Raw genomic sequence first — 144,179 nt, 5'->3', positions numbered from 1 at the left:
TTCCAATCAGATCTGACCAGTTTGCCTGGAGTGATGGGGGAGCTCGTGCCTCTCTCCGGCGGTGACTGGGCGAGAGACGGGATACACTCTCTACTCGTCACCAATCCATCACAGGGCAGCTCTCTTTACCACGCTGTATCTTTCAGTTTAGAATGGCGATCACGTCTCAGTAGGTTCACGGATCTTTATTATGTTTGTTCACAACCTTCTGAGGCCTTCAAAGAACAGCTGTATTCACACTGAGAGAAATCGCACAGGTCAGATGGTTGCACTGGACTTCATTTAGAGGCATCAGAGTGAAAGGAGGCCAAAAATATCTTACAGTGGCCCACGTGTGGAGGACCTTGGTCCTCGCGTGGCTGTTGCTGGTTCGATTCCTGGCCTGATGACCCTTGTCGCATGTCTTGCCCTTCTTTAAAACCTTTTAAAAAAAAGAAAAAATCTAACAGTGAGGATCATTGTTTTCCCGCTTGAACTGACATTGAGGTGTGATGTCTGTACTTTAACATCTTTCTTCGCTTTTGTGCTAGAAGCTGCAGTATGTAACTTCTTAAAAAAACCTTTTTTATATATATATATATGTTTGTTGAAACTGTTCCTATGGTGTGACAGCATGGTATGAGACAGTGCCAAAAAATTCAGCTCCTCTGCCTTCACCCAGTGCTACTAGAAGCAACCAATCAGAGCCTGGAGGCGGGTCTTAGCGCTGTCAATCATAATCTCCTTCCCCGCTCCAGCTCCCTTCTTTCGCTACAGCTTTTCCCCCCATCAGCAGATCTTGTTGCAAATGCTCAGGCTAGTTAGCTTAGCTACCAATAACGGCAGATAAACAGTTTTTCTGTAATGGTAAATTGTTTCTCCTCCATTAGCACATTTAGCGGAGAGTACACGAGGTTGAGTGACAGCGTTAAGACCCTCCTCCTGGCTCTGATTGGTTGTTTTTGGTCGGGAGCGGTGGATTTCTTCAGAGGCAACAGCAGCACAGATTATCTGACTCATGACAAACCGTCACGACATGGTGAGTTTGAACTAAAACGTAAATAAAATACTCTTTATAAAAGTTACACACTGCAACTTTAAGCATAATTTTCTTGCAGTCTTGGCTTTGGTCTCCTGTAAAACATGTTGGATTACCTTGTGAATAATACTAGTAAATAACTTGCCTTGCCTTGGCTACTGTTTGCACCTGTTTTCTATAACCCACAGACATCCAGTGATATCCCTGACTATTGCTACCGGTTGGACACATTATTTCACCCAGTCAAGCTCAGTAAAATAATGAGTTTGACTCAGCAATTATCAGCAACGAATCAAAATTTGTTGCTGACAATCAGTCTCTTGTTCCCTGTAACTGTGTTGCTCCAACCAGACCCTGTCGAAACAAATCCGGAGCAGTACAGAAAATGTTCCTCATCAACAATAAATTAACGTGCTCTCTCCTTTTTTCTTTCAGTTATTTAAAGTTTGAATATCTATCTAAAGGACACAACAAGTCTTATCTCTCGTTGGAGCTTCTGTGTCGCCATGACATGTAAACAACTGTGCAGAGAGCGGCGAGTGGTCTCAATCAACTGTGCCTCGGCCACAAACATGTTGCTTGGAGCATGGCAGTATGGATTCTGGTGAGAACCCAGCTGCTCTGCTGCATATGGAGGGACATAAAAGGGCTTTATTGGAAGCTAAATTAGAGTACGTGATTTCGTTTTTTATTGTTTTTTCCAGGAAATGGCAATCTCCAACATACCATGAAGAATACCTCCGAAACCACATCCATATATCGAGCAACTGTGCAAACCGTAGCGAGACGGTTCCTGATAGGCTCTTCCTGCATGGCAGAGCTCGTTAAAAGTTACTGTTAATTGAAGTCTCTTGAAAAATGTCTCACTGATTGCTCTAATTCGGCAGCAAAAATAAAACCAAAATTGGCTCCTTAAGGTTCCTTTGAACGCAGATCTAGACGTTTAACGAAAACTCAAAAGAGTACTGAGTTAACGGAGCTAAGGCAGGACAGAAACGTACAAAAAATAAGAGATAAAGACGGGAGCAGAGACCATCCCTGGGAACTGGAGGTGGTGATGGCGAGGAGGGGGGATTAGAGCAAAGGAGGAGGAGGAAAAGGGTGGATCCAAGCTGACCCCCATGTCTGTATGTGTTGTTGTGTGTCTCAGTGGGTTTCCTCTGCCCTGGCGCCAGCTGGAAATGCCTCCACTAAGCACAGGGAGCACACACATCATCCTCCATTCACCACCGTTCAGTCCCCCTTTGATGCGGGTAACACTATACATGCCCAGCAAGCCCAACGGATCACAACAGGCCGCTGTTTAAAGGCTGCGTGGAGGAGCCGGGCCAGCTGATCATAACTTACAGAAAGCTGTGCATCATGCAGGTTTTATTTTCCTAAAATAATAATAAAATATATATATATAATTATATAAAGTGAGTACAAATGAGACGGGGTTTTGGATTTGCAGCGATAAATCTGAGCGAAGTTTTCATGAGATGCATTGCCACCTGCAGGGCGCTCCTGGTTACTGCAAAAGAGAAGCCTCCACTGTGAGCGAGTGGTGCTGAAAAATCCCTTTAAATCTCGATGTGATTGTTTCCCCAGTAAATTTTTACCTCATTGGTCCTAACTAGAATACGCTGCAATCAGATGAACCCCAGGTGCTGCTTAAAGTTGACCTTCCTTATTAGTTCCATTTGTAAAATGACTCAATATCCATGAAATTAGTCATTACTCTGTTACCCTGCAGTGATGTTACCCTCACGCAACAAAAACGTTGCCAGTAAATAATTATCCGACCGGCATGGCCCAAAGCTGCAGCCCAGACGCTCAGCAGGAAAAAACAAGCAGCTTTACTTTGCTTGGATGCAGATTCGCTTTGTTCTGGCGATTACAGAGCTGAAATATTGTCATTACTCACAGACCGAGTCACTTTACGACATCCTGCAATTAAACTTTAGAGGAATAGGTTAATGAGACAAATTAAATTGGAACGCAGAAAGTCGGTTTCTTTTAGTGACAGCGATGCAGGGAGGAGTAGGATAGTGTACTCGCTCACACACAAACAGAGAACAGACTGGTTTGATTTGGGTTTTTGCGGTTCCCTCCCGGTGCAGCTTCAGACAACCAGAGGGGACCAAAGAGAGAGAGCAGTGAACTCCAGTTCAGCCCGGGCCCTGGCTGCCTCTGCTCAGCTTCAAGTCCAAACCTCCCAAATTGGGTTTAATCTGTGTTTTGCTTTGCCAATTATCGACCCGCAGAGCTGCGTGGCAAACGAGAATGAGTGATGCCGTCGATGGGCCTGGTTAAGAGGAAGGTCAAGCTGTGATTTATGGTGATCCGCTATTTGCTGAATCCACGGCAAAAAAAAAAAAAAAAGAAAAAAAAAGCTAAAAAGTAAGATGGGTCGAGTCGTCGGAGCAAACGAACATCTGCAGGACAAATGCAGATCGCTGCGTAGCAGAAATGTAGCAGGAAACCAAATATACAACAAAATGAATTGTTCGGATAACCAAAGTGGTCGTGCAAACACATTTGTTTTTCAGCAAACTTGGTTTGTAAATGCCTCCAGACAGGAGATCTGGTTTCTGTCTCCTGTTATGTTGGAGCTGCGGTGGGAGCAGTTTAATGAAGATGAACTTGCTGTTTGGTAGCCTAATGTTCATTACAATCACTGGCAATTATTGTCAGAAAACCACGGAGCATATGATAGATTAATCTGGGATGATTCAAGTTTTGTTGTTGGCCACGCTTTAAAATATTGTTCAGTATAGCGCTTTACCAAGTTCAGATGTTGAATTTGATTTATTTAAACAAAAACCATCGGTGTAGGATTTGCCAGAGCAAGTGGCAAATGTACATGTTCACCTCCCACCTATAACACCACCCATCCGCCTGCAAACTACATATATAATATTCTCTCTACCTCTACTTTGGCACAACTTCTGTTGTCCTGCGTGCAATATTTTAGATCATATTCATCTGTTCATGTGGGTGTTCTCATCTGTCTCCTCTGGTGTCACACAAAGCATATTTGGGATTCCATAATTTAATTATAGGATCACAATGTTCACAGCAAATTACTCATTACACTCCACAGCAACAGAGCTCTGACATTTTAATCTTAATTCTCATCCTCTGTTTGAAATACACATATTGTTTTATTATAGAGGCCTGTCCATAAAGTCCAACAAGGAGCCCTCGTAAACGCCAATGAGTTAAAGGTAGTTTAAACATCACTTATATTAATGATGTCTTAATGATAAATTATATAGATTTTATATTTAGTATTTCATTTAACACCAATGTGCCCAATATCATGCATTTTTTACATACCTTGCAATAATAAGTTTAGCTTGGACACGCTAGGCTAAACCAAGCTAAGCTAAATTAAACTGCCTGAGTGGAAATAGTATAAACAAAATTAAACGGAACTTAGTTCATATAAGGAGATTTTCTATGATAAGATAAGCTAAATAAAACTGAGCTAACATATGCTAGGTTAAGCTAAAGTAAACTAAGCTGAGACAAACTACACTTAGCTAGGCTAAGTTAAGCTAAGCTGAGCTACACTAAGCACCCTTTAGCACTGGACAATGGGCGCTTTCTGATGTAAAAGTTAAAGGTCCAGAGCTAAGATATTCCATGCTAAGCTAAAACAAACTAAGCTAAGCTAACCTAAACTCCGATACCGTTCACATTGTGACTTTTGCAGTCACATGGATACACACTAGTCTCCATGGCAACACAGACACCTACAGTGAATGGTGCTGAGCTCTCACCTGCATTGCTTAAAGCTAATGAGTATTCCACTGGAAAATAGAAATTAATTTGTTTACTTGAGATGGAAGGAGGCAGAACAAAGTTCAAACAACAAAACAGAATTATATCTCATTGTTTTCCCATCAAACACAATTTCAAAAATTGTTCATCTAAGATTTTACCTATGGACGCTGTTTTGACGTTTATGCTAAGTTTGACAGGTTCAAGCAAACAGCAGCAACAAGGCAAAAAATAAAACAAAATTTAATTTAAAAAAATATCCTCAGAGCTCTACCAACACCTTTCAGTCCCCCAACAAGTTTCAGATTCTGATTTTCCAGAGTAAGCAGTCCGGCATGTGGGTTTCCCATAAAGGGTGTTGAAAATCCAAACCCAAAACCCAAATACAATCATTTAACATTTTTCACTGGTGACAATGCAACAGCCAGCAAGTAGCACCTCTTTTCTCAGAAATGCAAAATATTTAAAAAACTTTGTGGGGAGAAGATATATCTGGGTTTTAGCGGGTAATAATTCATTTCATCCCTGTTCACATTTAACATGCGCTGTGGTGTACTAATTCCTATCTGGTAATAGGCTTCTTCTCCACATGTCTTCCTGTTTGTATTTTTTTTTTTTTGTGTCTTGTTCGCACAATAAATTCCTACATCCTTTGACATTTAATCTAACAAATACGAAAGCCTATAATTGGTCTTTGATGCTTCTAATCCTGTCATCTTTACACTAAAAGTCATAATGATAATTTCCAAGTTTTACTCAAAAATAGAAGAAAATTCAAAACCACACCCCTTGATAACCTCGAGTTATATGTCTGTATCTAATCTGCTGCATGTGCAACATTCTTTAAAATTGCTAAATACTTTAAGTACCTCATGATATAATTGGTCTCAAAGCCGTGTTGTGAGTAGTCGTTGTTTTGTGGTTTAGAGGCCCTCTGCTGCTCCCTTACATTTTGTTTGGATTCTGGGATAAATCCTCAGACACAGAATGAAGCTGAACATGTTCAGTAACCTGGGAGAGAATGGAATAAGGAGAGAAGAAAGTGTCAGTCTACGCTGTGAGATTGCGTAGACTGACACTTATGCAACATCAGCTCTGCTTGGGTTTTATTTGCAAGTATGGCAACAAGCGGCAGACCTACTGTGTGTGAAACACGCCGTCAGTTCATGAATGTAAATCCAACAAATTAAGGATCCAAGAGACATCAGTGGAAAAAAACAAAACAGGACCAAGTTTTGGGAATGTTCTGAGTAGCAACATGAACATCAACAATTAATTTAGACATTTTATTTTTGTGTCCCAACTTGGCCAATATTTATGTTTAACTGAGTGGAATATTGCTTAAGTGTGAGCTTTCCTTCAGTGTTACAAATGTAACGGCTTTTAGTTGGTTTTTAAGACAACCAATGATGGCCTCTTTGGTTACGCCATCATGTTCTGGTAGCACAAATTGTGTTCTTGGTACTGATCCGACTCATGCAGAATTAGGTTTTTCTACTGAGTGTTCCTCTGATACTCCAGTGTAATCTTTGCTTTGTGCCTGCAAATATTTTGTCCCAAACAAAGTTTCTAAAGGACATCCTTAGCCGACTGCCGGCTGTTTTTTGTGGTTTCCTTAAGCCTAATGATAAATTGACGGCTGCAGACTCTGGTCAGTGAACTGCATCAGTTTTATTGGATCTGTCATCCACTTTTGGCACAGCAGACCGCAAAACTCTGCTACATCCACAGCAGAATGAGACGGGAATTTCTTAAGTGGTTTTCTTCCAGAACATTTCTTTTCCATGTTTGAATGTAACATGAAAAAATGTCCCTCCTTCGGAGCATGGTGTTCCTCAGGGTTCAGTCCAAGGTCCCATTCTGTTCCTTTTATTCATCAGATTTATCTGAAACTCTAATAAGACGAGTGTGGCTTTTTTTATTTAATTTTTTTCTTATGAGTTCTGCCATACACACCCATGCTCTGGTTACTATTTAGCTGAGTGGATCTTATTTCTGAAAATAAAGAGAGAGAAAAAAACACAGAAACAATGCAGTCCTGTCTCATGATTAAATTGACCAAATTTGATCAATGCGTGGAAAGTAAAACCGATGCGTCTCTAAGTTAAATTTCCAAAATCGTGTGTTGTCACGTCCACACATTAACGCAAACCAATTAATGAGACGGTTCTTATTTTATTTATGTAGAAACTTACCGAACACTGACAAATGCTTTAACCGATGATTCATGTGAAACGCGCGCAGACATTAAAGTTGCAGGCCTTGTCCTCAGTTAGTCCTTTGCTGTTAACACAACTACTAATCACAAGATTGCACATTTATTATATCAAACTGTAAAAAAAGACAAATCCCCAGCAAAGTTAAGACTTTGCAAACATTTCAGTTCACTAAATATATACACGATAGAAAACAAAGAACAGAAATGCAAAATAGACAAGCAAGCTGAACAAAACAAATAATGGTTTTTAAAATTTGGTTGTTCATGTGTTGCAGCTCATTTAATTTAAAAGTCTATTCCTGCTTTTGATTGCAAAATCTTTGAGTGATAATAAATTTTTTTTTTTTCTGTTATCAAATATTTATTAATTGCAATATTATTGAAAATGTCACTGGTTTCAGTACAGCCATCACTAGGGGAAACCCATCATGCAGATGATTTACACTCAGACTGTTGTGGTTGTTGAGTTTTGCGGTTTTTGTTATTTATAGTTTATAGTTTTATGTTATTAGTTCTGTCTGTTGGTCTGTTGTTTCCCTTCCTCAATAGTTTCCCCGTGTTGTTTCTGTTGGTTAGTTTATTCTGGTTTCAATCTTTTTATATTCTGTCCGTTTCTTTCTTTCTTTCTTTCTTTCCTCGCCAGGTTTTTCCAGTTCATTTCTACATTCATAATTTATTCTTACTTCCTCTAAAGTTCTTGTGTCAGTGTTCTGGTTTCCATCCATCCTCATTAGTTTCATTTGTGCCGGTCAGGTTTGGTGTTCATTTCTTTGTCTAATAAGTGTTGCTCTGCTATGTTTTTCTTAGTGTTGCGCTTCTTGTCTATTTATTTATTTTTCTTAGATTATTGTCAGGCCTGTTCCTCAGTTCAGCTACTTTGTCCCAGTGATCAAGCCCATTGAACCCATCTGTGGTTCCTCGTCTTAGTCATGCCGCTCACCTGTTTCACCGGCTATTTAAGTTTCTGGCTTTTCTTTGCTCACTGCAGGGATTGTCAGTTCTGTTTCACTAAGTCCAGGTCTGTTCCTTGTTCATGCCCAGCCTGGTTAAGTTTTGCTTTGTTTTGAGAAAACAACTCAGCCTAATGCCACACTCCAACGGTTGTCTGTGATTTGGCTGCTCAAGACCCGCCATGATTCAGATGGATGATTTCAAGCCTCGTTCATTCCTGGTATTTAGGACTTACAGCTGATGAAAACACAACTTTTAGGATTATAATATTATATCAGACCAATTAAAGAAAACATTTATAAAAAATATATACTTTTGGACACATCTGTTGGAGCTATTTCCATGTCGTAACAATATGATATGAAACAGCTGATGTGTGAAAAAAATCGATCTCTGTCTTCTCCCAGTGCTAACTGGAAACAACCAATCAAAGCCAGGAGGCGGGTATTAGCGCTGCCAATCACCCACCATGTGCCTCTCCAGCTTTCCCACTTGCTCTCTGTAGCTAGCACAGCCTGTCACGAATGCTCACGCTAGTTAGCATAGCCACCGAGGAAAGCAGATAAACAGTTTTTCTGTAATAATTTGTTTCTCCGCCATTAGAACATTGAGCAGCGAGTACATGAGCTTGAGTGACAGCATTAGGACCCTCCTCCTGGCTCTGATTGGTTGTTTTTGATCGCGATGTTGATCAAGCAGGAAGAGGAGGAGATTGATCTTTCACAGACTGTCTGCCTCATATTATACTGTCACATCATGACAAATGTGTAAGAAAATACATTTATAAAGATTAAATGAAGCAGATTTAATACAGAAATGTGGGGTTGAAAAAAAATTACGCTCAACACCGGCTTAAAGATTATTTCTAAAACAAACAAGCCTCATCAGAACGCATATTTTTCATAGCTGAAAATGACTAGATATTGTTTTGAAGTTTTCAGCTTCAGTCATCGCTTATTTACTTCCTTGTCAACACTGAACCCTGTGGTGCAGCTTGCTTCAGGTGGGTCCAATGCTAAACTCCACATCAGCACCTCCATCTGTCATTTTGAAGCTAAAAGGCGGATGTGGTTGATTTTTTTTTTTTTTTTTTTCCAAGATCAATTTTGAATGCAACCACTGATGGCTTGATTGCCTGAAGCCCCGCTGAGAGGGGTCACTCACACAGAGAGCGGCCTGTCAGCAAATCCCACCGAGACTCACTCCACGCAGGACAACACGACCCTCTGTCATTTGGAGCATCTCTGTCCGCCCGCGCCATGTTCCGTCCTCGTCGTCCTTCACGGAGGAAATTAAAACGTCTCTGTCAATTTCAGACACTTTCTTCAGTCCGCTGGCTCTCGTTTTGTGGCGCGGCACACGAGCCAAATGTGAGGACAATAAACGTTTGTGGAGGTTTTATTGATATTTATTGGTTTGGCTATTCGGGAGGAATCTTCCGGGGAGAATCCCTCCAAACACGTCACATCCGGTGGGGTAACTCCTGTCATCTCTTCAGCCCTCACCTCTGGAAGCCGCGACCAGAAGTGGAGAAAACAAACGAAAAATACTTTCAGGGGAGGAAAAAAACAAAACAAAACAAAACACAATAAATCTGGTGAGTTTGATGAATAACTGTCAACAAATAATGACAGTCGCTATTAAAAAAAAAACCCCGATGCGTCTCACTCGCCACAAGCCTCCCCGGAGGCGATAGAGAGGGGGGCGAAGGAAGCCAAGAATAAATTGCCTGTCTGTAGTCATTTGAATGCAACATTTAGCTGTGATTTATGTGAAGGCAGAAAAGCATTATGAGAAAAACATTTTCCAAGTGCAACAGCTTGCAGCAATTTACATTATATGGGGGGAAAACCACTGAAACAAATATTTGACCGGACTCCCATAATGAAATGGATATATTTATACACGCTGAATTGAGTCAAAGGCTGAGTAACGAAGGCACGGCCTCACCAAAGAACTAATCTGCGTTCTTGTTGTAAACATTTTACTGACGCTTCGGGGGCCTCAAATGAAAGTTATTAGAGCCGTAATTCTTCCAGCGGCCCGAGAGAGGCAAAGATATTTTACATTTAGAGAGACGGGAGACATAAGCTAGCTGCTAGCAGCTGCTGCTGTGTCTGTTTCTGAAGGAAATGCGTTCAGATTTACACATTTTGATCCTTATTACGCTTGAAATGACCTCATTTATTATTAGATTGTTGTGATTTGATGCCCCCATCTTGTCTGTTTCTTTCAACAACAACAACAACAAAAAGTCAATGTATTTTTAAAAAATGTGATCATATTTGACAAATGGGTCATTCCAGAATTGGGGAATAATTTAATAATTGAAGCTTTCACAGAATAAACCCTTTGATTTATACTGTTTTTTTAAAATGTAATTTATCAAATAATTGGAATAATTCTACAGAACCGTCAAAAAGGAACATTTTATGATATCTTATTATTAATTAAAACGTTTAAAAAAAGTATATTGAAAATTGTATTTTCTTTTTCTCCAATTCATATTGGATCAAGGCTTTCAAATGATTAAAAAGACAACAAGCCAAGCCCTGATGAGCTTAGCAAACATAAAGATTAATTTAATAAAAAATAATGTAACTGGGTTAAAATTAAGAGTAACATGGATTATTATTACATTGTTATTATTACATATTATCATTACAGTAGCAGGTTTGGAAAGATTTTTGGGGAATAGCTGCTGGCTGCAAAATGAAATATTACCGCAAATTCCAAAGGTCAAACTTGGTTATATAAATAAATAAAACATTGGTGTTAATTTATATTAGTCTGATAATACGGGTAAAGTGATTGGTTGGTTAGCGCACTTATCAAAGGCTGAAATGGATCAACAAAATAAAAGATGACTGACCTGTTTGGTCCACTCTTATCCTCAGCTGAAGGTTTGATGATGTCATTTCTGTCGTGTCATGTGACTTCACCATCCTAAATAGGTTTTGGTTACAGGTTTGAATGCATGTCATGTGACACAACTCCAGCGTATTGTTACCATCATTTAAGAAATGTTGATTACTGAGGTAATTGTTTCCACATTATCCCAAAGTCATGCAAAAAAAAAGGACATTTAAACTCTTTTTAATTATATTTGATTTAATTTGTATTATTTGGTATGGAAGTTTGTTGGATAAATTGTTTCCTACAACTAAATTAAATTTTTTGTCTATGGAGTAGAATAATTTACACCAGTGCGTGTGTTTGTGTTTGTCTATGAATAATTGTGCATTTCATGGATGGGACGGAAAATGTCCATCCACTCAGTAGAAGCCCAAAAACTGCTTTACAGTTTTTACTGAACCCACAGGGGAGGAAACAAAAAAAATTAATAAATAAATAACCGCGCTCAGTTGGCCCTCTTCCAGCTTGTCCTTTTTCCTGTCAAGATTAAGTCAGTTTTATCAGGTTACCATTAAAATTCCTGCAGGAAAATCTCTGAAAATCAAAAGTTTTTTACATTTGTCCTCCTTTCTATGAGAAAATAAAGCAGGAGAGTAAAAAAACCAGCCGAACCATCAGTCTTGCTCGTTCACTCTCAAACATCGCTGTGGAAAAATGTGGGTAATTTGTCACAGGGATGGTCACTGTGTGTAATTTGTATTCCTGGATATTCTCTGGCAGAGTCCAAATGTTTTAGCGTGCAATCAGAAATCAGAGGCAGGGGAGCATTATGTCATCTCTGATCGGTTCAGAGTAAAGATGTCTGTCTCGCTCTGAGGGCTTCAGGGTACATTAATGTCCTGTTTTGAAGATACAACAAAAGAACATAAAATATTATTCCTGTACTTTGCAGAAGTAATGAGTCATTTTACCATTGGAGTATTTTTGCTGCTGCATCTGGTTTGTCTATTTTGGCATGTTTTGTAACAGCACACGTCAATTTATTACCATCTTGTGGATTTATTTTGTGATGTGATTTAAAGTAATTTTCTACAACCTGCTGACGCTGCAGGGGAAATGTGGTCATGTAACTCCAATAACATAGTCAGGGTCAAAGTCATATTTCCTTTTCTTTTTTTTTTTAAAGTTGAGGCATCAATTTTAAAAAAAGCAATGAGTTAAAAATAGAGTAACAGAAATTCAATAATAAAAATAATACCCAATAAAGTGAAATTATATGTGAGATTTTAAAATAAGTAGTTTTGAGTTTTTATTTTTCATAATTCAGCAATGCAGTTTTATAGCAGAGCTATAAAACGAATAAAATGGCAACATCTTCATGCAAAAAGCGAAACAATTCTGTTGACTTTTGTTCACACTGACATTTTCTAGATGAGAGAAGCAATGTTAACAACTTTCAGTATATTATCCATTCTGTGTGCTAAACTTGTTCACTCTTATTCATCTGAGACGATCAGTTTGTATTGCATAACTAAACTGAAGTGTGCAGACCTGTATAACAATTAATTTTTACTCTGGATTGCAGTTTTACTCAAACATCACTTTTAATGCCTTTTAATATTGTAGGCAATTTAAATATTTTGACAGGGAAAGCCTGAAAGTTCATTTACTCGTGCAAATACACCAGAGATTCTGACAACGAATTGTAGAAAAATAGAAAAAAGTTTACTGGTAGAATCAGGTGGTGACTGTATGGTGGGACTAATTACAGACGGCACCATACATGAGCAACACTCTTTGGTGTGGAAGTTGTTCCTGAGTGAGGAAGACCTAACTATGCCCAAAATTATTAATACTCATGGCAAATGTTTTCCAAAATACTCCATGTACATTGCTTTAATATCTCTTGAGAGATTCCTCCCCCCATTCCCTACCAGAAACAAACTTCTTGGCAGAATAAAAAATAATTATAAATTCAAAACTCTTTTCCGTCAAACCATTTCAAAATAAAATCAGAGGACGAACACTGATGTAGGAAGCTATTTGAGCGAGATGTTGAGACATTTCAAGCTGAGAGAAAGCAAGAAGGATAATCGCTTAACTAGTGCAAAGCTGCTCCATTTGACCCTTGATGTGGGCCTTTTTCTATCTGTTGTGGAAGATGTTAGATTTAGAAAGGCAGCCAACATTGGCTGCCTTTCTGGAAATCTACACACGGTGGAGGTAATTAAGCCATTTTTGTTTTGTACCTGTGGCACATCTAAAAACTGCAGGACTGCGGCCCTCGAGGACTTGAGTTTGAGACCCCTGGTTTAAAACATTCCTGTAGTGTTGCCTTGATTCTTTCCTGCATGGTTAAGAAATCCTTTAATCTCCACGGCAACCATTCGGATGTGCCTAAATGTTTGATCTCACGTAGATCTCCGTATTTCCACACAGCTCTTCCTCTGAGATGCAGTCTTAAAGCTGAGTTTCTGCCTCACAGGGCAGCCCTCCTCCACCACTCCTCCACTCAGCTCCTTCAGACTAGCGGCAGCAGCAATTAGCAAACACCTGGGGCCCCTGCTGAGCTCAACATACAAGCTGCTTCTCACGGCAACACTCCTAAAAGCGGAGAAACGTTATTGTGATGATGTCGGAAAGAGACAGAGGCCCAATTTCAAGGCGTTGGATTGTGAAGTCAAATTTCCAACAACTGCAGGTGACATAGTTACTTGACTGTGCTATAAAATGGCATATAATATGTGCCTGGAAAATAAATAACACCAAACCTTTAAAACTTAGTGAAGTCCTATTTTGACATCAACCAGTCTTTCTTGTGCACGCGGCTCAGAGTCAGCATCCTGCGGCATTAAGAGAAAAAGCTTCAACGTTTGCGTATATTCAACACTCAGCCCACCAAACTTCACATTGCTGTCGCTGCGTCTGATGGGGCCGAGCTGAAAACACGCAGCTTGAAGTGAATAAAGTCGGCTCACGTCGGCACCGTGAATAAATGTTCGGCAGCGCACTTGTCAAAGACGTTTTTGTAAAGGAGTACCATCTGCCGTGTTGTGGTCAGAACATTTTATGCTCCATAAAAACATCAGTTGATACTTCCAGGGGCCCAGAAGCCCGTTAGTGTGTATCTCATTCCTGTTCATTCGTATTATCAGCTAAAATACGACGGACAGCCGCACCTCCTCAAATACAGCTTCAGCAACCTTCTAAAGTCACTCGTCTTTTTTTTGTTTTTGTTTTTTTTGTCTGCTGTAGGTCGACGATTAACAAACCCTTAAAAAATAAACCTCAGATGAACTGGCTGCTGTCTCGTCCCGCTCTCAGATCGGCACTCCGCGTGCGGTCATTTGTTATCGCGCGCGCGGAGCTCCGGCGGCGCTCATGAGCAGGCGGGAAGACGAACAGAGCTCTGTAATTAATATGTCACAGAGAAAATATTTTAATGGCTTACAAATGGGGGTGACTGTACGCTGCCCAGTGCCATTTACATGTGCTGAGGCTGAGACTTCCTGGCATGAGGCAACACATACAGCAAATTCTTAGACATCTAAATTACAGGGGACCCGGAGTGTCGCGGCTTCGGATACATGTGTGTTACCCCTGTGGTCCTCAAGTACCCCCCCACACCTCCGACCCCCAGGCCCCTGCTTCCAATTTGCGTCTTCCCTAATCAGTGCCAAATGCTGCTCTTTTCCTTATCCGTCTTGGAGGATGCCGCTGCACGGAGTGGAAGGAAGCGTCTTCCATTTTTGTTTTTCTCCTCGCCTCCCCTCCCTCCACAACCTTTCGCATAAGGAGCCCTTTGCAGTTGCCAGCGCTTTTATGTGTCACAGTCAGCGGTTGGTGGGAGAAGAAGGGCCAATTGGTTATAATTAAGAGGTATTTGTTTGGAAGCTGTGGGGTGTGAAATTCTCCATGCGTTTGCGCTCTTTTTCTGTCATTTCTTCTTTTTTTTTTATCGGCGTTCATTTGCAATGTGTATGTAGGGCGGGGGAATAACCCCAGTCTGAACTAAGATATGATCTTTTTGTAAATGTGAGAGGGACAGATCTTTGCTAATTTACGGCGAAACACGCAGTCAGAGGGCCTGAGTTGCAACAGTTGGGGCACTTCTAATCTCATTTGCACCTAATGCCACAGTAAAAGAATTTCACTCTTCACCCAGCATATGCAAGCCATTATTAATGAAGTGAGTTTTTTTTTTTTTTTTGCTTGCATTTTTAATGAGAGGGAAAGCCCATAAAAATACTCTCCCTCATACCCAAGGCAAATGCCTCGCAATTAAACTTTACTATGTGTTTGTTTTTCGATAGATTTTTAATGTCCGGCTGATGCAACAGCTTGGCAGACGAACACACGAACGAGTTAAAGTTCCTAATGCAAAGCAAACCGAGCAGCAGCGAGAGCAAAGAGGAAAGAAAAGGTTTCTTTCTTCTCTTTCTTTGAAGGAAGATAAAGGTCGCGTGTTTCCTTGTATTTTTTATTTATTTATTTTGCTTATTATTGTGGTTTTTCTTGTCTTTTTATTGCTGTTTTAATTTGGTTGGAGCGCAGGATGGGATGTCAGCTGTCTGCCAGTTTCTATATTTGCTGCCAGATATGTTAGTGGCTCAAATCGTAAAGGTTTGTACCTTTTAATGGTTTCACTCGTTGACCTTGATGTGTTTTTATTACGAGACGATTTGTGTATTTAAAGGTGTCCGGTCAAGATGTATTTTCTGCTCAGTAATGGCAGATGACTTAATATTCTACTTAAAACAGTAGTTTCAACTTTTTTGAATAAGGTTCTGTTAAAATATCCAAATTCAAAAATACTTTATTGATCCTGAAAGGAAATTAAATGTTTCTGCAACTCATCAAGATTCTTCAAAGGTTATTGTAAATAGGCAGGAAAGAGCTCCTGTAGCAGTCTGTGTTGCAGCAAATTAAAAGATGCCTCTGACTGAAGGCTGCTTTTCTATGACAATCTCATGAAGAGGATCTTCAGGGTTGTCCAAAAATATTCTTGGTTTTATGTAAAATCCTTCATTAAATTCCACTTTCTTGGCATTTTAATTTTGTGTAAATCCAGATTAGTTAGTTCTAAAATGCTAAAGTGTTTCAAACGCTTGGTGAGAGAGAGGCAAAGACCAAAATGGACTTCTGTTACCATAAAACTATTATCACAGAAACATTGTAGCTGTTTCTGTGGACCTCATTTTATGAATTGTCACGTTTGTTGTTGCTCTTGTTTTGTCCTGTTTCGACAGGAAGTGGTCGTTGGAGTCTTTGCATCGCCAATGATCCTCCTGCGTGAAACAAATACTGACAACAGCAACAATCAGTAACTATCTGATATAAAAGTAAAGGAGTTAAAAATACAAAAAAAAACTTGCAGCAATGAAAGTAAATACAACTGATTTTTAATTTTCCTTTTTGCACTCCTTGATCAGGTTTTTAATGTTCTGCGTTTCACACAGGAAGATTTATGGCGGCGCACCGTCTCCTCCTTCCATTTTCTGTGTAAACAATCATCGACCTGTGTGTAATTACCCATCCAATACATACATGGCAACAATAAAAAGCCCACAAGAAGAAGTTGAGAATGTGGAAACACTGCAGGACGACCATTAAAGGTGAAAGGTCAAACGCCTGTTTCTGCTCCAGTTTCTCATAATCTGTTTTTTCAACTAGTAAACGAAACGTAACGCTAGAAAGAGGAGTGAGTTTTTACTCTGCTCAGTAAAAATCTGAGTCTGATAAAGTGCAGTAGAGAAACCTCTGCATGGCGTTCATGGCCACAAACTGACGACAGGTGAAACGAAGCAGGTGTCAAACAAAACCCAGCTGGAAACGCTTTCATTTTCCTCTCAATCAGCATATAGGCGACGGTAAGGATGATGCTTTGACTCTCAACGACTTTAAAGTGCATTATACATTTACGAAAAGCTCTGATACGTTAATTTATAGAAACCCCAATGATTTTATTGAAAATAAATCATCCTTAGTGCAGGGATTTTATTCCCCTCATAGAAGAAATTGTTCAGTTTGTTGCTGCAGTAAGTGATGAATATGTTTTAAGTTGTTCTACACACCTTTACCTGTAGCGCCGTAGTTGTATTATTTTGTGCTGCTTAAACTAAGTTTGTGTCAAACTCTGTCCCATTTCAAACTAACATTTTGAATAATAAAATAATTATTAGCTTTTTTCCCCCTTTTTTGTAGCTCTACGTGTTTCTGTTTTCGACTTATTTCCATTTACCTTGTTGGAGGTATTCCCTCAGCAAACTTTTGTTGCTGCAGTCGTCTCTTCCTGATGGCGCAAACAACAGGCCCGCTTCTTCTCATCTCCAGGGGAAGTTACTCAGATCAACAGAGGAGGTTCTCTGCAGCGATGCTCTGCTCGGTGCAGGATTTGTGTGTCAGAGTGGGGGGGGGTGATTACTGCCACAGCGTCATTTTGGTCCCGCTGACACGGCAGAAAAGCGTCTGGGTCACAGAGTCAGCTGGCACCAGAGCTAATGCGCCTCTGTGTGCGTGAATGTGGACACATGAGGGTCTTTTCTGTGTGCGTTTGACAGAGAGGCCCTCCCCGGACCAGTCTTTTGCTCCTGACATTGTGCACAATGAGCTGCGTTCTGAAACATGGAGCCGCGCGATGACAGGCCGATCGGCAGGAGACAATGTGCTGTAATTTGTGAGGGGCCCTGCAGCAGGAGGAATGATGGGTAATTAAGAAGAAGACACTGAGAAAGGCTGCAGGGGGCTCGGTTACAGGCAACAGGCGATAGGCTGTGTGTAGCGACAAGCCAACAAACCCTCTGGTTCTCCGGTAACACGCCGCTCCGTTTCACACTCGGATACTAACGCAGCACTCAGGCTCTTCTCCGCTTCTCCCACAAACATTTTAGTATACTTTTAGTATGTTTTTAGAGCAAAGTTATAAATAGAAATACCATAAACGTAAGGGGTTTTCTGCAAAAACAAAGTTTATTTTCACAATATTAATTCTTTGAGGCACACATTTTTGCATTTATGTAAGACCATCTAGATGTTTTCTTAGAACATTCAAACTTTTTTGCCAGAGAAAAGTGAAACTGCTCTGGGGCCACTGCAGTTCCTTTTTAAATAAAGGCTCAAAAATATTATTCCGCTCAACAATAAATTAAATAAACCATGTTTAAATTAAACAAGTGTAGAAAAGTGGTCTACAAATCATTGAGGATCTGTAACAAAATAAGAGGATCTTTTGCATTGCTGACAGAAAGGCTGCGTCCAAGAAAGGGTCAGTTACACAATGGAGCATTAGGGCCACGCTACGAAACTAAGACAAATGGAGCCTAGGCGAAAATTCAAACTGGGAGACTCGACCAGCTTCACCACATCATCTAATCACCACGCCTGGCCTCAGCCAATCCGGAACGGAGCTCCACGCCGCTCCAGCCAATCGTCATCCAAGGACACCTTCAAGAGTTCAAGCTACCCTGGGGACTTCCTGCTCGTCAGCCGTGCTTCGACCCACCTCCTCCCCATTGCCACCTCCACCATGAGGGAAGTCCTCCAGGATCCCCTGTCGTCTCCCTCTCCAGGCTGCTCCACCACCAGTTTCAGTCCCGGGGGGAAGACTATCCCGAGTTCGCCGAGCAGACTGCCTGCTCACGGCGATCCTCGGCTCACGGTCTTCTGCCGGGGCCGAGCGCCAAAGAATTGTATCATTAAATCTTTTTAACTGCTATTTTCTTCTCTTTGTGAGTCTCTCCAGATTGAAATGTATTTGTTAGAATAAAGTCATAAAATTATGAGAATAAAGTCAAACTAACACAAGAACAAAGTGTCGTTGTCAACTTTATACTAGCATGAATTTATTCTCGTAACATTGACTTCATTCTAGTATCGCTCTAACTTTATTGTTTACGACTTTATTTATCCGACTTTATTACTTCACAACTTATCCTCATTATATTGACTTTGTTCTCAAAATTTTATGTTTTTCTTAGTGTGGCCTTTATAGTCCATCATGTAATTGGCATCATCTTTCCAAATTTGCACCATTTTTTAATTGTACCATCAGAATCATTTCCGGGGATTGCAAATGGCCGACGGGCAGCGCGTTCAAGAGGTTGAGCTAAAGGAAAGCAGCATGACCCTGAGATGGCTTTGTTTAAAGATTCCTTCACTTACGTGAAAATATTGGACTACATTGTGTTATCAAGTCACATTTACATACTATATGCACGAAAACGGCCCTAATGGTTTGTCTCCTGCTTTGCACGTTAGCGGTTACAGTGCAGTGCAAACTTTTTCATGAACTTCCACGCGTCTCATCACATTACAGCCACATACATCAGAAGATTTCATCTGGATTTTACACGACAACAGGTCAGCACATAGCTGCTCAGAATGGTAAAGAGGAAGGGCAAGGATACGTTATTTAAAAAAAAAATTATAATAAACCAATTAAAATCTAAAAAGTGTGGCGTAAACTGCCCACCTGGTTGAATACTTTGTAAAATCAATCACAGCTGCAAGTTTGTTGGGGTTAGCACTTGGGCAAGCAACACTTTCTGCCTATTATTTCTCACAAATAGCTGAAGATCAGTCAGAATAGAAGGGGAGCTTCTATGATAATAATACACTCTCGGGTCTTTTGGACTGAGAGTGGGCTGTCACTCACAATACTGTGAGTGACGATACTGGATACAAGCTAAATCGAGACAACCTTGAAAACACACTGGAGAAATGTTACTGTGGTTCTCCTCCTAGTGTTGGATGGTGTTGACCATCGACTGACAATATCCAGAGTGGTAGATATTGATGTACAGAATTCACGACTTCTGTTGGGTTTCCCATCTTTTATCATCAATTTCATCCATTTGAACACAAAATATATCCTCAGCCCAGCACCAAACTGACCCAGAATAATGAAAAAAGCAAATTACAATTGATATAAAAGCCAAAATGCTGAAAATGGTGCATGCTACTTAGACGTCCAGCTCAATGTTGGGATAATTTAATGTTTTGTGGAAACCTGTTTCTGCTTTCATGATTTTTTAAAATTTATAGAAGTTTCATACAGAGTTTCAAAGTTTGTTCTTTTTCTAATAACCGTTGTTATGTTTGTGCCTGGCTCCTTCCTGCTTTCAGCACCTCATCATTTCCAGTTTTATTTTTAACAGAAAAGTCAACTAAATCACCTGGACCATTATTATAATTGCTTTGCCTTTACGTTTCAGAACCTCAGTAGAATATCATGTTCTGCTGCATGTTCTGCACTCAGTTTATGTTCACAAGATCAATGACGGCACGCTGCCTCCTTTCCCCGTTTCCACTGGAAATAAAAATCGACTATGGTTTAAAGTTTCATAAAACGGTGTTCCCATAAACCGCTACGATGTTTTGGAGGCTGCAGTTGTTTTAAGATGGTGGACGTCTGCTCTGGTCCTGGCCCATCCGGGTCCTGGGCTTAGCTTCAGCCTCCAGCTGGTCTGAAAGTGTTTTAAAGACTTCACTTCAACAATTTACAATTACCCAGAAATCCTGACATCTGACTCTCAACGGTCAAATGAAAAACAGTAAAATCTTCTCCAAAGGATACAGAAGTATAAAAACACGCTTTTCTATGTTTCACAGTCAGGAAGTTGTTACCGGTCACAAGTGAGTATTTACCAGTCATTTTTCGATTAAGCTGGAAAATGGCAACATTGTAAAACTAAAAGTACTTTAACTGGTTTAGCGTTTCCTTTTATATGAGTGTATAGAAGTTTGACAGTAAAATGTTTGTTATATTCATTAAAATGCAAAAGTTACCTCAAATGTTTTAAATTTGGTTTGTGTGCTTTTTCTTCAGTGTTGGCTGCAGCAATCAGATACTTGGTGTCGATATTATCAATATTTTTGATTGATCCACCCATCTCTAGTGGACAAATAAATCTTTTCTTTTTTTTCCCACCAGGGTGTCTTTTTGTGGGCTCTAGTGTCCCTTATACCACAGTAGGCTGACAGGAAAGGGGGGAGAACAGGGGGAAAGACATGTGGCAAATGTCGTCGGGTCCGGGAATTGAACCCGCGACGGCTGCATCGAGGACTGAAGGCCTCCAAACGTGGGGCGCGCTAACCTCTACGCCACCGGAGCACGCCCCGTGGACAAATTAACAAACCTCAAAACAACCGAAACACTCACTTGCTTTAAATGACGGCTTAAAGTTTCCCTTGATTCACAATTAATGGAACATTGATCAACATATTATGCGGATGATTGATTTATTGATGATTCTGTTGACGGCATTTGACAAAAATGTAATATTCATCGCTTGTTTCACGAGTGGTTTCTTTATGACGTCCCGCTGCTGAAACGTGCTGCACGACTAAACGTGACTTGACTTGACGAAGGTTCATAAAACCTGGTTTGAATGAAACGCGTTGACCTTTGTGAGTGGAGACGCTTTCACAGGGCGGCAGTCTGCTTTCGTCTTGGCCCTGCTTTGCCACTAAACTTCATCTCTTTCATCAAACCGCAAGACACTAGGAGAGACATCGTGTTCTGACAGAATATGAACGGGTCTAAATCTCCTAACGGGACCGCACTCTACAACCGTATGTTCAATTTTGCAATATGGAGCTAAACGCAGTTGCTTCCGAACTCGGTGAGGCTAATCTGTGTTGCAGTTCATGTTATTGACCAGAAATTCACTGAGTAAGTAACGGTGTTATCACACGGGATGTGTCTGCTTGAAAAATGTTTTATTTGTCCACTAGAGATGGGCAATCAATCCAAAAATATCAATAGTATCGACTCCAAGTATCACTCTCATGATAAGATCGATACTTAAGTTTTCGATTCAATCTCGAAATTGTATTTTTTATATATATACTCTATCTCAAAAAGATTTTGTTGTGATTTACTCTCTAATTAAATAGTTTTGTTGTTTTTTTTTGCTTTTGCAGACATCTCTAAACTTTATCCATATTATTTCACAAGTTTGAAGAAAACAATTTAGGAAAAAATACACAAAAAAAACACCCTTAAGGGTCAGAAGTTTGGTATCAAACTTAAATAAAAAAGTATTGTTATCTGCATCAGTATTGGCGATACTGGTCCTGTATTTACTTGGTATTGGACGGATCCCAAAATATTCAGTATTTTGGGATGTTTTCAGTTTTTTCCTCGAAACAAAAAGCAGCAGAGAACGATCTTCTCCGTTAATCAGTTAATATGACAGTCTATTCTGAGTCACTTCATCACACCAGGAGGTTGCTCTCGTTTCGATTTAACTAACGCTTAAATCTAGTGCAGCACGCACTGAGACCTTCAAAGCTTTTCTATGGCACATAAAAACCTTTAGCATGTAAAAAAACAAAAAAAAAACAAAACTGTGGTTGAAACCAAACACTTATGAAAAAAGTCCAGAAAATCTCAAACATTCTCGTCTCCCGTTGCATTTTTTTCTCTTCCTCTGCAAACCTTTTCATCTCAGCGCGTTACTACAGAGACCTTACACCACAAGACCCCAGCCTTAAGGTGCACAGAGCATCGGCTCGCTTCCCACACACACCCACAAAACCAGAAAAAAAAAAAAAAACACACGTTGGGCATGTCAGAACATCCCTCCCTCACATCTACCTTACAGCCTGTAAATCAGCAAAGCTCTCTTTTGGTCCCATTAAATAAATGTGCTGGAGTCACTGACTAATTGATGGCGTTACAATGTGAACTGCTTCGTAGCAGCTTTAAATTAGAAACACCGGGGGAGGAAGACAGGGGCGCGTCGGTAGTGGAGGAAGGGAGGAAGGGGAGAGAGAGCCCAGTGGAAATGTGTGGAGGAGAGAAGACGAGTGGAAATGAATTTAGTAGACACAGGAAAAAGAGGGGGACATGATTACTTTTAGATGTTTACCTGCACTGAATAAAAAGACACATTTTTTTTCCCCCTCTTTGATATATCAGATCAAACTTCTCTCTTGTTTTGGGTCAGTTACAATTACCAAAATTATTTCTATTTGCTAAACGCCACAATAATGGGAGAGCGACTATGTCAGATTTATTTATTAATGTTTTTTTTTAAATCAAGGGTTGAGTGATTACTGTCCCTTTAACAATGAGGGGAAATCCTAGGTGATGATGTCATCACTTTGGAAACTTCTGATAGGTTGACTGAGCCATTTGAGCTAATTGAAGGGACTCCTGTGTTTACGTTTCAAAATTGAGGATGAGCCGTTTTCCATTCCCACTGTCTGATGCAGAAAGTTTAAAAATAACAAGAACCAAACCAACCAAGGACAAGAATCCTGATCAGTTATCTGGACCCGGTCACACAGGCAGGAGGATGAACAGAGAGGTAAGTAACAGATTATTCAATTAATCTCATGATAAATTAAAATGAACTCCATAACTTCCATTGTGATGATTAATATTTATTGAAAGCCTTTTTTTGCTTTTTTGTTTTTTTACAGGCACATCGTAATCTATTTTTTTATGGTTTTGGTTGTAAGTTGTTTTTCTTTAGTGTTTTTGGTTGTATTTTAAATTATCTTACAGTTCCAGTATGAAGTTTCCTTTACAGCTGGTTTGTCAAACCCATTTTTGCTTTGGCCCAAATCAAGATCATAAAAGCTCTTAAAGGGCCAGAATGTATTCATAAAACTTGTTCACAAACTGTTAAAACATCAATGAATCCTTGAAATTAAATAATATTGTTAAACATCTTTTCAGTTCCTCCAGGGTTTTGTAAGACTTTTTGTAATTTTATTTATTTTTTTATAATAAAATTCATAGTGTCTGTGGTACTAATTTGGAAATATTGGCTAAATCTGCACTTATTTATGACGGTAAATGTGACTTTTTATGTAGATCATGGACTGACATTAATTACGATTGAGGCAGCTTATTAGTACAATTCAGAAAGTTTTTGAGAAAAATCCCAGTTATGTAACCCCAGTACATAATTGGGAATAAACTCCCAATTATGTATTGGTGGAAAAAAGTGCTTGATTTGTTGATTTTGCATGAATTTTCACAATAATTCTTAAGAAACTGGAGACACTGATTGATATGTTTTGGCAGTAAGCAGATAAAACCTGCCTTGATTTGACTGATAACATAATATTTAAGCACACTTAGTGTTTAGTCTAGAATCTACAGGGCCACATAAAAAGCTATGGTGGTCCAGATTTGGCCCACGAGCCTTGAGTTTGACACGTGTGCTTTACAAGATTCAAGTTTATTGGTTGTCAAAAGACAAGAATGTTAGCGTTTATTGTGATATTTACTGGGTCAATTTATCATCCAGAATAGTTTGTCATCGTATTAATGACCCTTGACATCGTGACGGATTATTGCTGCATATGGAGCTCCATGGCAACAGATGCCATCTGAAACTAAAACGTAGATTTGCAGATCCGATCTTGACCCTTCGAGAAAGCAAGAGCCGACATTTATATGTCCTGTTGATTTCTGCCCAAAATGTTTGTTAGTCTGGTTGAAGATTTATTTAGTCAGACGGAGAGCAGCAGAGACAGAAAGCTGAATGAGGAGAGGAACGGTGAGCAAGGGGGACGGAGGAGGAAGACGAAGAGGAGGGGGAGGTCGTCTTTGATCTCTCTGCATGTCTGCCATGCTGCTTTCCTTCAAGGCTTCCTGGTAAGTTTCAGTAGACACCAGCGGGTCCGGTCTCAGCGACTGGACGCTAATGGATCAGTTAAAGGGGGCTATTCTTTATGGTGCTAAGCGTTATCATCTGGGGGTTAAAGACGCTGACCGTGGGGCAAACTCCTGCTGGATAGCCACACCTCCGGGGATTACAGTAGGCCCAAACGTAGAGAGCCCAATGACAGAAACGTTGATTCTTTTCCTCTATCTTATTTGAATCTCCCATTCTTCATCTAATTTTTCACCTTTCCCCCCCCCACTCCTCTTAACATCTCTTCCCTCCTCACTTTTCTTTCTTCACACACACGCACGCACACACACACACACCCACCCACACACACACCTACACACACACACACACCAGGGAATACCTCTCGAAAGCCCCCGAAATGCTGTTTGAAACCATTTGTCAGCTGCTCCAGACAGAAAGCTGACGATGGATTCCAGAGGTTGAGGCGACCCTTTCATACGGCCGTTTATCCGTGGGACCTGTCAGGGCCGACCGGTCCCAATACGACGCAGGCCGGGCCCGCCTGATAACCATCACAGAGACAGCGACAAGCCTCCTGAAGAGACCGCTCCCGGGCCGTGCTTTTGTTTATCGTGCAGGCGAAGGGCTGCGCCGGCAGCTCACAGACTCCCTCTAATTGAATGTGATAGCTCGAGTCATTTAGTTAATTGGCAGCTGGTTTTGATCACGACCTGTCACACTCGCTCAGACGCTTTACGGCATTATTTCTGCAGCTATGAAAGAGCTCACGTCTCACAAGCCCGGCCTCGACGGGGAAAAGCCTGACCTTTCACTCGGGTTTCTTTGTCGTCTCAACTCGTCGTCTTCCACCGACGCAAGCGTAGCTTCGCCCGTTGCTTTCCAGGCCTCCGCCGAACAGGAAGAGAGATTTTGGCTGAATTTATCTACTCGCAAACCAGCGAAGATTTTGACAGCGAAGTGGCGAGATATTTAGAGATATTTAGTGTATCACTTTTGATAGTGAGATTTTTTTTTTTTTAGAAACAATGACGTAGTGGCAGCGGCTCGCTTCCAGCGTGCCGCTATCGATTTCTGCACTGCAAACCACAAGAACACTGGAGCCGATTTTATGGGCTTCTCCACATCAGTCTCACCTTATCTCAACTCTGTTTTCAGTAAACTTCAAAGGCGTAGCAAAAAAAAAGGTAAAGACTGAGAGGAAATGGCAACCGGTAAGAAAAAAAAACAAGAATCTGGGAGATGTTTTACTCCAGGGATTGTTTTAGCCATTAGATCTAAGCATGAGTTTTTCCCAGCATCATAACCTTGAGTTAAAAGAAAACAAACAAAACAATTTAAACAAGAAAATGCATACATGATCTACATGCTTGTATTTATTGCAGAAAAAAAACAACATTTATTTGCACCAGTAGCATTACAGAGGCTCAGAAATCAGATTTTTCACATGTTCAGATGCAAACTCCAATCCTACAACAGGTTCTACGAAGGAAACTACAAATTTTAAAAGTGAAATGATAAGAATAAAGCAGTAAAATTATGAGGACAAAGTTATAATGCTATGATTTTATTCTATGACTTTATAACTTTTTACGTTACTTGTAATTTTTTATTTTTTTTTTCTTAGCGTGGGCCCAATACTCCGTCGTACGGACCAGACTATTGAAAAAAGTCTTCGCCATGGCAGAAAATTTACTTAAAATAATATTCTGTTTCATAAACTTCACAAAGGAATAATTTTTTTCCTCATTAATTGCGAGGCAGAAGAAATAATTGATAGACAAAGACACACAGAGTCATTGGAGAAGTTGCGCCTTTGCCAAATTGTAACTCTTGACTTGAATTTGGTTGCATAGTTTGCATTCAATGAGATTTGTTCGCTGCTGCACATTCTAGAAAGCCCTGTTGTTTTGCATTCATGCACCGGCCACAGAAACGTCCAGCAAGATAACGGATATTTTACCTAGAACTCACTTCTGAATAACAAAGGGAGGATCCAGGATAATCGCCTCCCTGTGGAGAAAAACCTTCAGGCTGAGTTGGACCATAGTTGAAGCCGTTGGTTTACAAACACCGTCTAAAACGGGCACCTTAATTTTCACTGTACGACGTTAAATCAGACCATATTTCTCTTGCTTTAAGTCAGTTACGATGACCTGAATTCTTTCTATTTACTAAATGCTGCAATAACGACAGAATGTGTCAGAGGTTTATTTAACACCGTCTTCAAAGTCAGAAATGTTCTTTTCCTCAGTATTTGACAGCAGTATTTTGAACTGAATGAAATGGATCAAACCTTTCGGGTTTCCGTCCTCGAGTTTCTCAGAGCAGTTTACGGGAGTTCTGGACCGTTCAAGCTGACAGAACTGGTGGAACTGAGTCCATTTTGCAGGCTGCGTCGCTCACATGCAACTTTTCAGATCTACCCACAACGTCTCTATTGCACTGAGATCTGGGCTTTGTGATGGCCACAACAAAACATCGGCTTTCTTGTCCTTAAGCCACTTTGTGACCGGATTGGCTGTGTGCTGAGGGCCACTGTCCATTTGGAAGATCCACTTGGGCCACAACTTTAACTTCCTGGTTGTTGTCGTTAGAAGTTGCTTCAATATTTCCACATCATGTTCTTTCCTCGTAATGGCATTCATTTTATGAGGTGTAGCAAAACAGCCCCACAACATGATGCTGCCACCCCCATGCTTTACACTTGTGTTGATGTTCCCAGGCTTAAGGTCAAACAGTTCCACTTTAGATTCATCAGACCACGGGACATGACTCCAAAAATGAACATCTTTGTCCCAGTGTGCATTTGCAAACTGCAATCTGGCTTTTTATGTTTCTTTTGGATCACTGAAAACATTTCATTGTTGGTAGTCACACTGTCTTACCAACTTCGTCCAGCTTTGACAATGTCTCTGCCATTTTTCGGGGATTGATTCGCACATTTTAACTCTGTGTCTCTGGGACACAGAACCCGACTCCCTCCTGAGCGTTATGGTGGTTGGAAATTCCCATCATCCCAACATGTGTATCACCGTTTGAACAGGCGGCACCTTCAAGCATCTGGAAATTGTTCCCACGGATGAACCGGATTTGAGCAGCTGTGCAATTCTCTTCCCGACATCTCCACTTATTTTCTTCTGACTTTACAGTTGTGTCAAACCAAAAGCAGCGTGTCTCCAATTAACTCGAACGTGTCAGCTAACTTGTTAGAAGTCTCAACAGTCATGACATCATCATCATCATCATCTGGACTTTCTCTCATTGTTTAAAGTGATGGTAATCATTCTGTATGCAAACCTCTGGTTTTGAAGCCACTGATAAATAAATCTCTATTGAGTTAATGGTCTCTTTCTTCTGACATTTAGCAAGCAGAAATAAAGTTGGTAATTCCAACTGATCTTAAGAGAAGTTTGGAATAATTTAACTGCAGACAAACGAGGCGTTTTCAGACATATTCAATAAGTTAGAAACAGAAGCTGATGAGGCCTGGACTCTGTTGAAGTTGTTGGATCCGCTAACGTTTGGCGTTGACATATTTGGTGCGCTAGCTTGATCGTGAATTAAGCTGCAACTTGAAGCTTTCTGGACTGACGGTACAAACTGAATGACTTCATTCATTTCCCCCATTGCTCAAACACAACACTATAACTCAAGAACAGCACAGAAATCTGTTCTTGAGTTAGAGCACCAGCAGACGCCACCGAGCCCTGACATCATCGTCATCATCATCTTCCTCCTGCCCCCAGCCTTACGCGGTACTAATCTTCTGACCAGATCTGGACAACTGATCTCCTAAAGTACAACATGGATCAAAATAAGGATCTTGCCACATCATAGTAAGGTCAGCTAAAAAAGCTTTCGGGCCCATACCCCGAACATGACGGTTAAAATCCCTCCTTTACTAATGACTCCTCTTATTTACTCCACCCTAATTATCAGCCTTGGAATTGGCACCACCCTAACATTTGCCAGCACCTATCAATGTTCTCTTACTCAAGTTCTGTGTCGACAATATGTCCCTGCTTATTTTAAACGATGACATTGCAAATGTCATCGTTTACAATTTCTCCTTCAGTTTGCTGACTGGCCCAGGTGAAATGAATCCTGGGAAATCAAGCCGAATGGGAGAAAGCTGAGACAAATCACTGACGGGAGATAAGAATTGTATCATTAAACCAGACATTAAAAGTAATATGTTAGCCTAAACGCTATCTCTTTAGGCTAGCTCTTGATTTCAGGAGTAGAACAGGTGGACAAACAAGAAATTATGACAAAAACAAGACAAAGTAACTTCAGTAGTTACACTTATCGATCAGACTGGAACATCTGACAGCATGTCTTGGCTGATGGAGCTTCTTCTCGCCATTATTCTTGAGGTGTTCGACTTTTGAAGCCTTTGTGGTCTCCCATAACGTCTGGCCGCGTCATCCTGGAACAGAACAGATGTTGAATCCATTACTGAGAAATCACAGCTAAACTTTAAGAAGGATGGAGTCAATTCCTCACAACATCTCCAGAGAATCTTCCAGAGTTAAACTCCTCAAAGCACTTTGACGAACCTTAAATGTGAAAACCATTATTGTAATCGTACCAAAAAAGTTGCATTTGGGGCTCATTCAAAGCAGAGTTCTTCCTTCCACATGTTTTCTGTTCAGCTGTCCTCTATGCTCAAATCTGTGTCTATAGATTATTTGCACTCAGGAGTTTTCTGAGGCTTAGTGTTACTGATGATTTTGCTACTCTGACTCCAGTTTCATGAAAAACATATTACACAAAGGTATGACAAACCCAGGCATATTAAAATTAATAACATTTTATGATGTTCTGAAAACAATTTCTTCATTTCCTCAGACCTGCAGCTTCCAAGCTTCTGCCTCACAGAGCAGACCTCCCTATGACTTCCCCTATCAGCTCCTTCAGACTAGCCAGCAGCAATTAGCAAACACCTGGTGGAACTGCTCATCTGCTGAGCTCGTTATAGGAGCTACTTCTCAGTGCAACGGTGATAAAAACATTATTTAAGGGCTAATAAAGGAGCAATGTTGTGATAAACCTGAAGGTGAAGTGTTAAGAGCAGGAGCTTCTTAAAGAGACAGAGGCCTAATTTCAAGGCGCTAAATTACAATTTTTTTGAAGTCATGTTTGACGTACGTAGCATTTTGACAACTGAAGATAACATAGTTACTTGATTGTGCTATAATATGCCTGGAAAATACACAATACTGCCCCTTTAAGCCTGTTTTAAACTCTTTCACAACTTTCTTGCTGGGATGTCAGCTGTGCTTTTTGATCTTCATGTTGCATTTTGTTGTTTATTGTTCTCCATACCTTTATGTTACACATAGGTAGACTCTAATGCAAATCAGCTGACTTCTGAAGATGGCAAATTTTTATTTAGGGGGAACAGCTTAGAGGTAGCTGGAAAAAAAAAAGCACACTTTTACATTTGTATTTGTTAATATCAAAAGCATGTACTCATCTTGTTTTATTAAGAAGGTCACATGTCCCAATCATCCAACCATCCATCCATTTTCTGTTCACCCTTTGTCCCTAATGGGGTCAGGAGGGTTGCTGGTTTCCTGGTGAGAGGCGAGGTTCACCCTGGACAGGTCGCCAGTCTGTCGCAGGGCAACACAAAGACATACAAGACAAACAACCATTCACACACACACTCACACCTAGGGAGAATTTAGAGAAACTAATTAACCTGACAGTCATGTTTTTGGACTGTGGGAGGAACCCGGAGAACCCGGAGAGAACCCACCATGCACAGGGAGAACATGCAAACTCCATGCAGAAAGATCCCCAGCCGGAAATCGAACCCAGGACCTTCTTGCTGCAAGGCAACAGCTCTACCAACTGCACCACTGTGCAGCCCAAGTCCCAATCAAATACATTTAAATTTGTAGTTGCAATGTCACAAAATGTTTAAAGTTTCGTTTCCTGTCACGTGTCAAGATGAAATATGATGTTTTATGAACCAAACAAGCATAAATCAAGAGAAATTGATGAACTATCATATAAAAAACAGTAACCTGTGCTTTGAACTGGCCGTGGGTTATGGATCGGTTTAGAAAACTGTCTGATTATCGGCCCGGTGGCGCTTCTCTGTGTTGATAAAGCACCAGGGAATTGTGGGTCAATTAGTTTGCTGGGGCAGAAACTCCTGCAGACACCCAATTAAAGCTGCTGGCCTGCAGTCATGCAGCCCGCTCTTCCTGTTGACGGCTCCCGCAGTTATTCGGAGCCTCCGGCGGCTCCTCCTCAGCTCTGCCAGAGTAAAACTTTTCCTTTTTTTATTCTTTTACATCCAGAGCTATTATGAGAGCGTTTTAGGAAATCTACATGGTTAGTTGGATTTGCTCTGGGAAAAAAAAAAAGCCAAGCGCGTGTTTTTGAAGATTGTACAACACACTGATTAAGTTCCGTTTTTTTTTTTTTTTTTTTAAGTCTCTGGAAAGTTGTTTATGCTCAAATGTAAACATACATAAACATATGAGGCAATAAGTGAAATCAAAAGAACAAAAAGGTACTCAAAGCAAAAACGGGTTGATTAGAGTGAAGGCTAAAGTGGTGCAAAAGATGACAGGAGATGATTGCAGGGAATCAAGCTTTCCATTCTCCGCGCTCCTCCGTCCCTGTCACACGGCAAAACCTATCGTCTACAATTTCCAGGATGAACTTTTCAAACTATTTTTGCCCCCCTCCCCTCTTTCTCGTTGCTTTGGAGTGCCACAAGCTGTTATTACGGAGCCCTTTGTTCACATACGGGGCTGAGAAATACAATGTTTGTGCCGCTCTGCAAACGGAGCGCAAGAGTAAACACTGTTCCTCGGTGAGATGCCCGTAAGGCTCGCTAAGGAGAGTCAGTCGCTTTAAAAGTGGCTGAGAGCTGAACTGCTCAGCTGTGCTTGTTTTCCTATCTTTCGTGTTATCTTTTTGACAAACGGCATGCAAAAAGTAAGAAGAAGAAGAAAGAAAAAAAAATCAGAAAACGTTTAGAGCAAAGAAAAGCCAGAGCGTAAAACTTCAAATATGAAGCATATAATTTAATCAGGTTTGGTCAGATGTCAGTCAGTGTCTGTCTGTGTGCCGGAGGGGCTTGAAATGAAAGAGAGGGGAGTCTGGTTCCCTGGATCGCTGTCATCCCCGCAGCTATCCGGCTACATGCATACCCAGTTAGGATGATCGCCTGGAAGGAGTCGACAGACGCGGCGGGCGTCAGCTGATCCGTGCCCGACGGCCACAAAAAGTGGCAAACCCCGCAGAACGGCTCCTTTAAAACCCAATTATTACAAAAGGCCGACAGAACAAGATCACCCCCCACGCCTGCCACGATAAGGGACACATGGGTTCCATCACTCTTAATTGAAGCAGGGTTTCCTGAAGAAGAAACAACCCTGCAGCAGAGTCACAAAACAAACAGCTTTAAGAACAGAGCAGCTGTCGTTGTGATACAAACATTTTTCATATGGAAGAAGTTGCTTCTTGGGGAGGCATTCGTCTTCAAAAGTCTCACGGTGAAGCAGCACAAAACGTGTGAGATTCTTTTCTTTTCTTTTCTTTACTGGACATCGTTCTGTCTTGGAGAGCGCGCCGCGGCGATAGGCTTCCAAACCTTCCCGAATTTAATTACAGCTCTGCGAAAGCGTCTAACAATGCCGTGGCGAAAACGACAATTACAGTCACGAGCCAGAGGTCCGTCTGTCTTGCTTTTCTTTCCCTCTTCTTCTTCTTCTTCTTCCTCTCTCGTTCTCATGACCTGAACCTGAAGACATACAAGTCTGATCTTTTATTTTTTTATTTTTTAACTGGAAACACGTGGAACAAATTTACAGTAAAGGCAAAAAAAAAACAGTTAAGAGGCTGATTTGTGCTCACACTCAACAGAAGAAGACAGAAGTTTGAGTGCAATTTCAAAAAAATCCAAGAAGCAATTTGTTTCATTTTGTTTTACGAATAACAGCGTGTAGAAAATACTTTCTTACCCTTTCTGAAATGGTGTGTAAATCTTTATTGGTATCATTAGAACCACGCTGCAACAATTGCTGACCAGCTTTTTGCTTGATTTTGTTCCATTTACCTTCGGTAACGAGCTCCGCGGCTCAGAGCTGTATCCTGTTGCAAAAGACTTGTGATTGGAGAAGAGGTTTGCCTTCCAGCACGACGATATACGTTAGAATGGCCTAGTTAAAGCCACGATTTGAATTTAATTGTAAATCTGCAGCAGGACTTCAAATTCTAACTGCTGATTTGCAGTAAAAGAGTTTAGGTTCTTTTTGACGGTTTTGCAAAACTGGTAGAAATACATTCCAAGAAGTTTGCTGCTTGCAGGAAGAAAAAAAAAAAATCAATTTAATAATGCCCAAAAAAGAGTTAATTGCCAATACTGTAACCAATTTGTCATTTTAAATTTAATAAAGCCATTAATGCATCAAATGGTAAAAATGGTTTCAAGTCAGCGGAGTCTGAAGTGGGCGTGTCTGAAAGAGTAGGAGGTTCTTAAAGAGACAGAGGTCGTTTCATGGCATCAGATACAGATATGATGTGGACTCAGATGTCTTACATATTGTGCTATAGAACGATACATAACATCTGATTCTTAAAATCATCTTGGAACATTTACAAATACAAACTTTTCTTTTTTTAGTTTGTTGATTCATAAATGTTATGGTGGATGTCATACTCGTCATATTCGCTCTTCTAGGGTACGGACTAGGTGGTTCATTTCAGTGATTCAATCGATTTCTGTCGGGTGAATTTAATAGATTGATAACTGATCATAGATAATTCAGGAAAAGAACAGAAATCGTGTGACTGATGCGTCAATGTTAACCAGCCAATAACATAACACATTAGTTACATTATTGGTAAAATGTCCTGTCATTGGCTGGAAAAGCTTGAATACATCACTGGACGTTATTACATGATTTACTTTATTATATGTAAAACGAGGGCTGTCCTGATCTAATATTGATATTAGAAGTTGGTCTGATGTCAGAAAAAAAAAAAGAATATCGTATCGACCTGGATCTAAAATCTCAATATAAGCAGCAGATGGCATCACTCTGCTTCAGTCAGTCATTTTTATCCAGCCGTTTGTATTCCTCAATAAAACTCACTGGTTTGTAAAAAAAAAAAAACTGGGTCAGTTGTTTTATTATTGCTCTCTGTCTGAGTAATATCATTTGATCAAGCCTTTTCTAATGTTCCACACTACAAAATAAGTCATAAAATTATGCTTAATTTGCACTGACATTGTATCGGGTCAATATCGGTATCGGTCAATACTCAAAGCTGCGATATCTGCATTGTATCGGAAGTTCTAAAGTGGTTTAGGGACACTTCGAAACATTATTTGTTGCACACACCTGTTTGCATCAATAAGTTATGACCCAGAGATGTCACATAAAGTGGTTTGTAAAACAAAAAGAAACTGAAATCCACGGAAACGTTTCTGTCCCCTTCACAATTAACCTAAAATTCCCACAAATCACATTCAAGCTTGTAACATGACAAAAAAAGAAAAACCTTAAAGAGTTATTAATACCTCTGTGAGTCACGGTATTTATGTAGACCTGAATAAAGACGAAGGCCAGTCTGAAGTACAGTAGTCCTCTACGTCTGGGCTCATACTGTCCCTGCCTATCTTTTTCATTTTAAAGTTCCTCATTTATGGGGGTATCATTACCTCCCCGGCTCCGACCTCGCGTCTTCCGAACTTTAATGTTAAGTCGTGTGGACGTTAAAGTCTTTTCCTTGACTTATAAGACATGACATCCCTGGAAACCTACAACCCGGGTCAAAGATGGAGCTCATTAAAGGATTGCACACAACCACAAATTTACAAGAGAAACGGTGGGGGGGGAGGAATAAATGTTTAGCTAACCGAGATTGATCCACTGGGGTGGGGTGAGACCGGCCACAGAGGATGAGAGACGAAAACGGTGCCGTGCAGCCCGCTCAGTGGGGCTCCCCTGTCTTAGTCACTTTACAACAGGCGGGTTGTGTTTGATATCAACAACGGCTTTTAATACGCAATAAGAGGACATGACTAGGAGGAGATAAAAGCTCAAAACGACGCACATTCGGCTCTTCCTCCTCTGATGTTTAAATTAAAAGCACATTCCTCTTAAAAGGTCATATATGATTAGAAGCTGGTGCAGCTGTTTGTACACAAACGGATTTCCTCTTTGTCTCAACGGCACCAAGCTGATGCAACATTTTTCCAGTATTTGCTTCTGGCATATAAAAGAAAAAAAATAAAACGAAAACATAATCCTTCAAGGAATTTACCAAGCAAATCTCCAGTAGAGTTGTTTGGTCCTTGCCGCAGCTACAGCCATGGGACAAGCAGGCAGAACTATTTGTCTCATTAACTGCAGTTTGTAACTCATTAAATCAAGCCAGGGTAAGACTTAAAGACCCCCACTGACTTGCAAATTATAGAGTCACCATTGCAAACTTTAATTAAAGTTTACTAACTGCCATCAGATTTGGCGAGTTATTTTAAAAGTCAGATTTTTATTTTTTTCCAACGGAAATCCTACAGAAAAAAAACACTTTAGCTCCAGCATGCAACTTTACACGCTTCCCCCATAACCGGTCAATAATGCCAGTTGCTTCATTTAGCGAGAAGCTTTTTATCCCACTCCCCTTCTTTTTCTACTCCTCTCCTCCCCTCCTCTTCCCCGCGCTAAATTACCCAACATCATGATGCAATTTGGGTTTTTTTAATCACCATTTTAGCAGTTACAGCTCGGCTGTCCGATTTCCTGCAACAAAAGAGTGTTGAGCCATTAGCGCGAGTAATTCCACACAGCAGGCCTCCAGTTGTGGATGTGATGGCAGCAGAAGGAAAACAACAAGCTTCACCATGGAAAACCTGAGCTAATGTCCTCAATCAGCCGACCTTGTTGTGGTTCTCTCTCTTTTATTGGGGCAGCTGCATTCCGAAAGCATTATGAGCGAGAAAGATCTGCAGATGACGACCAATCCTCTGCCTCCTGTGCTGTTCTGTGCTGCGGCGCCCTGCGCACGATGGCGCGCCGCTTTTTCACATTTTGTTACCCTACGAGCTAACAGACAATCGTCAAAGGGCGGGGCTTCAGCAGGTTTCACACACTCGAATTTAAGACTTTTTAGTATATTTTTAAGACCATTATGAATGGAATTTAAGTCCTATATCATATATATTGTATATATTATACATGTACACCTATATCGTCCACAGAAATGTACGAACTTCGTCCAGCCAACTGCCAATGAACTTGTATTTACCCATGATTGACACAAATAAAGCTAGCTGGCTACCTGGGAAGGTTTTCTGACATCCTGCAAAGAAATTCAAGCAGAAACTTTCCACAAACTCACAAGTTCAATGGATGCAGGAATTGTGCTGATACCAAAGAAGGTTCTATGTTAACATGTAACTCGGTCTGTTAAAATGTTTTTGATTGAAATAGCTTTTGATTTTAGTACATGTGACCACTTAATGCTGCACATTCAAAGATGGACCTTTTGCAGTTCTTTATAATCCATCAAATGTTTAGAAAATCTGCTGTGCATAATAATTTGGGACATTTTTAATTTTTGAAAAACATACTGTTCTCATGGGGAGCTTGTTCAGTAAAATTTGATTTACACTGTAATAGTTCATGACTTGAAAATTATACTGACCATTTAGGAAAATCTGAGAAAATATCACTTGCATAATAATTTAGAACAAGGTGTATAGCAGAGGGTATTCTGGGTAAATACAACAAGAACAAAAAGAGAACATGAGAGTCTAATGCTAGTGGGTGAAGTGGCTCAAGGTTTATATTTTTACCAAAGATAAAAGAGAAATCTAACAACGTCTAAAATTCGATGCTACTCTATTTTTGTTTACATTTTGTGAAAGAGAAAGTTGCGCTCTTGTCTTCTTTGGGAAATTTGGGTGCCGTTTCCTTCAGTGTTTTTTGGTGCAGCGCCCCCACAGTGAACAGGTTTTTCAAAGGGTTTGGATCATTTGACAAATGCAGTGTGAAACTAAACCGCACCAGCTGAAAATGTAACAAACGTTGCAGTTTTGGTCCCCAATCGGACCGAGTCTACCCAGGAGTGAAACTTCTCCATCAGTTTGTCGGCCACAGACATTTTTTTAGAGAAGAAGTTTTCCTATTTTCTTACCACATCGTGTAAGCCTGTCACATAAAACCCCACTGCGCTCTGAAGTTTGTGGTTGCAGTGCAGGGAAACGTGACAAAGTTCAAGGAGCACAAAAACTTTTATTACGCTGTGTGTTCAGGTGTGTTTATACTGTGCAATGTGGACTATAGAAATCCATTTCCCTAAAGATTTTCTAAATGGGTCTGGAGGAGAGCTGGAACATTACAACAAGGTCAGTGGTGAGTCATGGGGCTGATGGCGAGCCGCAGGGGAGTGTGGTGCGCCGCTGGGATACTTTGCTACCGTGTCACTGTTGCACCGAGAGATGTCAGGGTCAGACTTTTTAAGCACTTCCACAAAGAGTCCCCCGATTCCTTTTGTTTTTCCTTCGCTCTGGTCAGCAGACGTCATTATGTTGAAAACTCCTAAAGGTTGAGAGTACTTTTACATCCATGTGTCTCACCACTGCCACGTTCTCCTCCACTTCAGAACGACGCAAAAGTCAAACAAGCAAAGACCCTCAGCGGGGCAGGTATTGAACACGGTGTGCACTTCTGTTTTCCCAAAAAAAAAAAAAAAAAAAAAGCAAAACAGAGAGACGTCTTGTCCTGCTTAAACATTTACTTACATAAACGCAGCCAGGGCTGGGGTGATATCTGATAAAACAGATCAAAATTACATTATTGGCTTTTATAGCCCACTGAAAACATAGCCCAAAGGTATGCTATTTGGCAGAGAGCGGCTCGTAATATGTCGAAGAATTGTTACCATCTGGCTCGACTGCGGGGAAGGCTTCTCTCTTAAAAACCTCAAAGTCAAAATGATACAAGTAAAATGCAGCATTCATAACCAGGTTGGCTTTTTATGGATGCCTGTCCACATTGATTTGGCTCCATGGTGTCTTGAGAGTCAACTCGTGCACTTTAGGGATAATCATTTTTACCCCAAACAGCAGGTCTTTGATGCCGCAGCATCCGAGTACAGTCAAATATTTCAGGCATGACAGATACTCTTTGTTTAACTTTGTTACTCTTTTTGTTTTTCCTCTTAAAAAGTGACTTCCAGTAATCTCTTTAGGCTGCAGCATTCCAGATGGATAAGGAAGAATCCAGCAGCCGACTGTTATCGGTTTGTCTGCATCAACACAACCTCCCGAAAACGAAAAAAACAACAAAAAAAAACGTCAAACGCAACCCTTCCAGTCTGACATTTTAACCCGTTTTTGCCGAGCGACGCCCTTCTAATCGCACTTCTGTACTTGGTTTCAACCCCCCATTACCTCATTATGAGATTACAATGTCAGTGTGGTCAGAGTTGTGACAATTACAATAAGTGCTGGAGTAATTTTTGCCGTTAAATGGACTCTTTGTGCTCCACGTTGCTGTGTGTTTCCGCGACCCGTCACAGGTTGAAAGAAGGCGAGTCAAGTATTTTCTCATGTGCTCAATGAAAGAAGGAAAACAGATGCATGCACGCGTGTTCGTGTGTCCACATGGTGTTTCGTTAATCTCTACTGTCACAAATGTCATATTTTATTTGGATTTCATGTGGTGGATCAACACAAAGTTGACCAAAACTGTAAAGTGGGGGACAATTTCACAGTTTTTCTTTTTATCTCCGCATAACTCCAAGATAGTTGCTGCAACGCAACGGACTTCATCTCCACCACTAGAAATTTAGCTCTATTCGTCTTCAACTGTGACCAGCCTCCCCGATCTGAGCCGACCTCAAACTTCCATCCCCAATGTCTGCTTTGATGCAGAATTTGGCGTGTAACACCTTTTGAGGTGCCATGCGTTTAAATTCTGCACCCTGACAACACATTTGGTTTGTCAGATGGATTCTCACTGCCTTTTGTGTCCTGGATCCTCCAGTCACTTTATTTCAAAAACGCTTCCTTTTATTTCATCCTAAAGTTATTGCAACTCATATCATGCAAGAATCTGAAAAGAGTCGCTGTAGATGGTGAGGATGTGGGCAGAAAAGATGCAGTAGCAGTCAATCTTGCAGTGAATCTGAAGAGGCCTCTGACTGAAGACAGTCTCGTCGTGACATGCCAACCAGGTGACGGTCCACAGCAACACCATCGATCGTCATCAAGCCCTGCTAATCCCCCTCCTTTGCCTTTGCTGCTCCTCTCTGTCTGGTCTCATGATTATGATGATAAAAAGAAAGAGAAGAGCGAGGAAAATGCTGATGATTGCCATCGATATTGTCACCGCAGTACTGAAGAATAATTCCGAGTTTTCCCACCGTCATGCAGCAATAGCTTGCATTCGCTCTGCACATTTTGCATTTTGAGATAAGGAACAGGATACCTCCTTGAGATGCTCAACGACTGGTATTTTCACTTCCTACCCCAACCTCGCTTTAACTAAGCATCTGTCTGCTGTGTTTCTTGTTTTTTTGTGACGTTGTTTGTTCGTCAGTGTTCACTAACGACCCTCTCAGGCCTTCACAGAACAGCCATGTTTATACTGACACACAACAGGACTCTGCTGGAGCTGGTGGGTTGTAATTTGGTGCTATCAGATTGAATGCACAACACAGTTTTCATTCTTTTTTTCTGAGAATGTTGATGACCATGCAACACTTTTTAATGAACTTCACCGCTATGAGCCAGTTTGTGTTCATCTGTCACATAAAAACCACAAGCTTCAAGGTGTTGCACTGGGATTCAAAGTGTCAACACAGGAGGAAGTTTAAACTGCAGATTACAAGTTATTCCCTCATGTTAGCAAATATGCGCTCATTAACGCAAGCACTTTTATATTCCTATACATAAGCTGCGTTTCCACTGACCATATAAAATAAATAAATTTGCTTAATGAAAACAGCAGTTTTGAAAAAAGAAAAAGAAACTCACAATTTTCCCTTTTGCACTAGGATGAGGTGGATTTCTTTGGCTCCATCTAAATTAGAGTATTTTGCATCAGAGACCCTTTTTTTTGTTTTTTTTTTTGGATTTCACAGGTCAGGTGGTCAACAACGGGATGTTACAGGCAGAAAAGACAACAGGAAGTGGTAGGAGGCATGTCTCTTAATGACATGATTTTAATCGCATTTCTTGTTTAGCAGTAACCCTGACACTGAAAAGTTTTGTGGGAGGGTTCCTCGACATTAGCAGAATATTGACAAAGTTTTGCACAAATCTGAAGCAGAAAGGCAGCTGCTGATCGGTAGGCCTCGACTGTAATGTTCGCATGAAGCCTTTGGCTGCGTGGAGCAAGACTCTGGGTGGAGCGGCGCGCCGTATTGGAGGGGACAGTTTTCTCAATACTGCTTGGACCTGCCACTATTGATGATGTGTGTGTGCATGTGTGTGTGTGTGTGAGAGAGAATCCAGCAGACATCTACAGAAAGGCAACCCCCCTCCAACCAACACCACCACCCTTCCTATATCCTCTCACCCCACCTTTCCCCTCCGCCTCCTCCTCCTCCTCCCCTGGCGCCCTGGTATGAGAGAGAAAGCTGTTGTTAATAAAAAGTTTTCAAATAATAGGATGAAAAGGGAGGTGAAATTGAGCGGCCCTAGCAGTATTATTTCTTCTCCGTATGGGAGCTGGCCTCTCGCGGTCTCTCCGACGCTCCCTGACCGGGAGGGGGTCGCTATAGGCACGGTGACCATTCCTGCCCCGGGGCTAGGGCAAATGATTTGCCTCTCTGAGGCTTCAAAGGGGAGCAATTACACTTAAGTAACCAAATGAATAGATAGCCCAGCTTGGCAGCAGTTTGGTGGGGTTGAGGGTGTGTGTGTGTGTGTGTGGGTGTGTGTTTGTGTGTGTGTGTGTTGGGGGGACAGTGGAGGCCTTTGAGGGAAGAGGCACCACACCTCAGGGGTAATGTGGAACAGCTCGCATCCCTGAGAGCACAGAAGAAAATAAACAAGCCGATGGTCTGCCGCTGAATTCAGAAAAAAGAAAAAAAAAAAGAAGCTGCTGAAACGTTCCAAAACCAAAACAACAACATCACCGAGGATGGTTTACCAATGCAGCCGATAGCTTTTAAAGTAATTATTGCCTGACAGAAATAGAGCGTCTACCGCTGGCCTCTGTGGCTGCACAATATCACATAAACTTATATTGTGTGGAGCGTCCCATAATGGCAAACTTGGAAGAAATTAGACATCTTCTCCTGCTGCTCTGATGAGTCTGTGCTGCGTTTTCCCCTCCGCAGGTTTGTTTTTCTAAGCTAATCATCTAAGCCAATCATGATCCCTCTGTTTGTTTACAGTGTAATCAATGCCTGAGCAGACTTCAAAAACTCTCAAACAAGATGTGAATCATTCTGCAGCCAAGTCAAACTGAACCAACGTGGACCGAGAGCCCTGAGAACATTGAGTTGCGCGGTCTGTGAGAGTGGCACACATAAAGTCAGGCTCTGCCCCGCCGATAAAAGGGCTTGGTGGGGCCCTATTGGGTAAAAGTGGAGACTGGGAGTTGGGTAGGGGAGCTCACCTGTGGAGAGGAGTCTATAGCTGCATAGAATGCCCAACAGCTGCCAGGGTTGTAAGTCTAGGCACCTAGCGGAGCCACAGAATGGGAAATGCGAGGGGCTCTTTGAATGCACTGCCACTTAGTAACAGAAGGCATGTGCCAAACTTGCAGAATGAGAATGAAAACTCCCCCTTTGGAGTTCACTAAATATCAGCAGCGACTCTCTTTTCATCCGGCCCCCCTCCCCCAACCCCGTCCTCTTTCTTCCTCTTTTGGTCTATTATAATTCCTCCATAAAAGAACAATGGCTGACTGAAAGACCCCCAAACCACAGAGATATACCAACAATCGGCGGGGAAAGTGGGGAGTTCGCGGGGGGGTGGGCATACTCGGCTGAAGTGTGGAAGCCATCAATTACGGAGGGCCTAAAGTTAACATCCCAGCAGGGTAGGTGCATTAGAATGCAGATATGGACAGGCCATGGGCAGCAGATGCCAAGCGGAGCGGTCAAAAGAGCAACTCATGACTCCTGACAGGACATATGCAATGTGGGAGACTCCCGCCTCTGTTGCTGCCGCCGCTGCTGCTGCTGCTGCCGCCTCGGCCTGGAATCCGCAGAAGAATGGAAAATTAAATTGAATGATGATTGTAGCAGTGGTTCAAAAGAACCATTGTTTGAAACTAACCGGAATTACGGGTTCGAGAAGTGACAAACAACCGACATCTTGCAAAACGGTCGCCAGCGCGCACGGCCGCACTGCAAGTCCCAATAAATCTCGCACATCAGCAGCTGACACTGATGTGCGAGATTGCAACAAGTGTCTTTTTGAGTCCAAAACATGCCAAGATCCCCCTGCTACTTGATTCCCTCACCCCCCACACCCTCTCTCTCTTTCTCCACATCTCTCTCCATTCTGATCGGCTCAGCAAGACTCTGCCCTACAGGCTTCCTCACTCCGCTAATTTACATTAGCCTGCAGGCTATCTTCACAGTCAGGACAGTGCAGTTGTATTTTCAGGCTCATTAAGCAATAGCACAAAAAAAATAAAGAAAGAAGAGGGGGATCCTTAAAACCTGCCTTCCTTCCCCACCCCCCCGCTAACATTCCCCTCCGAGGTTCATAGGAGACATAAATAATGCCATAAAGAACAGCAGGAAAGCTCTAAATTATGGTTGTTTGTGTTTACTACATCAAATAGTTTGGCATCCGAGGAAGAGGAGGAGAAGAAGGCGTAGAGGCCGCGGGGTCTCGGCCCCTGAGAACCAATCCGGCTGCTCCGTAGCGGCTCTATTCAGGGTCGACTCATGCCTGTTTATTTGAAAGAAGCCCCGCTTTTTTAACTTCCCACCCTCTCCATTGTTCGGCCGCTCACGGGGAGGACTTTGAAATTGTAATCTCGGGATATTCAAACACGCACATTTGTTCGGACCTTTGGTGCCTGCAATAACATTATTACTGCCAGACAAGCATTGTCAGCCTGAGCCTACAGTGCGTTAAGCCGCCGCCTGGCGTAACGCCGTCCGGCCTTCTGCGTTTTATTGGCTCGCCAGCCTTTATGTGATGAGCGAGTTTACATGGCGGGGCTAATTAGAAGAAAATAAAACTTCCGTAAAGGAAAGAAATTAGAACACTGCATTTTGTAAAACTTTGTTCAATTCAGTTTATTTATGTGGCACCGAATCATAACAAATGCCAAAATATGCCAGCAATGTAACGATTTTTCTTTTTTGTCCTTCTTCTCTTTTATATATTTTTTAAACCTTTTGCTAGTAGATATAGTATTTGATGTTTTAGGGTTATATGTAATTTCTGTTTTTCCTGTTTTATGATTTGTCTGGTTTTTTTGTTTTTTTTTTAATGAAGCTTCTGTCGAATGTGGTTATGGTTTCTGGTTTTATTGTGCTTTCCTTGTTTTGCAAATGTTGTTGATGCCGTTTCATAATGAGCTGTTCCGGTCTTTTCATACCCAACTTTTACAGGCCTGTTTCACTTACTACCCACTTTGGAGATATTTTGGTGAGCTATTAAAATCGATAATTTTTCATATTTTTTTTTCAGTTTTGCATATTGCCACCTGGAAGGTTGGTTGTTACGAGGCCCAGATCCACGTCTTACAAAAGTATTTATAGTCTTTGAACTTTTTCAAACTTTCACTGGGATTTATTTGGCAAAAAAAAAAAAACCACAGAGGTCAAAAACCAAATTTTGCTGCAGTTAGAGCTGCAATTTTTGGGTGTTTGACATTTTTGTGACGCAAACATCTAACAGATTCTCCCCTCCACCTGAGCTGTGGATCTCTGCAGCTTCTCCAGAGCTACCATCAACCTCTTGGCTGTGTCTGCAATCAATGCTCAGTTTATTCAACCTGTCAGTTTTGTTGGATGAAGATGTCTTGGAGTCAGGGACGTTCACAGATAGACACTAGGTGGCGCTAGAGCTCTTGCCCTTTCTCCTCTGAACAAAAAAGTGCCCTTCTGAAATCTTTCACTTTTTCTTACTGTGTGGCCCAATATAAAATAACTATCAAATTTATATATATATATATATTTACATACGGCCACGAGAAAAAATTGACGTGTCACTACTTGACTTTTCATCCTCTGTCAATCTGGGTCGATCAATAATATTTTTTCAATGTAGAAATACCGATAAGAGTGTGCGGTTGTGCTGCTGTGCTTTGAAGCTTTTAGTTAAAAGAGAACAAAACCAATTAGAAACCTCACAGGCGGTCAAATCTGGCCTTTTATCAGCTGTTTGGAATGATGCAGAAGTGACCAGGAAGAAGATTGACCTGTGTTTTTATTTTTGCAGGACTCTCACACCGTGTGTGTGTGCGTGCGTGCGCGGGTGCATGTGTGTGTGAACGAAGAATTAACTTTGGCATCCCAAAAGTGTTCATTTGTCCATTTAATATATGAAGTTGTTTGAGTTTTTCTAATGACATGCGTTTAAGTATTACTGAAGTCCAGCAGAAGAAACTCCTACTGTTTTACTTAAAGCTTTAAGTAGAGTGGTTTTTATAGGAAAATGATGATCTCGTTTACATTAAACTACACACGGTTTGACAACAATGTGACACAAAAATAAGAAATCGACTCAAGTTTTACTTCATAAAGTCTTAATATGTACTTTTTCATTAAGATTAAGGTGGAGTAAGCACCAAATTGCAGTAATTTATACAATAGTTGCTGGTTTTTGGTTTCAACCGTGCGGTAAAAGGGAGAAAATTGACGCTGCTGCCTCTCAGATGTGCTCCATCACATCTTTGGCTGCAGGGAGCGTATGAAATTGTGGTGACATTCTTGGGTTTTGCGAATGAGACCACGGAGTAGCCGCACAGAGTTCCTCGTCCAAAACGCTCGGCCTAACTCGCCCACTCGCATTGTCTCGAGACTTTCCTCAAGAATGTGGATTTCTATGGCCGATGGCAGGCCAGATGGAGCTGCCAACTGCATTGTCACCTCTCGCGGTTTTTCTCCATAACGATCTCCGCCGGCAGCAGAGGAACGACTCAATCAAAGGCAGCAAAAGAAGAAAAAAATGAAGTCTCTCTTGAGCGTCAGCATGTGAGCAAACAATAGTTTAAGCTTGAGGTCAAAATGTAGATTCCAACACCACTAACTAATGGAACCCACCCTGTTGTACGCCCGGTTTGACTCAACAAAAAAAAAAAATCGGAGCAATTGTAAAACCGCAGGACACTCCATCCCCTGATTGCTTTTTTACAGTCCAAAAAAGAAGCTGTGATGGAGGCAATTTGCTTCCCCTGCTTTCGCACGGCACGAATCTTTCCCTCATTACCCGGCGCTCAAACACAGGGCACTGAGATGCCACAAGAGGAAGTGGCTTTGGCAGAAAATGTCAAACCGGCGTTTAAGTGCAGGAGCCGAGCCAGTCTGATGTGGACGGAATCAACTTGTTAAGTCAAATGAAAGGTCAAAGATATTTCCCACAGCGCTAAAAACATAAATAACTGTAATTTGAGCTGCTAGTAAAAAAAATAAAAAAATAAAATAAAAAAAAATTATAAATCAGGAGCTCCACGTTGGTTAGCTAATGTGATCAGGGCAAAGAAATAAAAGCGTTCAGAGATGAAGAAAATAGAAATAGAAGACGTAGACAGAGCAGAGTGTTGCTTCCGCAGTTTAGGGGAGGGAGAAAGAAAGTAAAGTAAAAAGAAAATACATTGTATTTTTTACAAAAGAAAAACAAACAAAAAACGTGGAGTACTTTAAAAATAAGCATAAACAGGCCACCTGTTTGGTAAATACAGTCCACATCTCTATATTTCAGTCTTATTACAAAGTCAGTCAGGCAGAAATACTTGCCAGAAGCTGTAAAAGACTTGAACCAGGAAGGATGTTTCACCTCCAAGCCAACCATAATGTTAGAATGACCTAGTCAAAGTCCAGTATACGAGGAAATTCATCTGAGAATTGATAGCAAGACTTGAACCGATCTCAGTTTGACCGAGTTTGAGCTACGCAGTAAACACGTACTGGCAAAAACATGAGCAAATATTGAAATAACATGCGGTTGTAACACCAGCAGGAGGTGGTTATAAAATATTTTGAACTATTGGAGGTAAATACAGCAAGATTTTTAGATTTCTTTTAAACATTTTTGAAAGCCATCTATCCATTTTGTTTGTCTTCCTCTATTTCACATCAGACTATTGCATAAAAACCCAACCAAAGAAGTTCAAGTTTGCAGTTTAAGAAAAGTTTACAGCCTATGAATGCTTTTGTAACGTATTTCACAGGGGTATGGTTCCAGAGTTTGTTCTTTAAATATTGTTTATTTTTTCTCTGCAGCAGAGTAAAAAAAGCCCATGCACCATAAGTGAACATTGGCACACCTTTAAACAAACTATGTAAAGCAACAGAAATGCACTATTTGCAGATGGTTTTGATCAAGTGGGTGCTTTTGTTTTTGTTGGGAGGCCTGAGAGAAGAAGAAGAAGAAGAAGAAGAAGAAGAAGAAAAAAAACCAGCAAGAGAATCACATGAAAAGTGTGTAGCCTAAATCTGTTTTCTCACACCACGCTACCACTTGGCCCTTGAACTTTACGGAGCAGATAAATGGTTTCATCAGAGCTCCTCTGCTGCGGAGAACGGCTCATGCAGAACCAAAACGTTTTCTTAAAAAAAAAAAGTTTCATTTTTGGAGCCAGCTGAGGGGGGGAAAGTGCTTCCCATCGAGCCCGCATCGACCTTGAGGAGCAGATCTGCTTTCAAACTCCCTAACACCTTCTGACACAACACACTCGCCTGCATGCTGTTATAGAAAATGTCTTTTGGGGGCAACGGAGGGAGGGAGGGAGTAGAGGAACGGGGCACGAAGCTAAACACCGCTATCTTTGGGCGTACCTGTATCGGATGGATCTCCACGGACTCCCATCCCACGCTCTCTTTGCGTGTCGGGACGCACTTGCTTGGCATTTAAACACAAACCAGCTGGGCGACGAGAAGCAGCGGGGAGGCAGAGGGCTGGTTTCGTCTGATAGGAAATGAAAGGAGCAGACACGACATCAGGACTTACTCAGGCCTGAATCATGGACCAAAAAAGCTGCGCCTCTCACCTGACGAAGGCTAAACTGTTTTCTGCACCTGAGGGCTTTCCAGAGGTCGGCCATCCGTGACCCCTGAGCATAAATTCTGTCAGTCAAAGGATCGCTTGTTCTTTGTCTTGTTGCGGGAAAATGGCCGTCTCACGTCGTGAGTCAGACGTTTTCCGTTCAATGGTTCTTCCATTCGGGAAGCGCGACCATAAAGTGGACAAATGAAGCTATTAAAGTGGTGAGGGAGCATCGAGACATTAAAAGGGCCGATGTTTTCCCTTCGCACCCTGGTTCGCTTGGGGAGTGTGTTTAGCGGTGTTGACGGCTGCTAATGCTCCGTGGAATCTCGTGTTGGTTCGGTGGCCGCAGTGTGCTGCTGCTGCTGTCACGCTTAATGAGACATCAGTTTGGATGTGCCGAAAGACAAGAATTCAGATAATTAACAAAGTGTCTTCGTGTGTTATTGCATGTTTCCTCTTTTGGAAAATGTGAGCATTTTTTTTTTTTTTTTTTTTAAACAAAGTATCTATTATAACACCTCGTCCTAAACTGCTGGAGGAATGAAACCTTGTTTGTTAAGGCTTGGGAAAATGAGGGAAGAGGCTTCACATCCTATTGGCTGGCGTTTGCAAAACAGCCAACCCTGTAAAGCTATTTATTTTCCGTGATACTGATTGGTTGCATACCCAAGAGCGGCGCAAGACTGTAGATATTAGCTAAGAGCTAAGGCGGTTTTCATTGCGTGTATTAATGCGCATTAACATATATTTTGTGTTTGAACAATAAAAATGGGCAGTTTATGTGTTTCTAGATGCCTTCTCAAGTATTTGCTGATTTTAGTTATTCATGTCCGGTTGTGGTCCTTAATGTCCACTGTAGAAATGCACCAATACGAAAATTTGAGCCAATATCCATACCGGATATTAATAGGACCGATAACTGATATTTACCGATATTATATACATTTCGTTACCCTTTCAGTATCTTAACCCTTTAACTGCCATGAGGTCGCGGTGTCCCCATTGACCCATTGACCTGCATGTGACAGTATTTGGGGTGACAATTAAAGGGTTAACAAACACCACATGCCTCTAACGTCACTGCTGCTTCAGTTGAACGCCCCAAAATCTTGCACTGCATCCCTATCGCTGTCACATAACCAAACAAAAACCCCGCAACCAACCTCCTCTGGTAACCAATGGCAACAAGATGGAAATGAAAGTTGACTGTTAATATTGGGCCAGTTTTATTGATTGGACCGATACCGATATGTTCAAAAACTGACAGTTATCAGCCGATACCGATGTTAGGGTTGCTGATATGTTGCGCGTCCCTCGTCGACTGCGCAAGTCTTTCAGACTTACAAACATGGAGCATTACAAAGAGTTGTGGCCAACAAGCCCATGGTACCTCTGGAGGAGCTGCAGATATCAACCAGCTCAGGTGTGAGTATGTCCAGACAGGACAAGTGAAATAATGTGATTTGGAGAGACGTGGAACAAAACATGCACTTTGCTCTTTATCATACTTTGGACTGTTGACATTGATTGCACAAGTTGAAATATGTAATATGTGTTATTTTAGTTTGTAAAGTGGATAAGTCGTGTAACTAAAAAGTAGAATTTCTGCAGAACAGGTGTTTGGTGTTCAGTGGGGGGCCCAGAAGAACTGGACTTGCCCAGAGCAGCATTCACACGAGAACCGCCACAGACCGACAGAGGAACCCAAAAATAAAAACAAAAACTCTCCTTTAACTGGTCTAATTCTGCACTAGCGCGTACTCAGCTCTTTAATACGGGAGCTTATCACAACAAACCTGATTAAACAAACCATTTCCATACTCACACACACGCAACACTTTCCTGCTGTTTCATCTCCTGCTTTAGTTTAAAAAAACGCATGAAGCTCTCCAGCATGAACCGCAGCAGCCTTGCCACCTCCTTCTTCTTCTTCCTCCTCCCTGCTCCACGCGGCGGACTATGAAATATTCTGAGGACAATTGGTTAAGTGGAGTTACTCAGTTGCCTTTTTCTTTCTTTCTTTCTTTTTTCTCCCCGAGGTATCTTCCGGTTGTTTTTTTTTTGTTTGTTTTTTTTTTTTTTTTATCCTGCAGAGCCTGGCGCCTCGCAAAACGCAACTTTGTCTGGCTTATTAAATAGTATGACCTGGAGAAAGAAAACGCCTGTTGCTTCTCAGCCGAGGCCATTGTGAGGGAGAGGAGCTGCTGACAGGCCTTAAATTGCTGTAATGCTGTGTGACCAACAGTCATACCTAATCAATTTCTATTCGAAGTGTGGACGGATGTTGTTTTTTTTTCTTTTTTTTTCCTACTTCTTCTTCTTCTCCTCCTCCTTCTTCTTCTTGTTCTTTCGGACAATTAAATTCTCTCCGCGCTTTAATTCATTTGATGTTTTATGAATTAAATTTTAGACTTTCCTTTCTTTCGTCTCATCTTACTCCGATATTATCAGTTTTCCTGATCATATTTACAGTAGAAACAAAAATAAAAATTAAAAAAAACTAACTCAGTACAGTTGGAAGTGCGCTGTTAATGGATGTAAAATGCGCAGGGAAGTCCTCCCCACTGCTTAATTGCGCTAAAATTGGTCAAAGCTACTTTCTGAGAGGCATCAATAACCCCCCGCTCTGCAGGGGGTCTGTATGATTAAAGTCCCCTCTCTTTCTCGCAGGCCTCTTGATGTGCTCCCCTCCCTCCCTACTAAAAATAAATAAATAAGTAAGTAAAAAAGGCGAGTGGGCCAATCCAAACCGCACTCAGAGACGTCACGAAGACAGCACGAGAAGCTGATTGGATGGCGCGGGGAGATGGGAACAGCCCCTGTCCTTTTATAGGCGACCACCGTCCCACTTGTGCGTAAAAGAAAAAAAAAAAGAAAAGACGCAACTGGGCACTGCTGACAGGCGCAAAAACTCCCACAGTGGAGACCTCACGCTCAAGCCGCCGCGTTTCACCACACGGGCCACGCCGACGTGCATGGCCCCCAGCCTCTTTTATCATACGATGAATCCTGCGCAGCCTGGGTCACCGTCTCAAGACGCCAAACGGCAGCTTCACCAAATGGAGGAGAGCGCGGAGGGCGCGGAGGGCGACGAGTTCCAGCCGAAAGACATGACCACGGATAAAGGATACAAACTGCAGCGGAGCAGCCTGCCCTTCAGCGTCGAGTCGCTGATTTCTAAGAAGAGCACCTGTCGGACTTCTTACCCGGCCTACGATTCGACGGCGCCGCCGACGCCTGGAGCCGGTGAGGGCGCGCAGTTCTCGCCGAGGACTTTTTACGCGGAAAGGAAGCTTTCCGGGGAGAGTTCGCAGGGAGTCGCCAAGAGCTCCGGGGAGGACTGCGCGCAATTTTGCGAGAAAGAGCAGAGCACTTGGTTCCAGACGTCCTCCTTCTCAACACCTCCCCGTAAGTCCGTCCCATCCGCGTTATAAGAAGCGCAGCGGCGCTTCGTTTATTGTTTCATCAGAAATCCCCGAGTAAATTTGTAACGAGTGCAACTGAGTTGTCAGAAAAGTTCCACTCTGTAATACCTCGTTCCCCCAGCCGCCTGTGCGCACATCATCTCTGCGGCAGATTCTATTTTCTTTACTCCTAATCGCAAAAACTGTTCCAGAAAAGAAGGTTCTCGTTACTTGCTTTTGCTCCAAACCCAACTTCAAATGCGTAACGTGCAGGCCTGTGATGAGTTTGAGGCACAAGTTAAATTAACTTGATTAGCATCAATTAATGACAAAAATAGTCAGTCCAGGCTGCTTTAGAGTGCAAACAGATCGATCGTGTCAATCAATACAAGCCGTCCGATTCAGTTGCACGCAGTTTAATTTGACACTCATACACAGTTTAATTATTTTTATCAAAAGGTTAAAACGGTAAAATATCAAAGGAATTCAGCTGATTGCATCCTCATGAGCACCTTACTTCATTTATCGATAAACTATGTGTTGATTATTGCGCACTGTTTTGCGCATTTTGTGTCTCTGATCAGCTGGTCAAACTAACCTCATATATTTTTCTGTTTTTTGTTTGTTTGTTTGTTTGTTTGTTTTCTGTTGTTGTTGTTGTTGGGTTTTTTTCTGCATCAGGGAGCTCTAGTCCGACTCAGTGTACCCTAAGGAAGCACAAAAACAACAGGAAACCTCGCACCCCGTTCACTACCTCCCAGCTGCTGGCGCTGGAGCGCAAGTTCCGCCAGAAGCAGTACCTCTCCATCGCCGAGAGAGCCGAGTTCTCCAACTCTCTCAACCTTACGGAGACTCAGGTCAAAATCTGGTTCCAGAACCGCCGAGCCAAAGCCAAGAGACTGCAGGAGGCCGAGCTGGAGAAGTTCAAGTTGGCCTCCAAGCCCGTCCTGCCCGCGTTCGCGCTGCCTTTCCCCCTCGGAGCGCACATGAGCTCTCCGTCGTGGGGCCCCTCCAACGTCTTTCCGAGGCCCAGTCTTCCCGTCCCGGGACTGTTCAGCGGACCCGTCACCTATGGGATGTACTATTTGTCTTAGGATCTCCTGGAAGACTCCGCGAGGGGATGAGAAAAAAAAAATTGTATTATTATTATTATTAAAAAAAACCCAAAAAACTCAAAGTTAAGTTGGGAAATTTTTTTTTTCCAAACATGCGCGCATTTCTGGGACTAAAATGACCTAAATTTATGTCCACTTCAGTTTTAAATTCACAGGGGGAAAAAAAGAAGAAAAACAAATAAAATCCTTGAAATGCCTTGATCCACTGTGGTTCCGCAATAATATAAACGTGGACGCTTGAAAGAGGAAAATGAAACAGCAAAGTACTTATTGTTCGGTGTCTGTGCCTTAAGAAAGCGTCTTTATTGTCACTTGAAGTGTTTTTTTTTCTTTCTTTTTGTTACCCAGAGTTATCTGTGTGGTTCTCCGGTGAAGCTGCTGAAAGGATTGATATTTTTAACAGCAGCTCCTGTCAAGTTTTATATTTTGTAATTAAAAATGATAATAATAATAATAAAAAAAAAAACATAAAAAGGGACCAAATTATATTTTAGTAATTTGTATTAGTTTTTTAAACCTTCACAATGTGGCCTTAATGGGTATTATAGTTTTTTTTTCTTCTTCTTCTTTGCTGTAATTGTAAATAAAATGTGTAGCGTTAAAGAAAAAAAATAAAAACAAAAAAACATTGCAGCGTCGTCGGAAGCGCAGGGAAAGTGGTATTTATTGAATGTGTTTGTATCTGTACTGTGTACATTTCTTTGTAAAGAAAACTGACTTTAGTAAATAAACATTTAAAGACTTGAAAATAACTGCGTGAACAATTGTTAACTGTGACAGTTAATTAGAGTGGGAGCGTCTGCGTCTGCTTTTGCACATCACACCTTAACAATAGCTTTTGTTTTGTTTTTTCTCTCTTTTTGTAGTTATTTTTTTGTAGGAGGGGGGCTGTCTTTCTTTTCAGTGGATGTTTTTTTTTTTCTTCCCACAGTGACACACAAGACATAAAGTTTGCCAAACCTCGACTCCTGATTGCTGCTGTCAACTTTGAGGAATGCCAAACAATTGCATTTTTTCCGTTGTGCTAGTTTTTTTTTTTTTTTTTTTTTCTGAAACTTGTGTATTGGGATCAGATGTCCTCATTCCGTGTTCTGATGCGTAAATTGGAATCCTAAATGTTGAAATCTATTTTCCTCATGTTTCTTTCAGCACTTTTTAACCGGAGTACAAGATCGCCATGTTTTCTCGCGTCTTTTTCCACATAAAGTTTAGTTTCAAAACAATTAACGTTGTCATCCAGCGTTGAAATGTATTTTTGATGCAACATATTTGTGTGAATACGTCAAAATTACAAACTTATTCGAAGTTGTATATATATGCCACATTCAGTGACGTGAAAACACAAATATTAAGAAAATAAAACCTGCAATAAAATGCATATGTTGGCAACAAGCGGGGCGTTTAAACCCACAAAGTTTCCCGTTTAACGAAAATTTGCATAACGTTTTTCTAAACGTTTAAAAGTGGTATTTAAACGATTTTGGTTTTACAGCTGCACTTTCAGGGCATGTATTACGGAGGACTAATGGTGCCATTATACGACACATACAAAGATGTGACAACTGAGAAATACAGCAACGTAAATATGTTAAATGTGTAGCAGATTGTGACAAAATATAAAGAAAAATATGATGCATTTGTTTGCATAAAACAGAATTAAAATATTTGGTCTACAAAAACCCAAAGCTGCCACTTCCCTAAAAAAAATAAACAAACAAAAAGAAAACAATAATCTGTTGAATTACTTCATAAATTTTAATGAAAGCCAAAAGACGTAAATAATTTTTTTAATAAAAATTCCGTGTTCTAAAACTGCTACAATTTGTTAAATTAAAAGAAAAGTTAAATTAGTATCTGTGATAAATAAATGCATTTTATTTTTTTATTATAATTTGTCAATACTTAAATTTCTTATATTTTGCAAGTCATCCAATTACTTCAGCGTAGTGTGATTTTATGATGGTTATTCTCAAATTATTATCAAATATTTCAAGGTGTCACTTTGATCCATCAAGCCGAACTCAGACTTTGATAGAAGAGCAGCAGCACAAGAATGAACAAAAGAAAAGAAACCAATGGTCTAATTATTATGAATATTAAATTATATTTGAAGTTATTTTTGATTCCAGGCTAATTTTCTTACTCTGCTTAATAAGCTGTTGGAACATTTACAGAACAACAAATAAGCGTATATTCATTTAATTTTCACGTGCTTCCAATTTTATTTAAATGACATCTAAAAATGACTTCTTTATTTATTCAATTGTGCCACGTTTAGTGCCTGATACCTGACATAATATCAAGGATTAAACTAGAATCTTTAAGAAGATTCTAATGATTCGAAATTTAGGCTTATTATTCAAATTCTAAGCAAATGCTGAACTTTAATTCCAGGAATGTTGAAAACAAACGTTCACTATCTCTTAAATTTGATTCTCATTCTTGTGCCTACTTAAATCAAGCCTTCAAATCTCTATAATCAGATATATTATTTGTGGTCACCTTGTAGCTGACCCCTTTCCAAAACTTTCTGGAAGAACCGAGTCAGTGCTGAATCAACTGTAAGTGCGCAGTCGGTCCCAAAGGGGGCAGTAGTGGTTATCCGCTTCTGCTCTCGCTACTTCTCATGAAAAAGGACTTCCGTTGCACTGATCCGTCACAGTTATCTGCAGCGAGGTGAGTACTCAACTGTATTTCAGATTGAAGGATTGACGTGGAATAATTGTGTAGAAACGGTTATGTTTTTTCCACGGCTGTATCTTTATACAGAAAACAGTCGGGTGAACATATGTGCGGCTCGCTGTTTTGAGACACGGCCATCGTTTTAAATGGAAACATCTGACCTTGTCTAGCAGGCTAACCGAACGAGCTAACATTAGCCTGTGTTAATGTTAGAAAATGTCAAGGACGGTGACTTTCCTACAAATGTATTTCTGCATTTCATCTTTTTAAACGGTTTAATTTTAATTTATTAACAAACGCTACTTTGAATAGTTTCATTTTAGGTTGTGGTTAATCGGCAAAGATTGTTGCTTTTCGACCATGTAGATTATAAACGTAGATTTTATTTTTGCAAAAAAGCTAGTTAAAAGGTCCTAGCACATTTTATTCTCTCTGACTTTATAGTTCCAAGTAGCAGACAGGAACACACGCTTGATGGTGTTACAATACATTGTGGAAGTGGATGCATTATTCTTTAGCCTGTTCGCACAAAAAAGCTCAATTATGACAGGCGCACTGTATTCCAATACGGTCGTGCGATTTAGGAATCATATTTCCTGTTTATTTGTGCAAAGTCATTTCGATTAATATAGTTTCTTTCTGCAGTGTACATTATTTTTAACTGTTATATTTTATATTTTTGACGAAGGACGTGGTGTGCTTTTATTGGATTATCACTTTGCTGCTGTTCAATTGCATTTTTTTTTTTTTTTTTTTGTAATGAGAGATACATTTTGTTGGTGGCCAAACCAGTAGGTTTCCAAACAAGATATCCTACAAATATAACAAGTCACAATTGATGATTTAGTCTCAAGGAACCTTAAAGCACTTACAAAGGAAAATGAGATTCTTTCCATAGATCTGAAAATGAAACCACAGAATTTTAAGAGATGAGATTCTATGAAAATTTGTTTCCAAATGCATGTAAAAATCAAATAGTCTCAATAAAATCAGTCAAAACAAGTAGTTCAGACAGCGTTTTGCTTTTAATCACAAGATTCTTTCCTTTCATATATTTAAGGTAGGAATTTAAGATTAAAACTATTCCAAATATTTTGGTTGCAATCTGGACCTTGTGTGGATTAAGTAATTGTGTCAGATCTGGTGATTGATTTATTTTAGTATGTAGACCTGAAAGTATTAACAAGCGTACTGTTTTTCATATCTTCACTATCTCAAACATGGTTGAAACAAATCAACCCTGTCGATGTTGCAAACGAAAAGCGACTGCAAATGGCTAAAATGTCTTTTCCAAGTGTAAATCAGGATATTCTACAGTCTAAAGAGAATTTCATCTTCCACTAAGTTCAGCTTGAGATACATGAGCCTTTTGTGAAGAAAAAAAAAAAAATAATTACCCTGAGTTTTCTATAGTTATGTCTTCTCAATTTAGTAGATTTTTCCTATGTAAAAGTATAAACTCTTGGATAGAAAAAGCTTTAAAAGCTCCTAGAGACAGATTTTAATCAATTTGTGGAAGCTGTGGGAAGAACAGCTGACCTATCATAAACACGGCAACATTTTAGAGACTTTACAGTCGCTTCAGGTTTAGCTAGATAGCATAACTAAGGCACAAGTCAGTTTAAAGGGTAGATAATGGCAGCGGCATGTGTGCGACTGAAGAACCTTCTTTTTCAGAAAGTCAAGATGGCAGGCCGCCGTGCAGCCCTGAAGGCCCTTGATTGGTTGGCGTTTGCTGAGCGGGTTCCTGCCAACCAGCGGGGCATGTTCAACGCTCTGAAGACTCGCACCGATGCCATCTCTGCTAAGTATGTCGCCGCAGTCGTTGATCCAATTATAACTGTGACTTATTTTTCAGAATGCGGTCGACAAAAAGTTGTTGTTTTGTTTTTTTACCGAGGCCCGACTAAACACGTAGTGCACTAAGAAGATACTTTGTGAAAAGCAAAGCAATGAATTTCATCTTGCTCAATATATTTCTCAGCATGCAGTTAGAAAATGGCCCAGGTTTATGTTTCTGGCTGGGGAGGAAGTTGCTAAAAAAGACAATTCAGCTCATAGAGATGGAAAGTTTGATCTTTCGAAGTAAAGCTCACAGATACTTTTATAAGTAACACTATCACTGTCCTAATGGGCTTAAGCTGGCTAGGAGATCATAATTTCTTCTTCTTTTCAAAAAGTTAACAGATTTTTTGAAAATTTGACATTTTGAAAAAGTTGCAATGAAAATAGTCAATTTTTACGTTCAAAATATTACCCAAATTATCCAGTCAATAACACAATAACCGTAAGGTCCCATATTAAGCCAAATATTCTTGACTTTTTAATAAATAAAGCCAACATTCTTCGAAATAAAACTATTTCACGTTCTATATCGTAACGCAAGTTATAGTCTCCCAAAATCTGGTGCTCGTTCAGGAGCAAACACCACGTTTTAGTTTCATTAGCGTACATTATAACTACTCTTTTTCTTTGTGTTCACCCAACAGTATCCATACATTTAATTGTTTACAGTTGTGTCTGCTCACCGTTCCTTCCTTTTAATCTGTTGAAACTGATTCTTGTGTTTGTTCCAGACTAGCCTCCCTGCCTGAGGCTCCTGCAGCCATCGACTGGAGCTACTACAGGAGCGCTGTGGCTAAAGCAGGCATGGTCGACGAGTTTGAGAAGAAGGTAATTTTCCTTTCTAAGCACAGAATACCAGTGTTGCCACGAAATGACTCGCTCCAAAGACTAAAGACAAAAACTGTGTACTTTCTGGTAAAATCCATCTAGAAAGATTTTTTTTAGACCTTCTATTTAAGGCATTATGTATTTAAAATGAGATAAACAACTTATTTTATTTGTTGTTATTTGTTGTTTTTAATTTTATGAATGATCCGAACCGGTTTGTGGATTACGTAGTTGAGACATTAATTGTTTTGTTTTTGCAGTTCAAAGCACTGCAGATCCCTGAGCCCGTCGACACGCAGACGAGCAACATCAACGCACAGGAGGCTGAAGCCGTAAGTGGCTCCTTCAGAGATCTCGGTTTGGTTGAACATAAACATTTGTATCTATCTAGCATTTGAAAATTGGACACAGGAATTAAAAGCCAGGATGTTTTTGCAGTATTGCTAAATATTTATTTTTCAGTGTGTAAAGCGTGATCTGCAGTTTATTGTCAGACCTGTTCTTTCACTTTCTGCGAACAGAACAAGAATGCAGTGGCTTACATTGAAGCATCAAAGGCACGCATCGCTAAATATGAACAAGAGGTGAGATGCTGGTTGATATAGGGACCTGATACAAGAGGAATGTCTCCAGGAATGTTTCTAATATAGTTTTTATCTGTTTTTTTTGTTGTTGTTTTTTTTGTTCAGCTGGAGAAATTTAAGAACATGATTCCCTTCGATCAGATGACCATTGATGACCTGAACGACGTCTTCCCTGAGACCAAGTTAGACAAGGTCAAATATCCTTACTGGCCTCACAAGCCCATTGCAAATCTGTAATCCCATTACCTGGCACTCATGTCCCAATAAAGTTTATGTATTTTAAGGAGAATCATTTATCGCCTCTGTTATTTCACAACGTGGTGAAAACATTCAGAACACTGCATTGTTTGAGGAGATCCAAATTATGATTACTCAAGTTCACATGTAGTGGGGAAAAATTGTGTGTTTTCATCTTTGTTTTGAATGTAGTCTAATGAATATAGTTGGAAAAACTCAGTAATTGTGCAAGTATGAACATAGTTAACCTTTTGCAGCTTTGCAAGCCGTTGTTCAGATGAGGTGAATTTGTGATGCAACAACATTGAAAAGTGGCTTTTCAGGTGAAACTCAAGTCCTCTGTTTCTCTGCAAAGATAAGAAACTCCTGTTAAAAAGCACTTTTTTTTAAATGGTAAAACCTTTTATTTTACACATTTTTGATCATGTAACCAGTGATATTGAATGATTCCTATTGGTCACATTTGAGATGCTTGTACTCCTTGGTAGTGCTTTCAGAACTAGTGATTCAGTAACGCTTCATTTTATTACATCTAGTGTTGGAGAAAAATAAAGATATGCAGCTTAATAGTAAAAGCAGACCATTAGGCATTTACTATTTAGCCACTTTGGCTGTTTTCATAAAGTATTATTGACCATAACTTAATTATGACTTCTTTCTTATATCTGGGTGCTGGTAATGAATATCCTGCTTTTTTATTTTATTATTTACCCATGTTATTCCAAGCTCCTCTAAAAAAAGTTAGCCACTCCCTACAAAATGTTTATTCATTTTATTTTTGAAGTTTATAACCACTAGATTATCGCATGTGAGGTAAGTATTTAATATTATGCATGCACAATTTCAAGTCTTAAAGTGACAGGAAAATAACGGATTACATTCACAGAATGAGTTTAATTGAATTTAAAGAGTCCTAATTTTAAGAAGTCAACAGTTTTTTCCCGTTCAGGTTTCAGGCAGTTTGTTTGAGAACTGAGACAAGACCAACTTTTTGGTCAGTCTTGTGGCGGCACATAAATATAAACTTGTCATCATTTTAGATATTAGAGAGGTGATTTAGATGTTAAAGAAAAAAATGGCCTGAAATTAAAGCCTTAAGGGACCCCACACGTGATCTTTGTTTGCTTTGTGAGAAATGACATGTTAGTCCGGGTCTACTAAAAAAAAGATCTGATTGAGTGGAGAGCAGCACCAGGAAATCCCTCCTTTATTTCCAATATATCAATCAAAAATGTTCAGTGTATCAAAGGCAGCACTGACATCGAGTAAAACCAAGACAGACGTTATCCATACTTCACTACCAAGATGGCCGTTATTCAAGACGCTTACCAAAATTCTCAGTGCTTTGGTGTTGCCTAACCTGACTGGAAAACATTTAAACAGACTTTTTGTAATCAAAAACTAGTAAATTACGAAAGTCAATTAAGTGCCCACAAGGGGGTGCAATAACTTCAGGTGCAATAAAATCTTTTTGCAGTAGAATTAAATTGCTTTTCACCACGATTCAGTTTGTCTTTAATCTTTCACTGATAACTACAACATATTTCTCTCGATAAACGTGCTTCTTTAGTCTAAGGTACCTGATAGATTACTGAATCAGGACACGACTGTTTGTAAGAAAAAACCTTAAAAGAATACAATATAATACAAATATAAAAGTTAAGAAGATACTGTTGGACTTTTTGCTCTTTTAGGTTCTGTCTGGTGGTTAAATATCAATTTCAGGTAAGCGCCATGTCAATAACGTCCACCGCCGCCCAATCAACGCCTGAGCTGTTTGTTTCTCCTTAAGCTCATTGGACACAGAGTCTATCTGTAACATACATGGGCGGGACATTACTGCTTCGTTCCTTTCCGTAGTTCCGATTGGTTTGGCGTCCACCTCGCCGGTTGTTGATTGGGTAGATGTATTGTGGGAAAGGACGGACTTCATATAGCATAATTTCCGTTGTATTCTTCGCTTGAAAGTCAGTGACGGTAGACGGGAGTGCATTAGCTTAGGTAAGTTCGACAGAAAATTTTTTTTTTTACTCAATTAGCTTGTGTTCACTGTATGTTTGAGCACACGACGATGTAACGGTAGAAGCGTTTTATTCCCGTGTTAGCTTAAATCGGGTCTAGTGTTCCAATAAGGTTCTCTATCAAAATGATATCGTGGAGGTCAAAGCGAGTATAAAACATGGTTGGAAGACGAAGACAGTTATATTAATGGTTATTACGCAAACATACGTGTTTGTGGCCATCCCCAAGGGCTGCCATCGACACTGACTGCATGGACAATGTTAGCCATTAGAGGTAACGTTAGCCGGGACCGGGATTGGCAGCGTGCTGCCTTTCCCCTCTCAGATGTTGAATTTACCTATTTTTCCTCAATGAATAAAAAAATAAATAAATATATATATATATATATGGACCAATCGAGATGCTGAAAGTTAAAATAATAAATCGATCTCGTTTCTGATCAACAAGGCCTTATTGTGTATAGGTTATTTTATTTGAGTAGTGTATAATTCTAGTTGGGTCCACTTTATTCAATATTTCGCAGTTTATGGAATGGAAAACTACAATTTTTTTCTTCCAGCTTAGAGTCTTCCTGGACTCCCATGTTTACAACAGAGCCAAACGGCCCTGCCGAGGAAATTTTGAGAGGTCAGGAAAAAAACGCCATGAGAGGAAAATATGCAAAACTGTTTTGGTTGTATGAGAAGAGGGCAGCTAAAGTACATAGATTGCTACTGTTTTTCTTATTTGCACAAACAGTACTATATATATATATATATACACACACACACCTTTAGGGCTGGAGATATGGCAGAAATACGTATCACGAAATAAGCATTTCATTTCAGTCGACATTGATAATTGTAGATTAGTTTTTTTGTTTTAAATATTTGAAATACTGCCAAAACACAGTTTTTGCTCACTGTGTTATGAGGCAAGGTGGCAAGCCCTTGAAACTGCCAAGTGCAAGTTCCTCAACAGGTTGTTGCTAGATAACCAAAGGGTGAGTTGATGCCACCCATCTTGTTGGCTGGCCACGAGAGGCTGAGTAGCTAAAGTCTTTCCTCTGTCTACATTCCCCAGAATGCTGTGTGGTTCTTGATCGAAGTTTAGTGAAATTGTTGAATCTTCTTTCCCTTAAATTATCAGTAGATATTGATTGTGTGTCTGTTGTGATATATATTGTTATTGATTCATTGTGCAGCCCCAGTTTCCTACTATCTATTGATTCTAACTTTATAAGGCCAAACACATCTTAAGGACCTGAAACTAAACGTTTGACTCTGTTGTCGTTGGTCTCATTGTTAGAAAGATTGTTTTAAAAAAAATATATAAAAAAATCCAGCTGGTTGTGCTGGTGGTTTGTGTGGGCTTGACCCTGAATTGTGTGGTCAACACTAGTTTCATTGTTTTCAAGACGACAATGGAAGCAGGCCTGTACAGAGGGAGGCTGATGGGCGGCGAGGGGGGGGGGGGCACAAAGGCTTGGTGCCCCTTTGCTTCTACAAGTCTGTGCAAAACTCCAGTGTGAAGAAACAAAATGACAATGTTGTGTCGTAAAAGATTTCTTATGCAACTTTGTGATGTTTCTGCAGCACCTCTTGCAATAAATGCTGTTTTTCCGCTTTTGTGACAACAGTGTCATTCTCTGGTTACAGTTCTCGAGAAATTTAAATGTAAACAACTTACAAGACAAACTGGACCAATTTCTACCTAGTTATTTTACTTCTGTTCAACTTAAATAATCAATCTATTAAAGTCCAACCTGCTTTGTCAAGTCGTTGACATCATAGCGACCTCTCCTCCCATTGAAGCGTTTGGTAAAAGAGGAAACCTCAAACTTTTAAGCAGAAGAAAACTACAGCAGAACCAGGATCATTGTGAGAGCCCATTGGGCTGAAATCAACTTGGAACTGGGTTCAAGTTACACAAAACCAACAACAGAGAAGCAACGGACCTGGAATACAAAGTGTACACAAAAAGTTAATGGCAGCAATAATTCCATCAGTGACTTTATCTTTGGAAAATACACAACCAAACAAAAATGCTGAACCAGAACAACTTTCTTAGAGGAAGGGGAAAAGGGGCGCACCAAAAATGAATGACTCGCAGATTTTGTATTCATGGTACTTGAATTAAATTGTACCTCCGTCCATGTTCATATTTTCTTGATATTGATTATATTTCTTGCTGGGGTTTTTTGTCATTCATGAAATCAAATATATTCGTATTGTATATTACTTCTACTATACCATCATATTGGTTATAACGTGAAGCCCTTTATTGTACACCTATATAACAAATAATGGCTGGACTAAAGAGTACATAAAATGGCAGTGGCCTTCAAAGCCGTCCTTCAAAACAGCATACTGTTCTATGGTTTGTTTATGAATTACAGGGTTACTCCCGTGTAACACGACACTCCATCCTCAGCTGTGCACTGATTGAATTTCATCCATACAGCAGGTCATTACCCCTTCCCTGCCTCCCAGTCACAGATATGCTGTAAAGTACATTAAGCAGGAAATACATCAAAGCAGACCTGACCAGAGGGCTGGAAAGTGTGCCAGTATCAGTGATGAGTACGGCATGTTTCGCAAATTTCAGTCTAGTGTAACCCAGTGTTTAAAAACACAAGAAAAAAATAATAGATGTTGATTTAATGTCTTATTCTACCAAAATAGCTAAAAGGTAATTACGTAAATCTTCAAAAATGTGAAATATGCTTTTAGTGTTAGCTTCTATTGACAGATTAGGCAGCCAATGGACCTTACCAAGCTCCGCCCACAACCGACCCACGTGACCACAAGTCTCACAAGCAAAGCCTCGTAGCGCGTTGTTTCTATGTAAAAATGACTCCATTAGTGCATCATTTCTACCTGATTTTCACAATATATCAGCTACTACAATGGACAGAGGAGGTAACAAGTTCATATCATCATCTGGGAGGAGGTTACTGGTTTCTCAGTCACAAGCTGGTTGCAAACCTGAGGCCAGCAGGTGTCAGTCAGTTATGGATGATCTGAACTTTGGTTTGATGACTTCAATATGAGAAGCTACAGACTGATAGAAGGATCCAAAGAGTTCTGTTAAGGTAAAGGCAAATCTTCTCAAGCTGGGATATAATTAATTTAATTTCACATAATTATCGCGGTAGAAGCCATTTGTTTGTTAAAATTTTATGAAATATATTTGTTCTATTTAATATTTGTTGTGAATGACGTATAGTCACAAATGAGTCCAACGTAGTCCAACGTTTAAAAACTACAGCGGCTGTAATGCGCCACAGCAAAGGTAAACAAAGGTAAAATAACCCGAACAGGTGATCAACTCAAAACCACTCGTACCTTTTTACTCTCTCTCTTTGTAGTTTAAGCACACCTGTTACCGTGGCAACCGCCTGCGCCCCGCAAGACGAGCAAAGATTACGTTAATATTCAGTCCATTACGATATCAAGTTTCCAGGCTTGATATTTATTTCTCGATTATTAATCAGCGTTTCCCTGAACACAGCGATGGTTGATTGACCAGCTGCACTTGGTGCTATTGTGGCTAACACGAGTAACAGTTTAGTCCAAAGCCTTCTCTGCTAAAATAAAATCTTTAGTGTGTGTCACATACAGTATACATTGCATATTGATCTGTTTAGCTAACGTAAGACTGTGCAGAAGTTGTATCAGTACTGCTATTATGCTGTACTTAGTTAACGGGAAGCGTGTGTTTGTGAGACCGCCAACCACGTGACCACGTAGAATGAGCATCAGCCAATGAAAAGCGGCCCCTCTGGTAAGGTCCATGGCTGGCGCGGTCTGGTTTCCTGTCGGCCAATGGGGTTGATCGTCCCGCCCCTTTTCAACAGCTGGCGGTTGTTTCGTTCGGAGCGCGGCAGACAGGTTTGAAAGCTAACAGCTGACGGTTGCTTCGCTGAGCGCTTGAGAGCCGACAGCTGACGGTCGTTTCCGTAATGAGCTATAAAGAAATTGACGAATCTGGAAATTGGTAAGGAAAACAATATTAATATAAATTCACTAAATATATAATTCAAAATACTAAATTCGGTTTTATTAGATCTCGGAGGGTTTTCCCGTGAACAGCTGAAGCCCGAAAAATAGCCGTTGACAGCTCGGAGCATCGGTGAGTCATCGCACGCGCTCGGCAGTTGGTTAAGTAAATTTGGTGAAAATTGGCTTAAATACCTATTAAATTATCAAATTTAATATAAAATAAAATGGATTGTAAAATTTTGTATTGTTATTGTTGTGTATGTTGTATTTGTTTTATGTAATTGCATTTATTTTAAGATTGAATGTATATTATATATTTTTTACCACATATAAGCTAATCTCTTTAGTTTTACTAATATGTTGGAAAAATTGTGTTCTGTTAACTTGTTGTTGTACAACATGAAAGAAAAAAAAAAGAAGAAGAACTTGAGAAATGATTAAATATAGCTTAAGCTTTAGTGATGCTGGCATCTTAAGTGCTAAGACAGGGATGTCAAAGTCAAATGGACGGAGGGCCAAATAAAAAATTTAGCTACAAGCCGAGGGCCGGACTGATCGAATGTTCATTGAAATTTTTTTAAATGACGCATATAGTCTAGTGAACCTAATTGAACCTACTGAAAACCTAACAAATATATTCCAATATGATCAGATAAATAAAGCAATATTTTCTTATGGCTCTGTCAGTAATCTTTAATTTTCAACAGACACAACTGAAATATTTTTAAAATATAATTGGATTGAAATACAATAAAATAAAGTGCAAAAATCTATTAATCAAAAACAACACTTTCATCAAGGAGAAGTAATATGCAGTGAAAACAAATATTAAACTTTAACTTTTAAACTTGAACTGAGTAAAAACTCTAAATATAAACTCTAAACCTTGTTTGAAACCCCCGGTTCTCAGTGTCCACCTTCCTTTTTGCCATTTTTGATGGGTATCTGAAAGTTAATTTTACAGTTATGCTGACGACTGCTGTGCTAATAACCCTTCTAGACCGGACGTGTCGCCGGCGACGCATCTAAATTTGCAGTACCGTAATTCCGCCACACGTAGCGCTAAGTGGAAAAATTCCAACGGTTTCTGAAAGGGGAGACGTTGCACTTTCCAGCAAGTATCGGGTTAATACGGTAACTTCGCAGCTGCAGAGAGTATAATTAATCCGGGGGGCACTCGTTTAATAGATGGTATATTTCGGCAATAACTTGGTGGATATTGAAAGTTCCGGTTGTTATGGATACATGGGTAAGTACATCATCTCACAGAACATTTAAAGAACTACTTACAGTTCAAATGAGGAAGATATTTTTTTTCAGACGGGGTGCCGGCTTGCTGCGGTCTGCGGGCCGGTTCTAATAATAAATCAAGATCATCCCAGGGGCCGTAAAAAATCTTCTCGCGGGCCACATCCGGCCCGCGGGCCTTGACTCTGACATATGTGTGCTAAGATGTTTGACTTTGGCCTTGTTATAGGTCAGGTTTTTTTTTGAGCTTGTATGATACACTTTTGGCCTGGAGGGCCAAAGATTCCAAGACCCTCTTCTCCTGAACCTGGATGGCAAGCCCCAGCCCAGAGGACCAGGCGCACGGGTAGCTAGTGACCCGACTGGTCACTAGCTGAGAGACTTTGAGACTGAACAATTGATTCATTGGAGACTGAAGTATTCAATTTATTTATTTATTATTTTTTAAAAGCGCGCAGTATTTGTTTGTCTGTTTTAAATGTGGATCCACAATTGCTTATTATATTAAATATTTGCTCTTTTCTTGTAGACACTGTGTGTTCTGTTGTTGCTCACACCTGGGTTCCCTCGAATTTAGAATCTTCTGATTAGGCCCAACTTCCTATATATATATATATATATAGTATAAATTAATTAACCTTTTTGTGGGTTGCACTAGTTTCACACAGAAACAATATCTTGACTGATTTGTTACTTCAGTTGACATACTTGTTTATTACTGTGTGTTTTCACCTACCCATAAACTCAAAATCTTAATGTTTTATCCTCATTGTGCTGCTAAAATGGGTAATTAAAGATGTACCCTGGGCTTTTGTTTACATTGAATATGGTAGAAATTAGATTTGCTGGTAAGCTAAGTTATTAAGATACTAATTAACTACAGATCTCTGGTTATCAAATCTTTTTAGAAATGAGATTTTGAAGGTTTAGTAGTGACATGTTTGAAGCAGTCAAACTTTTGTGGCTGGTTTCTGCTAAGTCTTTGACTTATTGGTACTTGTTTTTAACCATTTAGTGATTTTTGATTTTTTCCAGAACTGCAATATAAGATTTAAGAAAGAACATTAGAACCATTTTTATTGCCCTTTTGCAGTAAACGTACATTAACTATTTAGACTAGAAGAAGTAGTGTAATTATCCTGTATTTTTGTTTCAGTTGAACTATTTTAGAAGATAACTAATAATTCAATTTTATTTATTTTTATTTAAAATGATACATGGGACATAAAAAAGGAAAACTCACACTAATACCTAAATGGCATATTCATACAAATTTCTTACAATGGTAGTAGAACTTGTACTGCAAAAAATATTGAACTATTTATTGTTATTTTAAAGGTTTCAGATAATACAAAGAAGATAACATCAAAGATAAAAGCAAGAAGTGGTTTCATATGGTGATTTCAGTTTTTATGAGGAAGTTGCTGCTCAAACCAAGTAATTGCCCTCTTAACCACACAGTGTGCTCAGCAGCAACAAATGCCTTTTCTAAGCTATTCAGGAGTCACCTTGTTAGCATGTTTAGCATTATTGTCTCTTTCTGTAACCTCAAGTGCACTTGAGGTTACGTTCTCAATCCAATGCCTGGACTTTCTTCTACAGGCTTCTCTGATGGAGAGCAGAATTTATGATTACACCAATTAAAATAATTTCACATAATGAAGCATAGCACACAGAGACCTTTGTACCACCACTACACTGTCGTTATTCTGTTCTTTTTCTGAAATAATGTATTCATGTTCTGTCAGGATGTAGTGGGATACACGCTTTCTAAAAAGTTCCAGTTTTGTCCCGTCAGTTCACTAAAAAACTTTCCCTGAATTCCTCGGGGATCATCATGTGTTTTGGCAAATGTGAGATGGGTCCTTTTTTGGTTTCCACCATTGAACTCTCTCACGGACGCCATTTTTGTGAACGTCAGAGTCGATCTTATTTCCCCAAATGAGTTGTCAGTGTGGTCTTGACGTAATTCTTTTAGATGGGCCACGCCTGGGAGGGTTCAAAGGTGCTCCATGTTTTCTTCATTGGTAGATAATGGCTCTCACCGAGGGTGGTTGGAATCCCAAAGCCTTACAAATGGCTCAGTAACTCTTTCCAGTCCAATACTTGTCAAAGATTTGGTTTCTTATCAGTTGTTGAATTTTTGGTCAAGACATGATGTGTTTGTTTTTGAAGCATAATTTATGTTGCCAGACAAGGGATTTCTCTCCGAGGTTCTGGCAATATTTGCACCAGCGTGTAGCTAGTAAAATTGAACGTTGTTTTGGGTGGCCCACCAAACACTCCCAACAAATATAATGGCTTTTAAAGTGTCTATGTATGTTTAAGAGTGCTGTATAGGTAACAATTTTTGTGAGGAAAAATCCCCAGGCTAGCTTTGCTAGCTAGCTTGCTAGAAAAGCTACCAGGTAGCTTTGGGTGCTAACTAGCAAGCTAGCTACCTGACAATTCCTTTTTGTATTTCTTCAGCTTTTCTTTTCCTAACAGTAAATTTTATTTGATCAGAAACTCTTAAATGTAAGAGGGTGAGATTGAAGTAATCTTCTGGCACAATTGTTTTCTCTCTGCTTTGTAATTGTGGTGTATAAATGAAGTAAAGGAAGCAGAAACTGGCATTTACTTCATCTTTTATGAGAGCTCAAACAGGGAGGTAGTATTTGTCCCGCTGTATGGGAGGAGACTCTAGAGGGAAGGAAAATATTTACTTTGGGAGGCGTTGAGCTTTAAATGGGACTAATTTGTTAGTGAGATCAAGGTTTGGTTTGTGGGAAGAAAAAAAAATGCAATCAATCACCCAGTGGCTAATATGCAACCTGGTTTGCATCATATCTAGCAGACTTAGTGACTTTCCACTTTCATTTCATAGCACTCTGTTGCCATCAAAATAACCCCGTCAGATTCTGACTCTTCAGGGTGAGGCAAAAAAAAAAAAAATTGGCTGTGAAACAAAAACAAAAAGGAAATCTGAAATGAGGAACTATCTTGAGCAAATTTCTTTAAAGTTAAATCCCTTACTAAAGCGGTGGCAGCTTATTGCGACAGTGAAGGTCGTTCCTCCTCCTTAGGAAGAGGACGGTAGTGTGAGGTACACAACCAAAAGCAGTTCATTTGTTTTATGGCTCACCCAAACAATTGATTAGATCAGCAACAGGGTCAGTAGGTCATGTGCGGTAGCCCCTGCTGTGATGCGTAACTATGACATCCTCATGTTTGTCTGCAGTGGCTGTTGATGGACCATCCTTATGAAAACACAAAGCTACAATGGAACAGAATACCTCAGAACGAGAGGACCAAGAAGAACCCATCCCGGTACGTTTTGGACTAATGCACATGGTTATGAGTCCAGATTGGTTTGTTAGTGAGTTGAGTTAGAAGAGACCGGTAGTATTCTGAGGTGATTCAGTTGCAAGGCGACAAGCATGTCATGTGACCCGTCATGATCCACAGCTTACCTAATCCAGTTGAGTCCTTGGGCAAGGCACTTCACCCGCTTTTTCTGCGGCGCCGATTGAACGGCAACCTCACTGATGATAGGATTGGACAAATGATTGTTGTGCAAAGTCCTCTTTAGACCTCTTGTTAAAAGCATTGCATAAATGCAGGCCGTTTCTGTCTTTTTCCCTTTCTGCCAGATTGCCTTTTTCTTTAAATTAAACAAGATACATGTCACATTAAAGCTGAGTTTTGGCAATAAGTTAATATTTTTTGGTGTCTGGAAAATGAGTCGTTTCAAAAACTTCCAGAATGTAAATTCACAAATCAGCAGGCAAATCAGCTGCCCCTCACCTAGCAACCCTGGCAAAGCCCAGTCTGTTACCTAGCAACTGAAACTGAGCTCCAGGATGTTTGGTCAGCCGGTTTTACCGCTGTATATATAATGGCTGCTGGAAAAGACAAGTATTTTGTTATTGACTTGCCGTTCAGAAACCACTTGCTGCATTCTTGTTGGATGCACAGGAGGCTCCACTTCTGCTTTTCAAAGACGTGCAGTTGTATAATTACGCATCAGTGTGCAGCCATTCTCACGTGCGAGTGTAAACTTTGTGTTGGGGGGCGTGGCCAGCAGCAGGTTATTTGGATTTAAAGTGACAGAGGTCCTAAAACGGCTTATTCTGAAAGGAACCGTTTTAGGAAAGAAAACAGGCAGAAGTGAGCAGATTAATGTCTCATTATCTAAGAATGAATTTATGCAAAAAATGTAATGAGCATGTTTTGTATCGACCTATCCTAACCTGTTCCAGGAAGCATAATAATAGCTCACCTTTAACCGCACAAAACCTGGGTGTGTACTTTAGAGATCCAGAGCATATTGCACTCCTCTCCATTTCCGTTGTACTTTTGTCCCATCCAGCCCATTTACTGCCAAATAACGTCAAGCTTGTTACAAACGAATAGATAATTGCAGATAACACTGATAAACAGCCACTGGCTCTCTGCCAAAACTTTGAAGACCAATTACCCTCACTTTTAATCTTATGATGTTAAATCTCATGCTTGACCAAACACACACAAAGCAAACAGTCTTCTCTCAGGTCTCTGCACCCTCAACAGACATGCTTTTCTGCTTTTTAAAACTTTTTAGTGATTGCAATCGTTTTAATCAAGATCATTTTAACCTTACATTGCCAAGAACAGGGAAGAAAATCTCTAAGTATTTTGGTGATTTATAAATTTTTTTATTATGTCCAGCAAATAACAAGAAAAGAAAGTAGATTGAGAGATATTATATGACATGCAACTTTTCCCCTCTTTGCCGGGCGTTGCTGCCTCCGGGCTGAATTCCTGATTCCCACATGCTTTCACAGCTCAGGGAAAGAAAGAAACGCCGCCACGTTTCATGCAGCAACATTGTAGTGTGAAACCGTTATCTCGTCGGCTTATTGCGTGCACTAGCATGCCTCTGCGTTTCTCTTTTTGTCTTTCAGGACAAATTTGAAAACCTCAAGATGTTTGTGGAGGAAGAGCTACAGACGAGCACGGTGAGAGCAGTTTCATTCCCGTCTTCTTTCAGCCGTTTTTACCACTGCAGCAGATTTTATTACCTTAAGCTAAACGGTTAGTCCACCACTCTCTGTGAATTCAAGCAGATTTAATGGAGAACCTGGTGCTCTCATTTTTCTTTTGTCACACACACGAATATATATATATATATATATATATATACATATATATATATTTTCTGTTCTCTCTCTCTCCAGATGGTGGGAATAGTTGTTGGCGCTGGCGTCGCCATAGTCCTCATCGCCATCCTCATCTTCTTCATCATTCGGAGGATCCGGCTCCGAAGTCAGTTAACACAGAGTCCCATTTCTCAGCCTGCTCTGAAAAGTTGTCATGGAAACGGCACATTATGCAGCTCTGGTTCATTTTGACGTTGGCCTTTTTATTTCGCAGACATAGAGGTTCAGGAGGCACCGAAATATCGCTTCCGCAAGAGAGACAAAGTCATGTTCTACGGACGAAAGATTATGCGGAAGGTGAGTGGCGGGCTGAAAATGTTTAGGTTTTTCGGTTCTGGTGGCGTTCCATCCACAAACATCCACCTACTTAATTCAGATTTCATGTGCTATATTAATTCAAAGCAGAAAATAGTTGAGGTGTAAAAGAAAACTGAGATGGATGTTTATTTGTAAGATTTTTTGAAAATCACGCATCTCTTTAAGTCCACTGAAATCTAAGTTTCCATTTGGTAATCCATTTGGGTTTGTGGATAGAACATGACAAAACATGTAAAAATTCTAAAGCAGAGACGCATGTTTTTTACAAAAACAAACATTAGCACTGGAACTCATACTCGCATCCGTTTCCCCACAGGTTTCTCAGTCTACCTCTTCACTGGTGGGGGCTTCCTCCTCTTCTTCTCGTCCACGCCTAAAGAAGAAGCAGAAAATGCTCAACATTGCCAAAAAGTAAAGTGCTCTTCATAAAAACTGCCCTCCCTTCTCCATCCTCCCCCTCTTTAATCTCTCTTTATGACGTGGTGTGTTGCTCGTGCAGGATCCTGCGCTTCAAGAAGGAGGTGCCCATCCTGCAGGCGAAAGAACCCCCTCCCTCAGTGCTGGAGGCAGATCTCACCGAATTCGATGTGGCCAACTCCCACCTCCCGTCCGAAGTGCTCTACATGCTCAAAAATGTCCGGTAGGTTCGCGCGGCGAGACGCTTTTTCGCGTTTGTAGTCACCCGCTCGTATTCTCGTTTCCTTACCCTGGCCTCTTCTTGTTTTGTTACTAACCGCAGGGTTTTGGGTCACTTTGAGAAGCCACTGTTCCTGGAGCTGTGCAAGCACATGGTGTTCCTGCAGTTCCAGCAGGGGGAGCACGTCTTCAGGCCAGGACAGCCTGATAACAGCATCTACGTGGTTCAGGATGGAAAGCTAGAACTGTGCCTTACAGGGGTGGTGAGGCTGCAGTTCATGTCGCTTCACTCTCCTTGTTTATCAGCTGTCATTTATCTAAGCTTAGCACAAATTTAGAGTTAATTTAGCGCCGAGAAGTGGTAGTTGGGGCCTGCCCATAGCAATGCATAAGGAGAGCAGTGACTGACTTGCGAAGCAAGTCAGTCACTGCCTCCATGCATTGCATGGCAGGCACCTATTGTTCTACACCCAATAGAATGTTTCTTTATTATTATTCTTAACTTATTCTTCCGTCACCGTGAATGCGGCTCGGCCGCTATGAGCCCACCCACAAAAGTGGTATCAAACGCATGCGGCTCGATCCCGTGAGGTGTGCTATTACTTTTGGTGGGATTTGGAGTTACCATGGCGACGTAAAAGCAAAAACGACCCCAAAATCACTAACGAGCTCACCAGGTGCATCTCTCGTCAAGGATGAGGCAACCAGTAAATCCTGAAAATACCCTATTTTTGAGGATTTTTCTGTGTAAATCATAACTTTATGTAAAGCGCCATTCAAACTTCATTTTGTAGATCGTCCGTTATCTCTTTTAAAGTGAAGACAACCGTCAATATGTATTATGGTTTGTCCACAACTTCTTTCTAAGCGACCCAAAGTTTTTGATTTTGGAAAAATCAGAGTGTGAACGCTCCGCTAGAAATGAGAGTCAGGCGACATTTTTTGACCCCAAATCATTTTTAACTTCGCCCTCACGCTCACAAATATTGCATGATTGGTATCAAACTTGGTCATGACATTGATACGGCGTGCCTGCTCCGGTCAAATGTTTTCAAAATTATGTAGTGCTTACAGTTTTCTCTCCAGGTGCTTCAGAGCAAAGTCATGCAGGGTAGCAGACAGATCTCACTGATTCACTTCCATGTATTTCTGAAAAATTTCAGACCTTGGCACACACTTTTTTATCTCATCGCTGTTAATACTGTGAGTGAGGTAGAGATATGAATGGGGACTATGTGAGCGACAAATAGCCCTCTTATATGCTTCAAGCGGTTTTGAATATGTATTACGGTTCCCGAGCGGAAACTGTTATTTGCAATGCTTTTTTAGTCAAACTGGCTGGCTCAAACAGAGAATTGTCTCCCCTGGATGTCTCACTCACAGCTGGCAGAGGATTATTTACCATGGCACGGAACCCAGAGCAGGAGAGCTGCTGAGGACTACAAACGCATCACTGTAGTTCTAACTAGTAGTTCAGTTAAAACAGAGGAGGACTGAGCTGGCCTATAGAAAAACTTGCTGCTATGGGCTGTATATAACTAATTTAACCCTGTCACTGTTACACATGGGATGAGTTTGGCCCTTTGAAATGAAGCTTACTGAAAATTTCAAAATAAAAGCCCTTGAAAATTTTTACATCAGGTCATTGCTTTTTTGAGCGTTATATGAATGATTTAATCCAATGACTGTTACACATGGGATGACTTTGACCCTTTCAAATGATGCTTTACAAAATTTCAAAATAAAAGCCTTGGGAATTTTTACATCATGTAATTGCTCTTTTGGCTTTATGTGACTGGTTTATCCAAAGCACTCTTACACATTGGATTAGTGTGGGCATTTAATATGAAGCTTACTGCAAATTTCAAAATAAAAGCCTCAAAATGCCCCTGGACAGTGCATCGCCGGAGGCGTGCAGTGATATCATTCTGCATTATCTGTTTATCCGAGTTAGGGAACTGCCTTGCTGCGAAGGCAGTTCATTAGCATTAGCCTTTTAGCTTAAATAAGCTATTTTCTATTTTTCAGACTTATTAGCCATGTTTAGTATACTTAATGGAGTAAGTAAATGACAGTAAACATTCTAATGATACCCCACATGCTACTGAAAGTATTTATGCTTATATTAGCATATTTGCTCATTTTAGCTAATACACTTACTTTATCATACTGAATGTTGCATGTCCAGCTTACTTAACATTCTTGTGATTCTCCACATGCTATTGATTACATTGCAGCTTTCTTTAGCATTGATGCTAATTCTTAGCATCAGAACGCTGGGTCCAAACCGACGGGCACACTTTGGCAGGCCCCAGTTAAATTTCTTCAGGAATTTTCTAGTTTTGTTTTGTTGTTGAATAGGTTTGTCCAAATAATTAGTGTTTTGATCGAATCGACACTCATTTGCGTATGAACCTGAAGGCGGGGTTCGCATGGGTGCTTGAAATCCTTGAAAATGCTTGAATTTCAATCTGTTTTCCAGGTTTGGGACTTGCTTGGGTTCTGTATGAAGTCCATACAAGTGCTTGGAAGTAAAACTGGACAGTTTTGTATTAAAGTTAAATCTAACGCTTGATTAAAAGATTATTGGAAAAGATTATTTGCATTTATCACCAGATATTTTCATACACCTAATAAAAAGAGACGTATATTTTTCTTACTAAATGAAGTTAAATCAGACCAAACTTTTCTTGTTATAGGTCAGTTAGAAGACTATGCCACACTACGGGAATTTTTGTTAAATTACAGGAATAAATTTATAATACCACCATAAAAAAGATGCAGTTTTACCAGGAAAACGTCTTAAAATTGCAACAACAACAACAAAAAAGTTGTTTTTATGATAAAACGGCTTCAATAGTTATCAAGGGCGATTGTATTCGCCCTGTGAGACAAAGCACCAGGCTGATGGAAACTTCTGGTCATTTTAGATTTTACATTTCTTCCATTTCTTAATAAACACACCCAAAGCTACACAGCCATATCCATCACCTTCTCACTAAGCTTTATGCAGTTTGTCTTGTAATCCATCCCAGGTTTTTGTAGATCTGTCTTGTCCCTGAACTCAGCTCTCACCCTTGGTAGTGGAGAAGTTGAGATTTAACCAATTTTTGTGGAAAAACATGCTTCCTACAGCTACGTTAGGTTTAAGGTTATTTGTAAATGACTTAAGAGCTTAATAGCTTTCCACCCATTTTTGGGTGAAAAGATGGGTAAAAGCATTTTAAAGTTGTAGAGGTTTAAATCCCCTCTGTCTGCATTCTTAAAAAGTCTTAAATTTATGTATCTAAAATAAAGGCTCTTAAATGGCCTTACAAGATCTTAAAAAGTCTTAAATTTGAGTCAGTGAAACCGGCAGAAACCCTGCAGCCTCTTTCACTTAGAGACATGCAAATTTATTCATAAAAAAAAAAAGTCTGAGATTGATTTCATATTCAACATTTGTCCTGATAAAGACGTCTTTTCAAATGTAAATTGGTAACAAAAAAAAAAAAAAAGAAAAGAAAAGGTAACGGTTAAATATCTTGCCATGCTCCCCCCAACCTGAATGTCTCCTGTTTCTCCTCCAGGATGGCAAAGAGAGTGTGGTGAAGGAGGTTTTTGCTGGCGACAGCGTTCACAGCCTACTCAGCATTCTGGATGTCATTACAGTAGGTCACGTCGCACAATGCTAACACACATCTGCACACAAAGGTTTTTCTTTCCCCCAATTCCCAGAGAAACTTCTAATTATTACCCTTAAGTGAGATAAAGTACTTTTATAGCATTGATTGTATATTCCTGACGTTGTTGATGTTCAACTACTGACTCACACAGACATGCCTGATTTCAGTTCAATCCAAATCTAGTTATTCTTTAGTGCTTAAACGATGTCGGCTGCAGTAACTCTGTTGAACGTTGTTGTCTGAATAGTTTAAGAATGAAGCAACGTTTGTTTCCAGGGCCATCAGAAGCCTTACAAAACAATGTCAGCTCGAGCTGCAGAGATCACCACTGTTCTCCGTTTGCCCGTGGAAGCCTTCCTCGCCATCTTTGAGAAGTATCCCGAGAGTCAGGTGCGAGTAGTTCAGGTGAGTTTAGTGCTTCTCATTGGTTTCAGCAACTAGTAGATACGTTTTCTTTACCTGAGTGAAGCCACCCCACTCCCCCACCTTCTTCAAATTACAAAAAATTGTGCAGCAAAATTTTTTGTTTGTGCCGCTATCATTTTAAAGATATTAAGAAACGTTTCCAGAGGTCATGACAGGTCAACCAGCCCACCCACCTTTTTATATTAGATAACATCTTTATATTACACAAACAACATTTTTTGTTTGTGCTGCTATGATTTAAAGATATTGTTGAAAGTTTAAAGGTCATTTTGATTCAGTAAAAGTGGGGTTACTGGTTGACCTTTTGACTTTTAAATAATAAAATAATTATTTTCAATAACTTTCAATATTTTTTATCTTTTTTCAGAAATCTAGTAATCCAAACAATTTTAAGAAGTCAGAGTAAAATAAGTGGGCCTAAAACAGAGCCTTGAGGTACTTTTTCCCCCCTGCTTGTTTCAAGGTGATGCATAAATAACTTTTTGTTTCCTTTCTGTTCAGATTATCATGGTGCGCCTCCAGAGGGTCACAGTCCTGGCCCTGCACAACTACCTGGGGCTGACCAATGAGCTCTTCAGTCACGTGAGTTATTAGACACACTCACTGTATTGTCTGTTATTTTCTATCTAAATCTAGGCCTATCTAGGCCTAAACAATAAATCAGTTAATAGCTTGATAAATGAAAATTATCATTTTAATTGATTCGCTTTGTCGTTCCTTCCTGCCTTTTTCTCTTTCTATTGATGAAAAATGTGTCATGTTTTGTTCAGTTTTTATTCAGGTGCATTTTTTGTTAACGGAGCCTGAGAGTCCGTTTTATTTTTGTTTCTTAGTTGTTTTGTCTATTTCGTTCACCAGTTCCAGTGTTAAGCGTTCTTTTCAAAACAGGCAGGACGTGCTTATGTCATTATCATTACATCCGCTTTAAATGGTCTTCAAACAATATTATCGTTTATCGCAACAACTGGTATCTTTTTCGTCAACATTAAGGAATTGTTGACTTAAAACAAGCACCTATATCTTGCTAAAGTTGCTCGTAATGTAAGTCAGTTTTCTTATTTCAAGTGTACTAAAATATTTGCTGTTGAATTTAGACCAAAAATAGGTGGTATGTTTTGAGATAAACATGCTGCACATACACTGTATAGAACAGACGCATAATAATTTTTCCTCACTTTCTGACATTAAATCAGACTTAGTGGATGTAGAAGAAATTGCAACTTCAGGGCTTTTCAGTGGAACACATAATGGAGCCTACATGAGCCAGCCTGTATTAATTTCTTCGTTTGTTAGGTCCTGATTACAGATTTTATGCCTCATGCATGTTTTCCACGTGCCGTGGTTTCACAGGAAATGCTTCCCTCCCGTTTCCCGCCGACGTCTCCCCACGCGCCGCGCACCAGCCCCATCCGCCATGGGAAGCGATTCGGCAGCCTGAGCGTTTCAGATGAGCATCGGGAAGCTGCCGTTAAAGGTGAAGCTTCAGGTAACGTCGTCATGCTAAGCTTAGCATAATGCCACCGTGTTGGGATGGGGTGGGTCAGTGAGCAGCACAAACTGCAGCAGTTGGTAGAAAAAGAAGCAACTATTTAGAAAACCAAAATGTCCGTATAGTTTAGAGATGATTAAAAACTCACGCTCACCTGTGTTGGGAATTTCTTTTCGAAATGTCAATTTTCCAGTTTCCTTTTTTTCTCTTACTGTAACCTTCCCCTGCAGAAAGACAACACAACAAAGAGACATGAGGGAACTAATGATGTGTAAAAATGAATGAATATAACTAAAACCTCTCCCTGTAGGAATCTATTTATTATTTTGACAAAAATATCTCTGATATTAAGAAAGAACTGGCTATTTTTGAATAAAATGCAGCTTCCGACATGTTTCAGTCTGAAAAAGTTTGAATAAGCATTTAATATGGTGATATGGCTCATTTTGCAGCTCTGGATAGATTTGCGAAATAATATTTGTGTTTTGACAGAGTCTTCCCTGTACCATCGGTGAAATGTTGTGACCTTGTTTCCATCTTCCTTTTCTCCTTATGTTCTTCCTTATTAGTTGTGCCCTTTCTTTTTTCCTTGGTCCTGCCTTTTTCCTTGCGACCTTCCTCCGTCTTTCCTTGTGCCTTTAGTTTTTCTTTTTGGAGACTTGCTTCCTTTTGCCTTGTTTCTTCTTCTGTCCTTTTTCTTCCTCCTTCCTTATTTTTTTCCTTCCTTGTCTTTCTTTTCTTTCTTTCTGTATTCATTTATTCCATGTTTCAAAAGTTGGCCACAATATTAATCTGCCATAAAATCACTGGAAATCTTTTTATTTCATAATTATAAATGGACTAAAAGGACTGGAAACGCTTTTTAAAAAAAGTGTCTGGTAAAGTTATTTCCCAGAATTTTCTTTTTCAAGAGTGTCTTGTTGTTTTCATGTATTTTGTTTAATCACAGGGGCGGACCAAGGAAAAGAAGGAGGTCCACCAAATCTCAGCAGGACAATTTCCATGCCGGTGGACATCTCTGGTTAGAGATTTTTGGTCATTATTTAACGGTTTTCCAGTTTCACCAATGACACGTTTGAATTGTTTACTGTTGCTCTTCTCTCGTTGACCTTTTAACAGGTCGGGTTGTTTATTTGCAGTCTGCATGTTTGAAATGTAACCCAGCTGAGAAAAATTAAAGAAAGAGGTTAAAGATGTCTCTGTGTAACCATGGAAACATCAGCTCTGCTTTGCTTGGTGGTGTTGTATGTTAAATCCACCTCTGGGCCTATTTATAACATATATTTAAGCCCTAAAATAATTTTTAATTTCCCCTTTATGGACTTAATAAGATGAACTGATTGCTGCTCAAAAGACAATATTTTCAATCCAGATTGCTTTTTCTAAACCGTTCCAACTGCAGTTCTCTCACTCGGTCATTAGGAAGTAATGACTTGTTGGTTTATGGTTTTATGACTAAACAGATGGTGAGATATGAAAATCGTCAGAGCGAAAAGCTTAGATTGGCAGAATAAAACGAGACGACTCTGATGTGCTTTTTGAAGTTGTGACGCATCACAATCATCTTAATTTGTTCGCAGCAGATGTGCTGGACAGAACATCAAGAAAGCAAGCATCGATGCTTTCACTTAGATGAAAACTCTTTTTCTTCTACGCGTTTGTGTGCAGGAATGACTGACTTGTTTTACTTTTGGTTTTCTTTTAAACCGACATTAAAACAGTTTTCTTGTTTGTTTGTTTGTTTGTTTGTTTGTTTTTTGTGCAGGTATTCAGAAAAGTGTGAAGTCAGATTTTGACATGGCGTTCGAACGAGGACGGATTTCTGCCTCTGCAGAAGACGGCAACACACCTCCAACCCTCAGTCGGGTCGGTGCACAACCCAAATAAGATCATAAGCTCACTTCTGGCTTCCTCGCATGAGTAAAAGTGTATTCAGTTTCGCTTGACAACAAAACTTGAAGCCACTTTTTACTTGTGGTAGCGAGGAAGCAAAGCGACTCATCCAAATGTAGCATTTTGAAAGGATTGTGTTTCTTTGCAGTCCGTTTCCCACGAACAGCGTGAGAGGAAGGTGACTGTGGAAGAAGTTCCATCAGGGATCTATTTGTATCCTGACGAGGAATCGGGCGTGGACAACATCTTCCCACCATCATCCGGTCGGTGCAACGCTTCACTCTTTGAGGAAGCTCAAAAAGAAGTTCTCAGAATCATGCAAATTGAGGTATGGTTTAACTTTTCGTTCAGTCACAAAAACACTATTTCTTTTCTTTTTTTTTTCTTCAAGAATTGGCTTAAAATGTCAGAAGTTTTTTGTTGTTATTGTTGGACTGTCCAGTGAGTCACCATGATAAAAATGAAACCAGATCTGTGCTGGTATATTTCATCCTCAGTTGTATAAGTAGCACCTGAGCGTCTTTCTTTCTCTGCAAAAAGTAAAAGTGTACTTAATTCAGGGCGTCTGCGCATCCTTAAAAAGTCTTAAGTTCGGCTATCTAAATTTGAGGCCTTAAATTGTCTTAAATCCATTCAAGAAAATGTAAATAGGCCTTCAATATTTTAATAAATTCTTAAATTTTGTCGTGACAGGGCTATTTAATCTCATATATTCTACATAGGTTTTTTTTATCACTGGATTTTTCTGTCAGGCAAAAGTTTGAGTTGTGCAGACGTTTTCACTCACTGCCTTCTGCGACTCAATACAGTTAAGGCTACCGGTAACAAGCTATACTTGCTTTCCAGCTAGCTAGTTAGCTAGAGAGTCATATGCCATGTGAGAAGAGGCACAAAAGAGACCCAGAATTTTCTCAGTTTTGGTGCCCTGCGTTTCTTCTGCACAGCTCTGTTGTGGTATAAGTCTTAAGTTTCATTCATCGTGGTCTTAAAAAGGTCTTAAAAAGTTTGAGTTGGTGAATCCTTCATGAACCCAGTAATTACTCATTGCTTTAACATCATATCTTCATTTAAATAATGAAATCATTGCCTCGTGTGCTGTCGCATATTGTTGCTTGTCTGACTGAATTCAAAGTCTAAACAATTAGAAGCTGTAAAATGTACTTATTAAATAAGTTGATGGGCCCTGGCTGTACTGAAATCACTCTGTACTATGGGAACCCAAAGTGTGCTTTGGTGACAAAAAACAATCCAGATTTTCCTGAAATTAAATATTCAAAAGCAAAAAATTTGATCAATGGATAAAACTGAATTATATGCCAGCCCTTACATTTGCATAAGATGTGTAAATGCTTTTATTTTGAAATGTTGGGACTGAAAGAGGCCATTCTTACTTTGCCTTTGCAGTTTCTTCTTTTTATGGGTGTAAGTTCTTTTGACATTCAACCCAGACCACTTGCTAACCTTTCCTGTGCAGAGACTAGTGTGTTTACCGTCACATTGTCTAAATTGCTGTTTGCAATCCACCAACCAACCAATGCACTGATTAAAATGTTTGCTTGGATCCAAAGATAAAACTTTTGTGTGTGTGTGTGTGTGTGTGTGTGTGTGTGTGCGTGTGTGTGTGTGTGTGTGTGTGTGTGTGTGTGTGTGGCCATTCATGTATCTGAATAATGTGGCTGCAATCAGACTCCCTTGTGAAGCGTCTCCAAAGTGCATTTTGTTTGACTTTGTTTTCCTCCATCTTCCTCTTGACGCCATGTCTCCTTTCTTTTAGGATCCAGGTTTGTTACGTGGAAAAGCGTCTTTGCACCACGCGAAAGCTGGAACCGTATTAGCAAGACAGGGAGACCAGGTAATAACTCTACCAGACGCCGTTTGATCGTGTGTGGTAACTGGCACGAAAACAATTTATTTCCGTTTGTGGTCCCGCAGGATGTGAGTCTGCACCTGGTCCTGTCTGGTTGCCTGCATGTTTACCAGCGAATGATCGACAAACAGGAGGCCGTCTGCTTGTTTGTGACCCACCCAGGAGAGATGGTAGGCCAGCTCGCGGTGCTCACCGGAGAGCCCCTTATCTTTACCATTAAGGCTGTCCGAGACTGTACTTACCTGAAGATCTCAAAGTCAGATTTCTATGAGTGAGTCTTTTCCTCTTTTCTTTGGCCAAAGTATACATGTTTGAAAAGATGCTAGTTATGAGCTCGGTTTAGAATCATCAGCATGTTTTCCTTTGGGTTAATCTTTTTAGCCAAAGCAAATTGTCTTTTTATTTGTCGTTGCTGTTCACTGTTGCCCTTCGTTCAATCAGCACTCCTCCTCGTTTCTGCCCCCTGCAGGATTATGAAGGAACAGCCCAGCGTGGTGCTGAGTGTGGCCCACACTGTGGCCATTCGAATGTCGGCTTTTGTCAGGCAGATGGACTTTGCGATCGACTGGATGGCTGTTGAAGCGGGCAGAGCCCTCTACAGGTTCGTCCAGGTTTTCCTCGCACAGACGACATATTTGCATTAATTTGCAATAAAGACAAATATTACATAAACATATTTTGCTTGCTGTTCTCACACAGTTCAGCTGCATGTTTGCACAACCTTTACAGATGGATGATGCATCTTAGTAAACTAGAATGAAAGCTTCCAGTTTTTAAAGTAAAAGAGGAACTTGGACAACTTTGTTATGATGTGAAGGGATATATTTACTTTCTATCACTTTAAGGATTAAGATTTAAAGCTAATCAAAAACTTTCCTGTCGTATCTACCACACTTTTTCCGCCCACTTAACTTTCCATTATTATGGTTAGAAACAGAACTTGATTAACTTCTTTTGTGGCTTGCCCGTGAATTTTTCAAATTATTTAAAAATTATTTTGCGGTTCTAATTGGATGTATTCTAGTTAGGTCAATCAGTTCCACTTTAGCTTCATCAAACCTCAGGATGTGTCTCTTAAAATGAAGATATTTGTCCTTGTGTGCATTTTTGAACTTCAATCTGGCCTTTTTGTGTTTCATTTGGATTCCTGGCTTCCTCCTCTCTGAGTGTCCTTCCAGCCAATATCGGCACAGAACATGTTTCACTGTGAATAATCACTCTTACCAGCTTGAATCTTCACAACATCTTTTGCTTTTTTTTCCCTTCTGAGTCAATTTGCACATTTCAGACGAAAATCAATTCATTTCTGGGACACCGAACCCGTCTGCTTAGCAAAATCATGTTGATAATTCTGAAACAAGAGAAGTTTGATCTTTAAATTTGGTGCAAAGCTTGTGGTTCCAGCTGTATATGCTGAAGCCAAAGAGCATATCATATCTATCACTACTTGAAATGACTCCACATCGCATTGATTAAATAAATGTTTCAATCATATTCAGATTTACTGAGACGCATCAGTATTAAGACTCTTTTAGTGTTTTACTAGCGAAAACATCTCAAATCGCATCTGCGTGTTTCGCATCGTTTGCGATGATGGCGGCTGTCTCACCGCAGACAAGACGACCAATCGGACTGCACCTACATCATCCTGAACGGACGTCTGCGATCAGTCATCCGTAAGGCGAACGGCAAGAAGGAGCTGGTTGGGGAATACGGCAGAGGAGACCTCATTGGCGTCGTAAGCATGTTTGGTTTTCTCTTCTCTTGAGCAGACGCTCGACTCTGAATCAAACTCTGGGTGTTGGAGCAGGATCTTGTTTGTCCTCCAGGTGGAGGCGTTGACCAAGCAGCCCAGAGCCACCACCGTGCACGCCGTGAGGGACACGGAGCTGGTCAAGCTGCCGGAGGGGGCGCTCAACAACATCAAGAGACGATACCCGCAGGTGAAACGAGCGCGTCGCGATCTCCGCAGCGTTGGCACACGGTTCTGAAACGTCTAACTAGGTCTGGATGAGCATGCTAAAAAAAAGAAAAGGAAAACAAGTAGCTTTCAGTCTTTTTTTTTTTTTTTGCTTGTGTTGTTTGAATGATTACAAAATAAGGAGAATTTCTTATAAATGAGGTATTTTTCACATACATCTTTATTGCAGTGGCATCTTTAGTCTTTGACTTGCAGCGTCACAATTAAAATTTTTATTAAATTATTCGATTGCTTTGCCTGTTGAGAATCCACAAATGCATGTATAAATAAATAAAAAAAACAGAATAAAACGTAAAATATTTTTTGTCTTCTAGACCTTGTTCTGTTAGAGTTTTGAAATGAACTTGTGGTGGAAACCATAATTAATTAATAACATTTATATTATGATTTACTTATTTTATAATTCAGTTTCATTTTTGAGAGCTTTACTTGTTTTCCTCCATTGCTCAGCAGACGAGGCGATTGGTCTGCAGCTGTTGCTGTGAAGGTTACCAGAGATTTTGGGTCTTTCTGATGATCAACAATGACTCGTGTCACTTCTCTCCCTAACACGAAAACAGAAAAAAAAATTTATAAATACTTCAACAATTATATTTACCCCACATGTGATAAATCTGTATAAAATATTTCCAAATGACATTACATACATGTTGCTTTTTGAGTTCCACAAAAAGCAACATGTTATCACGTACATAAATACTTTATTAATTTATTGAATTGTGTAATTTTACAGCTGCTCTTTTGGTTCACATGTTTTTTTTCTTGTTTTTTTTTCTTTCCTTTATTCTTAGGTTGTGACAAGGTTGATCCACTTGTTGGGCCAGAAGATTCTGGGGAACCTGCAGCGGGGTCGGGGGCCGTTCTCAGGTCAGAGGATGACCAAACACACCTCCCTCCCTCTCTCTGACTGTCTGTCTGTCTCTCTCTCACACTCTTTGCTGCCTGCTCACCAGGTTCGGCGCTGAGTTTGCCAGGTATGAAGAAAAGTGCAGATGTCACCAACCCCGCTAGCAACCTCTCCACCGTGGCTGTGCTTCCTGTGGGTGACGAAGTGCCAATAAGCGCCTTTAACTTGGAGCTCAGCCACGCCCTCAGTGCCATCGGTAACTTCTCCCCCTTTCACTTTCTGGACATTTTTTTTTTTCGCAATTTCTTCGTGTTTTCTTCATCTTGTTTTGGTTTATTTATTTTACCTTGTCCCCCGTTTGACACTCGAAGGCCCCACTCTGCTCCTCACCAGTGACATTATCAGGGAGCGCCTGGGAGCCTCTGCTCTGGACAGGTCAGTCTGGTGCTCAGGGAACCATTTCCCTTTCGCAGTACTTTTTCTTTTTCTTACTAATTACAAACATGTTTTCCAGAAAAATTGAGAACATTTGTAAAATTGAACAAATTCTCTAATCCTTTTCATATATTAAGTTTTTTTGAAGTTTATCCAGAGATCCTTCACTGTGTGAAAAAGTGAGAAATTTATTTTCCAGGCCTGGTGAAGAAAGGAAAATGAAAACTGGAGTGTGAATTTAACTTGCTTTGTTTAATTTCTTCAGATTTGATTCAATGCCTTTTTGTCTAAATCAGACGTTTGCTATGGATTCAGTCCAAGGAGTCGTTTTGCCCTCGGCTCAAAAAACAATTGAGCCGCATTTTCCCCTCTTGATATGATTTGTAATGTTTAAAGATACAGCATTTTATTTCTGTTTTTAAGTTCTAAAATACAAAAAAGGACCCATGAATCTCGAAAAATGAGAAGATTGAAACATTTTCTTCCATAGAATAATGATATTTGTGGGATTTTTTTTAAATCACATTTTTTAAATAAGGAAGATCGAAACGTATATCAGTTTAACTTTTTGGTCATTCTGTTTTCAAAATTGTATGCAATTAACTCCATTGAAAAAAAAACTGCTTTTGTTTTATATCCATGTTTAAAAACGCGACAGTGGACTCAGATATTGGTCGTCACTAACTACGCGAGTAAAACGAAATTATGAAAACTAGAGAGCCACTATTTTAAAAGAAAAAAGGTTGCAGCTATGCATTTTAAAAGCTCAAACATAAAAACATTATTTGTACCATTTTTGTTCTATTTCTCTCAAATTTAGATTATTACAGAACCACAAATGGGCATGGGATCCACAAATTCAGATTGTATTCAAACGGTTTGTGAATGTTTTCGTGTACCGTAACTCCAAACACAACAAATCCTAACATATGCAAAAGAAAATGCAGCTTGGGAAGTTGAAGGTACCTCAGAGCAATGCTTGATGACAGGCTTTTCACAGCAACCAATCCAGGGGCCCCATTCATTTTCCTTGGTGCTGATTGGCTGTACCCGCAAGAGCTAAAATACGGAAGAGTGCAGGTATTAGAGCAACTACAGTTGGTTTCAGCCAAAGCTATTAATCGCCACTCTGGAACATCCAAAGAGAACTGTCCGCCATGTTAATGGTGGGAAAGGTTTTATCATGGCGACATTATTTCATTATTTCACCTTTAATCCCTTGTTTTCCTTTAATGGGCTCTATGGTAGAGTAGTCGGAAGGTTGTAGGTTCAATTCCAGCTACCTCCTGCCACATGTGGATGTGCTTCTGGGCAAGGCACTTAACCTCAAATTGCCTACCGATCTGCGTATCGGAGTATGAATGAGTTTGTGTTTGTGAGTGCGACTGGGTGAATGTGACTCTAGTGTAAAGCGCTTTGAGTGGTCAAAATGACGGGAAAAGCGTTTTATATATATATATATATATATATATATATATATATAAGTTCAGTATTATATAAGTTCAGTCCACTTACCATTTAATAACCTTCAGTGTTGTTGGGATAAAACGTCGTTCCTCATCTTCCCTTTGATTTCAGCATCTACGAGTACCGTCTTTCTGGCTGGCTGGCCCAGCAGGAGGACATCAACCGAATCGTCCTGTACCAGACGGACAGCAGCATGACGCCGTGGACGCAGCGCTGCATCCGGCAGGCTGACTGCATCCTGATAGTGGGCGTGGGGGATCAGGAGCCGGCTCTGGGGGAGGTGTGTGTCCGCCAGCAGAGGACTGTCCGGGCGACAACTGCACTGTAACGCTTCTCTCCTCTCGTCGCCGTCCCTAAAGTTGGAGCAGATGCTGGAAAACACGGCCGTCCGCGCGCTGAAGAAGCTCATCCTGCTGCACAGAGAAGACGGACCCAGTCCGTCCAGAACCGTGGAGTGGCTCAACATGCGCAGCTGGTGCTCTGGTCATCTCCACCTGAAGTGTCCCCGCAGGGTCTTCTCCAGGCGTAGCCCCAGCAAGCTGGTACATTTCTGTATACTTTGAAAGAAAAAAGAAAAAGGTTTTCTGAATCAAAGAGCTCATTTTCATGTTTGTATTTTGTCTCCGCAGAGGGAAGTTTATGAGAAGGTGTTTCAGAAAACGGCGGACAGACACAGCGATTTCTCTCGGCTGGCCCGAGTTCTCACTGGAAACAGCATCGCGCTCGTGCTGGGTGGAGGCGGAGCCAGGTGAATCTGAGTAGTTGACCAGCTATATATATATATATATATATGTTAAAATATTAGCATTTGTGGGGGCTTGAAGCGCTGGGGGACCTTATGGAGCTGCTGACTTAATTTGAATTAAACCGAAGTGCAAATAACTGACATTCATTGACTAACATAACTGTATTTTTTTATTATTATTATCATTTATTGTTTTTAAGATTCTATAGTTGTGGGTTTAAATAGCGTTTCACTGGCGATATTTTTCCGTAACATGTATTTACCCAGTAATATTTGTACTTTTCCTGTCTACTCAACATCTTTTAATACAAAAACACGGTGGATCTGCGGTGGTCCGCCTCGTCTTAAAACGTCTTAAATTGGAGACACGCTGTACAAACCTTTGTAAATTATTCGACAGTAATCTCTTTATAGCTTTAAGTGTATCTAAGATTGTTTTTAAATTAACCAAGTCCCGTAGTTTGAGAATATTTCACTGAATAAACAATCAATTACCAGGATATAAGATTTTTCTTTTTCACATTTGTTGGATGCATTCAAAGAAGAGGTGGTTGGTGGATGTTTTTTGTAATCTGTAAATCTATCAAAGAACACATACGATTTATTTTTAAATATGACATAGTTCTTGAAAATATTTTATCCAAATCAGTAGATGTGAAACGATTAATTGGATTAATCGTGATTAACTGAGTATTGAAATAATCGTCGACTACACAGACTCAAAAAGCAAGCTGTCTGATGAAGGAACAGCATATTCAGATCAGTAACGAAGACAAAACTGCACAAAATAAATATCAATTTTGCATCAAAGATATAAAACCTCTGTCTGTGACAAGTGGCCTGGTTTTTACTTTACCCGGTTCAAACTAACTACAATAACGTAAATTTGTATTTTCGGCAATAAAATGTTCATCTTATTTGAAAAAGGAATTTAATAATTTTTTTATTTGAATCTTTTCATGCATTTTTAATATTGTTTAGAAAAGACTTGAATGGAAACTCTGCAGACTGTTAATTTTTATTTTTATTTTTTATCCAATTAATCGTAGGGATAGAATAACTGATTACTAAAGAAATTTTATTTGCCCAAAAATTCAGCCTGGCAGATCAGATTCAAGAAAGAAACCTGAAACTTATATTCTAATTAATTACGCACTAAAAGTACTTTTATTGCGTAATTAGTTAATCAACAATTATTTTTGCTCAAATAATGTGAAGATTGACTTCATCTTATGCTCATAGACTCCCACATCCTGTGCATTTTGTCCTGCAGAGGCTGCTCACACGTGGGGGTGATTAAAGCGATGGAGGAAGCCGGGATTCCCATCGACATCGTGGGCGGCACGTCCATCGGCTCGTTCATCGGAGCGCTGTACGCCGAGGAAAGGAGCGCCGTTCGGACCAAACAGAGAGCCAAAGAATGGTCCAAGGTTCGGTGCAATCCCTAGCCATATCCATTCTTGTTCCATTTTCTTATACGTAGTGGCTAGTTTACATGTAAGATGGAGACACGTCACCAAGGAGCATTAATGTGTCTGAGCGATGGAATAGAGGTTGATGGGTCTTTGTTTTTTGTTTTTTTTTATTTAACAGGCGATGAATTCTGTATTTAAAACGGTCCTGGACCTCACCTATCCCATCACTTCCATGTTCTCCGGCTCGGCCTTCAACACCAGCATCTATAATGTGTTTGAGGACAAGCAAATTGAGGTGAGAGACGGTTTCTTTATTCTCTAGTAAGAATTTTCACAAGTAGTCATTCCTGGTAGATTTCCCACTCGTTGGGTTTGTGCGGGTGCTTTAAATCCTTAGAAATGCTTGAATTTCATTCTTGTGTTCTCGAGGTTTAGAAAGTTTTGGATTTCTGTGTAAAGTCCTTGAAACTGTGTGGTTTTGGAAAACAGTGCAATCTAACATTTGATTGAAAGCCTAAATGTATTTACAGTTGCAACTAGATATTTAAAGATAATAAAAAGACACTTTTTTCACTCTGTCTGAAGTTAAATCAGAATAAATTTCTCCTGTTTTTGGTCAGTTGCAATTAACAAACATATTCCTATTTGCTAAAAGCCAGAGAACTTAGCAAGAGCTAATAAATTATATTATAAAAATAGTGTATTGAAAATGTCTTCTTTAATTCATTTGTGTTTTTTTGTTTGTTTTTTTTTTTTACCTCTGAAGTGGTCCTGGGAGAGTTTGAAAACTTACCTTAAAAATCCTTGAAAAGTGTTAAAATCTTACTGTGAGAAAAGCGTACAGACCTTCAATCTGTTAATAGAACTATACTGAAACATACAGCAGCAGTAACAGACCCTGTCTTTAACCTTCAGGACCTGTGGCTCCCGTACTTCAACGTCACCACGGACATCACAGCGTCGGCCATGCGCGTCCATCTGGACGGTGAGTCGGAGCCGGGCTGAGTTGAGCGCGTTACAGAACCAATGCGATGGCATGTCACTGCACTCAGTCAACCGTCAAAAACTATTCTGGACTAGGTTTGCATCAGCTGGTGTTAAATCTAAAAATAATAGCAGTTTGAATAACCCGGAGCACAAAACGGACAAAGACCCGACTTTTAGACTGATTGGGCTAAACGATGGCAGAGATTTGCTTCATGATTTGTACTGAAGACTGAAGCTGCTGTGTCCAGCTTAACCTCCACTGAGGCCAAACACCTGCAGAAACACTCCGGGCGAGTATAAATCACACCGATAAGAGCTTGCTGGATGGTAAGAAGAACGTTTTAAAAACTTTATCACAGCATAAAATATTAGAAATGAACGTGACCGTACCTTCTGGAAGGTCCATTGGAGATCTGCATGTTCAGCAGAGGTCACACCAGGCCAGAGGGTCAACGTTTTGACCAGCTTAGCAGGAACGTTTGAAGATCAGTGTTAGGGACGACTTGATGCCAGGAAGTTGCAGCAGCCAGAGCAGTCTCTCTTTCACTGATGATAACTAAGTTACTAGAAAGAGAGAGAATTTAACAGGCGATGCAATTTAACATGGCCTGTTAAACTGTTTTTTTGAACAGAACAGTGTTCACAGCCTTTTGATTCAGTTTTGCAAGTTGCACGTGAAGATAGGCTGGGACTAAAAATGAAAAAAATTCACTTGAAATGAGACTGTGTGGCTCTCTAATTGTGAAGCTGACATGATGTTAGGCTGGGCGATACGGTTTCAAAATATTTTATTTATTTATTCATTACCAGATCCAATTTTTGATTTTAAGAATCCCCCCCTCCCCATCATTTTCTTTTCTAAAAAAGAAATTACAAATGACAGGAACTATTTTCAAAAAAGTGGCTTTTGTTTCAATTATCCCTTCTGTGAGCTGCGAGGAAACAGTCGCAACATTAGCAGAATAAAGACAAATGTATTTTGTTTTAAAAAGAAAGCTTGGATATATTTTTGTTATTTTTTTCTGTTGGAGTTCTCATAAAATTACTACTTCATTCTCCTAATGTCACGACTTTATTCTCGTAAAGTTAAGACTTTATTTTCATATTATTTCAACCTTATTCTTGCGTTAAATCATACTGTTAGAAATAAGTTTGCAGCATTATGACTTTTGATTTTTGTTTTGTTGTTGTTTTTCTTTTAATCTGAGCCTGATTCTTACATTTTGTGGTAAAGTTGGCCTGATTTCAAAGTCCAAATAAATGGAAGCTGTGAAACACGCCCTTCAAACAAGATGGCGGCTGTAAGCGTGCTGACGTCACTCTGAACCGTGGAAACCCACGGAGTGCATTGGTGGGGGAAAAAATCCAGATTATTCCAAAAATGTAATCTTCAAACACCAAAAATGTGATAAAATCGATTTATCGCCCAGCTCTAGCAACTGTTTCTCCAAAATTAGTCTTCATTAAAAGATCATGATTAGCACAATAATATTGATTAATCATTGCCCATTAACCAGTTTTCTTTCTCCATTTTCTTATGAATTAATTTCCTAAACTGTGATTCACCTCAGAGAACTTCGTCTCCAACACTGACTCCCAAAGACTCGTCAGGTCTTGTTCAAGTCTCTCGTTAGCGTTTGGATGAAGTGGAGGTGGTGGACGTTAAATGTTCTCTCCATCAAACAATTTAACGGCAGACATCAAAGTCCAAAACAACTTTAAATTCACATGTTCACTGTTTGCGATGCTGCACGAACAATCCTCTAATTGTGTTTGGATTAGCTTCAGCCGAAGAGTTAACCTGTTGTTTGCTGCATTTTCTGAATGTGTAAAATCAAATCCAGCGCTCTTGACTTCCAGTTAACGTAGTGCTAAGCTATCCTTTGCAGCATTGTGTGTCACATTGACATCTAGCTGCTTTAATTGCATTTTAGCTGCTGGTTTTATGGAGCTTTAGCGCTGGATTTGATGAGTTGGTAGTCCTGCAGGAATTCTGCTGATGTTTGCATCTTGGCTTGTGTTTGGACTAACTGCTGAAGCGAAGCCTTTTCCTCTGTCATTGCTCCCGTTATGTGCTTCTTCTAGACTCTTTCTTCCTCTTCTTTTCTCACGTCCTCTACACGTCCCTTCTTTTCATAAAGTACTAACGTTTTTTATTTTTACTATTATTTATTTTAGTGTAAATATACCTTACTCTGATAGCCTTTCAAATCTTCTGCCCCAGATATAACCTGTGTGGATGTTGATCCTAAATCATAAAAGTTTCCTATTACGTGGGTGTCAACATGTAGGATCCAGAACACATTGCTTCTTAAATCTGTTCCATTTCCCCCCCCCCCTCCAGTAACGTACTACTTTATTTCTGTCCTATGTTCACTTTCATTCTTTGCTTCCTGTAGTTTTTATTTGATACAATTTCAGTACTCCAGGTTTGGGAAAGAAAAACTTAGAAAACAACTTGCTGTTTTTTTTTTTTTTGGGGCCGTATCCCGACGTCGAAGCTATAGAAATGTCACAAATGTTGCTAATTTCCCCATTAATCTCCTTTTTATGGAAAAATAATTACATCTCTAGTAGTTCAAAACTGACGGTCTCCTCACTCACTCTTTCTCTTCCTTTTTCTCTCTTTTGCCGTTGTCTGAGTGGTTCTCCCCACGTCACCCATTTGAGCCGGTCTCCTAACAACACTAATGCTATGTTAAGTTCAATTTTAAAGCGGCAATCATTCAGAAGCTGACGTTCTAAACACGTTTTGTTGAGTAATTCTCAATCCTCAACCATTAACTTTGACTGATACTAATCCAATCAAGCTTTTCTTTGTTTTAGTTTATTATTCAGAATTTGTCTTCTTGTTTTTGGAGTCTTTAAAACAAATCTGGCTGCATTTGAAAATACACAACTGCAAGTTTGAATTAAAAAAATCTTTAAGTGTCATAAAGATTAATTTTTTGTTGTGCTATTAAATTTAAAGATGGTATTGTGTGTCAGGGCTCTTTGAGTCACTATAATTAATTTCAGAGAGCTGGTTGATTAGTTTGTCTGGTGAGCTCAATTAACTTAGACTTAGACTTAGTAGATTAAAGGAAATCTACTGAAGAAGGATGTTCCACATTATTAAGCAGGCCACAGGTTTCAATCAATATGGGAAAGAGAGAATCTCTGCTGATGAAAATCATCATGTAGTGTAGTGCCGTATGACAAGATATGAAAACATTAGATATTTAACAAAAACTGAAGCGTTATCATCGTACTGTGAAGAGATTTGTGGCTGATTCAGAACAAAGATGGGTTTGTACAGATAAAGACATAATGAGGAAGGTTTCTGTTAGACAAATACATTGGATTAAGAGAGCAGCTGTTAAAATGTCCTTACAAAGCAGCAAACTTTCCTTGTTAAAAGAAGTAAAATGCCCCAGCAAGATTTTGGGACATTTTACCCACCAGGAAAAAAAACGGCGTCTCTGCTATTTATATTTCAGAACAGCATAGTATAAGTCTGCTTTTTTGATACTAATAGTTTGCCATATTCACGCTTTCTGAGGTACCATCCACATGAAAACATTTTTTCTAAAATAGGTTGTCAGTTTCAAGAACCATTTTGAAACCACAAAGAACCATAAAAAAAAATAAAATAAATTAAAAAAAAGCATTCAGACACATGGATACTCGAAGAACGGCCCAAAACCCAATTTTTTTGTTTACTCCTCCAGACCTGTAAGTGGCGCTAAACACAAAGTATGTGACATAAGGCTTCCATATGAGGTTAGTGGTAAACACAGTAAGGAAACAAAAAATGTTTATGTCTGATTGATATGACACATTTGGGGTAATAGATTAGGTTAGCGGTTGGGCTACATGATCATTTTCACTGTCCAGAAGAATACACAAGAGAGAAATTTTCACTCTGCAACCCCTCTGAAAAAAAATAAAATAATCTGTTTAGTTTTCTCTAAAATGTTGTCTCTGTGTGAACACAGGATGAAAACCTTTGAAAAAATCTTTTTAGGGCTGGACAAAGAAAAAACAACATGTGGACATGGAACTGTCCAGTGAAAGAACGTTAGTAAGCTTATAAAAGTAATACTTCAGAGCACATCAAAAATGAGGTCTACGTTTTGGCCATCCCAGTAGGATGTACACTCATTATTGACATGACAGTCGTTTGGGGCTTTTTAAAAGTGCATTTAACTTGTTCCTCCATCGGATACCAACATAAAGCTTGAATGAATTTTATAAACAGGAACAAGTTTGAAGTTGATGGACAAAAAACTTCTGGCATTGTTCCATTTATATATTTGAACACTTCTGCCAATCGGAAATGGCATTATTAATTTAAATAAGATAAATTCCTACCACAGGTCTGACTTTTAATCCATAGAAACTATAATACAACTGAGGTCTGGGCCATTGTTAACATGCTTTCTATATTACTAAAGCAGTTCTGATGTGTATCTGGTTAGAAATGCAAACTAAAAGGAGCATTTCTGCTTGAAAGCAGCAGAAGAACCCCAAAGGCTTAAAGTGTCATGGCCAGAGGAGACCTGAATATGGACCCAGGGTGCCGTCTAAGAAAGAAACACCTGCTCCAAAGCATTGTGTCCTCCCACATGGACAAACAAAATCCCTTCTGGAAAAAAGTTTTGTACTTGAATTTGGTCTCAGTGACCAGAAATAAGTTCGGATGGAATCAGATTTTCCAACTTACGGACACTTGGGAAACAAAACCATCATAAACCAAAGGGTCATTGAAACATTGAAACTGTTTGGTGTTCATAATGGATAAAGTGGGCTAGCAGTAATCGTCTGGATTGGTCCAGATCTCAAGCTTTTTGAAAATGTATACATTATGTTTAAAAGCGAGTTCCAACCAAGTTAAATGATCTCTATGTCTGCTGATGAATGATTAAATCTCAAGCCACTATCAAGCTTGATGGTGGCTTATAAAGGCATGAGCTTTTCCTGGAACTTGGTAAGGAACATTTACCCAAATGTCAGTGGAGGCGTATGTATTTATTAAAGCCGGTGTGTGTGTGAATTTGACTACTCATATCAGACAAAATCCACAATCACTTCAAACTTGTGCACCTTCTTTTTGCTTTTAAAATTCGGGTTGTGTAACTTCTTACAAGGAACAGTTTAAATACATTCTTAAAAGCCAATAAAGAGAGACTTTTATTACTATGATAAGTTGACCGGCGTTGTATAGAGAGAACTGGGATGCCCCAAGACTTTTGCACATTACTGTAAGTAGACTTTAGTGAGGAAACATCCCATATCTTTCTGTTTCTTCTCTCCTTGGAGCCTCTTTAACTTTTTGTCTCTTTGTCTCAAGCATTTCTTCCTCTCCGTCTTTTAAATTCTTCTCTGTTCCTTTCTCTGTCCTTCTCCTTTTGTTTTCTTTTCCTTCTTCTGTTTTTTTTTCTCCATCTGTGACGTGGAGTCCGGCTCATATTTGATGTGATCCTCCTTGTCCATCTCCATTTCCCCGACAGGTTGCGTCTGGCGCTATGTTAGAGCCAGCGCCTCCTACACCCCCTATTTACCTCCCCTGTGCGACCCCAAGGATGGCCACTTGCTTGTGGATGGTTGCTATGTTAACAATGTCCCAGGTCAGAGTTCAAACACCCACTCACCAAAAATCACCTCTCTCTCTCTCCCCACGGTCCCTGAATCGACGGTCAACCACTTGGCTACCCTCCTCTTTACTGTTACCCCAGTTCTCATTTGTAACTAACCCATCCTTGACCAGGTGGACATTGGGAGCCCATGGTTTGGAAGGAAATACTTTATAGATGTAGTTTGATTATCCTGTTTTATACATCCTATTCTAGGTCCCACTGGCTTTGTGATACACTCGCATAACCCTTTCCGTTCCTAAATCAGTGTGTTGGACTGTAATCCAGCTAGGCAACATTTCCGAGATCCGGGATGTTGCCCGTGCATGTTTGAATGCCTTATGCATGACCATGAAGTTTCTTTTTGTCCAAGACATTTGAGCTAAAATAATTTATTTTCCATTGGAAGTTCATGATATGACACAAAAAGAATTATGTCTATGCTGGCTTTCTTTTTTTTTTTTTTTTTTTTTAGTCTACATATATATTTTTCTACAATAAGTTGAGGGTTAACGAGTTGGTTTCAAAGGACCAGACATGGAGATAGCGATTTGTTGCGAAACTATGCACGTTCCTTGAACTTTTTCACATTTTAATAGCATTTTATGTGTTGAACAAACGCATAGATTGGGGCCGGGCAAAAAATCAATAGCAACACATATGGAAATAGATGCGTAACCAATATTGATAGATAATACATCTGGTATAATTTTTATTTTTATACTGTTACTGAACCCCAATCCAGAGGGCCAGAAGGCTGTACGGCTCTGGAAAGATTGAAAGATTTAGTCGCCCAACTCTCACGGCCAGCTAAGCTAGGTTGGAGGCATCAACTACCTCACTCACTTTTTGGTTACCTAGCAACAACCTGCTCAGTAACTTGCGCAACAGCAGTTTCAGGTTTGGCCACTGTGCCTCATAACCGCTTAAAAATAAACGGCTGTGTGGAGTGAAAACTGGATTTAAACAGAATTTGCTTTAAAACAAAAAAACTAATCAATAACTATTGATATTGACTGATAAGAAACCCTTATCGGGATACAGTTTTAGCCACATCGCCCAGCCTTAACACGAATATAAACATTGGCTACAAATGTACAGATTTTTATTTGTGAAAGGAAACATTTGCCTTCAATTTCACTGTTGCTCTGTCACATAATATCCCCATAAAATACTTTGAATTTCATGGTTTTAACATGAATAAAATGTGAAAAAGTTTAAGAAAAGTGAATATTGTTGCGGTGCGTGTTATGCGACTCTGAAGTCTCCTGAAACATCAAACCTGCATCGTGTGTTTTCTGTTGTTACGGATCGCTCTGCGTTTCGGAGGATCTAAGTGTTTCTGTCCCCGTGGGCTGAACTGACGCCGATTTTCCCCCTGGGAGCGTGTCACTCTCCTGTTTTTACTTCAATCATCTCTGCCTACAGGAACATGTTCAGCCTCTCCTGCTCAGCTCCTGTTCTCCTCCCTGGCTTTGCTTCCTTTTATCTGCATGCCAGTTCTTGAAGATCAGCTGTAAATAATGAGAATATGTGTTCTGGATCCTGTTGTTGCACACTTTGAACCCCTTATCTAAACCGAACAAAGCCCTTGAATTGAAATTTAAGCCGGTTGCCACTCTATAGTCATGTTTTAGTAGGATAATTCCACCTTAGCAATCAGCATACTACATGCACAGCGGCACCCCTCGCTTTTCTCTGTGGTGCTCCTTATCCTTCCAACCCATGCAGCGTCTAGCCTTCTCCTTCCCCCTGCTGGCTCTGAGCTGTACTGCAGGACTGAGTAGGCTGGTTGCTTCTCTGCCATGTTCACACTATCAGACTTTGAAATGTTGTCCAGTCAACATCTGCTGCTGCTTTGTCAATAGAAACATTGCAAGTAAAGGAGCTTTGCTTTCTAGCTAGCTAGATTGATAACTAGATATATTGCTAGATGTATAACTAGCTAGATATCTAAATATTTAGAGATATATATCTAGATATTTGGATATCTATATATGTAAATAACTTTCTAGCTAGCTAAATATCTAGCTAGATTGATAACTAGTTGTGTAGCTATCTAGATATAAAGGTAGATATCTTGCTAGATATTAAGATGAATATTCAGATCTATCTAGATCTGGTTATCTAGATATCCAGATATGTTTAGCTATCTGGATATCTAGATATCTGTGTTTAAATATCTAATTTAATTAGATATCAAGCTAGTTATCTAGCTAGCTATCCAGCTAAGCATCTATCTATCCAGCTACCTAGCTATGTAGTGAGCTAATTATCTAGCAAGCTAGCTAGTTATGTAGCTAGCTTGATTATCTAGGTAGTTACTAGCTAGATAATTTGTCAACTAATTATCTAGCTATTTAGCTATCTATCTAGAAATGTACAAAATAAATAATTTCACACAATGAGAAGCAATGAAGCACTGTTGATGGGACACCATTTGGAGGTCTGTGATAACCTCTGTGCTCTCTTGGGGGGTTGTTGCCGTTTGCTTTATTGCCTTTTGCATAAGCATAAGCAGGGACCAGCTGCCGCCCTCTGGCTGAGCTCCCTCTGCTGTTTGCGTTGCGGTCTGTGTCAGCACTAATCAAATAAGCTATAGGAAACGTTATTGAGATGTTATCCCCCCCCCTTCCCTTCCTTCCTCCTCCCTGGTGTGCCAGGCTCTCTGTGGCGCTATGTACGGGCGAGCATGACCCTCTCGGGGTACCTGCCGCCTCTCTGCGACCCCAAAGACGGCAACTTGCTAATGGACGGTGGCTACATCAACAACCTGCCAGGCAAGTACAGGTGGAGTCCCTCAGCCCCCTCTCTCGACCAAAATGCTCCATGCCTCTGAATATCTGGCCAGCTCCAGGCGGGGGGGGGAGTGAGGTGGAGCGATGGATGGGGAAGCGCTGTATGAGGGGGAGCCGTATTAATCAATTTACTAATGTTTACCTGTAACGGTAAGTAAGGAGGCAGGGTTAGAGGAGGGTAGTCCAGTGGTGATGCTGAGTTTTCCCAGTCTAAAAAACATCAAACCAGTATATAGTGTTACTTGACTCATCTAATCTCAAGTGAAACATTGATTTATTTTTGGCAAGTCAGTTAAGATAATGAATCTCATATTTTACAGAGATTCATTACACACAATCCGGTTTGTGTTCGTCCTGTCGACTTGACTTGTGAAAGTGAATTTCACATAGAAATTCACTCTTTTGAATTAAATAAATGAACTAAGGTTTGGATTATCCTATTACGTACTGAAATGCACCTCTACGTAAAGTTAAGCCTAAAATTATTCATAACCTTGGCAAATTTCAATTAAAAATTGAAGTGAGGTCAGCCGTTTCTAAAAAAAATAAATAAAAAAAGGAATCTCAGTTGTGAAACTAAATATAATTGATCTGTTCCCATTATTATTATGTAGTTAAAATGGAATAGATTAATCTAAGCTTAAATCTGCCACTGATATGAATAATTTCAGACCAGAAAGATGAACGTCTTAAATGCGTCTCCCACCAGTTCAGTTTTATTTCAGCTAAATAAATGATTAAATGTTTACTGAATACAACTCTGGTTTATGGATGGGAAAAGTCAGCATTTTATTAAAATTGTAGCCATTGGTTCCTGATGAATTGAAGTGGCTGAGAGGATTTTGCCCCGTCAAGCAGCCTGGTGTGGGTTAATTAAAAATTGGATGGAGAATTCCCCTTCAGTATTGCTCTAAAAACAACAACAAAAAAAGAGTATTTGCTTTTATTTTGCACAACACACCAGTCTGTTCTGACAAGAAAATCCAAATTTGTTAAGTTGGTATTTCTGATTTGTTGTTGGGCTGGGCGATTTAGTATGCTGCCATTTATCTCATTTGAGGTATTTCTCTGTATTCATTTAAGAAAAGGCATAACTGAAGAACTAAACTGGCTAATTTTTTTATTTTTTATGGCGCCCAAACTGATTCCCAAACATTTGCAACCCCAATGCAAATCGCCCAGCCCTGTGTCTGTCTCTCATTTTGAAATTATGAGGTCAGTTTCTGTCAACTGTGAGAAAAAAAAGTGTGTTGATACTGAGGGGAGGAACTTTGATTTATTCATTTATGCTATAAATAATTACATTTACCACTGGAATGCATTTAAGGCAGCAGCACCTGGCCTTTATTGGACTCGAGTTAAACCCAGACTGCTGCTTTAAGCTGTATATGCACACGTTGTACTGATTAAAACTCCCCAGAGGAAATAATCAGATGAAACACTAATATTTGGAAATTATGTCTCAACAATGAAACACGGATGCTGTGTTTTTCTGATAAGCCAGACAAAACTTGAAGAAGCTCCTTTAAATCAGTATCTTACATGTAATGAATTCAGCCGTTTCTTATTGTTTTTCCTGGCACATACTGAAGGTTCATTGTTTGGGGGTTTCTGGATAGACTTCCTGTTTCTGTCCTTAAAGTAATTCAACGCCACAAAATTCTAAGACAGACAGAAAAGCCACGATTTGGACTCCATACCTGTCGAACTGGATATATTCAGTTTTTATCCAACAAATTGACCGTAAATAATCTGAAGTACGTCGCCATAAACCCACAGTTTTGGGGTTCAAGCCCATCCAGACTCTGTTCCGCCCTGAGTCGGCGTCCAAACAATCGAATCCACGAACACAGTGGTAGCTTTGTTCTGCTTTTTTGATGATGGTTTTTGTTTTCCCGGGTTGATTTTAAACGTCCAACAGCGGACATCGCGAGAAACATGGGCACCAGGACGGTCATCGCCATCGACGTGGGCAGCCAGGACGAGACGGACCTCTGTAACTACGGCGACAGCCTGTCTGGCTGGTGGCTGCTCTGGAAGCGGATCAATCCCTGGGCAGAAAAAGTTAAGGTAAAGTACGGGATGGACTGCTGAAAAAAATGCAGAATTTACGTATGAATACAATCACAATACTCCAGCGGTTTGTTGACCTACTTTCCTCCCTCAGGTGCCGGACATGGCGGAGATCCAGTCACGCTTGGCTTATGTGTCCTGTGTGCGGCAGCTAGAGGTGGTAAAAAAAAGTGCCTACTGTGAATACATCAGACCGCCCATCGACCGCTTCAAGACCATGGACTTTGGCAAGTTTGACGAAATCTATGTGAGTGATGATTTATTCCTAGAGCACATTTAGAGCATGAGGCAGCACACCAATATTTACCATCCAGAGCTGCAGCTGGATCTCACTGAAGTACATTAATATTAGAAAGTTAATGTAGTTTAGTAGTTAAACTGTTGCGATGATGTGCTGAAGAGCAGGAGCTTCTTAAAGAGACAGAGACCCAAATTGAAGGCCATAACTTGCAAAGTCAAAAGTCTTTTAAGTCACGTTTGGTATGTACAGTATATTTTATTCTTATAACAACTGAAGGCAACACAGTCACTTGATTGTGACTTGATTGTTTGGAGGTGTAATACACACACCTCCAAATTGAATATAAACTCACATACTTCAGTCATTGACCTTATCTTTACATATTCTGTCTTCCTAAAGTCTGGCCATGTTACGTCTCCAATTAGCTGGGACAAAAAGTGTTTCCTACAATTCTCAGCATTTCTGAACCACTGTTGCAGGAGATCGGATATCGGCACGCCAAGATGCTGTTCGACGGCTGGGCTCGGGGCGAAATCATCAACAACATGCTGAGGGATCATCACTCAGCTGACTACAACAGCAAGAGCACCGACGTGAGCCCCGCTACGACACACACACACGCACACACACACACACACACATCAAGAATACTATTGGTTTCCTGTAGAACATACACGTTCACTACAACAGATGTGGATTTACAATATGAGGGTGATCCTTTTGTCTCTCAGATTAGCACATGTCCTGGAGCTGACTTCACGGATCTTGCGGAGATCGTGTCCAGGATAGAGGCGGTGCCAAGCTACGTAGCTGCAGAAGGTGAAACCTGCGCCCCACAACGGAGGAAATGTCCGTTCTACCCGTAACAACATGTTTCTGGAACAGGCGTTGCTCTATTCGCAAGTTAGGGTTAGGAATAAACAAGATTTGGGGCCTCCTTCTTGGTCCTTTTATTAGTAATTTAATTAAATTAGAATTTTCTGCTACTCTAAATAGCACTTGCTACTAATAAAGTAGGTGTTATTTATATAGGGGGCTCAGTTAAGTGATCTCTATAATGGGTGCTTGAAATCTCTGTGTCCAGCGGAGGAGTCAGACTGTCTGACAGAGTACGAGGAAGATGGGATGGACACCGTGAGAGAGGAAGAGGGGGATGAGGACGAGCAAGAGGAAACCGAGGACAACTCCCCAGGAGAGTGGGGACAGAATGGCGTTTTTCAGACTGTGAGTCCTGAAAAACAATAAATAAAAGACGCAAAAGCACAAGAGATTTGTGTCTGCTTTTGATTTCTGGTTCATGTCTGAACCGTTAAATATTCTTTTTAGGTTTTTCAGGGTGTTAAACTCTTTTACCTAAAATTAAGGCCTTCAATTGATTTTATTTTCTAAAAAAGGGAAGTAGGCCTTAAATACTTTAATCAAATGTCTTAAATTGTGTCGTGGTAAGAGTATTTAATTTCATACATTGTTTGTAGGAACCTTTTTATCAGGCCAAAGTTTGAGCCTGATAAACTTCTTCATTCACTGCGTTCTGTGACTCCAGGTGGTTACGGCTACCGTCAACAGGCTGAAAATACTTGCTAGCTAGCTAGCAAGAAAACAGACAAAAAAGCCATTAGCAACCATCGTAGCACAAAGTTCCTACAATGAGCCACAAAAAGACTCCAGAAAGTTCACAGTTTCAGTCACTTGCATGTCTCTTGTACGTCTCTGTCATGACACAGGTCTTAAATTTTATTCATAACATGTTTTGTGTTTTCCCAGAATGTGTCGCCGTTTACAATCTTCCGATGTTTGCTTCCGATAATCAACTGGGCAATATCAGCGACAACAAAACTGAAACCATGAATGAAAGATCTGTTTCAAAGAATAACTTCTTCTGTTGGATTAATGAATTAATCTGTATGTTGTACTGTTTGAGTAAAGGTTAGGAAAACAAAACATAAAGTAATGTAACACGTTTCATTGACACATGTTTGAATGTAGCACTTTAGCATTAGCTTCAGCTAAAGACATTGGCTAATCCATAAATTAATTAAACAGCAAACTCATTTTCATTGGTGTTATAGCGTTAGCCGAGCTAATGTTTATGATTATTGCTCAAGGGTTAGCATAACTAACCTTTTAGTTACCACTGGTAATAACCAATCGGAAATTCTTCGGACACTCATGTTGCAAAGCTTCCATATTCAGAGAAATATCAAAAGCATCGCCTCCTTTAGGGCCCTGGTTTTTGGAGAAAATGATTGAAGCAGAAGCAGGCCTCAAGGGTCACACTTTAACTTTTTTTTTTTTTCTTTTTTTCCCACCAGGGGGTCCTTTTTGTGGGCTCTAGTGTCCCTTTTTTCACAGTAGGCTGACAGGAAAGGGGGACGGAGAGGGGGGAAGACATGCGGCAAATGTCGTCGGGTCCGGGAATCGAACCCGCGACGGCCGCGTCGAGGACTGAAGGCCTCCAAACGTGGGGCGAGCTAACCTCTACGCCACCGGAGCACGCCCCGTCACACTTTAACTTTAAAATGACTTGTTTCTGCTCTGCAGGATGAGGAGAAATCTGTGAGGCAACGGCGGAAACTTGCCAGCGAGTCAAATGCTTCAGACTGCTGACAGAAGGCCCTGGATGAGCGGAGGACAAAATCGAGGGTCAGACGACCGAGGGGCCATAAACTTATGACTTAAGACTTGAAATGCGGATGCCACGCTCAACATCTGAAATTTCTGCAGCGTCGGAGCAATGTTTTTTACGGGGTTTTCTTTGTTTTTCTTTTCGATCAACTTCAGGAACCATTTTTGTTCCTATTGTGTCGCATTTGGTTTAATAACTGTGCTCCTAAATGTAAGCAGTTTCTCCTCTTACAGACACTAAGCTGAACTGAATTTATGCCACTAGATAAGCTCTCTAAATTTGACTCGAAGTGAATAACTTCTAGAAAAATGCATTTGATTTGGCGAAGCGTCTCTCCATTGAGGGTTTGCTTTATTTCACGGTCCTCATTTGCTTTTGTGCGTTCGCTTGCATGGGCGTGTGCGTTTTACTTGTGCCATTTTTATTTCAGATTGGAAAAGCTTCAATTAGCTTGTTACCAAGACAGCGCTAGGAAAACACACTGTTGGACAGGCAAAGTGTAAAGGTAAATATCTGAAAATCAGGTAGGGTTTATGGTGAATAAAATAAAGCAGCATTTTATTTCACAGGAAAAACGAGACACAACTTGTATATTTTGAATTCAGCAGAGCAAGGTGAACTAAAGGTGCTTTTTCTAGACTAGATCCGTTGTGAGGAAAGGGATCAGAACAGACAAACGACTAGATTCTGAGCGGCCATTTGTAGGAGTCAGAAACTGTTTCATTCTAGAGATCATGTCGGAATGCGTTGAAGCCTTTTTTTACCACACTTCACGGCAGTCAGTGAACGCGACTCACTTGGACTCACTTCAGTAAACAAACAAGAGTGTCTGTTCTGTTTGCACAATGTCAGCATTCGGGGATCCTGCTTATAACTTGATGTTCACGGGGGGAGGGAGAAGTAAAAAAAAAAAAAAAAAACAGGCGAACAACTTTGTTTTTTGTTTGTTTGTTTGATTCTCCAATTGGGTGCACACACACATACACACACACACACACACAAAGAAAAAAATCCCCAAATCTAATGTAAATATTTATTTGGGCACAAAAAATACGCAGAAATCCCGAGTCACCTCAGCGATTCTTCTGTCTGTTAGAAGCTGTAACAAGATTAAAACATGTTTTATAACGTCAGTATTCATCCATGGATTTGGGAGGGATTCTGTAAGTTGGCGCTCTGCTGCACAATAGGGAACCTTAACCAAAAATAATAAGTTGTTCTCTAAACATCTATTAAGTTTGTTTCAGCATTTGCTGCTCTGTTTTGTTTTTTTATTAATCATATTTATTTTTTTAATTTATGCGCCTGCCACTGGCTTTGCAATTTAACGAAAGGTGGTCAAGTGTTATTTTAATTAACATGGCTTTAACTCTTTGCACTGAAATGTTTGATGTACTCTTTGCTAGTACAAGGATTACAAAGAGGTTGTAATTTATGATGCATATTGGGAAATAAACATAACATTTACCCTGACCTGCTTGAAAATGTTGTTGTCCTAATTCACTTTGTTTAAGTGAGGATAAAATGCAGTTCACACGGTTCGTTGGTCGGTCGATGTTTGCTTTTCGACACGTGCGGCTGAAGTTCTCCACATGCTGGGCAGTTTGCAGTTTGTTTGGGGGGTTTTTTGGTCACTTTAGTGCATTTCTCAAAATTGAAATTTCATAAACCACCTGTTCGATCTTCATATCGCGTCACTTTTTCATATCACAAAAGCAATCCAACCTCAGGATTACACACTTGAAAATGTAAGCAGAGAACACCCATCCAGTACCTCTTCCTGCGTCTTAAGTTAAGTTAATTCATATTTTACATTTTTGGCAAATTCAGTAGTTCAAAGTGCTGAACACATTTAAAGCACAACATGAACTTTTAAACATTTCTGATGTAAAGCAAACAAGTAAATCCTAAATCCAAAAGCAGAAAAGTAGCATTCAGCTTTGTAGTACCACAAATCTGTAATAATCTTCCAGTAAACTGGAATCCTAAATCCAGTTGCTTTTGATTTGTAACTGGAACATTAAATAATATATTTAATGTTCATTTGCTTGATGATTTTACTTGACAAAATGTAATGCTTGTTGCTGGTTTCATAAATTGCGGTGGTGAGGTAGATGCGCTGGACCCAGGTAGAAGTGAGCGAAGTAATGATTTAATGATGAATAACAAGATATACAATCCAGCCACGCTCGCAGTTAGCCACGCTCAGCTAACTGATTGAAGGCAAATTTTTGTAGGTGAAGTTTTTGCTGTTGAATTTAAAGGGGAAAAAATCTCGTACTTAATTGCACAGTGTTATAAATTAAATTTCTTAACAGTCTGATTCCCATGAGACTATATTTCTTCCACACATTAATAACTGAGTGACGGTTCTCTTATTCATTAGAGGTTCGTCGCACATCACCCCTCAGCCTTGAAGAGTTGTGAGTCGTCTTCTTCCAATCATCGTCTGTTTGGTCGGAGGTGGTCGTCCGTCCTCGCTGTCTAAAATTACTCATCTGCCTCGTGTGATTAACGCGATGCGAGTCTGCTCTGGAAGCATCAGCTGCAATAATAGCATTGCCACTCCAATTATCAGACTAATCGTTCTCTGGCTCTGCGGCTGTGCAGGAGAGGAGACGCAACGTACTGTACCTGAGTATTAGTGAGGGAGACACTGAAACCATGATAATTTTCACACTGAATACCTTTACAGGCCTCTATTTGAACATAGATTCTATTCTGTATTACCCCAAAATTAAGAAATTTGTTCAAAATCAGACTGTCCATTATAACCTTTGCACCTGGGGTAAGATTAGCTGTATTAAGCACTAAAAATAATCATTTTTCTTTAACAGAATCTACCACAAACTCTTACATTAACTGTAAAGTTAGGGTTAGGGTAGGAGAGAAGGGCTTAGCCTGCCTTCCATGGAAGACAGGAGTGGCACTGGCCTTCCTCCTCCAACCTCCATCCCACTGTTGGTAGGCAAGGGGACGTTGCCGTCGTCTCCCCTTGTACCGAACCACTTGCCAGTTATCCTCTGGCCACATTTCTTAAACTAAAATTCCTAATTAAAATGAACTAAACGTGTGCCCTGCGACGTTTCGACTCTTTGAGTCTTCTTCAGGCAAGGCACACTAAAAATATATCCAAGTTGTTGCTTCGAGCTTGTGGCGTCAGTCTGTGGCTCACAAGAGTTCGAGGGGTTAGGGTAGGGAAGACAGGGTTTCCACCATGCGTTTTTAATCTCTTTATTGTCCTTTTCCATTAATTTATGAACTATTGGTGGTAATTTATCCCAAGGTGGAGACCAATTAGATGGACCCACAAATGGTATCCGCTGTTCAAAATCAGAATTTTTATAAAATGCTAATTTTATTTTTCTATGGTAATTCTGAATATCTAAAAGAAGCTTATTTTTAAAATCTCTTTCTTTTTTAATTGTAGGGACAAAAGTTAACCCGCGATTTAAAACTTTAATTTGGTGTTCTGTCGATCTAAAATTTTTAGCTAAGACCATTACGTTCTGAAAAGAAAAGAGTTGAGCGCCCTCATTCCCCTCCCTTCCCAGGCTTACAGGGCTGTAAAGTTTAACACCTTACTCCAATGCTGTAGCATTTCTCTAGCCGTTTCCTTTGTCCAATGGATAAGGTCACTTTCTGTCATAAATTTAGGTTCATCCAAAAGCGGAATGCGTGGCATATTTTTTGAGATATGGTCATTTATATTTTGCAGGGTGTTCCTCTGATCAGCTGGCAAATTGGGGAGAAGTTGATTAATGGGATATAAATTTCAGAGAAAGGAAATGCCAATTTTGCTGCCCTAAGTGCCGCCTGCATTTGTTTGACAGCGGTTTCCTTAGCTTTTTGTTCTCTGCTATTAATGCCAAACGAGAGTACAACTTTCTCAACCTCCCTCTGTTTACCCTTTGTTTTCTCCAAGATGGCTTGGGCATGCCTGAAATTTGCCCCTGGGTAACTTTCAATTTGAAGCCCCTGTATTGAGTGATCCGGCATACTTGCTAAATTGGAATCCCCAATAATTAGCCATTTTCCTGTAACCTTCAATTCCCATTCCGTCATTTTTCTATCCGTGTGTTTATGCTTGTGTATTTCAAAACTTCTTTCATGTTGGGAGGAATGTGTATCTTGTACAACTTCTTCCTCATAGTCAGTTGTTTCTGAGACATCCTGCAGGTCTTGATCCCCTTCTCTTGAGGGATCTTCCCCCTGAATTTGAGCTGGAGAGATTCTCTCATCCTCTTCAGTATCTGACATTTCCAAATCAAAAGTGATCCGAGGAAAATGTACCTTTTTAGAGTTTTGGTCAGGTGTTTCCTCCTCAATGTCCAACAAGGGGTCATCATCTTGTATGGTACATGGATTCTGTACTCTGACCTGGGGCCCTTGTCTTTGTGGCCTAGGAGCCTGTTCCTCTCTTGGAACCCTCCCGATGTTTTCTCCCTCTGTCTGTTCAGATCTCTCCGTTTCCCCTTCTGTCATTGTAGAAACCGAAACTTTTCGTTGAGGTTCCTCTTCAGTTATGTTTGTCATAATCCTCTTGCGTGGAGGTGGTTCTGTTTGTACTTGTACAGTTTGTATGTTTTTAGTGGTTTTTCTTTGAACCCCACTGTCTGTATTCTCCCCACGTTTTCTTTGGGGAACACATGGAACATCGATGTCTGTTTCTTCAGTACATCTTCCTCTTCGAGGTCGTATGGTCATGGACTCAATGTGATTCTCGGGATCGTCATTCCTTCTTCTCGGGAGTTCCTCTGCTGTGGCCAATGCTTCTGCGAAATCAATTGAGTCCCGGGTAATGCGGGGAAGATTTTTCTTAGCCCATCGCGTTGCTACCCCAAAGGCGTCCTTCCAGTTTTCAGGGAGATCTTCTTTGAGATCTATCAAGATGTTCTCCAAAGTATCCTCATAATGATCTTCCAATATTGGCAAGGGTTGTGCAACCCCAGTTCTTTGCGTTCCCTTCTATCAGTTTCATGGTCCCATTATTTGGGAAAGCTGGTTTTATCATGGAAGACAGGGTTTCCACCATGTGTGAGATCATTATCGGTGCCTCTTTGTCTGGTGTTTGAGCTACACTCTGCAAGTGGTGAACCGTTTTTATCAGAGAATGTAATTTCCGAATCGTTTGTCCGAACTTCCAGTCAGGCTTCTGATAAGATTCACGCGGTCTTTCTCTGTAGTCTTGTTTGGGAAAAGACCTGAAAGGTCTTTTGTTATTTCCACGAACTACAGATGCATAAGTCCTTGTCTGATTTTGTCTGTAAAAGGGAGGAGGAGGCGCTGGCTGGTTAGGAAAGAAGGGTTTAGCCTGCCTTCCGTAGAAGACAGGGGTGGCACGGGCCTTCCTCCTCCAACCTCCATCCCACTGTTGGTGGGAAAGGGGACGTTGTTCCCTTCTCCCTCTGTGCCCAACCACTTCCCAGCTATTTTGCCACATTTCTTTTTTATTTATTTCTGTCAGGCAGCTTTATTGCTTAAACAATAATATATACATTATTTTTTATGTATTTATAATGTCTATGTTTTTATTTTTATTTACTATGTAGTTATTATTAATTTTTTTGTGATTTTTTAAATATTTTTATAAAAAAATAAAAGTAAATAATTTAAATTTTTAACCAATTTTTTAATGAAATAATTTAAATGAACTTATTGTACCTAATCTGCGACGTTTCGACCTCTATCGGTCTTCCTCAGGCGTTAGGTACACCTCAATAGTTTTTTAATGATGTTGTCCCTGCTCTGGCTCAACACGAAATGAGGCAGGGAGAGGAGAGCTCACCTATTCTTACTTGAATTTCGTTAAGCACCCTCTTATTCCGTTCCTTCTTTCCTTTAAATAAAATAAACATCCAACCAACTAAAAATCACCAAACTTGGGTTAAAAACTCCATAAACTTAGGGTAAAAACTGGGGTTTGGAGAGGTTAGGTTTAGGGTAAATGGGTGGGTAAGGGTTCCATGGGTGGGGGCCTGGGGACACACAACCTACTGAGACAGGAGGACCTGGCAGGTTAGGGTGAGGGGAAAAGCCAACCTTCCAAATGGAAGGCTGGAAGAGCACTCTCCACCCTATCCTATCCTGTCAGTTGTGTGTCCAAAATAAAATGAAAATCTTTTCTTTTAAAAAAACTCTATTTAGCTTTTAGGCACCCCCTTTCTTTCTTTTCTACCTTCTAATTGGAACTATTTTTGTCATCTTTTTCTTGCTTTCTCTTGTGTTTGTTTCTTAGCTTCATTTCGCGACGTTTTGACATTTCTTTGTCTTCTTCAGGCGTTTCTTTTTCTTTTTCTGTCTCTGTTTCTTTGTCTCTTTCTTTCTTCGTTTAGGGTTAGGGTTACCCTCACCCTAACCAATTTTTTTATGAAATAATTTAAATGAACTTAGTGTACCTAATCTGCGACGTTTCGACCTCTATCGGTCTTCCTCAGGCGTTAGGTACACCTCAATAGTTTTTTAATGATGTTGTCCCTGCTCTGGCTCAACACGAAATGAGACAGGGAGAGGAGAGCTCACCTATTTATAGACTCCTCCTCACCGAGGCTCCTCCTCCTTCGTTGGACTTCGCATGCATGTTTTCTTACTTTATTATGAAGTATATATGAAATTAATTATTTGTTTTAAAACTTTTAAATGAATTTAGTTTTAATGAAATATATTGTATTTATGTTGCCATATTCTTGTTGCCAATGTATTTCTTGTTTCCCCAATATATTGTTTCTCACATTTAGTACAGGTAATAATATAAACACAGTTTTTAGATTGCGGAGAAAATCTTTGATTAATTTGAAATATTTGTCCATTAGTATAATTTTTTATATATATATATATATATATATATATATATATATATATATATATATATATATGTATGTATATTTATTCAGAATGTATGTCCATACAAAATCTACATCCAGGGTACAATATTATTCTTTTTCAACCCCCCCGCCCCCCCAAAAAATAAAAATAAAAATACACCCACCCCACCCACTCTCTCTATGTAGCAACACACTTAGTAACATTACATTTAGCACTATCCATATTTTTGAAAGGCCAGAATAAGTAGATACAACAAAAATATTAGAGGAATTAAACAAGCCAGTAAAGATCAATCCAGATCAGTCTCTCAGGTCTAGGGTGGTTAGAATGTCCAGGAAGGGAGTCCATATCCGGTCGTACTTAGCCAACGTTCCCCGTACTGAATGGAGAATCTTTTCAGGAGTGCAGTACGACAACAGTTCGTTGATCCAGTGTTTCTGGTTTAGAGGCTCCATAGATTTCCAATTTTTAAGTATACACTTTTTTGCTGCAGATGATGCTAACAAAACAAAGTATTTCTTACAAGAATTTAATTTCAAAGACATAACATCTCCAAGTATCCAGATCCTAGGGTCAGGTTCTAAAGAAAGCCCACAAACTGATGACGTTACCTGAATTACATTATTCCAGTAGGTTTGCAAGCGTACACAATTCCAAAGCATATGAAGAAGATCCCCTACAGACATCCTACACCGTTGGCATTTGTCAGTGATACTAGCATTCAGCTTATTCAACCTATATGGGGTATAATATATGCGGTGAAGAATATTGAATTGAATTTGTCTATGTTTTGTTGATGTTAATATGGTTTGAGATGAATTTAGTAATCTGTTCCAGCTTTTGTCATCATAGTTGCAGTTTAAGTCCAACTCCCATTTAGATTTTTTTGAGTATTTGTCATAAGCTGGTGAAGAGTCAAGAACAATTTTGTAAACACATGAAATAAGACCTTTTGTAGTGGTACATTTAGGATCTAATAAACATGATTCAAGCAGAGTTTCCTCTGGTTTATTTGGAAATATTTCTACTGTTTGGCTCTTAATCCAATGTCGGATCTGCAAATATTTGAAATGATTGTGCCTATGCAAGTCATAAAATTCAGATAATTGATCGAAGCTGGCAAAGACATTATTGGTATAAAGGTCGCCAACTGACCTAAAACCTTTTCTGACCCAAGTTTGTAGTATACCATCTCCTATAGGCTGGGGGATGCTGGGGTTATCTTTAAGTGGTGTGTTAAGCAACAGTTGTATCTTAATGTTCAAGAGAGTGTGTAATTGAAGCCATGCATTGTAGGTAGCTAAAATTAAAGGATTTGATGTAATTGTAGAAAGTTGCTTTTTTGAACTCAAAAAGGGGATGATTGCTAATGAAATGGATTTTAATTCTTGTTGTTCTATCGAGACCCACCTCACATCGTTGCCATTTGAATAAATCCACATCCATAAAGTACGGAACTGGGAGGCTAGGTAATACATTCTGAAATTTGGAAGATTTAATCCGCCTTTAGCATAGGGAGCCTGTAAAGTAAAAAGTTTAACTCTTGGGACCTTCTTTTGTCATAAAAATAGAGATATTGCTTTATCCAAATCTTTAAAAAATGTCATTGGGACTTTTAAGGGGACACATTGAAATAAGTAAATAAATTTAGGTAGTATAGACATTTTAATTGAATTAACTCTGCCAATCAAAGATAGTGGGAGATCCATCCATCGCTCCAGCTCCGCTTTGGTTTTATTAAGTAATGATGTGTAATTCTTTCGATAAATTTGATCATACGAGGAACTAATATTAATGCCAAGGTATGTAAAACCATCTAAGCACCATTTAAATGAACCAGGCAGCAATTGTGTCTCCTGTTCTGTCATATTAAGTGGAAACGCTTCACTTTTGGAGTAATTGATTTTGTAGCCAGAGACTGCACTGTTATGTCCCAAGGCATGCCAGTAAAGATGGAAAGGATTTAGACGGTTGAGATATGAATACTAACAGATCATCTGCATACAACGCAAGTTTATGTTCTTCTGTACGTACATTTATACCTGTAATAGTTGAGTCAGAACGGATAGCAACTGCTAATGGTTCTATTGCAATGGAGAATAGGCTAGGAGAACTTGGGCAGCCCTGCCTACAGCCTCGGGAGAGCGAGAAGGCGTCCGACAGAACCCCATTGGTCAATATCTGTGATCTAGGGCTATTGAAGAGTGTTCTTACATATCTAATAAAGGTTTCACCAAAATTCATAGCTCTCAGGGTCTCAAAAAGAAAATCAGGTTCAATTCTGTCAAACGCCTTCTCAGCATCCATAGAAAGTATTACCAGGGGGTACCTCTGTCTTTTAGCAACTTCAATAACATGAAACAACCTCCGAATATTGTCCGCTCCCTGTCGGTTCTTAACAAAGCCTGTTTGGTCTGCATGAATAATTTTTGGGATTATTTTCTCCAGTCGAGATGCTATTATTTTAGACAAGATCTTATAGTCGGAGTTGAGAAGGCTCAAGGGTCTATAATTACCACACTTTTGTACATCTTTTCCAGGTTTTGGAAACAATGTTATTGTTGCAAGTTCTAAAGATTGAGGAAGTACTGTCTTTTGGAATGCCTCCTTAATCATACTTGTAAGGGGGGTTAATAATTTATTTGAAAAAGTTTTAAAATATTCAATTGGAAAGCCATCTGGCCCTGGGGCTTTATTATTTTGTAATGATTTAACAGCAAGGCGAACCTCTTCCTCACTTACCTCACCGTCCAATATGTCTGTCGGTTGTATTAATCTTGGGTAAATGTAACTGATTCAAAAATTGTTTTATATCTACACTGTCTTTGTGAAGCTCAGATTTATATAACGATTGATAATATTTTCTAAATTCCAAATTTATGTCTTTTGTATTTTCTAAATGTCTACCATCATCCGTTTTAATACTCTGAATAAATTTTTCATTGTTCTCTTTTTTTATCTGCCACGCCAGTAGTTTGCTTGTTTCATTGCCGAATTCGTAGTAATTATATTTTGTTCTTGCCATTGCTGCCTCAGCTTTACTTGTACACAGGTTGTCATATAAAATCCGTTTTTGTTTTAAAGTACTAAGTAATTCTGGGCGTTTTGTTCTTGAATGGTCAATTTCCAAAGTTCTTATATCTTTTTCTATTTGAGAAAGCTGTTCCCTCTTTTGTTTGTTTTTATGTGAAACATATGAAATAATATGCCCTCTCATATAAGCTTTGAGCGCTTCCCATATATTTGAGTGTGAGGAGGTATTCAAATTTACTTCTAGATACATATCGATTTTGGTATTCATAAAAGTGACAAATTCTGGGTCTCTAAGAAGATATTCTCTGAATCTCCATCTAGGAGAAGAGGAAACAGGTTGATGAAATTCTAACTTCATTTGTATGGGGTTATGATCTGAAATCGTAGCTGCTAAATAAGAACAGGTTTTAATTTGTGACAAAAGTGGGAGCGAGGTTAAAAACATGTCTATTCTTGAATAAGTGTTGTGGACATTGGAGTAAAATGAGTAGTCTTTGCTGGTTGGATTACGTAAACGCCATACGTCCCCTAATCCTAATTCTTTCATGCCCTGAGTCAGAGCAACCGCAGATCTGGACTGTGCAACAAGTTTAAGAGAGGAGCGATCCATTGATGGATTAAGAACCAGGTTATAATCACCTCCTAATATACATGGAGCTTCAATCACTGCCAGTTTTAGAATTAAGTCATTAAAAAATTCTGGGTTATCTAAATTTGGGCCATACAAAGATACAATTACTACCCTGTTTGTATTTATTACACAATCCACCAAAATTAATCTGCCGAATCTGTCATTCTCCATATAATTTAGCCTAAATCTGAGATTTTTATTGATAAGCAAGGCTACACCTCTAGCTTTGGATGAAAAGGAAGAATAAAATACATGACCAACCCAGTCTCTGCGCAACTTTAAATGTTCTATATCTGTGAGATGGGTCTCTTGAATAAAGGCGATGTCTGTGCTTTGTTTCTTAAAGTATGTTAAAACTTTCTTCCTTTTAATGGGGTTGTTAATCCCTCTAACATTCAATGAAATACAGTTTAGTAGTCCTGTCCTACTCAATTTAAGTAATGTGAAAAAAATATTCTAGTTAAGTGACAACATAAAATGCACATAACTTGGACAAAATAAAGAAATCTCTGACCCTTTGCCATAAACTTACAGCTTTCAATATTCACAGAATGAACCCCATAGAGAGAGTGTCCCACAAATCCCAATAACAATAAAATAAAAAAAGAAAACCCACACTTTAACCCCCGGTAAACGAAAAAAAAAGAAAACAAACTGTGGGATAAACTCCACTTCTAAACAGTTGTGGTATCCCCAGCAGAGAACTTTTTTCTTTTTTTTTTTTTAAAGGGAACGATATGATTGCTCCACCAGAAAACCTTAAAGAACTATATTAACAATATTTAACAAAATCTACTTAACGCACCTGTGGCGTTTTCAGGATCAAGTGCGCCTGACCGTAACCTTTGAAGGCCAGCCAGTACTTATGGATTATCTTATGTAACTTTGTTTTACCGTTAATAGTCATGGTGCGCGGTCATCTTGCAAAGAAAATGTTCTATCCCTCCTCCTGAACAGTGGACAGAAAGGTCTCCACTTCAGATGGGGCTGAAAAGAGTTTAAATCCTCCTCCATGTCGGATCCTCAGCTTAGCAGGGTAGCGGGTGGCGTATTCAATATTTTTCTCCTGAAGTTTTTCTTCACCTCGTTGAAAGCGAGCATTTTGCGTTGCACCTCGATGCTGTAATCTGGGTAAAATGAGACTCGATTATTATCCAACTGTACCGTCCTCTTCTCCCTGGCCAAACGGAGTACTTTGTCTTTATCCCTGAAGTTCAGAAATTTCACGAGGATAGGTCTGGTCCGCTCCGACGCCGCTTTCAGGCGGTGTGCCCTCTCGATGGTAACCGGGGTTGGGAAGTGTTCCTCCCCGAGAAGCCGCGGGATTAGTCGTTCCACGTAACCAATCATGTCGGCACCTTCGGACTTTTCTGGGATGTTTATAATTTTGACATTTGATCTCCTGCTCCGGTTTTCCAAGTCGTCTGATTTCTCCTTCAGGAAAGTTATTTCCTTCTCCATTTTGAGTATGCGAGCTTGAGCGTCAGAGAGGTTGTCTTCGTTAGCTCCAATTCTGGTTTCCATTTCCTGTACCTGTTCAGCCAGCGTTGACATTGACTGTTCAATTTTTGTAAGCGATTGTTGGATGTGATCAGTTTTTTGATTTATATGCCCAGTGAGCTCCTCTTTCGATTCACGGATAGCCTTCATCAGGGATTTCAATGTTGGTTTATCTTGATCAGCCGCCATCTTCCCCACGTGAGAGGACTCTCTTAAACCGACAAAAAAACTTCCGAAAACAGCTAAATTTCAGCACCACTTAGTCAGGGTCGAGTAGTGAACACTTGTTCACTGGTTCAGGAATAAATTCTATATCTGGAGCAATGTAGTTGCTAGTATAAAGTCATCACCGCTGAGGATTACCTGGAGCTCACCGACACACGTCTGCTTGCAGAGGCTGCATCACGTGACTCCCTCCATTAGTATAATTTTTAACAAAATTTAAAGTTTTAAATATATTTTCCAAAACTTTTATTTTCTTGTAGCTTTTTTAGTCTTGCCCTTACTAAAATATCCCTTAGATTCTTATTTCTTCTATATGCAGATATTATAGTAAAATTGTTTAATAATCCTGATTGTTCAATGAGTTTTCGATAATTATTTTTCAAAATGAAATTTATCTTTTTATTTATTGTAGAATAAGTAGTAATAATTGGAATAATTTTTTTGTCCTTGTTCTTTAAATGTTTTGAGACACTGTCTTAAAAAGACCTAGAATAACCCCTATTTTTTAATGACTGGAAAAGGATCTTAACCGCATTCATGAATTCTTTTTCTGTAGTGCAAATTCTATAATATCTAATTAATTGCGATTTTACTAATCCTTTAAAAACATGTTTGGGATGGAAACTTGTTTTGTATAAAAGTGCATGCGTGTCTGTTTCTTTAAAATAAACTTTTGTATCTAATTTATTAGTAGTTGCAAAATTTTCTCCCTTGTAAACTGTCGTATCCAAAAAATCAATTTAATGTTCCTTAATAACATATTTTAATTTTATAGAAGGGTCGTGATTGTTCAATACATCAATGAATTTTTCAAAATCTTCAATCGTAAAAGTCCAAATTCCCCACACATCGTCTAAATATCTTAAATAGTGTAAAGGTTTTTTATCACATTTTTGTATTGCTTTATTCTCCCAATTAGCCATAAATATATTCGCGTACGCTGGGGCAAATTTCTTCCCCATCGCCGTACCCTTTATTTGTAAAAAATATTCACCATTAAATTCGAAATCATTCCTTTTAAGATTAATTTCCAATAGTTCTAGGATTTCTTTATCTGGTCTTTTTTGATTTGGATATTTTTTCATTATTTCCTTTACACAATTTATCCCTGCTTCAATGTCGATATTCGTATATAGGCTGTCAATGTCAATAGAAAATAAATTTGAATTAATTGGAATTTTAAGGTCTTTAATCAAATTTATGAAATGGTAAGTATCTTTAATGTAAGAAGGATGTTTAATAGATAATGGATTTAAAAAATAATCAATGAATTCTGCCGTTTGGTAAGTTTCACTACCGCAGTCTGACACTATTGGTCTCCCTGGTGGTAGTTCAAAAGGTATTGTCCATTTTTTTGGGTCTTTATGAATTTTAGGAAGAATATAAAATCGTCTTGGTCTTGGTATTATATAATTTTTAATACATTTTTTTGTTTAGCATTAATGAATTTTTCTTTATGTAATTTATCCAAAATGACATGTACAAGGGGGACTGTATCTAAATATATTGGCTCTTCAGGTTTTCTATAATAAATTTTATCATTTAATTGTCTATATACTTTTTCAATGTATTTTTCCTTTTCTAAAATTACCACTGCACTGCCTTTGTCTGCAGGTTTTATTACTATATTTTTATTATTAATCAATTCTCTCAATGCTTTTACTTCATCCTTTGTAAAATTATATTTTTCTCTTTGAGGTCTCCAAATTTTTTTAATCTCTTTATTGTCCTTTTCCATTAATTTATGAACTATTGGTGGTAATTTATCCCAAGGTGGAGACCAATTAGATGGACCCACAAATGGTATCCGCTGTTCAAAATCAGAATTTTTATAATAAAATGCTAATTTTATTTTTCTATGGGTTAGGGTTAACTGTAAGAGTTTGTGGAAATCTTTTTCTTACATATTTTTACCCTCCACTCAACTTTCCAGTAGTAGTTTTGACTTCCAGTGGTGTTTAGATTTTATTGGTCTGCAATATTAGATTCATTGTTTACATCAGATGCATCATTGTAGTGAATTGGAACATTGGGATTTTTTTTTTGCCATTTCAAGAGGTGATTTGGCAAATTCCTCTCTGTTAATTTTGGCCCAACTTTAAATATCTGGGAAAGCAATTTTAACATGTTCATGTCAAGATATTTATAAATATATTATCTAAGCTAAAAAAAAATTTTTTTAAAAGTATGTGTAAGCCTAACTATTAAGCTACCAAAAGAAGAAACGCATTCTTCTATAAAACAGAAATAAAATAAATAAATAAACTTTAGACTTTCTTGAAATAGACACTTTGTCTTTGGCAGCTGGGTTAGTAAAAGCCTGAGATAATAAAAGTTATCTTAAAGTTTAAAAGATTAACCAAATAAAGTATTTACAGGCAACAAATGATCAGTCAGGTTTTATGTGAAAGTGTATTACCTAATATCAGTCAGCAGAGGGCGGCAGTGTTGTTCTCTACCTTCGACTTCACGGTAAACGTGTAGCTCGCTTCATCTCTACCAGACTGCACTTTCAGTTAAAAACAAACCGTGTTTTATTTAATAATCTCTTTTTCAAAATGCACTTTATGTACAGCTTTCTTATTATTATATTAGTGTAATATTTCCTTAAAATTGAATCAGAAAAGGATGAATTTCTTCCAAAAAGAAAGGAAATGATGTTAAATGCTTTGACCAAAGGCCAAGATTGAAAGTACCTGTCAGTACTTTATGCGATAAACTAAGTGTGCTTTTTAATTTTTTACAAATATTTTATGTTTTTTTTAGAAAGCATCCTGCCATAAACATGTTACTATTGCTAAAAAGATTATTATTATTATTATTATTATTATTATTATTATTATTATTATTATTATTATTATTATTATTATTATTATGAAGGTCTATTGTAATCGTACTGTTTCTTCTTTTTATTATGCTTCCGTTAAATAAATGGGCCTTTTGGGGGCTTTATTATATTCAAGAACTCACCAAAGTTGGTGGACATATCAAATCTGTGTGGAATTTACTTATTTTAAGGTCATTGCAAAGATCACAACAGAAACAGCTCAACAGCGCCACCTGGCAACTTTCAAAATACTGTGCACTTTGACCTTACTTCATTGTAGAGGCGTAAAATTTGGTACAGTTGTAGAGCTCCCCAAGACGCACAGAAAATACAATTAATGTGATAGTGCAAGTCAAACAGGAAGTCGGCCATTTTGGATTGAAGTTCCGATTTTGACCCCATTTTGGCCGTTTTTCGCATTGATTGAACTCCTTCTAGGGAGGAGGAGGATCACTGATTGATCATCATCGGGTGTCCTACAATACCCAATGGTCACATGATGACATCACTTAAGCCACGCACCCTGAGAACAGGAAGTGCCATGTTTGACTCTGAACGGTCGCTATGTTACCCGTTTGACCTAATCAACATGAAACTGTGTCCAGAGACAGAAGACATGTTGGTGTGATATATCTTACCTTACATATGAATGCTTGTCTAAGAAATAGAAATAAGAAACACCTTTTTTGGTAATAACAATTAGGAGAACCAACACCTTTCTTGGTTCTGGGGGTTGTTTTTATTTCCTCTGACTTCTTTCCATGGATTTTTAATTTGATAAAAGACAGATGACTGACCCAGCCGTCCTTTCTGTTTAACTTTATTTCCACAAAATCAACTGAGAGTTTCAGACTGTAGCTGTGGTTTAAAAATCCACACTGACTACTTCTTATCCCTAACAGCAATATCCAATCATCCTTCATTTTTGTGAGCTCTGCTGGAGCCACGCGCTTCATGTAAAATGCACACCAGATTATTTTAGCCCAGCATTTCAATGACTTCTTAAAATATTCTGTAGGAAACTTAACAAGCTTCACAAGGCCTTTTACTTCAGCAGTGGAGTCTGGCGCAGCAAGAATATATGGATGATATTGTGGTTGAGCGCATTTCTTATGCTTTTTCTGAGGGAAAAAATATATATATATTTCCATTTCCGTGACTTTCTGATGCGATCTGGGATTTTTCTTTTATAAGGAACACTTTGACTGGATTACGGTATAATAATGTTTTCACCGTTTGACTTGAACGGCATTTACCAAAACATTCAAAAGTTAATGCATGCAGCTCCATTGAATTCAGATTGTTTTGCAACAGAAAGGTTTTTCCATCTCTTTGCTTGAAGATAAACGGTTTCTACATACTGAGTGATGTCAGTACTTACTCCAACGCTACCTGTTCCAATGTTCTGTCCAACTTTTAGTTAGATTGATGTTTTTCTTTATCTTCTATATGTGGATAACATTTACTGTTGCTAAAATCTGGTGTGGATTTTAAGCCATTAGATAAATATTTAAACTTAGAAAAATGTTGACAAGTTTGATATCTTACCCACTGAATGCAGTTTCAGCTTTGTTGCGTCTTCCACCTACACATTCAGATAACTCCTTGGCATTTTACTCTTCTTTAGTGACTATCTCAAAGGCATATTTAATATACTGAAGGCTGAGTGCGTCCTCTGTTTCTTCTTCTTCCAGTAACGACACACTGACCCAGTGAGCGTCACGAACGGTTCTCTTATTCATTAGAGGTTCGTCGCACATTATCTCTCAGCCTTGAAGAGTTGTGAGTCGTCTTCTTCCAATCATCGTCTGTTTGGTCGGAGGCGGTCGTCCGTCCTCGCTGTCTAAAATTACTCATCTGCCTCGTGTGATTAACGCGATGCGAGTCTGCTCTGGAAGCATCAGCTGCAATAATAGCATTGCCACTCCAATTATCAGACTAATCGTTCTCTGGCTCTGCGGCTGAAATGTGTGTAGGACGAGAAGCTGCTCAATCTGATGTTCCTGTTGCAGTAAGAAAATGATATTGTTAATTGTCCATTCCACTCCTAAATATTGCCAAAATTCACCTGAGCCTGAATGTTGATGTAAGAGACACAATAATCCTTCATCATTTTGTCTCAGTGCCAGTCAGAGGCAAAGCCTGTAGACACACAAAGCAATTCCTTGAAACCTAAATTTAGATGAAAATAAAGAACGGGACACATAATCAGAGAAATCAAGTAAATTGACATATAATATGAGTTATATTTATGTGTGATATAGATTTTGTTTTGCAGAGAAGTGCTGCTATTGGAATAATGATTTTAAACCTGCTCTCATGTTGGTCAGTTTGACGCCAGAATTACAGACAAGACAGCTTTACAAAAAACACTCGCATTGGCAAGTATGTTTGTCTAATTACATCATTTTGAAAAAAAAAAAATTCTAACTGGATTAAATTTGTTCCAATCTAGATTAAAATAACTCATAATTATTCCTCAGTGGAGAAATTTCAGGGTAATTTGTCAGATTAAAAACACAGTTTAAAATAATAAATTGTCATTTTTTGCTGTTAATATTAGTGTTGCAACAAGAGAGAACTCGTTTTCTACCAGTCTTTTCTTCCTTTACATCTTAGAGAGTTGACGGTTCGACTTCAACAACATCTGGTGCAAGACGGCTTATGAAACCAAGCTATTCTAATCCTGTCAAGCTTTCAGGTCCACAACTTCTGGCTTAATCAGATCTGTCCAAATTCCAGTTACCAAATGCTTTTTATCCTGTAACGTCCGTGTCCTGTTGAGCAGAGTCACCTGGGTTCAGACATCTTGAACTTGTTATTGTGAGCTTGTTCTGGAAGACAGCCTGTTTCAGTTTCTGTGGTTGCATGGTGGACGCCTTTTAAATATTAGTTTAAGACGGTCTTTACGCCATCACCCAAAATGCACACATAAAGTCTTCCTGGTTGTATTCTCATGTCCTTGTTTACGCATAAGGAAAGGAAACTGGAGAGTTTTTCCCACCACTTTCAGCCTCATCTTGTCGCGTTTAAATACACAAGAAGTCACTCCGGCTTCCCTCGTCCAGTCCGACCGATCCAGTTGTGAGGGACTCCGTTTATTGTTAAATGATTGATCAATCCTCCGTAAGATGTTCAATACTTGAGATGTTATTTTGTAACCTGACCCTCTTCAGAGCGGACATGTCTGCTGCTTTCCTTTGTCGTCATGAGGCCCTTTCTTCTCCTGTGATCTCTAACAAATCAACTCAGGACTGCTAGAATTGGGATGTGCTGTGGTGGCGCAGGGGTTAAACACAACCCACATAAGGAGGCCTTCGTCCTTGATGTGGCCGTCGCAGGTTCGATTCCCGGCCTGGCGACCTTTGTCACATGTGTGACAGAATGGACATTAGAAGTATTACACCCCCCTCCCTTTTTTTACTTTACTTTATTTAAAGACTTCTTTTGACCGTGCCTTTGGGCTGCACTTCCCCTGCTTGAGCTGGGATGCAGTTACAGCAGTTCGCCACCAGTTGGCACATGGAGCACGGTGAGCACTCCTGACTCAGCGAGCCAACGGCAATTTAGTGCAGTAACGGCTGGTCAGCGGAGGCGCTCACTGTCGCTCTTGTCTGTGTTAACAGGTAAATATCAATTAGCGCTGCTATTTACATAAATTGTCTTGTTGAGGGGAAGTGTGCTAGAGTAAAGTAACTAAATGTTTATGTGTAAGTTTTGAATGAGCATTTTGACCTATATTGTAAATATTTATTGACTCAGCGAGCCAACGGCAATTTAGTGCAGTAACGGCTGGTCAGCGGAGGCGCTCACTGTCGCTCTTGTCTGTGTTAACAGTGTAAAGAAAATAAAGAACCTGCGAAAAACACACTGTCTAATCATTAAAGTGTGCAACAAAAATTGGTGGCCCGATGGGATCAGCTGTGCTTCAGTAAAGAGAAAGAGAGATCGTGGCACACCAGCGATGGAGTTGGAGCAACTGCAGGACCAGCTAAGTAAGGCCCTAGTGCAGTTGAAAGTGGACCAGCTACAAGAGGTGTGTTTATATGGAAAAGTCTCAGCAGAAAACCAAACCAGGAAGCACAAGCTGATCAGTCTAATAAATACAGCTGTAGATACAGCTATAGATTGTGAGGAAGAGGATGTGGCTTGTGAATTCCTCAGCAGATTAATATCAAAAGCTAAAGAAGTGAGCGAAAATGAGATGTCACAGATGGTCGATGATGCTGTGAATCAGGATAATGCTGCTCTTATAAGTTTGCAAGAACAATATGCAGCATTACAGTTAAGTTTCCAGGCTGCAACAAAGAAATTACAGGGAAATGGCAAAATTGGAAAACAAAGTGAAAAACAACCTACCAACCCCATTGTAGCACATCCACCAGAAGTTACAATAAGAAGAGAATTTAAAATTAATGGCCAAATTGGAGAAAGAGGTCAGAGAGACAAACTGTCCTATTCAAACCTGATCCATCAGATTGAAATGGGCCTAAAAAGAAATCACAGTGAAGTGGAGATCATAGAGGCTGTGGTCAGGGCTATTAGCCCAGGTCTACCCCTCCGACATGCTAGAGATCAAAACAGACCTCACTATTGCACAGCTGCGAACAATACTAAAGGGTCATTACAAAGAAGACAGCTCCACTGACCTGTACCATCGGTTAATTAACATCACACAGGACAGTAATGAGTCACCACAAAATTTCTTGTTTAGAGCAATAGAGTTAAAAGAAAGATTGCTCGCATCTAGAGAACCTGGCTCTGAGGAAGATTACAGAACTGATTCAAAAGAAGTTTCTGAGAGCAGTAGGAACAGGACTTATTAATGATAATGTTAAACACCAGCTCAAGAACTTCCTGGATGATCTGACAGTTGCAGATGATGTACTGATAGCAAAGACTAATGAGGCAGCTAGTATTGAATGGGAAAGGCAACAGAAGTTCAGAAGGAATAATAAAGATCTGAAAGTGAGGGAGGTTAGAGCAGAAGCACAGGCAGTTCCCAAAACAACAGTTGGAGCAGTTTGGGAGCAAGAACAGCCATCTTCCATCGAAAAAAAAAATAGAACTGGAAAAGTACAATCATCTGCTTCTCACACAGAAACTGAGCTCCTAGATGCCATCCGACAACTTCAAAGTGAGATGCAAGACATCAGGAGACTGGTTAATGACTCTCATTTATCTATTTCCAAATCAAAACCAAGTCGGAGCGTGGATGTAAACATTGCCAGGAAAACAATAGAGGAGAGTTTTGTGACCATTGCTTCAAATGTGGACAAGGTGGGCATCTATCACGTGGGTGTAGATTTGTTAAAAACACATCAGACAGGCCCGGAGAAGCAGATATGTCTGTGAGCAGTGTGACATCTGTACCAGCAACAGAATATGATAAAAAGGAAAATGACCAAACAGGAAATGGACACAAGCTGACCACTGACATCACACATCATTCGGAACTTAAGTGTATGGAAGGAGTGAGACATGCAGCACCTGAGTTGAATGAGAGTGTTGGTATCAACCTCCTCTCTCCATCACAAAGAGACAAACTGCTTAACTTGATTGGAAAGAAGTGTACCATTATCTGTCTGCTGGATGGAGTGGAAACCAGAGCTCTATGGGATACTGGATCACAGGTCTGCCTCATGAGTGAAAAATGGAGAAAGCAGAATCTCCCTCATGTTACTATCAGAAGTCTCACTGAGATTATTGGACCTGGAATATTGGATGGAAGAGCAGTGAATAAGACACCAATCCCTTTTATTGGCTGGGTTGAGGTCAAATTTAAATTACCATCAGTGAGTCAAACACAACTAGAGCTCTGGGTGCCAGTTCTAGTTGCTGAAGAGGATGCAGTGGGAGAAGAACCAATCATTGGTTACAATGTGATTGAGTACCTATTAAAAGGGGGTCTAGATCCTCCCACCATCATCACAGAAGCTGTTAGTACAGCATTTTCCATTGAAAGTAAGAAGGCAGAGGTATTTCTAAAAGTCATGAGAAATATGAAGGAGGAACAGGGCATAAGTACTGTTAAAGCATCGAGAAAACTTCATCATCCCAGCTGGCCAGACGAAGATGGTGAAGTGCAGTACACGAGCTGGTCCACTTGCAGGTCAGCAAGGAGTCCTGTTTGAACCTCTGTCACAGTCGCAGCTACCAGAAGGACTAAGGGTTAAAGAAGGAATAGTGTGCCTACATCAGAGTTCCTGGTCCTGCTTCAGAATCCCAGTGAACAATGATACTGCTCATGACATTATTTTACCCTCCAAAAGCAAAGTAGGTCAAATCCAAGCAGTAAAAGCAATGTATGTGGCACCAACAGAATCAACAAAAATAAATGAAATAGAGACACCAAATTTCAATTGTGAAAAGGGAACTTCAACAGGATCAGAGAGCAAAGGAGAAAAAAAGGAGAACCAAAATAGGGCTGAAAGTGAAGATCTTTGGGATCCACCAGTTCCCATCAGCCACCTTTCCCCAGCACAACAGCAGTTGGTGAAACAACTACTCCGAGATGAGTGTAAAGCCTTCTCTCATGATGATTATGATGTTGGAACCATCCCCTCACTGCAGCTCAAAATCCGACTGCAAGATCCCACACCAGTGACAAGAACATATATATCTGTTCCAAAACCACTGCACAATGAGGTAAAAGAATATCTTGAAGATTTGTTAAATAGAGGATGGATCACAAAGTCTAGGTCAAATTATTCTAGCCCAATAGTCTGTGTCCGTAAAAGGGATGGTAGCCTCAGACTGTGCTGTGATTACAGAGAGTTGAATAAGAAGTCTCTGCCAGATCGTCATCCCATTCCATACAGGACATGCTAAATAGCCTGATTGGAAGTTCTTGGTTTTCTGTCCTTGATCAGGGAAAAGCCTATCACCAGGGCTTTCTGGAAGAATCAAGTCGCCCGCTCACTGCATTTATCACACCGTGGGGTCTGTATGAATGGGTGAGAATACCATTTGGATTATCATCAGCACCAGCAGAGTTTCAGAGGTCCATGGAGGAGTGCCTGACTGGACTACGTGATGAGGTGTGTTTGCCTTACCTGGATGATAATTTGGTGCACTCTAAAACATTTGAAGACCACTTGAATCATCTTAGAAGTGTATTGCAGCGTTATCAGGAAGCAGGAGTCAAGCTGACACCAAGGAAATGTGACATCTTTAAGAACCAAGTGAGATTTCTTGGAAAGTTGGTCACAAAAGATGGATATACAGTGGATCCTGCAGATATTGCTCCTGTACAGGCTTTGAGAGAGAAAACCCTCCACAGTGGGAGAACTGAGAAAATTATTGGGATTTGTCTCCTACTATCGCAGTTACATCCCAAACTTCTCCGGCATAGCTAAGCCTCTATATGATCTTCTCTCCTTAAGCCCTGAGAAAAAGGGAAAAGGAAAACACAAAAAGCGAGAAGTAGGGAAACAAAATCAGAACAGTGGACAATTACCATCATCACACCCAATTATATGGTCAGCAAAACATCAAGAAGTGCTTGGCCAGTTATTAGATTTTCTAGTGAAGCCACCAGTATTGGGTTATCCGGACTTTGAACAACCGTTCATTCTACATTGTGATGCTTCACAAGAAGGGCTTGGTGCTGTACTTTACCAGAGACAACAGGGAACTCTAGCAGTCATAGCATATGGATCCAGAACGCTAACACCCCCAGAAAAAAACTATCACCTTCATTCAGGAAAACTGGAGTTCCTGGCTCTGAAGTGGGCCATCTGTGAGAGGTTTAGAGATTATCTCTATTATGCACCACCATTTACAGTTTACACTGACAATAACCCTCTTACATATGTGCTTTCCACAGCTAAACTGAATGCAACCACTCATCGATGGGTTGCTGAACTGGCTGATTTCCAGTTCTCAATAAAGTATCGCCCAGGTAAAGTAAATGGAGATGCAGATGGTCTCTCCCGAATGTCACTCAGCATGGAGGAGTACATGCAAACCTGCACACAGGTAGTACACCCAGAGGTGATGAACAGTGTTATTCAAGCAGTTGCTCTTCAGTTTCAAGACTCTGAGCCATGGCTATGCCCAGCAACCATCAACAGTCTGGTCACAGAGGAATGTGATGCAGCTAACACATCAGTAAAGGACATCAGTAGAGCAGCTCTTAGACAAGCTCAACAAGATGATCCAGTGATTAGTGAAGTATTGAGATGTGTTACTGCACAGAAAAAACCAAAGCATGGCTGGCACAAGGGCAACAGGTTGGCTGTTGCTCTGATGAGACAAAAACACAGATTATATATGGATGAAGATGGACTACTCCACCGCAAGACAGCCAGTCGCTCACAACTCCTTCTACCACAGAAATATCATTCACTTGTTTTTAAGGAGCTTCATGAGGAGATGGGTCATCTTGGAGTTGAGAGGGTGTTGCATCTCATCAGAGATCGTTTATTGGCCTAACATGCAAGGTGATGTTGAACACTATGTCACCCGTGTATGCAGTTGTTTGAAACGAAGCGGCCCAATAAACCAGCTCGAGCCCCTCTTACCAACATCATCACTACATACCCATTTGAGTTAGTCTCCATTGATTTCTTACATCTGGAGAAATGCAGTGGTGGGTATGAATACATCCTTGTAGTGATGGATCATTTCACACGGTTTGCCCAGGCTTATCCTTGCAAAAACAAAGCTGCCAAAACAGCTGCAGAGAAAATATTTGGGGATTTTATTTTGAAGTTTGGTTTTCCCACAAAGCTGCATCATGACCAGGGTAAAGAGTTTGAAAACAAACTATTTGCATCACTCGAAAAGTACAGTGGAGTCAAGGGGTCAAGAACAACGCCATACCATCCGCAGGGTAATGGTCAGGTTGAAAGGTTCAACAGGACACTACTTGCCATGCTGAGGAGTCTGCCAGAAATTGAAAAAAGATTGGAAATCTTCTCTACCAAAAGTGGTTCATGCATACAATTGCACACGCAGCGAAGCTACTGGCTATGCTCCGTACTTCCTCTTATTTGGTCGTCAGCCCCGGCTCCCCATTGATCTTATGTTTGGTCTCAGTGAAAAGAACCAAAGCTCTTCCCACCGGGATTATGCAGAAAAATGGAGGACAAGGATGAGTGAAGCCTATCAGTTGGCATCCAGGACAGCCAGTAAGCAAGCGATGAGAGGGAAGGCTCACTATGATAGGAAACTGCATGGAGGGGAGTTGTATCCAGGTTGCCGAGTGCTTGTTAGGAATCTGAATGAGAAGGGAGGACCAGGAAAATTGAGAGCATTCTGGGAAGATAAAGTGTACCTTGTTAAAGAAAGGAAACATCAGGACAGTCCTGTCTATGAAATTCACCCAGAAAGTGGAAAAGGGCGAATCAGGACCATCCACAGAAATCTGCTGCTTCCATGCGATTTCCTTTCAACGACAGAACCAAAAGTAACCACTCAACCTAAAAGACCCCGAAAAGAGAAAGAGAAGCAGAGACATGCAGACAGCTCTGATGATGAAGACGACTGGGAAGCCATCATTCATCCACCTCTACAGCATCACAAAATGGAGTCAGATCATCTCATCGAGAGTCAGCTGAGAGCGAGGACGAGGACATGCTCAACGAGGACATGCAAAGGGACTGCATAGCTGATGGTGGTGGACCAGGGCAGCAACCAACTCTTGGTGAGGACATGGATGCAACACTAGAAGACGACTTTCATCCAGAGAACATGAACAGTGGAGATGAGTCTCACCAGTCAGCTGCCAGTGACCAAGAAGAGACTGACATATCACCCCACAGGGTGGGAAGGTATCCTTTTCAAACAAGAAAACCTATGTTACGATTCAATTACCATAATTTGGGACAGCCTTTTCTCTAATGTGAATAAGTTAGAATGATTTGCATGATTAACTACTTTTTGATGTATCTTAGGTAGAATGATAGATGAGTACCCATGGTATCAATTTCAGCATGTTTTTAAAGGTAGAGTTTACTTTTAAGTTAAAGTACCTTACTCTCAGAAGAGATTGCAGATATTTACGCTACTGGCGGATCAAGTGGTGGATTGTCATCGTGCACAATGACGTCGACTGCAGCAATGTGACGTTAATAGGAGATATATGTCATATTGTCGGACTGGACACAGCATAGCATCTCTTTGAACATTCATTCTGACTCCTTCCTAGAAGTACTCTGCATAATTGTAAAGCATTAAAACATGTTTGCTGATTTATTTGCTGTAACGCTAGGGTACCCGAATGTCGGGACGACATTACATTTTGGAGGGGAGAGTGTGACAGAATGGACATTAGAAGTATTACACCCCCCTCCCTTTTTTTACTTTACTTTATTTAAAGACTTCTTTTGACCGTGCCTTTGGGCTGCACTTCCCCTGCTTGAGCTGGGATGCAGTTACAGCAGTTCGCCACCAGTTGGCACATGGAGCACGGTGAGCACTCCTGACTCAGCGAGCCAACGGCAATTTAGTGCAGTAACGGCTGGTCAGCGGAGGCGCTCACTGTCGCTCTTGTCTGTGTTAACAGGTAAATATCAATTAGCGCTGCTATTTACATAAATTGTCTTGTTGAGGGGAAGTGTGCTAGAGTAAAGTAACTAAATGTTTATGTGTAAGTTTTGAATGAGCATTTTGACCTATATTGTAAATATTTATTGACTCAGCGAGCCAACGGCAATTTAGTGCAGTAACGGCTGGTCAGCGGAGGCGCTCACTGTCGCTCTTGTCTGTGTTAACAGTGTAAAGAAAATAAAGAACCTGCGAAAAACACACTGTCTAATCATTAAAGTGTGCAACAAATGTCTTCCCCTTCTCTCATTACCCACTTTCCTGTCAATTAACTATGAAATAAAGGCCACTAGAGGCAACCCCCTGTCCGCCCTCCAAAAAAAAGAACTGCTAGAATTATTTGGGTAATAATGTAACTATAATTGGTTGCTCCTATTTGTTCTTAAAGAGGCAGTATTATGCATTTTCCAGCCCCAATAAAGTATTTCATATCAATCAAGTATCTGTTGCCTTGAGTTCTTCAAACAAGCCTTTAAAAAAATTTGACTTTGTAATTTACCGCCTTGAAATTTGGCCGCTGTCTCTTTAAGAAGCTCCTGCTCTTTCTTAAACCCCGCCTTCAGAAAGACTTCACAACGTGGCTCCTCTATTAACCCTTTAACGTTTCTGCCAGTGTTGCACTGAGAAGTGGCTCGTAAAATGAGCTCAGCAGATGCGCAGTTCCAGTAGATGTGTGCTAATTGCTGCTGGCTAGTCTGAAGGAGCTGAATTGTCGAGTTGCGGGAAAGGGCTGCTCTGTGAGGCGCAAACTTGGAAACGGCAGCTATGAGGAGGAGGTCTGTCCGCGAAGGCAGAGCGAGGTCCAACCAGGCGTTTTTGCACAGATGAATGGTTACCATGGAAATTAAATGATTTCTCAGAATCGAGGCAAAACTCCAGGTATGTTTCTGATGAGGGGATAGCGTTATAACATGATGTAAAGCTAAAAAAAATCTGATTTTACTTAATACTGTTCCTTTAATAATATGCAAAAGTTTAATTTGAGCACAACAAGGGAGGGAAAAACAGTTGATGCCTTTCTGAACTTAACCCACAGCACACAACACATGCCCACACTTTGTGTGTGTGGTTTATTTTTTTCAAGTGTACTTTTTGAGTATCCATCCGCCCTGATCAAAGAGCTCTAATTACACGCATTAGTGAATAATGAGTCCAGTGAGTGGGTACTACACGTACAAAGGAGGTACAGTTTGCGAGGTTCCAGGTTTCACTGTTTGCGCATGTGAATTTGTGGGAGGATGAGAGCCGACGGTGAACCTTGGAGTCCGTTCCATTGTTTTTCCACCGTCACCCTGTTATTCTGCACAGGACGGCTAACGTCAGAAGATCACACCAATTATCCTCTTTTCACTGATGGAGGAGGTTCCACATCTGCATACTCTTTAAAGTTAATCCACTCTAATCCACTCACTCTCTCTTTACTTGTCAATTATGCTGTTTTTTTTCTCTCCCCTCCAGCTCCCAGTATATTTATCTGCCAGGAAACTTAAGAGTAAAAAAAAAAAAAAAGACATTTTGTCAGCAAGATTTGCCAAAGAGACTAAAATAAATGAATGTTTGAGCAATCGACTGAGAGTGGGCGCTGTGGTTTGGGGGCGTCACGACATCCAGGATGTTCAGTATTCAGTATTATACGGTGTTCAGTATTAAAAGTTGCTTAGGGTCGCTCTTTCTCTCAACAAAAGACAAACTGCTGGATTAGAAAAAAGAAGATTTTTGCCAGATTAAAGGGGAATTATTCATTTTACAGGTACCTGGAGCCATTTTAAATAACCATTCAAACCTTTAGTTTTTATTTTTAAAAACTGTATAGATAAAACAGGGCTTAAAAGAAATAAATTTTTGCAATTTGATACCTTAAAAATGGGCCTATGTCTTTTTAAGAAGCTTTTTTTTTTTTTTTTTTTTTAACAGAGTCAGCACGTCATCGCAACAGCGTTTCTCCAGTAAGCCATTAACAAACTGTTCTTAGGAGCGTCAGACTGAGAAGTAGTTCCTATGTTGAACTCGGCAGGCTCGCGGTTCCACCAGGTGTTTGCGAATTGCTGCTGCCGCTAGTCTGGAGGAGCTGAGTGGGAGGGAAGAGGTGCTCTAACATGCTATAAAGCTCCAAAATGATGATTTTACATAATATCACTCACCTTTAATCAATGGTCAGCATTTTATCATGAACCACTAAGGCTTAGAGAGATGTGAGCTCCTCATCAAATGTGGAAAAATCCTCCAAGCACTGGAACTAAAAACAGAGAAGGACGACCTCAGGATGGCAGACATGAAAGGCAATTATAAACATCTCGGATTTTCCTAACTATTATGGGGGCCAACAAATCCCAATAGAGTATTGAGTTCTGACTGAGGTGTCTTTAGGCCACTAGTGGCAAAATGTCTGAAAATGTATTTTTCTTCTTTTCCCCCTCAGTAGTCCATGTCTCGTCAAATCAGTCTGTAGACGACCCTGCAGCAGATATGTGTCCAAGAGGTTTGACTGGACTGATAACTACACATTAGCTGACCTTATTAGACATTTTATTTCCCCCACACAGAACCAGAGACAATTCTCTAGTCTTTGACCAATTAAAAGAATAAAAATCTCAAAAACACTTTTAATGAGGAACGTGTAATAGCAGCAGTAACCCGGTGCACATTTAAAAATCCTCTGAGCCCAAATCATTTGTTCAAATGAAGGATTACCGTCGTTTAAACGTGTAATTAAAGCTTCTGCTGTGCAGGACCTGATTCAACAGCAGACTGAACGTCCTGATGTGGTGAAACATGTTTTAGCTAATTAATTTAGAAAAAAAAAAAGAGATATGCTGTGCAGATGGTATGCTCCCAATCACTGTCATTTTAAGAATTTTCCACAAAGAGAAAAATAAATATTTATCAGTTCAGACACAATGTAGTCTGACATTGTAACTAGATAATTGCTGCGACATTTTCGAAGCATTTATGCAAATTTTGTAACAGTGAAACTAGACTTTGGCAAACAAGAGCTTCAAAATTTTTTTTCTAATTTGCATTTATTTCATTCCTAGGAAAAAAAAAAAAAAAGAGTAATTTTGTTAGCCTGTTTAGCAACATCATTTATTTATTTTTTTTAAAACTCTGGTTAGGTTCCTCCAAATCTAAGCATAAATCTGAAGAATCATGAAGGAAACCTGAAGGTTTTCTGGGAGAACCTTCTGCAGGTTTTCTGTATTTTCAACAACCTGTTCAACACACGCATGCACTCATTTTACCAGCCAAAATATGAAAAAAAAAAAAAAGGCTTAGTTATTTATTTGGGTCTTTCTGAAAACCTGGATCAGGTCTAAATTAATGTCAGAGCTATGGCCAAACTTATGCTAAAAGAACATTTCCACATCTCCTAATGCCTCTGCAGCAGTTCAAACAGGAAGTGATGCAAAGCGCTCAGCTTGTTGGTCAGAAAAAGAGGAACTGTAAGGATTCTCGCTGGAGGAGACACGGCATCCTGAGGTCTTCTGGGTTGTCTCAGCAGCTCTTTGGAGTGTTTTCTTGTCTGCCTCAGTGCAGCTTGGCAAACCACACACAGGTGAGAGAAGTCGGCGTACAAATGATGGAAGCGCCGAGGTGGTTTGGTAGCTTGTGTTTTCCTTAAACCACCCATCTTTAACCAAGATTACCATTGACATCTTCCTAATATAATGACCTAAGTAAAAAGGAAAAAATAGTCGCCACTTTTTCCTTTCCAAAAAACGTTTTAAGGCACAAAAATAAAAAAATAAAAAATCACTGTTGGAAAAAGTGACTCGGGCAATTAAATTAAGAAGGTGACACAATTCATTACTGATTCTGAACATGTGAGACAAACTGATTTTGAAACCTGCATAGAAAATATGCGGAGGTTTACTAAGCAGGTGAAAGTTGATCTTGTCTGAATGGACACCTTTGTCTCTGGTTTTACAGACATTCATGGAGAAACGGCGGGTTTCTCTGCAGGCTGAATCCACAAAGGAATGTGACGATTTGATTCATGTACATAAAAAGATGTGACAATATTTTTTTTTTTATTGACTCGTGTAGTGATTACCAGCTTTATTGTGGAAAAACACCTGCAGTAGATTTGCATGTTGAACAGTTGGACTTTATTTTTTATGACAGACTACAGCAGTTTCTGGATCTTAGTCAAACCATTTCAACCAGTTCAGTTTCTGTTTGGAAATCCTGAAACACCAAAAACATCAAAAGAGAAGGTGCAAAGGGTTATCTGGATGTCTGAACATCAATACACGTTTCCTTAACTTGCAATACATCTGTTTACAACATAAAGTGTACATTTTGCCAAAAAAACATGCTGAGGTCAAACTCAGATCAGAGCAGAGATATTTTCTAGCTTGGCAATCTGATTTTCTGCACTCACAAGAAAGTCGCTGTTGCCGACTGAAGGAAAACAAGAGATCTCCAGAGAAAACATATTGTTTCATGAAAATCTTTCCACTGCGTGCTCCATCTGCGCCCTTTATCCCCTCGCAGAGGGTGACTTTTAACAAAGTTTAGCAGGATTAAAATCAGCTTTCCTCAAATTCCTTCAAGTAAATCGAGCCATTAGCAAAACAGGTTGACAGCATTTTCTCCTGCCATCTTGATTTGGACCGTTTTTGGAAAGTACTCTTCTCAAGAATTGTGTGTTTTTACATATTTTATTCAAATCACTTGGTTACTTTACGTTACAATTTAACTTATTAGAATTAGTTTAGACCAACGTAACAAACAACCAGCTCTCAATCCAAAGCAGAAGTGAAGAAAACAAAAAACACATTCGTTTGAGAAAGTGATGTTTAATTCATTTGCAGAACTAGAAACCAATAAACTTATGGATGACTGATTGTCAGCTTATTGATCAGTCACAATGATTTTATGAGGAACTAAGACAGCGACAAGAACGTAACAGAAATCTCTCATGACCTTTCTATTATTAAGGTCCTTCACTTTTTAAGAACGATTAAGAAATAAATGGGAACTGGTTCATTTTGGGTGCATGCGCGTTGTGAGGATCGTCGAACAGGGGGGCGGGGGGGCGGTGCGCGTTGTGAGCTGGCGCAAGACTCAACCCTCGGCATCCGGTGTACGATTTTCAAAATAAAAGCTCCTCCAGACTCAATACATAGAACGGACATATTTAATTATTTCTTGCGCGGCCCGGTACCAATTGGTCCACGGACCGGTGGTTGGGGACCACTGCTCTAGAGGGTCTCTCGTGACTTCCTGTATGGGTTCTGTTGCTCTTTCAGTCGACTTCATCTCGTCAGCGAAGTTTTGTTTAAATGAATTCTTGATTTGTACACGTCTTGACGTAATCAGGCCTGGGTGTAGCTAGGAAACTGTAACCAAAAAGAGGACGAGTGACATTTGATGAGTGACTTAAAAAGGCGGTGCAACGGTAGTTCCACATTGTGCCAGGTTGGTTTTGTAGCATGTGATTGGTGGTCGCCTTTAAGGTGCCGGTGTGATTAAGCTGACTTCAGTTGAAGAGTGAAGGATTTTATTTTGGATCAACAGGAGCCTTAATCAGATCTCTGGACGCAGCCTCTTTCATAGACCTCTGGACAGCTCAGTATCACATTTGGCATTAGCTACTTCATAGATTTGAGTATTTTTTTTCCAGTAACATTTCAAATTTGAAACCTCTAAAAGTCATTCAAGTAACTTCTATGTTTCGTGAATGGCTCATAAATTAGGCTTTGTTAATAAACCAAGTTTAACTGCATAGCTCATTTCAGCAACAAGGCAGTTCAAAGTGCTTTACATCAAAAAAACATCACGACGACTGAGCTCAAAATTAACTCTCCTGTTATTTTTCTACTAAGATTAAGTGCGAATTTGAGATTCATTGCCAGGAATTGCATGTTGAATTTTTAAGGCGAGTTCTCCTTTAAAAGTTTTATACACTGCTCCTGAAACTTACATGAACTCCTGCAGTGAAGACTCTTTCTGCGCCATCAGGGATCTGTTTTTCAAATAAATAGTCTAATTTATTCATGTGTTAGAGCTTTAGGTGGAAACGTGAGCCATGCAGTGTAATCACACAGACGCACACATATTTCTAGAATTACATTTGTGTCTGAAAGCTATAAAAATGAATAACAGAACAAGCAGAAGATGCAAACACACCTGCACATTTCAAGAGAATGTTATTTTCAGAAGCTTATTTGTTAAACGGGTCGAGAAGCCCACATTAGTGTTTAAAAATCGGAAACTCGCTCCCATTTCAAAAGGTCACTTGGCTGCAGAAACGCACTGCAGTAATTTGGACTAAAGTCACACTTGTAAAAGCATTAGCATGGCTACAGAGCCATCCCAGGCAAATAGAGTTACAATGTTAGAATACTGGTTACAAAGCTGTAATTTGGAATATGCAAATGCAACTGATAAACCAAGCCTCTCACAAATGTCTCTTTATATGTTATATATATATATATATATATATATATATATATATATATATATATATATATATATATATATATATATATATATATATACACATTCTCAGATGGAGCGAGCTCAACAACAGAGACTTTTGTTTAACATGGCACCACCTTCTCTCAGATGTGTCTGCTAGATAAAAGAGCACGCCATGCACACACATTGTTATCCCAGACACTTTGCTTTGCAGCTTAACATTAACCAGTTTGGTCACTTGTTCACGCTGCGAGAATCTGTTGATTTATGCTTCTTTGCTCAGTGGGTTACCACTGAGAGATCCGGCTGGACATCCGTCATCCAGGGTTCATCGCTCAGCGTGTCAACGAAGCCCGACGAGCAACAGACTCTAGGACACCTTGAACTTGTGTACATGTGTAAACGCTGTGCTGTTAGTTTTCTTCTTCTTCTTCTTCTTCTTCTGTTTATGTTTGCACTCAGAATGTGTGTTTGCGCATGATTTCCCTTGTTTGTCCATTTGGGAGGATTCAGTTTCAGGACAATCGGAGATTAAAAAGTTTCCTGCAAGAACTCAGTCAACACTCACGGAAACATTTTGGAGTTATTCTGTTATTTTATCGGCTTTTTTTGTGCAAAAATGGACAGGAAATAGTTGGGGGACTGCAGCTGGAAAAACAATGAAATCAGTAAAAAGTAAAAGAAGAAAAAGCCATCAGTTGTTAAGATTTTACTCATTACTTTTAAAAAAAAAAAAAAAAAAGGTTTTAAATTAAATTAGACATCATCTATTAAAAATAGGAAATTGTACATTTTTCTTTCACTTGTGCTATTTTTTCATAAAGTTTTTTTCGAAGTCATTTTCTACATTCTGCACAGTTTACTGAGAGGAAATGACTTTAAATCTATTAATAGGAGGTTGTCTAGTTTGTTTAAGAGCAGCGCTACCAACATTTGTGTGATCAAATTCTGTCATGTTTCGTTTGAGTCGGCTGGAAGTTACTGGAATTGGAGCATAACACAAAATATTAAGAAGGAAACATACAACTAATTGAAATTACAGAAGACAAACGTCTTGGAAATGAATGAAAATGTTTAACTACAAAGAAATGTGAACTGAAACAAAATGGTGTAAGTTCAGTCTTTCTTTTTTTTTTTAAAGATATGAAATAGACAAAAAAATAAGAAAATGTAACAAGTAGGTTTGAACAGGGGATACAAATTGGTAAATGTGAGGCTGGTGACGGATTAAACCTAAGAGTTTGGATATAAGTTATTTTTCCAACACAATGTTATCTAAAGTACGTCCGATTAGCATCGTGTTCTCCACGTTCTTGCGCTTGCATCAAACCGGTCTGTTGTGAAACCTAAACTCTGTATCAGCAGATTCAGCAGCAGAGGACTTGGGGCGGCGGTAATAAGCAGGGATGATAGATGTTGGCTCGCTGTTGAGGAAATGCTGTGTACAAGAGACACCGAGTTCCTGGTGGTTGTGCGTCAGACATATTACTCTCTACGGGAATTTTCGCACATCATTTTCAATAACGGCTCACATCTCACTCTTGGTTAATGCGGCCCGCTGCCTCTGAGCGCTCACGTACCATTTGGTCACAGCTGGAGACTTTTCAACCAGAGACTTCAATTGTGATTGTCTGTTTTCCATTCCACACTAACCCAGTGAGTCAAAAGCGTTGCAAAAGACTATAAAATGTTAGACTTGTTGAACATAAGATTCGTACAGCTCATTAAGTCCAGGCTTTTTCTGTGCCTGAGGTGAAAAGGACACAGAGCCACCAAGAAAATGAGGAAGATGAGGAGTGGTGACTGGTGAGAGTAATGGACTATTTCAAGAAACTGTAGAGAGCCCTTTGCCAAAGAGACCAGTGTGTCGGTCACTTCTGACATCAATGCCAGGCTCAACGAAAAGAAAAAGGCATTAAAAAAGAAAAAGGTAGAAACAGGAGCTAAAGCCGAAAATACAAATAACAGCACAACAATGGAACAAATTTTGAGAGAGCTCAAAAGTACTTGAAGCCACGACCTTTACACGACCTTCTAAACAAAAGATCAGCGCCGTCCTGGCACAAACAAGGCATCTCCTCAGAGTCCAAACTGCTCATCCAGCAGGTGACCAAGTGACGGGAAACCTTGGTGACTGACTGTAGAGAAACAGGCTGGAGAGGGGCGCATGTTGTTACTCTGTTTCAAACAGCTTGGAAAAATCTGGTCACTCCGGCGCTTTTTGTGCCGCCTCATTACACGGACGTCCAATCATTCGATGGGATAGTTGTACCTCACCCTGCATTTTTCTGCGTTTTACAACTGGCAGGATCAAAACTTGCCATTGGAGGTCAGGACTGTTGCTTATTCCCCAACGTCTTGTACTGGAGGTTGGCTGACATTCGACTGAAAAGACAAATTAAACCCTGCTAAAGGTCAAAGGGGAACCAAAAGGGGGCTGCTGGCAAGAGTTGGGATTCAGTCTGCCTAACCCTGCAAGTCCATCGCTGGACCAACACGCCACTGATGGACACACTTATATTAACTTAGGGTCTCCTAACGTTGGCTTGATAATGAGAGCTGAGAACCTGAAGGAGGTCCGAGGTCCGAACCTACAGTGTTCTTCATGTGAGGCAATAGAGGCGTTGGAAGCATTTGCTCATCGTCTGAGCTGATAATTGACTGTCTGGAACAAACAGGAAGCTCAAGCTGTAGTGATAATGAAAATATACGCAAGCTCAATGAGAAGTACAAACCACCGAAATGAGACTCTTGGAGAACTGACACTTTGCTTTGTTGCACAAATCAATTTACAGCATCCGTTATCTGTAGGAGGTTTGGCAAAAATATTCACAGCTGGTTTGATTATTTCATTTTTTTATTTTACATTTTTATGGGCGAACCAAAAGGGGTTTTGGATTGAACCCAAAAACACCTGCCTCCGCTGCGACTGTAACACAAGCAGCCAGCCGCAGATGATGGGAGGAATAATGGGACCAGTCCATCAACCACCTGCCATTACCAACTCGTTAATCATCACCTATCTGTTTAAGTTCTGTGTTCGTCTCTGTTCCTGCAGCTGCTGAAATGGCTCTCTAAGTGGAGCCCAGGTTAAGAATAGTCGGTCTCCATTACTTCTTTTGCTTCTGCCAACAGATTGGGTTGTTCTGGTGCTCCAGAGGCGACTTGTTTTTCATATTTGGGCCATTATGTGTTTGAGGAAGACGAGGGAACATTCTGCATCTCTGCTTGTTTGTAGATGATCTAGATTCATGACTTCCCTCCATTTTGAGTTTGTGATAGTGCCACGGTCACACAATTGGAGATGAACTGTACATAATAATGTCTTCTGTGTGTGTCACATAATGTATTTATCACATTTTTTCATTTCTATTAATGCAAAAGAAAGTACATACATTTATAAATTTAAGTGTCCCACTACAACAAGCAATTGCATTAATTGCCAAAGTTTCAAACAGATAAATATAACATCAAACATTTAAGATTTACAAATTTTTTCCTCTCAGGCAACATTTTTAATATTTAATATCATTAAATTGTATAACTGTATTTATCTGAGACTGTCTGCAGGAAAGTTTGATTATCCTCTTTTTACTCTAACCTGGTTAAAATGGTGCAATTTAAACAAACAGAGATATATTCAAATATACACTTCCGACTGGTAAAAAGATAAAAAATAATCCAGACATTTTACTATAATACTATCACAAAAATGCATACAAAGGAAAAATAAAAGTTGGTGCACTTTTCGTCTTAATCTGCTATGATAAAATCAAATCCTAGTTCTATTTTTGTCTTGCTAAATTTCATCTCAACTATCCGTCATAAATGTATCTGAAACTTTTTTTTTGTATTCACTCAAGCGCACAAGCATCTCGAACCTAATAACACGTTTACCCCCGTGTCCACATGAACTGGGTCAATTTTGGCCCAATTGGATCAAAATTGGTAATTGAGACAAAATAATTTTGAATTTGAGTCTGTTGGTTGGTTTTTGAATAAATTTTTTTTTTTATTCAACTCATGACCTTAGCTTAAATTGTCTTTATCCACTGTATATTTTTTGCCGCCTTTTCAATACGTTTATTTTACTTGTTAACTGCTCCATGTGCTATAATGTAGTGTTTTATTTTTCTTTGTAATTAAGATGAGGATAGCCTTTATTAGCATATCAAAAATAATAACTGATTTGTTATGAAGGAGAAGATCACAACAGTTGAGGTGTGGCTGGAGCCAGAAGCTAGTTAGCCGTTAGCCGCCCATGGTTTGTAGCTCACCCACATGAAACAACAACACTGCTTTTTTTTTTCTGCTAATGTTTATTAGTTTGATACCCAGAAGTATCATTCAGCGCTTCACACTCACCACAGCATATTCTCTAGAAAATAGAAGATTGTTTTGTTTTTAAATGGCACTTTAGAACGTCTCTGAATATATCGGACATTCTCGCATGCCAGGAGCTAACATGCCTCGGTTCACACGTCGAAGCCTTGGGGTTACTGTGAAGCACGTTTCCTAAGGCTGTGATGAATATCTGAGAAGCATTAGTAGAGTGGATTGTGTTGAGGAAATATAACTATTTTGAGTGTTTAATATAGTTAATCTCACAGCCATGTGCATTTAGGTAGATTGAACATTCTTATCTGGACAAAAACTAAACAGATGTAAGCCAGGAGACAGCCAGGAGGTAAGAGATAAACATTCTCTTGGAGGAGTTTAACCAAAACTCTATTCTCTTGAAAGGTTTTAAATTAGGTGGGCCATAAAACATATCTCCCTGGCTCAGAGGTCGAAGGTCGGGGGTTTCTCAGAGAAGAGAGCTGCATCTGGAGTTGGTTACAGCCTGGTACTAACGTCTAATTTTAATACATCTTTAAATACTAATCGCATGTTTCTGATTAAAGTTTATTATCCAAGTTAGAAGTATTAATCTAGTAGATGATGAATGTATTTGAAAAAGTGTATTATCAGGGATAATTTCAGAATCAAAGGAAAATTGTTTGAATTACAAAAAGGAATTCTACCTCATTTTGTTCTGTGACAAGATTTAAGTTTTTGGAGATGCTGAAATCAGAAAAGCAGAAAACTAAGTTTGATGAAAATAACTTATAATTTTAACAAGTAGTAAACAACTTTTGATTTCTGCCGTAAACTTAGGGGAAGGTCTAAGTTTTTCCAAGGTAGCTTTTGGTTGGTCAAAACAGGGAACGCCCTATTTGCATATATTAACAAAAAGAAACGCCTTCACTAGAAAAGTGAATGTTCAATAATAAGAATTCAGATAGCTGCTTGATTCTGCTTTTTGCATCAGCTTTCTCCAAAGACGCGTCTTTGTTCTGTTTGTCTTTTAATTCTCTGACTCAGGTAAAGAATGTATATCTCTGTATCTCTGCAGTTTCCTTGTTAATTCATACGATGTTTTCCTATTGGATTAAAACTCTGTAACACTGTGACGTCAGCACGCCTCGCTGTTTCCTTCCAGCCGTGAAGTCATCCGCTCAGGACCCGGGAAAGAGGAAGAAAAAGAGAGCCAAGCTTTTTTCCAAAATTAAGCTAACTTAGTAATTTCTTCCTCAATAATTGTCCCGTACCACCCTTGGTTTCCATGGAGACTTTGGACGCAGAGTGACCACACTGAATCCACCAGCTGCTTATATGTAAAAAAAAACAAAAAAAAAAAACGCTAAGTAAATTAATCTGGATCTTCTGTGTGGATAAAATTATATCCAACAATGTGGTCTGGTGGTGAACATAGTTTGTGGTAGTGACTTAGTGACATTTGCCAACACGTTATTTTGTTCAATTAAATATAAAAATCCTACAGACATTAGATTAATTTCTTTGTGTTGTTCAGAACACTTGATAACTTCTAACTCAATCTAAATGACTTCTGTATTGTTTCTCTCTTCAGTCATTGACCTGGTTATCTTTGTTTTTGTACTTCTCTAGTTTTACATGCATCCTCCATCTACGTGTGGTCAAAAATGTTCCCACATTCCTCATTCCTGACTTTTACACCTCTTAGTTTTTGCTTTTCAAGTCTGAACTTTTCATTTTTCCGTTGGAGACATGTTTTTGTTTTATTCTCCATGTTCTCCAGTGTGGAACTGCCAAAGCTTCACAGCATGGATTCGGTCCTGCCAAGCCGAACACTCAGCATTAGAGGTTTGATGCCAAGCTCTCTTCAAGAGAGACTGTAAAACATCTCTTTGTCGCCCCTGGCGTTATGAAACCTGTTCTCCCGTCAGCCTACTCCTCTGCTCCTGTTCCAAACTTTGTTGCCCGCTCAGGCTACTGAGACAACTTCACGGCTTTATTGTGTTCTCCGGAGTTAGCCACCGCTTTGGGTGATGCTTTGCCTTCATTGCTGGTCATGACTGTATGCTTGGCTCTTGGCCATTAAAGTGATTTGGTGCTGGTGCCATCTGAGTGTCCATCTGAAAAATGATTCCTTGTTTGTCCCTACATATTGGCCTTTCCATCACAGTCCTCTTGCGCTTTATTCATCCAGCTCTCTCACGTGGGATCACCAAGCGCTCTGGTCTTTATTCTGCCTTCTGTTACTTCAGTCCTCATTCCTTTTCGTTCGGAGAATAAACTTGCCTAATAATAATGCTTTCATAAACACAAGGCAACTGTCGATGATTGCTAAAAAAAATAATAATCTGTGCCTGTATTATTCTTGAAAACGTCTGCTAAAACCTAAAGAGATCACTTCTGACTCTGACTGAATTTCCCAGAAGCGAATTGTCCTTCGGCGTCTTTTCTTTCTCCTTTTCACTGCGTCTGAGTTATTAAACTCCATTCTTCACCAGATTTTTCTCCCCCCCTCCCTTCCAACTGGAAAACATTTTCTATTTATGCAGACATTTTCTCACTCTGTCAATTCAAATTGCCAACTGTGAATTTGCATCTAATTGGGCCTTTTCGTTTACTTGCATCCATGCCACTTCCAAAAATGCACTTTGCATTCTGTGTGAAATCTGTTTGACAGGTGTAATTATGCGAGTTCTGCCTCTTGAAATGATTGGTAGCACAGAATGACAGGACTGTTTTCTCCCACCAGGTGTGATCATAAGAGCGAGAAAAGCCTTCATCTATACACTCTGAATGTTTTTTATTATAGAACCTATGCATAATAGTTAAATGGGTCATCTCTGTAAGGGGGAGGCGAATCAAGGATAGAGAATGGCATTTGAATATGAATCAATATAAAGACCTTTTCAGTTTATTACGTATTATGAGGTTTTTGGCCTTTAGGAAACGAAGAAGGAAAACGTCTCTATATTTTCATACAGTTTTATTTTTTTTCCATGCCTTTGAGGACTGCGTAGGAATCCCCTCCACTCATATTCTACCAGAGCAGCATTTAGTTTCTACTCACACTCCAAAATGAGTAGAAAGTCAGTTTGCGGCGTTTACTCAAGTAAACGTCATAGCATTGACCTGGTGCTTTACATACAGTATCTCAGAAAGAAAGGTTAGCGACTGGGCAAAATTTAAAACCTCAAACTAGTTTTATTGATCAAGGTATCAAAGAAACAGGGACTCTGTTCTTGTTTGACCAGCAAACTCACTTTACTCGCATAGAAATATTGTCAAGAGATCGATGATGGACACCAGGCCCAACAATGCAGACGAGACGAACTGCTTTGAAAACAACCTCAGCACTTCCCATACGCTGATCGCCTTAACGCCACGTTGCAGCGACGCAGTAACAAAATTAAAATTAAATTCAAAAATACTTCATTGATCCCACAGGGAAATTAAATAGAAAGGTGCTCTGATCAAGTGTTAAGTACATCAGTCGTGCAGCACATATAGGCAAACATTTGTTTTTTGTTTGTTGTTTTTTATTATTTATGATTATTTTTTCAGAGTTGTTCCCTCCGTTTTGGCCTCACCTCTAAGTACTGAATTAGCATTAACAACCCCCTTCAGTAACAGTGGTGGATTGTTGCTTGCAGGGAATTTCCAGTAAACTTCATTCCATTGAACTGGTGCATTACATATGTCAGAAAGAAAGGTTATCGTCTGGGTAAAATTTAAAACCTCAACAGAGTTCCCACCTCCAGGAAGCAATCATCTCTTAATACACGAGAGTCTAGACTCTAGAAAACGAAGGACAGAACAAGTGTATGCTCTTTGCCAAGCAAATGCAAACAGCTTATTTTTAACATATCATGGTTTTATGTCTTTTTCCTGCTCAAATAATTTTAAGATACTTCATAACAACAACAGGGCTGTTATTCTTAGCAGAAAGAAGGTCCTGGCGGCTGGGGGAGTATTTCTGCATGGAGTTTGCATGTTCTCCCTGTGCCAGTGTGGGATTTCTCTGGATACTCCTATAGTCCAAACACAAGACTCTTGGGTTAACGGGTCTTTCTAAATTATTCTTAGGTGTGTGTGTGTGTGTGTGTGTGTCTGTGTAGCCCTGACGACCTCTCTAGCTGTCCTGCGGTCTTAGCGCAACGTTCAGGAGGAACGCAGAAAATGTCGAGGTCAGACGGCAGGGAAGCAGGGAGTTATCCCATCAGATAGATAGTTAAATTTCCGAAACCACTGAAAAACAAAGCCTTGTGAAAGCGCACACCTGGTAGGTGCGACCTCGCCAGACTGCGCACAGAGTAAAAAACGTGTGGGGACTGTGGAAGGGCGAGGGTGTACACCACCATGTGTCCAGTGGCAGCTGGAGATAGACACCACCCCAAGGCGACCCTATCTATATTTAAAGATGATGGATGGATAAATAAAAGAAAATTCCAATATTCTGACAAATATGTATTCTTGTTTTCATTAGTTACAAGCCCTAATTATCAAAAATTAATATTTCTCCCTGTTGGTGATCAATCTATATAGTTAAATGTTAAATGAACTAAATTAACTTTGTGAGGACGCCCCTCGCACTTCAGTTAATATCTTCACGCTGCACTAACAAATCCGACAAGTTTGATCCCTGCACTTATTCTCACTGACTCACCCAAAGAGGAGGACAACTGACAGCCTGCAGATGGTGTCTAATCTCCCAGAGCAGCGCGCTTACCTCAGCCAAACCTTCCACGCCGAGCACCCGATGGTCCGCAGCCAGCAGAATAACATTTACAAGGAAATCCCCCCACCTGGCCGCCGCCATCCAGACACAGATGGCGCTTACGGTTTCAGTTTGTGAAGCAAAAAGGATGCGAGAACCGGCACCGTCTGCATCGGCGCGTTTGCGGACATAAGGAGAAGACGGCAGGATGTGATGGGCCGTCTCGCTGAGAGATGTGGGATGTGTTTGTTCTCAAGGCCGCCCGAGTTTTCTGACTTCTTCGGTGAAAAGGTGCTGAAAGCAGGATAATAGTTGCAGGCCAACCTCACGGTGACAGAGCACTTTGAGAAGGAGGGGAAAAGAAGTCAGTTCAATTTTCATCTTGTCTTGCTTGTTACATTGCAGGGCGAGAAAGCTAAATCGGCAAATTGAAAACTGTAATAAGAAGACGAAGAGGAGCGGTTGCTTTTAAATTAGCTTTCATGATAAGAAATCTTTCACCGGCGTAACGATGTGGGGGCGGGGGTTGACACATTGTAGCCAGAGAGTGGCAGGAAGAACATCACCCAATGAGACTTACATACAGAGAGATTTCCAAATACTACAGTCAGCTACACTGTTAGCCTTTGCTGTATTTTCTACAGCTAAATACCGCAAAATGCCCAGTAAAACTAACATAAAACATCTTTACAATTAGTTACTGTAATTTGCATTGCATTATGGGTAAAGGACATAGTATTACAGTAACTTACTGTATGTTTTGAAGTTGCAGTATTTTACTGTTTACACATTGCAGTAGTGGTACTGTATTTATAATGTCTTGCACTGTTAGCCTTTACTGTATTTTTTACAGCTAAATACCACAAAATGCCCAGTAAAACTAACATAAAACATCTTTACAAATAGTTACTGTAATTTGCATTGCATTATGGGTATAGTACATAGTATTACATTAACTTACTGTATGTTTTGAAGTTGCCGTAATTTACTGTTTACACATTGCAGTAGTGGTACTGTATTTATAATGTCTTGCACTGTTAGCCTTTACTGTATTTTTTACAGCTAAATACCACAAAATGCCCAGTAAAACTAACATAAAACATCTTTACAAATAGTTACTGTAATTTGCATTGCATTATGGGTATAGTACATAGTATTACATTAACTTACTGTATGTTTTGAAGTTGCCGTAATTTACTGTTTACACATTGCAGTAGTGGTACTGTATTTATAATGTCTTGCACTGTTAGCCTTTACTGTATTTTTTACAGCTAAATACCACAAAATGCCCAGTAAAACTAACATAAAACATCTTTACAAATAGTTACTGTAATTTGCATTGCATTATGGGTATAGTACATAGTATTACATTAACTTACTGTATGTTTTGAAGTTGCCGTAATTTACTGTTTACACATTGCAGTAATGGTACTGTATTTATAATATCTTTGCGCTGGCCATGTAAGAATTCTATTTGATTTCCAACGGTCATCATACATGTTTCATCGTGGTTCCCTGTTTCTGTATTTTTACTCCTTTAGTGGTTAACATATTTTTAAGGCAGAAAGAGAGCGTGTACTTTTGTTTTTTTCACATCCTAGCTAACATTAATATGCAGTTTATCTGGCTACGTCATCAAGGGTGGCTTCCAACGACGTTTGTTTTAAACTCCGAAGCTTTTTCCGTCCAAGTGCAAGTGCAGCTCTGTCGCCGTGCTGTGGGCTCACACTGCTTCAGCTCTTCGCAATACAGGTAAAAAAACACTTCTTAGAAAACTGTTTGAAGCCAAAACCTAATCTGGATATGTACATTTTAGATGGAGCTAACGTAACTAATAGCATCATGCTATAATGCTATAACTTAGCATGAGGTGAAAGATAGAAAAA

General features: G+C 39.8%; 3 protein-coding genes and 1 long non-coding RNA gene across 8 annotated transcripts; 3 read left to right on the top strand and 1 right to left on the bottom strand.

Moving 5' to 3' along the window:
• Window positions 1-355: 355 nt before the first annotated feature.
• On the bottom strand, window positions 356-9,569 carry LOC122829764. Its single transcript, XR_006370422.1, has 3 exons — window positions 9,120-9,569; window positions 5,656-5,797; window positions 356-421 (listed from the first exon to the last, which is right to left on the bottom strand). It is a non-coding gene; the product is annotated as an uncharacterized LOC122829764 (long non-coding RNA).
• Window positions 9,570-48,627: 39,058 nt separating this feature from the next.
• LOC122829763 (homeobox protein MSH-C-like) lies at window positions 48,628-51,761 on the top strand. The gene is made up of 2 exons (XM_044114578.1): window positions 48,628-50,003; window positions 50,681-51,761. Exons 1-2 carry the CDS (start codon window positions 49,571-49,573, stop codon window positions 51,091-51,093), a joined length of 846 nt encoding a protein of 281 aa, XP_043970513.1. The 5' UTR covers window positions 48,628-49,570; the 3' UTR covers window positions 51,094-51,761.
• Window positions 51,762-53,673: 1,912 nt separating this feature from the next.
• On the top strand, window positions 53,674-57,342 carry atp5pd (ATP synthase peripheral stalk subunit d). The gene is made up of 6 exons (XM_044114577.1): window positions 53,674-53,790; window positions 55,474-55,604; window positions 56,373-56,469; window positions 56,730-56,801; window positions 56,991-57,053; window positions 57,159-57,342. Exons 2-6 carry the CDS (start codon window positions 55,483-55,485, stop codon window positions 57,288-57,290), a joined length of 486 nt encoding a protein of 161 aa, XP_043970512.1. The 5' UTR covers window positions 53,674-53,790; window positions 55,474-55,482; the 3' UTR covers window positions 57,291-57,342.
• Window positions 57,343-59,148: 1,806 nt separating this feature from the next.
• pnpla6 (patatin-like phospholipase domain containing 6) lies at window positions 59,149-102,240 on the top strand. Of its 5 annotated transcripts, none has more exons than XM_044114573.1 (38): window positions 63,180-63,290; window positions 63,360-63,425; window positions 67,764-67,852; window positions 69,469-69,522; window positions 69,742-69,829; window positions 69,938-70,020; window positions 70,358-70,452; window positions 70,541-70,681; window positions 70,781-70,940; window positions 74,247-74,327; window positions 74,619-74,747; window positions 75,270-75,350; window positions 76,119-76,242; window positions 77,207-77,278; window positions 78,023-78,123; window positions 78,299-78,478; window positions 79,925-80,002; window positions 80,083-80,288; window positions 80,487-80,618; window positions 81,632-81,755; window positions 81,847-81,960; window positions 82,790-82,865; window positions 82,952-83,101; window positions 83,217-83,280; window positions 84,859-85,027; window positions 85,107-85,289; window positions 85,377-85,495; window positions 86,766-86,922; window positions 87,086-87,202; window positions 87,823-87,892; window positions 93,387-93,503; window positions 96,173-96,289; window positions 98,229-98,377; window positions 98,475-98,627; window positions 99,101-99,214; window positions 99,353-99,440; window positions 99,706-99,845; window positions 101,163-102,240. In XM_044114573.1, exons 3-38 carry the CDS (start codon window positions 67,805-67,807, stop codon window positions 101,226-101,228), a joined length of 4,140 nt encoding a protein of 1,379 aa, XP_043970508.1. In that variant the 5' UTR covers window positions 63,180-63,290; window positions 63,360-63,425; window positions 67,764-67,804; the 3' UTR covers window positions 101,229-102,240. The 5 variants fall into 5 exon arrangements, with proteins under 5 accessions (XP_043970507.1, XP_043970508.1, XP_043970506.1 ...); XM_044114571.1 differs by having other exon boundaries at window positions 76,119-76,254; XM_044114572.1 differs by lacking the exons at window positions 63,180-63,290; window positions 63,360-63,425 and adding an exon at window positions 59,149-59,291 and having other exon boundaries at window positions 76,119-76,254.
• Window positions 102,241-144,179: the final 41,939 nt, after the last annotated feature.

This window comes from Gambusia affinis, linkage group LG04, assembly GCF_019740435.1.
Source record: "Gambusia affinis linkage group LG04, SWU_Gaff_1.0, whole genome shotgun sequence".
NCBI classification, from domain to species: domain Eukaryota; kingdom Metazoa; phylum Chordata; class Actinopteri; order Cyprinodontiformes; family Poeciliidae; genus Gambusia; species Gambusia affinis.
This window is presented reverse-complemented; position numbering and strand designations above follow the sequence as displayed.

Excerpts from the sequence above, each read along its gene's own strand:
- LOC122829763 (XM_044114578.1), top strand. The coding sequence starts at position 49,571 with ATGGCCCCCAGCCTCTTTTATCATACGATGAATCCTGCGCAGCCTGGG. Across the intron at positions 50,004-50,680 it reads CTCCTTCTCAACACCTCCCC|GGAGCTCTAGTCCGACTCAG; the intron begins GTAAGTCCGTCC and ends TTTCTGCATCAG.
- atp5pd (XM_044114577.1), top strand. The coding sequence starts at position 55,483 with ATGGCAGGCCGCCGTGCAGCCCTGAAGGCCCTTGATTGGTTGGCGTTT. Across the intron at positions 55,605-56,372 it reads ACCGATGCCATCTCTGCTAA|ACTAGCCTCCCTGCCTGAGG; the intron begins GTATGTCGCCGC and ends TGTTTGTTCCAG. Across the intron at positions 56,470-56,729 it reads TCGACGAGTTTGAGAAGAAG|TTCAAAGCACTGCAGATCCC; the intron begins GTAATTTTCCTT and ends TTGTTTTTGCAG.
- pnpla6 (XM_044114572.1), top strand. The coding sequence starts at position 67,805 with ATGGAACAGAATACCTCAGAACGAGAGGACCAAGAAGAACCCATCCCG. Across the intron at positions 70,682-70,780 it reads TACATGCTCAAAAATGTCCG|GGTTTTGGGTCACTTTGAGA; the intron begins GTAGGTTCGCGC and ends TACTAACCGCAG. Across the intron at positions 77,279-78,022 it reads CATGCCGGTGGACATCTCTG|GTATTCAGAAAAGTGTGAAG; the intron begins GTTAGAGATTTT and ends TTTTTTGTGCAG.